Source organism: Rhodamnia argentea, chromosome 5 (genome assembly GCF_020921035.1).
Source record: "Rhodamnia argentea isolate NSW1041297 chromosome 5, ASM2092103v1, whole genome shotgun sequence".
Lineage (NCBI taxonomy): Eukaryota > Viridiplantae > Streptophyta > Magnoliopsida > Myrtales > Myrtaceae > Rhodamnia > Rhodamnia argentea.
The window spans coordinates 16,658,763-16,773,046 of NC_063154.1; the positions used below are offsets into that span (position 1 = coordinate 16,658,763).

General features: G+C 38.2%; 7 protein-coding genes, 3 long non-coding RNA genes, 2 other non-coding genes and 1 pseudogene across 12 annotated transcripts; 7 read left to right on the forward strand and 6 right to left on the reverse strand.

The window, feature by feature from the left end:
* Positions 1-16,451: 16,451 nt before the first annotated feature.
* On the reverse strand, positions 16,452-17,581 carry LOC125312547. The gene is made up of 3 exons (XR_007198405.1): positions 17,387-17,581; positions 16,917-16,962; positions 16,452-16,809 (listed from the first exon to the last, which is right to left on the reverse strand). It is a non-coding gene; the product is annotated as an uncharacterized LOC125312547 (long non-coding RNA).
* An 80-nt stretch (positions 17,582-17,661) lies between these two features.
* Positions 17,662-19,474, reverse strand: LOC115746630 (branched-chain amino acid aminotransferase 2, chloroplastic-like). The gene is made up of 4 exons (XM_048278886.1): positions 19,158-19,474; positions 18,734-18,910; positions 18,480-18,611; positions 17,662-17,928 (listed from the first exon to the last, which is right to left on the reverse strand). The coding sequence occupies exons 1-4, from the start codon at positions 19,263-19,265 to the stop codon at positions 17,788-17,790; spliced, it is 558 nt and encodes a 185-aa protein (XP_048134843.1). The 5' UTR covers positions 19,266-19,474; the 3' UTR covers positions 17,662-17,787.
* A 10,257-nt stretch (positions 19,475-29,731) lies between these two features.
* Positions 29,732-30,402, reverse strand: LOC115730479 (pathogenesis-related protein 1-like). Its single transcript, XM_030661098.2, has one exon. It carries the CDS (start codon positions 30,357-30,359, stop codon positions 29,847-29,849), a length of 513 nt encoding a protein of 170 aa, XP_030516958.2. The 5' UTR covers positions 30,360-30,402; the 3' UTR covers positions 29,732-29,846.
* A 6,737-nt stretch (positions 30,403-37,139) lies between these two features.
* Positions 37,140-37,855, forward strand: LOC115746600 (basic form of pathogenesis-related protein 1-like). The gene has a single exon (XM_030682434.2). It carries the CDS (start codon positions 37,198-37,200, stop codon positions 37,687-37,689), a length of 492 nt encoding a protein of 163 aa, XP_030538294.1. The 5' UTR covers positions 37,140-37,197; the 3' UTR covers positions 37,690-37,855.
* A 4,714-nt stretch (positions 37,856-42,569) lies between these two features.
* On the reverse strand, positions 42,570-43,286 carry LOC125315034. Its single transcript, XR_007198404.1, has 2 exons — positions 43,246-43,286; positions 42,570-42,720 (listed from the first exon to the last, which is right to left on the reverse strand). It is a non-coding gene; the product is annotated as an uncharacterized LOC125315034 (long non-coding RNA).
* Positions 43,287-43,792: 506 nt separating this feature from the next.
* On the forward strand, positions 43,793-72,178 carry LOC115730481. The gene is made up of 3 exons (XR_007198401.1): positions 43,793-44,373; positions 68,049-68,144; positions 72,051-72,178. It is a non-coding gene; the product is annotated as an uncharacterized LOC115730481 (long non-coding RNA).
* LOC125315346 lies at positions 52,955-53,061 on the reverse strand. Its single transcript, XR_007198566.1, has one exon. It is a non-coding gene; the product is annotated as a small nucleolar RNA R71 (small nucleolar RNA).
* LOC125315345 lies at positions 53,233-53,339 on the reverse strand. Its single transcript, XR_007198565.1, has one exon. It is a non-coding gene; the product is annotated as a small nucleolar RNA R71 (small nucleolar RNA).
* On the forward strand, positions 64,568-65,179 carry LOC125315027 (basic form of pathogenesis-related protein 1-like). Its single transcript, XM_048278888.1, has one exon. It carries the CDS (start codon positions 64,568-64,570, stop codon positions 64,961-64,963), a length of 396 nt encoding a protein of 131 aa, XP_048134845.1. The 3' UTR covers positions 64,964-65,179.
* Positions 72,179-77,160: 4,982 nt separating the features above from the next.
* Positions 77,161-82,657, forward strand: LOC115746606 (annotated as a pseudogene).
* LOC115746599 (pathogenesis-related protein 1-like) lies at positions 81,906-82,604 on the forward strand. The gene has a single exon (XM_030682432.2). It carries the CDS (start codon positions 81,971-81,973, stop codon positions 82,466-82,468), a length of 498 nt encoding a protein of 165 aa, XP_030538292.1. The 5' UTR covers positions 81,906-81,970; the 3' UTR covers positions 82,469-82,604.
* Positions 82,658-85,164: 2,507 nt separating the features above from the next.
* On the forward strand, positions 85,165-89,005 carry LOC125315219 (putative receptor-like protein kinase At3g47110). The gene is made up of 2 exons (XM_048279654.1): positions 85,165-87,864; positions 88,656-89,005. Exons 1-2 carry the CDS (start codon positions 85,182-85,184, stop codon positions 89,003-89,005), a joined length of 3,033 nt encoding a protein of 1,010 aa, XP_048135611.1. The 5' UTR covers positions 85,165-85,181.
* Positions 89,006-96,017: 7,012 nt separating this feature from the next.
* Positions 96,018-99,997, forward strand: LOC115746605 (putative receptor-like protein kinase At3g47110). The gene is made up of 2 exons (XM_030682438.2): positions 96,018-98,391; positions 99,630-99,997. The coding sequence occupies exons 1-2, from the start codon at positions 96,018-96,020 to the stop codon at positions 99,995-99,997; spliced, it is 2,742 nt and encodes a 913-aa protein (XP_030538298.2).
* Positions 99,998-114,284: the final 14,287 nt, after the last annotated feature.

The following is a 114,284-nucleotide window of genomic DNA, read 5'->3' on the forward strand; positions in this document are numbered from 1 at the left end:
AAAATTAAATTCTATTTGTGACAAGACAATTATTTTGAAATTGAAAAAAAAATAGCCATGTCAAAAACACTTACCCAAGTATTTGTTTGAATTATTTATAGTAGAACATGGTTAATCTGATGAGAATTGCAAATTTCATCGTTAATTGTATAAATTAATGAAGAAAAGATGTTGGTGGACTATATAGCAACAAAAAAAATCTGTAATTTAGCAACGAACTATTTTTTCGTCACTAAATTACAGAAGTTCATTTACCGATGAATCACTTTTTTGTCGCTAAATTAGCGATGAGTCACTTTTTCGTCGCTAATTTAGCGATGAAAAAGTTGTTCGTCGCTAATTTCATCGCAAATTAGAGACTAATTTTTTTTCGTTGCTATTTTTATCGCCAATTTAGCGACAAATATTTTTTCATCGCCAAATTGCAACGAAAAAGTTATTCGTCACTATTTTCATCGTTAATTAGAGACGAATTTTTTAGTCACTATTGTCATCACAAATAGCGACAAATTTGTTTTAGTCGCTATTTTCGTCATAAATTAGCCACGAATTTTTTTCGTCGCTAATTTTTCGTGGCTTAATCCTTGTGTTTTTTTGTAGTGACTAGGCTAACTAAGTTTGGGCTGACTTCTTGTGAATTGGGTTTAATTCCATTGATTGTTGGCTTTTAGTATTAGATTTAGCTTAGTTTCGTTTCATTAGAACTCATTTAGTTAGGAAAATTATATTTCTTGATTTCTAGGGTGACTCGTGCATTTACTTTGTTGATTGATGATTTGTGTGTTTGTTAACACTAGATTTTAGTTGATGACTCATTAAGGTCAACAACTTGAAATTTAGATTTCTGATCGCGACAGTTTTTATTTTTCAAAAAAAAAAAAAAAGGGGAGTCATCTAGCATTTGAATTAGCGTAAGTTTTACATTTACAAGTCACTTGCATTTAGGTTTCATAGAGTCAAAATTTTAATTTGGAGTTGACTTTCTGGTTAAACTTTGATTGAAAAGTCAAGCCTTGGTCAAAATGCGATTTTAGGATAACAACCATGAAATTACCCCTTTAGACTATAGTTGTATGATTCTACTCATATAGTCTAAACATAAGCAATATTGATATATATTTCTTTTCTCAAGTATCAGCTACATATGAAGACTTAGATGCATTTATCAAATTTAGAGATATAGATTATTGTTTTGTTGGCTTCAAAATCTATTAGGAATTTTTCTCAACATTATGGACTCAAACATAGAACATCCATTTGGCATTACCACTACCTTATCTTTAAATATTATGGTGGTTTAATGTTGAAACCTAATCATTTGGCTTCATTGAAAACCTGGATGTGCCTTCACTACAAAAAAACAAGCCTTTAGCCACGAAATTTGCCACGAAAATTTTGGCAAAATTCGTCGCTAATGGATTTTGCGACGAATTTTGCCACAAAAAAAAAATTGTGGCTAATACGGCGTCGCAAATATTAGCGACGGAAAATTTTAATTTTGTAGCCAATTTGTGACGAAATTTACGACGAACACAGTTTGTCGCCAATTTGTGACGAAACGTTATTGTCACTAATTTGCGACGACATTTGCGACGACCGTAGTTGATCGCAAATTTGCGACAATATTTGCGACTACAAGAGTTCGTCGCAATGGCGTTTGTCACAAAACTAAGGCCAATTATAAAGTTTTAGCACGGTATTCGCGACCAAAATTGCCATGAAAAATTTTGGAAAAATTTTTCGCTAAATTATTTTTGCCATGAATTTTACGATGAAAACGTATTTGTGGCTAATACAGCGTCGCAAAATATAGCGACGAAACAATGAAATTGCGTCGCTAATTTACCACGAATATAATCCGTAGCTAAATTTTGCAATGAAAAGCATATTTCATCGCAAAATTCCGACAAACATTCTTCGTCGCTAAAACATGTTTTAGTGGCTAAACTTAGTGACAAAAATTTATTTCGTCACTAAATTTAGCAACGAATATTCGTTGTCGTCCCTACATTTAGCAATGAAAAATTTTATTTCGTCGCTAAATATTAGCGACGAAAAAACTTTTGGTCGCTAATATTTAGCAACGGAATTGTTTGTCGCTAAGTGTAGCGACAACATTTAGTATTCGTCGCTAACCGGAGCGACGAAGAATTTTTTCCGTTGCTAAATTTAGTGAGGAACAGTTATGAGGAAAGTGAATTTCGTCGGTGAATATTTGATTTTAGCAACGAATAGTTTATTTCGCCCCTAAATTTAGTGACGAATTATTGAATCCGTCGCTAAATTTAGCGATTAGTAGTTCATTTTGTCGGGCAAAGAGCAGTTGATTTCGTACCCTTATTTGCGACGACTTGCCATGAAAATGTAGCGACGAATTTTTTTTTTTTTTGTTGCCACAAGCATTGTTTGGGAATAAATTTAGCAATGAATTTTGCAACGACCAGGCATGGAACGAATTTTGCAACGAAATTTTATAATTTATGATCATACAATAAAATAATTTCTTGATGACCCCTCCTATTAGCTCTCTAACCAATCAATTCCTCCCCCCCCCAAAAAAAAAAAGAAAATAAGATCCACTTTCAACCTACTTTCCTCTTCTTTTTTGCGCACCTCTGTGTGTGCCCTCCTACTAGTCCACGTAGAACAAAATTTTGCATCGGGTGCAAGGTATGATGCTTGGGGCCACTCTGCAGCAACAATTTGACAACCGTCGAAGTCCGTTTTCACCCGAGCCCCATATTGAGAGAACAAATTAGTCTGCAGAAAGACAGCAAAGGGAACATAAAAGGGGAAAGGAATATTGAAAGTCAAAGGGATAGGGAAAGGAATTTGTGTACTGTGTAGCAATCCAGCTAACATAAGACAATGGCCAAAAACCAAAAAAATAAAAACAAGCATTATAATGAAAATAATGTGCCAAAAATATTGAAGTCATACATAAATGTCCAGATGAGTGAAAATGTCAAAGTGACCTCTATACAAAAGTGCCTCTATGATCAAACACATTATCTAATCTAGAACCATCGAAAAGATTAAAACGAAAATACAAGCATGAGCTTGATCGACTCATACGAAAGTTCCTCTATGATCGATCATGAAGATAGTGACCTCTATTTGTTTTTTTTTTTCAACACCCTAGACAGTGGTTTTTTAAACACCATCGGCAAGAAAAATTGGAGCATTCACTCATAAATTTCCTTAAGTTTGAGCTAACAAGTCAAATCCAGAGAAAAACCAGATCTACAAAAACCGCAATGCTGTAAACAAACAAACAAGCAAGCACAAAGGACTAACCCAACCAAACGAGGGTCGGATCTAAATCCACAAACGAGAAGAACAACACCACAACACCAACACAGCGGCTTATAAAAATAACTTGCCTTAAACGTCGCCAAGAGCTTAGGCGACAAAAGGATATGCGACGCCGGGTTGGAGTTTGTTCCTTCTTCTTACGGGGTGTTGCGGTTCTAGGGCGAGCGGGGGCCTCGGATGACTTTGAGGCGAGGAAGCCGAGAAGTGAAATTGGAAGGGCGAGGTTGAAGGTCGGACGACTATCGCCGTCGCACGTCGGTCGCTCGCCGGGGGTGGAGGACGAACGAGGTTGCGATCGAGTTGGGGGAACTCACGATGAGGAATGGGTGTGTTCTGTTCACGCAGGGGGTGAATGAGAAGAGAAGAGAGAGAGGGAGGGTGTTACGTAGCCAAAAATCAAGAGTGGAGAGATCCCATTATTGGGCTACCCGCGGGACTTAAAAAAATTTGCACAAAAGGAGGTTAGCGACAAAGAATAATAATTCGTTGCTAAATCGTACCTATTTTCCAACGACATATACTTTCTGTCGCTAAATTTGAAGAATAGAATTTGCGACAAAACAAGTAGTTCGTTGCTAATTGCTCAATAATAGCTTAGCGACAAAACTAACAAATTATTCGCTGATTATTTTTTTCATTTTTATTATATCATATTAGCCAAGAAAAAATATATTCGTCGCTAAATTGAATAGTTTTTCATTTATATTTAAAACATGTAGCGACGACAAATATATATCGTCGCTAACTTAGCGACGCACATAGTTATTCATAGCTAAATTTAATAATTTTTTAATTATATTTCTCCCATATTAGCAACGAAAACCATAATTTGTCGCTACATCGTTACTATTTTCCGACGAAATCAACGTTCGTCGTTAATTAGGGACGACATAAATTGTTCGTCACTAAATTTGAAAAAAAAATTGCAACGAAAAAAGTAGTTCGTTGCTAATTGCTTATTAGTAGGTTAGCCACAAAAATAACAAATTAGTCGCTGATTATTTTTTTAATTTTTTTATATCATATTAGCCACGAACAGAGTCATTCGTCGCTAAATTAAATAATTTAGTTCTAATTTTCCGACAAAATTACCGCTCGTCGTTAATTGGCGACGAACGAAACCTTTCGTCGCTAAATTTTGAGAATCGAATTTGCCAAAAAAAGAGTCATTCGTGGCCAATGGATCAGTAGAAGATTAGTGACGATATGGATAAATTCATCACTAATTATTTTTCATTTTTATTTATGTAGTATTAGCGACGAATATTAAATTTTGTTGCTAAATTAGGGACAAATATATTATTCGTCACTAATTTAGGGACGAATAATATATTTTGTCGCTAAATTAGCGACAATTTTACCAACGAACTTTTTCCGTTGCTAATTAGCGACGAAAATTCTAATTAGAGACGAACTTTTTCCAAAAAATAAAATTGAAATATAAAAACATAGCTGGCCATATAATAATCTACAACAACAATAATAATGATAATGACAATTAAATTGTGTGGTTCGTCGCCATTTACCAACGAAACTTTTCGGACGCCCTATTACATTAATAATAACAACCATAATAATAACAATAATTATGAAAATAACAATAGTAATTATGTCAACAACAATAACATACGTCGCAATAATAATAATAATAATTACACATAATTAGTAAAAAGTTATAAAATCCTAATCTTCATCTTCCTCATCATCTTCGTCTTCACATTCGTTATCGCCTTGATCTTCATCTTCATCGTCATCTTCTTCATGAACATCATCTTCATCTTCTGTCTCAAAATCAGATTTTTCAACACCTTCTTCATTTGATTCACGAATTTCAGTTGGATCCACATCTATCACCGCTCCACGTGGATCTCGTAAAGTCGGAATGTTATATTCCTCGGTTTGAACCGTGTTACAAACTTCCTCTTGTTGATAAGCTGTATCCTTCCAGAGTTTCTCGATTTTTCTTCGAGCTTTTGTTTTACATACAGCCCACCAATCAGCTTTGTCACATTTCAAACTAGGATATGATGCATAATATACTTGAATTGTTTATTGTGCCAAGACAAATGGTTCATATTTCATATACATTTTCTTGTGATTTATTTCAACCAAATTAAACTTTGTATGCACCTTCATTCCTTTCACGGGGTCGAACCATATGCATTTAAATAACACAACCCGCATTAATGGTCCAGGGTACTCTATCTCTATGATTTCATCCAACAAACCATAAAAATCATCTTTTGCATTGCCTCCATTAGATGACCGAACACACACACTACTATTCATTGTAGCCTTTCCCATTCTGTACTCTCGAGTATGAAAATTATACCCGTTTATGAAATATGATGGCCAAGTTCGTACCCTTGATTGTGGATCCCATGACAGATGATATAGCAATCCTTGCTCTCCGCCTTGATCATGATTATTGTGAACCTAAAGTTGCACACGCAAAGTCAATAATATTTTTTTAATTAATGATTTATAAAATATTAATAACTTGTTTTTTGTCCATAGGCAACTTACATGTGTTTTGAACCATGCTGCAAATTCTTCATCGCACAAACGGTCAAACTTATTTGGTGGTAGTCCATACATTGAAGTTTGAAAAATCCTACAAATACATTTTATATATTAGAAAATGTTTGACACACAATAAATAAAAATATTTTCAAAAGTACACTTACTGGAAGTATGGCTCTACTTACGGACAATTTAGCGGAACATATGTATGGGCTGCCCGTCATTCTTCGTCTATTAAGTAACGAAACTTACATGCGCCGCTTGGTCGACCAACATAATTGAAAATAGAGAATGATTTGCAGTTTAGATCAATGGGGCCCTCATCATTTCTTCTTGCTCTCCGCCTCTTGCCTTGCACGTGTGGCTCAAAATAGTATGATGCAAATATTGTCACTTCTTCCACAATATATGCATTACAAATTGAAGCTTCTATACATGCCTTGTTTTTCACTTTTTTCTTCAAGTGATATAGGAACCTAGTTGCAATAGGAAGAAGTTTATCAGAACAATAACTAATAAAGTAATTCAAATTTATGTAAAAAATATTTTACCTCTCAAATGGATACATCTAGCGAAATTGGACGGGACTCGCAACTTTGGCCTCATAAGGCAAGTGAACTAAGAGATGCTCCATTGAATCAAAGAACGATGGAGAAAATATCCTTTCTAAGTTGCAAAGAATGATTGGAACATCTCTCTCCGGTTTCTCCATGTGTGATACTTTTAACACTGTCGAGCAAATATCATGAAGGAAATTGCTTAACTCTGTGATGGCGCCCCATACAAAGTTTGGTAGAAGTTCCTTCAAAGCTATTGGAATTAGTCTTTCCATAAATACGTGACAATTATGGCTCTTCAAACCTGTTAACTTGCATTCATTCAAATCAACACATCTCCCAAGGTTCGAAGAGTATCCAGCAGGAAATCGCACATATTTCAACCATTGACAAACAACTCATCTCTGCTCCCTGTCCAATGTTTAAACCGCTTTTGATTTTGGTTCTCTGCTACTTGCATCTACATCTAGTGATGGTCGATCACAAATAACTCTCATATCTTTTCTTGCATTCAAGTTGTCTTTTGTTTTTCCAGTGACATCCATCACAGTATTTATGACATTGTCGAAAACATTCTTTTCTATGTGCATGACGTCGAGATTATGATGAATAAGATGGGTCTTCCAATATGATAGATCCCAAAATATACTGCGTTTAGTCCACTTATGTGTGCTTCCGTACGCATTATTCGTGCCATGGGGGTTTTCAACAACAGTGGGAAAGTGATGCACTCGCTCCCAAATTTGATCACCGGTCAACCTCTATGGTAAGGGTGTTCTTTCAATCCTATTCTTGATGAACTCTTTTTTATTCCTTCTGAATGTATGATTTATCGGCAAAAATTGTCTATGGCAGTCAAAATAGCTGGCCTTTTTACCATGTTTTAATTTGAATGACTTTGATCTCTCCATACATATCGAACATCCTAATATCCCAGCTATACTCCATCCGGATAACATTCCATAAGCTGGAAAGTCGTTTATCGTCCAAAGAAGAGCAGCCTTCATTACAAATGTTTGATCGGTAGAAACATTATACGTAAGAACACATTCATCCCATAACTATCGTAACTCCGCAATCAATGGTTGCATATGTGACGCCCGGGAAATTTGGACTTTGTAAATTTGCCCGAATTCAATAAAAAGGAAGAAATTGAATTTTAGTCGGCGCAAATTTTTGGATCACAAGGACATAAGTGACGATTTTTGGACGAGTCCCGGAATGTCGTTCGATTTCGATTGGGTCTCACAATCATGGTCATCGCGACTTAGGAATTTTATTCGTCGCGCCTAGACCTTTCCCCGGATCGAACCTAGCCCGTAGAAATCCAAATTTTATTCCCAATCGATTGAGCCAAAAATCCGATCAGTCCCGAATTGTCAAATTACGGAACCGCCCTTGGATATTATACGTATAAGATGAAGAAAATAAATTTTGAAGTGATTGTGGACCCCACCTTCAGTCAATCCTCAGCCAACCCAGTCAAAACTCACATGACTTTTTCTCTCTCTCCTCCCTCTTCTCTCTCCCGCCGGTCTTCTTCTCCTCTGTTTCACGCGAGCTCCTTTCCCCCACGCTGAACCGAACACCATCCTTCTCCTTCGTCCAAGTTTTCTTTTGTGCGACAGCCACCCCCAACCTTCGTCCGCCATTGCTCCGCCACTCCACCACCTTTTCGACCACCGCGAGTCGCCGGACAGCCGGGGAACAGCCCGATCGCGCGCCTGCTCTGTTTTTGTGTACGTAGGCTGTTCGGGGCTCCGATCGCCCTTGCGGCCACTTCCGCCGCCTCCAACCACCAAGCCATCGTCGTTCACCCTCCCCACCGCCCTCTCAACCTTGTCCCGCCGTCCGTACCCCGTCGGACCCCCGCAATCAGCCCCGAAACAGAACCGACGCTCCTCTTCCCCTGTTTTCGCGTCGCCGGTTCGCGCCGCTGTTTCGGCCTCCTTCGCCGTGACCCACTGCCCGCCGACCACCCTAAACGGTCACCCTCGACCTCTCACAGCCCCACGAAGTCGCCGGAAGTCGATCGCCGCCCGTAGAGCTCGATTTGAGCCCCGGCCAACCTCCCCTGTTCTGCTCGTTTTCCCTTGTTTCTGCACCGGTTTCTGCACCGCTGCTGTTTGGCTGCTTCCGGCCGCCGTCCGCCGCCCCCCGGTGATCCCAAAGGTCGGCCTCGACCTGTAAGTGAGTCCCCCAGCCTTCCCAACCTCGCCTCGGTTCTCGAGATCAAAATTTCCCTCAATTTAGCCCCGATTTCCCTGTTTTTACCACCACCGGTTCTGTTTTTTTCGGCTTCCGTCGCTCGCCGGAACTCCAATCGCCGAGCTGCTGCCATTTGCAGCGATTTCACCGCTGAACTCGTCCTTGTTTTCGGCCGTGAACAGTGTTCTTGGAACAGTACCGCCGGTGAACAGTGTTTCCGGCGTCAACAGTGTTTTACGGCGTGAATAGTGATTTTCGGGCCTGAGCCTCGAAAATCGTGTCCGACCCGACCTCGACCACCGTTTTTGGTGAGTTGACCCTAATCCTTGGTTAGGGCGCTAATTGCGCCTAGAATTAGTTATCTAGTTGGTAAGGAATTTAGGTAGATTTGATTATGGTCGGATTAGTTAGAAACCCGATTTAGGGTAAATGGCCATAATCGATTAAATTAGAATTGTCTATGGCTAATTGATGTTAGGCGAAATTGATTGTATGTTGTGATTTGATCGCGAGCGAGCGATAGGTTAAGGACGAGCGATCGATTAACGACTATAAATCAAATTGACTAATTAATGACTCTGGCACGAAATTGAGCCTTTATGTGGCCTAATCGAATTGGTTAATTCGTGTTGAATTGATGACTTTGTTTGGGCGGATCGCCGCGTTGAAATGTTGATTTGAGTGTCCTGATTGCTCGTTGTGTGAATTGGTGTTTGTTTGGGAATTAATTGTCCCGTGTGTCTTTGCGGCGTCTATTTGGTAGTCTGCATATGCATATGACCGTGTGCAAAATCAAAGACATATTTTAGCATGAAAATGGCCTTGGGCTGAGTCTTTGAGCACGTTGTGTGAGCATCCGGCCTAAATCAAAGAGAATAAATTGATTGATGTGTCGGGTGTGCTGTATGGTCATATGAAGGAACGATGATGGGTTTTCCTGGCAAGTTCGTACTGTACACTTAGTACACACCATACCATTTTTGTGGAACCACACGACTTGCCAGAAGCATGATAATTCATGCCCCGTATGGTACGTACGGTTTTAAGGGATTATCAGATGCTGGTCGCAGCTTGTGATGGACCGAAGCCTCGTATAGGGATGCCTACTTGCCGTGCCGTGCGGGGTGCACTGGATACACTGCTTGTAGTAGCCGTTGCCAAGAGGGAAAAGGAACGTAGCCTGGTCCCGCCGGAAGAGTGCGGGATTGCATTAATTGTGAGAGTCGATCACGCCGATCGCGTGGATCCTCATCACTGTGGCGCCATGAGCACGATCATCGTTAATAAATGGACTTGTGTGGTGTCCAGTGCATACTTGTGAGTGTGATGTGTGTTCAGTTGGTTGTCTGATGTGGTTGTTGAGTGGAGTCAAGCATTGCATTATGTGTGGTCAAGGTTTGGTAAGTATGCATGTGGGTGATTATTGCCATGTGATATGATCGCTAGATATATGTCTATATCGTGATTTTTATAATCCTCGTGTTTAGGAGGTTACGGGTGAATCAATGTCCTAATCGAGCTTAGGCTTGATTCATTGAGATTTTTATCTCACCCCGTTGTGGGAACCACTTTCGGGTCCCAAGTGATGGAGCTTTGCGGATACCAAGGCCAGGTTATGAGAGTAGTCTTTTGGAGTAGATGAGAAGTTAACCTTATCTGACCCGGTAACCTTTTGAGGTCTTAGTGAGCTGCCCCGAAGTATGGGGTTGTATATATTTCTATAGCTCAGTAGGGTTAAGACTCATCCGCCGTCCCGTAACTACATATGCTACTTTTGATTATCCGCCTTGGTATGTATCTCCTGCTATGCTATCCATGTTTATTTATATGTTGTCAGGGAGTAAACCGTTTCCGCATGCGTATATAGTTGATAGGTCGATAACGCGCCTGGGACGTTATCCTTCGTGACCTCGTGGCGATTTGGTGGGGATGTCGCGGACTCGAGAGTCGGGGCGTGACAGCATATAAACATCTATCAACTTTTTTGGATTTTGCGGGCCGGGCATGATCAATGTCAAAAACATATAAGGTGTCTTCATGCACATACCAGGTGGAAGATTGTATGGAGTTAAGATAAGCGGCCAACATGAATAACTTTTTCCTGATTTCCCAAATGGGGCAAATCCATCAGCACAGAGACCTAACCCGATGTTTCGAGGCTCCATCGCAAACTCAAGGTATGTTCTATCAAAATGTTTCCATGCTTCTACATCCGAAGGATGACACATTAGGCCCTCTTCTGTTTCATGATTTGCATGCCAAGTCATGTGTTCTGCAATAGCTTGAGAAGCATAAAGCCTTTGCAATCTGGGTATTAAGGGCAGATAAAACAATTGCTTGCATGGTCTACGCTTCTGATTATGACCTTGCCTCTTGCTAATCTTGTATCTGGGTTGGCTGCAAAATTTACAAAATTCTGCATTTTCGTCATCCCTCCAATATAATATATAACCCCTACCACATACATCAATCCTTACAACTGGAAGACATAAGTTATCCACTAGCTTCTTCATGTCGTAAAAATCACTTGGCATAATGTTATCGCGAGGCATTGCTTCACGCATTATGTCAACAAATGAGTTGAAACAATTCTCGGACACATTATGCTCTGTCTTGATATTTAACGAGTCTTGCCGTCACGATAACTTAGTGTGGTTGTCACAACCTGCCCATAAAAGTTCATCTGCTGCTTTCAACACTTCCCACAACCGATTAGATGTAGAAGTTTCATTATCCACATTCTCATCAAAACCCGTTACTCCCGCCCCTTCCAATTTTGGTGCATAGCTAGTACCCACTTGTTCAAATGTAGGAGCAAAATCAATACTCGCATGGTTCAATTCTAAAATAAAATTCTGACCAGCTGCATCAATCACCATCTCTCGATATGGGTTCAATTGGTTATAATAGGTACATTCTTCCCTAACTGAAAATTGGTCACTTCTTCGATATTCTTCATCCGATATAAATGATTCACCATGATAAGTCCAATTATAATAGTTCGGAGTGAACCCAAATCTATAAAAATGTTCTCTAACTCTGTCACCCACATGAAATTTACTATTACTGCATTTTTTACACGGACACCTTAACTTATTTCCATCCATGAACTCAAATTTACTACTAGCAAAGTCCAAAAACAGTTCCAACCCAATCTGAAACTCATCGGTCAATCCTTGACATCTAGGTAAGTTCTTATTATACATCCAAGCCCTATCTCTTTGCATTGTGTCCGTATAAATATTAAAAAATCTCATAAAATATTAAAAATACCATATCTACTATTTAATATTGTTAATTAAAACCATGAAATCATAAAAATTAAAATTCTGTTTGTGGCGAAACAATTACTTTGAAATCAAAAAAATGAAAAAAAATAACCATGTCAACAAGACTTACTCAAGTATTGGACTGAAATCTTTATAGTAGAAAGCAGTCAACTTGATGATAATTGCAACGTTCACTTGGATTGCGAGACCTTCAAATGGACACGTACCTAAATAAAAAAAGAAAAAGAAAAATTACTTAAGAGTCATGAAGCTTATGGCAATTGATAGAAGAAAATGGTGAAATAAACAACAATTTATTCTATGACTACCATAAGACAAGAATTTAGCCACAAAATTTTTTGTAACGAATTTAGTGACAATACTATAAAATCACGGCTAATTTTGCAACAAACCTTTATTTCGTCGCTAAGTATACAATTAGCGACGGAAACCTCATTTTCGTCTCTAATTAGAGACGAAAATAAAGTTTTCGTCGCTCATTAGCGATGGAAAATAAATTCCATCGCTAATTGGCGACGGAAACCTCGTTTTCGTCGCTAATTAGAGACGAAAATGAGGTTTCCATCGCCAATTAGCAACCAAAAACATTTCTCGTCGCTAATTATTTTTTATTTTTATTATGATTTTTATTTTGTATCGTATTAGCGACGAAAAATCTATTTCGTCGTTAAATTGACCATTTTCTTTTTCTTAATTTTTTTCATATTAGCGACGAATAATAAATTTTGTCGCTAATATTAGTGACGAAATTAATGATTCGTCGGTAATGTTAAAATTTTCTTTGTTATTTTTATTCAAAGTGCTAATTTTGTGACGAAAAATAAAAGTTCGTTGCTAATTAGTGACAAACGTTGATTTTCGTCGCCAAGTTTAAGAGAAGAATTTGCGACAAAAAAGATATTCGTCGCTAATTAGCGACGAATCCTATTGTCATCGCAAAGGAGATTGCGGAGAAATATTTTTCGTGGCTATTTTAGTCGCAAATTAGTGACGAAGTATTTTTCGTGGCTATATGCGTCGCTATTTAGCGACGTATTATTTTTCGTGGCTGTATTCGTCGCTAATGGGCGACATATTTTTTTTGTGGCTATATTAGTCGCTAATTAGCGACTAATTATTTTGTCGCTATTTTAGTCGAAAATAGCGACGAATTTTAATTTTGTCGCTATTTTCGTCGGAAATTAGCAACGAATTTTTTCCGTCACAAAATTTTCGTGGCTAAATCCGTTGTTTTTTTGTAGTGCTTGTGTATGCAAGAAGGTTAGTGGGAGCGCAATTGTGTTTCTAGTTACGTACATCGATGACATATGTTTGATCGGGAATGATGTATTGACGATATTATTAATCAAACTGTTCTTTTCACAAAAATTCTCCATGAAATATTTAGGAGAGACAATTTGTATTTTAGATATCAAGATCTATAGAGATAGATTGAGATAACTGATTGGCCTCTCCCGGTTTATGTACATAAACAAAGTATTAACACGCTTTAACATGCAATGTCCCAAAAGAGGATTAGTGCCTTTTCAAGCATAAAATCTGTTTTTCCAAGGAGATGTGTCCCAACATTCTTGAAGAAAGAGAGCATATGGCAAAGACATCTAACTCATAGGACTTGATATTGCACATTATGTAAGCATTACTAGCAGCTATCAGTCTAATCTAGGGGAAGAGCACTGGATAGCAGTAAAAAATATTCTTAAGAACTTGCAAAGGACTAAGGATTTATATACGTAGAAGGAGAGTGTAACGTTGAAGCTTATACTGATTCTTATTTTTAGTCGAATCCTAATGATTATAAATCTACATCTATGTATATCTTTACACTCAATGGTGGTGCAATTAGTTGGAAGAGTTTCAAACCGAGCATAACTGTTGATTCCACTACTAAGGTAGAGTATGTAGCTACTTTTGAAACAACGAAGGAAGTCGCATAAATGAAGAATTTCATTTCTGAATTTGAAGTAGTTCCTTCCATTGAGCAACTAATTACATTGTTTTGCGATAACAATGGGGTAATATCTCAAGCTAAGGAATTAAGGTCTCACCGGAAGTCCAAGCACATTGAGAGACGCTTCTATCTCATCGGAGAAATTGTTGGGAGAGGTGATATCGCCTTGCAAAAAATTGCCTCATTGAAAAATGTAGTAGATCCCTTCACTAGGGCCTTGCCTCAGTCATCTTTTGAAAGACACTTTGACAAAATGGTTTGAGGTACCAAACAAGTTGACTTTAGTGCAAGAGGGAGATTGTTGGATTTAAGCCCTAAGGTAATCATATAATAGTTACATGTTAGGGGTTTCAGTTGTATTATCAATATTATTATTCAATGGAAAAGACATATTCATTTATTTTTCTGATTATTTAAAAATAAATGATTCCATAAAATCAGTTGTGACTTGACATATTCTTGAGATATTAAAAATATGTGTGACAAATTTACAATTAGACTAAATCTTTAAACTACTTCGGTGATAAGTTCATCAAATGGATATTAGTGATCATATTGAGACCGGTGTGTTCTTAAATTCACCATTAAGTAACGGATACGTGAGGAGATGAAGAGTCATGAGTCATTGGATATTATGATGCCCAAGTTAGATAATTTCAGTGAACGAGACACGCATAGGATGATTATCAACACGGAAGCTTTTAGCGTGGTCAAGTTTAATCGTTCATGCTCGGGTAAATAGTCCTTAAACTTGAGGTACGGTGTCGACTAGTATGTTGGATGGCTATGGTTACAAGTACGCATGTTGCCGGTTCATTAATCTGTCTCTGCACATTATGGTCATAGTTCGTTTACATACGAAGTTACACATGTGCGCAAAATAGAATCTATCTCCTTGTTACATGCAAGGTGCAATAATGATATCATATGCGATCCAATCAAGACACTGCATTGAAATTCTCAATCGGGGTTGTCACCGAGAATGGACTGTTATGTTTCGTATAAAATGCATGTCGATTAAGTTCGTGCAAATGATCAAAATGGTGACTTGACAAAAAATTCCATTTGATTGGGACATAGTAAGATAGAGGATTGAATTATATAGTAGCTAAAGTTGACAGGTACATTATATTTTTAAAGCGTTTACACTATTTAGGTAGCCATCGTATATTATTAGATGTCAATAAGTGCTTGTAAGATCTAGAGGTCGATGGGGACAATCAATTCTCTTGGGAGTATTAATATGTTAGTACAAGTTTTACTACCAACTCAGTGATAAATCGAGGGATTTCATACGCCACAAACAAATTCAAGATGACGTTGAACGGGAGAGACAATATTGCAAATATGTTTACAATCACGGTAATCGAATTGAGTTGGGCTAAAATTACATTAAATGAGATTTAATTTAATTTAATTTTTTCTGAGCGTGCGTGCATACGATGCATACACACGCCCAAAATAGACACATATTAATGGGCCCAAAATGCGTACATGTGGTTATGTACTCTTTTATTCTAATACATATATATTAAGTGCACATGCACATGGTCAGCAACCGTTGTTGACCATGTGCAGCACCACTGTTCGCAACGGTAGCTGATCATGTATGTGATGCCCGATCAGCAATTACTGATCTGCGACGGTTGCCAAAAATATATTTCTGAGTGTGTACAATATGTGTAAAAAGGGAGAGACAAAAGGGGTTTTCTCTCTTTTGTTGGTATCACGACCTAAGTACCATAAGCACAGAGAATTGTGTTCACGAGATTGCTAGCACAATTAAAGTGATGGGTACCCGCGAGTTCTTTCTTCCGTTCAACGTGCGATTGATGCTGTGTCTGAATTAGAGATCCGACATTTGTGGAGCTCAAATCAAGGTACATCTAAACCGATTCGCCTTAGGCACGCTACGAGAGGTAATTCGTTTGACCCCTTTTGTTTTTCTGATTTTTAATTGTAACGCGTGAACAGTGACTCTGGAGATACATATATGGTTGATTTCATTTTTTGCTTCTGCTGCGTCTACATTTTATTTAACCAACGCATATTTCGTGAAATCCAACAGAAAGAGATTTGTTTACTTTGTATTTTGAGTGAATAGTATTAATGTAAGTTGAACTCTCTCATATTACGGAAAAAGTACACTAGAAGTGTCATAACTTGTGTACGACATTTACTTGAGTGTCATAACTTTCAAAACGTTCACTTAAGTGCCATAACTTTCAAAAATCGTTCACTTGAGTGCTATGTTGAAGCAAAATTGTCCACTTGAGTGCTACAGTAACTTTTCCGGCGTGCTACAGTAACTTTTCCAACGTGCCACGTCAGCTTTCCGGCTACCACGTCAGCTTTTCCGGCGTCCACGTCAACATGGCATACAAGTGAACGATTTTGAAAATTATGGCACTCAAGTGAACGTTTTAAAAATTATGGCACTCAATTCAACGTCGTACAAAAATTATGGCATTTCTAGTGTATTTTTCCCCTCATCTTACAAAAGGTGATCTTGACATCTACATTAAAATTCACTGAAAAACCAAAACCGTAGTTTAAAAGCAAGGGGAGTACAGATGCTGAAAGATTTGGATAGGATGAGAGATTTGTTCCAAGTATAAATTGTTTTGCCACGCAGTCTTGGATGAAACAGCTATCGAAATCCTCTCGTACTGTGTCTCTGTGTAAAGACGAGAAAGATAAGAAAAAGGAACTATTCAACTTTCCCATGTCAATGCAAGCAAACAGCAGAGAAGATATCTCTGGTGCCTCTGAACTATTAGTTGCTTCTCTAGTACATATCAGCTAGCTGATTTCTACATTTTCATAGGCAGTAGAGAATATATGTTAAGCTTGGTTAAGTGTTGAAGTCCACCCAAACTCGTCTTCGGCTGTACCGGTATGAATTGCTGCAAGCTTTGTGCGAAGCCTTTCGGTCACGGTGTCGTCTCCGGTTTTGTACTCGCACCTGCAGTAATGCAACTGTCGATACTGGACGAACAACCTAGGATGAAGGAGAATGGCATATGCAGTTTTCTTTCGATAGGCGAACATCAATAAACCAATTCTTGTTACCTTTCGCTCTGATAGGTTACACTGCCAACGGGAGTGGCACCCACAGCTGTTCCAGTACAGAATACTTCATCAGCATCCATCACATCCTCCACCATCAGCAGACATTCTTCCACCTGGGCGAAAGCCTTTTTTTATGCACAGATTCTCGAGGTTGCAATATAGACGACTATGAAGAGAGTTCAAGCATGCCTTCTTCTGAGAGTTTCCTACTGCGCGAGTGTTTGGTAAGTCGAAAGAGAAATTCCTTTACCCTTTCCGAACGATCATTGATTCATTGTGTTCCTTATGGGCTTAATGTTCCATGTAGGAGTGTCAATTATATTTCTGCATCCTAAAACGAGAAAATTCTCTTAGCTGGACAAGAATCTCTAGTCCTAACTGGCTAAATCTAGTTGGATTAACGAATCTGTTTCCCTAAGTTGTCTTGTAGCCAAAGTAATCAGATTTCATTGTTTATTAGTCCCACACACCTGGTTTTTGAAGCTGAGAGCAATATCAATTATGCTCTTTCTTGTGATTCCCGGCAAGATGGTATCTTGTAATGCTGGTGTAGAGATGACATTACCCTGTGATAAATCGCAAATGCGGAGTTGTCATTTTTAGCCGGAAGCAAAATTTGGTTGCCACTTATACTATATAGGCAATAAATACCTTGACTGTAAATACATTGCAAGAAGAAGCCTCTTCGATGAATTTTCCTGTTGCAACATCCAGGAACAGGATGTCGGAGAACCCCTGCGGCCTTTGCTTCACTTATGGGCTTGAAAACCTGTTGAAGAAACTTGTAGTCACCCACATAGAAATGCCACTAAGAGTAGATCTCTATATGAAACTGATGCATTCGCATGAGCAGAGGCAGAGCACTAGTCATTCAAATTATGTGATGAGCAGAAATTTTTGCTGTTCGATGGCTTACAGGGGAGTAGTTTGTGATGGATTTGATTCCCCCGGTTCCTCCAGGAGTAGCTCTATGGGACTTATCCTGGATGACCAATTTCATGGACATCTGACCCTGGATACAAATATTTCAATGCGTTATCGAAATTTTTTCAACCCAGAAAACGAAAGAAAAAAAGATCCAAAGAATTCTGGCTTAAGTACACCCCAAGTGCCATAAGTTGTGTACGGCGCTCACTTTAGTGCTAAAACTTTCAAATCGATCACTTTAGTGCTAAGTTTTTGTAACTTCGATCACTTAAATGTCAACTTCTTTTAAAAACGATCACTTTAGTGCCAGAGCTAACATGGCTTGCCGAAAATTCGACACGTGGTATTTTTTATTAATATTTGAGATGACGTGGCTCGGTGAATTTGACACTAAAGTGATCGTTTTTAAAAGAAGTTGGCACTTAAGCGATCGAAGTTACAAAAACTTAGCACTAAAGTAATCGTTTTGAAAGTTTTGGCACTGAAGTGATCGAAGTTACAAAAACTTAGCACTAAAGTGATCGATTTGAAAGTTTTGGCACTAAAGTGAGCACCGTACACAACTTATGGCACTTGGGGTGTACTTAAGCCGAAGAATTCTTATTGTTCACAAGAAATGGATTGTCAGTGGCCTACCTTATGCAGATTACTAACCAGTGAAGCATATACCAGAAATGTATATTCTGGCACTGGCCCCATGCGCAAAACAGGTCCACTTCCGATGAGCAAAGGTCTAACATACAATGATCCTTTTCCTGGAGGAGGAAACTGCAGATTGCAGTATAAATCGAACATGTCGGTATCAAGTGTAATCGAGAAACACTTGAGGTCTAATGCTTTGGTTTTTCTGCTTGTTGAACTCATCATGTTCATGAAGAAAGTGCTGATACCCAATGCTGGTTGGCTAGGACAGTCTGCCTCAAGGCGTCAACGAATTGCTCTACGGATGGTGATGGCATGCAAAGCCTTTCGGCCCCCATCTTCATGCGCAAGCCGTTCTCTTCTGGCCGAAAGAGCAGGATCTGACCATTTTTTGCCCGTTGTGCCTTTAGGCCTTCCAGCAATCCCTACAAACAAGACATCATCATTCGATGGCCCGAACAGCAGCAATGTCACTTAACAACGTGCTCATTAGGTGACTCTTTTCCGTAAACTTTCCCACTGCAAATTTAACCCAATTAGAGTGACAAACACCAGTTTTGGCGCTATGGATGTTCATGTAACTCAACCAAAGCACAGGAATTGTGCCTTCACTCTTACCCATTGTTTTTCTATCTCAGAGAAGAGATTAACTGAATGTTGCTGATCACTGACCTGTCCGTAGTTGAGGATCGCAGCAGAAGGATCAAGCTCAAGCTTGGAATAGCGAGCAAGAGCTCCATGCAAAAAGCTCTCACCATCGGTGCACTGCATCATGTACATATAATCGGCCGGGATGAGAATGAGTCCCAACTCGTCCCAATTGACATCAGCTTATGCTGGTTCACAACTGCTGTCATAAAAAAGAGAAAAGGCGGTCACTTATTATCATATTAAGCAATAGGACTTTCTGAATCTACAAGAGGATTTTATAGGATCACCTCTTTACAACTGCCTCGGTATAGGACTGCAGGTTCTGAGATACGATCGGAACTTGGTTCGGCGAATAGATCGATAGGTACGCTGCAGAAGAAGAAACGACACACAAATGGACACAAGACGATGAATTCCACTTACTACTATTACTCTTCACAAAGATGAGCTCCCCATGGATGCAACATGATATAGGTAACGGTTTGAGCTGCCTCTGCGAATTGACGTTGCTTGTGTGGCATTATATAAGCGGAAGCCATCATCGGTAGCAGGTACAACACCTGCTCATGGCGGGTTTGATAGAGACGAAGTCCTTGACGTTAGGATTGAATTATGCCAGAGAAAATCAGGTTTTTGACCAGAACAGCCTGCACTCGAAGGACTACGTTATATTGGATTCGATTACTTGCCCTCTTTTACTTGGTCAAAGACTCGAAGAAGACTCAGCCTTGTTTTCCCAGAGACCGCATAGGATGTCAGCAATGAAACTAGAGATTGCAAATTGTTGAATACAGCTTATTGCTCATATATATAATCTGTTATTCTCACGGTAACCCAATACTGTTATACTACAAAATCTTTATTATAAATTATTGAATACGACATATTATTCATTTATAGTCTGCCACATGTTTAGTATATTAATATGAAGGACTTGGCTAAGCTAACCATCCCCCAAATTTGATTTGTGGGACGGTCAGCTTGTGATCACAAATTTGATTTGTGGAAATCGGTCACTTGCTGATCCAATGTCAGCATTTTGACTCCACATTTTCCTTCTTCTTTTTCTTTTTACTTTATGTGTTTTTATTGTAAGCTAAAATTGGAAAATAAAATTATATAAGGGCCCACACAATCAAAGTTCTAATGAAACATATCTAATTGTAATATTCAAACAATAAGTTGCAACTTTTAAAATAGTAGATATTATTCTCCAACCAAATAAAAAGATTACGTGGATATTGTTTCCTACATTACGAAAAAATACTTAAGGACTTTGCTAGGGTCATAGTACCATCACTCAATAGTGTAACTTGAGCCATACATGTTGTGAACTTCTGGCTCATAAGCATATCACGTGGATATGTAGTGCGTGCATGTTAAACGTGGACTTTTGGTTGACAAGCATATCACGCGGATATGTGGTGCGAAAATATCGGACGTGGATATTTGGGTGACAAGCATATCACGAGATTATGTGATACGCGTGGGTCCATCACTCTTATGGACTGTTATCTTAGCTTTTCTCAATTCTTAATAACTAAAAAAAAAATATAGAAACGTAATTATCTTGTATACTTTGTCTTCTAATTTTAGATTACAATAAAAACACATAAAAGTAAAAAAAGAAAAGAAAATGGAGAGTCAAAATACTGAAATTGGCCACATATCAAGTTTTTTCTTGTTAGAAAACTAGCATAAGAACCTACCATCATAGCTACCCGCTTAAATTGGATTGCCCAAGATAACAACTGAAATGACCACGTTAAAATTTTTAGCTGAAAGTATGAGAAACGCCCTCATCACTTATTTGGTTGGATTACTTAATAATCGGTTGAAGATCGTTATCAAACATTTGTTATCAAATATGCTCTTAAACCTTTTTGGGTGAACCAACTCGGATTCTAAGACTTGAAGTCTCGTGTTCGCTTCTTGCATAAAAATCTTAATCTAGAATTACTTATCTACATGTAAGGATGTATTTGTTTCGTCAATTACGTGAGGATTCACAAATCCATGGCTGAATATTCCGGACAAATGTGTAGTCAATTCATTCACTCTCAAAGTAGGCCAAGTCACCACGCTATCTTAGTAACTATTGAATAATATTTTAGTAGTTGATTTTGCATGAACAAAATGAGAAATGCTGATCATTTTTTTTTTTTTTTGGGTGGGCGGGGTTAAAGAACATCCTCTTTACTATTTGTAAATCTTTTATCCGACATGGGCATATATTTGTAAAAAATTAAGAACTAAATAGGGCTGGACACTGGCCAGGTGAGTCGGCCTCAATTCCTTTTTCGGGTTGGCCCGATAAGACTGGACTCGACTAGCAGGCAGGACCCATATTTAAATAAAATAATCTGGTCCGAACTAGACCAGGTTGGTTTAAGACTAGACCGATTTATCTATAAGTAGAAATATATGAGTTGTTATATTTTGGACCTCAAATTCACTTTGTTGTATACTTATTATGTAACTTATTTACAAGTTTAGCAAAGTGTCTAGGATACAATTTGTGCATTTGTGATGATTAATGTTTATACTCGGGCTGATCTGGACCAGTTCGAGCTTTAGAAATGGCTAGCTCGGACTGTCCAGAAAAAAGAATAATAAGAGGGAGCCTGAAATCCCAACTCGGGCCTATTTGGGCTTGAAAATTCGAGTCAGGCCTGGGCTGATTCGGTCTTTTTTCTTCATCACTAGAACTAAGTGCCACGTGAGACAAAGCGCTACATTTTGAGAGCCATCTCTTGAACCTCGTAAAGGAAAATTTTTACATGATTGGAATCCCCTCTTGAACCCGTGGGTGCCACCTCTATAATCCTTCAAGGGAGATCACTTGGGATATATCGGCAAAATTTACTATATGGTATGCATCATCAAAGATCATCCGTGTGATTTACAACTATTGGCATTTCTGATCCCTAGATATGGTGAATTACTTGCTCGATCGATGATAAGCTTACTTAACATTGAGGTTGACCACTAAGAGTGTTTGCAGGAGTATACTATCTTATAACCGTAACATCTAATGACAGCTCAAAGTCTATTCGAGACACTACGAGATTGTTTTAATAGGAATATATGTACGAGATTTGAGATAGATTAATTTCGTGGCTAGATATAATATTTAGCAGACATTTAAAACGTACCTCATATTTAAGTGAATAATGGTAATGCCCAAGAAATCAATCCCACCACATCAAAAAGTAAGTGCAATATAAAGTATCCCACCACATTAAGTAATAAAATAATATGAGAGAAAGTCACTAAAAACCTCAAATTATATCAATTGTGACACATTTATTCTATTTTTTTTTTTTTGTGATGCCAAAAATCTCAAACTTGTACTGGTGTGACACATCACCCTTCATCAAAGTTCTGTCAATGATAATCGTTAAAAATCTACCTACATGGATGCCAAAAAGCAAACGATGTTGACATGAACCTCATGAGACTTAAGTGAAATAAAATCGACATGATTTAAGGATTCTCATTGAGTAATCAAATAACATGGGCAAAAGCCACCAAAGACCTCAAATTATATCTATTATGACACATTTACCCTAAACTTTTTATGTAGTACCAAAAATATCAAACTTGTACCGATGTGACATATCACCCTCTGTCAAAGTTCCGTCAATAAGAATCATTAAAAATCTGCCTACATGAATGCCAAAAAGCAAATGATGTTGACTTGACCCCTGCATGACTTAAGTGAAATAAAATCGACGTGATTTTGGTTGAAAATTCATTTGATGGAACCTTGACGGAAAGTAAATGTGTTATACGGGTACAATTTTGAGGTTATTTATGTCACAAGAAAAATTATAGGGTAAATGTGTCACACTAGGCATAGTTTGGAATTTTTGATGTCACAAAAGAAGTTTATGATAAATATATTACATTGGGCATAATTTGAGATTTTTTGTGACCATTTCCTAAATATAATTTAGGGTTAATAGCACGAAAATCCCTAAATTAATTTTTTTGACCACAAAATATCCAAACCAGTAAAGCTATGAAAAATTTACCCCAAACTAATTTTTTGACCATAAAAAACGATACACCTATCACGCCCCCTACCCATCGGCATGCCAACATCCCTTCTTGGTCGTTAAGTTGTGACGTCCTAGGACGCGTCACCGACCCAATTAGAATTTTCTGTTTCAATTAAATGCACACGGAAGCACTTCACTTCCCCGGACAAAAATAACAATAGGGATAGACAGCAAGACGTCCCACCAATCTACATCAACAAAATTCTATTTTATTAATAGTTATTCATTAATCATGGGAAGTACGTTTATACACATAAGCCCCACTTTAAGGCTACTTCCTATAACCCTCAAAAGTACCAGATTAGGGTTAGGGGTTAACACTACTCCCAGCTACTCCAAAAGAGATCCACATCTTTCTCAAAAATCAGGATTGCTCTCCCAAGCTAAGGGCCTAAAAATTGGTTAACAACAAAGGGTGAGATATAAAATCTCAGCAAGTTAATGGCCTAAGCTTCGATTAAAAGGTTAACTCGGCTCGGATGCATTTAGAACCTATAATGCAATACAGTATATATATGCACGAGTGTGCTATCACATAATCAAAGGCAACCTTACTTGCCTTGGCACAAGCCTTGCACATTATAATCTATAATCCATCGTATACAACTCAATGTAATTAATTCACTAATGCAAACAGAACACATGTCAACTTTCTCGTGGATAGTGCGCTCAAGCGTACTCTCATCATAGAGCCACTCATGGCACGTCCGTTCTCACATGGGGGTCTTTCGATTCTGCTTGCATCTATTCGTTCGATCAATTACGGCCGATCAAGGGCATGCCCATTTTTCTACGAGGGTCTTCCGCGGGATTTTATCTAGTTGATCAATTACGGCCGATCAAAGGCATGTCCGTCTTTCTATGGGAGTCTCCTGGCTTACTCGGGAATATTTTCAGTCAATCAATTACGGCCGATCGAGGGCATGCCTGTCTTTCTATGGGGGTCTTCCAGCTTATCCGGGAATATTTTCGGTCGATTAATTACGATCGATCGAGGGCACACTCGTCTTCATACGGGGGTCTTCCAACTCATTTGGGTATTTATCCTTTCGATCAATTACGGCCAATCGAGGGCACGCGTCTTCATACGAGGGTCTTCTGACTCATTTGAGCATTTATCCTTTCGATCAATTACGGTCGATCGACGGCACGCCCGTCTCATACAGGGGTCTTCCGGCTTATCCGAAAATTCTCGAATTGATGCAACTCTCATGTCGTGTATGCAATAAAGAAATTGAACGTGATCACATACACACAATTCAATCACCAATTCAGCATACTTTCCTATGCTTACATCATTGAGAATTGTCAATCAATTAATTACATAAGCCAATTTATATGTCTATTCCCAATATCGACATCTACAATAGCATATTAATAAATAAAATGTCTAATTGCCAAAAATTAAATTACTTAATTAGAGAATAATATTAATCAAAATAATTCGATAGCTTATCCTAAAATATTTGATAGCTTATCATAAAATTACCGATAGCTTATCGTAAAATATCGATAGCTTATCATAAAAATACTTTATCATAAAAATTGTGATAGCTTATCATATAACATAGCAATAGCTTATCATAAAATAAAGATAGTTTATCATAAAATAACGATAGTTTATCATCCAAACCTAAATAACTTATCGTCAAAATCTCGATAACTTATCACAAAACCTCGATAGCTTATCATATAAAATAGCGATAGCTTCTCATAAAATAGGTGATAGATTATCATTAAAATAGTGATAGCTTATCATATTTTGGATAACTTATCAAGTCCACTTATCACTTATCATGATAGCTTATCGACCAAGGTTAACGAACCCAATCATGGTTAACAAAAGTAACTATGGTTAATTAAGCTAATCAAGGTTAACTAACTCAACCATGGTCAACTAACCCAACTATGATTAACTAACCCAACCATGATCAATTAGATTAGTACTAAGCATATTTAGACTAATCTAAACACACCCTAATCAAGTTTAACATACTAATCAAGGGATTAGGGTGATAACTCGCCCGATTTCAAATCCGAAAGCACCGGCGCGATGGCGGCGGCTAGGGCTACGCGTGGCTTGGTCCGACAACAACTCCGAATCACCTAGGATAGTTGACCAGCCACAAACAGAACCGAAGGGGCTATTTTTGGCTTGACGATGCTCGAATCGGCACGGAAACGACTCAAACGAAGCTTGTATGGTAACGGGAGGTCACAGTGGCTCTTAGAGGTGATTCTAATCAACAAAACAACAGCAAAAGAGGGTGATATGGTGCTGGTATGAGGGCTGGACGTGAGCAACAAGGAAGGAGGAGGTTTCGCCGAATGAAAAAAAAAAAAACAAAGAGAGAGAGAGAGAGAGAGAGAGAGTCCAAGGGGGATTTATCTTCTAAAGCTTCTTGTGCAAGCTTGATTAGGATAAGATCCCCGCATTAATGCTTGTCACAAAAGTCTTCAACCAATTAAAGCTTCTTCTTTTTTGTTAATAATGCAAGAAGGGCAATTTGATCTTTTTATAAGACAAGAGCATTTTAGTGATTTCACAAAAGTATAGTATGAAGTATTATATGCGTATTTGAGCTAGTATTTTGTATGAATTGGTATAAATTGAAATTGGGCTCAAATGTATAGAGTTTGGGCTTTATAAAGCTTAATGGGCTTTAGTAAGCCCACTTAACTTGTTCTTGGGCCTAGATGGCTGAAACTCGGTTGGGCTTGAGGCCCAATTTGTCCTCCTCTGACCCGTTCTTTCGCGGGCTCCAAATCTCGGCTCGTCAATCCTTAAACCGAGAGTCTTGAGAAATCGATAAATTAGTATCTCAATGAGGCAACATCTAAAAGTTTACTCATAAGATTCTCGAAGATTCGATTCCCATATTTGGATTATAATCCATGGTCAATTATCAATCGATCACAATTATAGTTCATCTCGAGCTAACGGGAGGCTTTGAGGAGTTACGCACACTCGACCCATAGTTGATTCGATATCAATTTACGTTTAAGCTTTCTCAAACCATGGACGACCTCGGTTGTCATGTAATTACGGGGGTCAATCACCGGTTCCAATTTATTCGATCATTAGGAATCGGTTTAGGATCGTTCGCAATCCATACAACGGTCAAACGGATTCACCCGCGATCCGATTGTATACTATCGTCGAAACATTCTATAGCCATTTCTTAATCGGTCCTCAATGGCTCAAAATTGTCCCTCGTCAATCCTTATGGTCGAACTGTCATGCCATGATTGATTCTCAAGTCAAGCCTATTTAATTCCTTAATAGCCTTTCCCTTTTGATTAGCTTCTCATGAGTGATCACTTTAGAGCGAGAATTACTAAAAGTGCATCGATTAAAATCGTCACTTCATTACATCCCGAATATGGTCGAATTTGAGTATGTCACAACACCAAGAACAAATTTACCTCAAATTAATTTTTTTACCATGAAAAACCTCAAACTAGTACAGTTGTGACAAAAATCTACCCTCTGTTAGTGTCCGTTAAATTGGGCTAATAGCACAAAAAACTTCGAACCGGTACAACTATAAACCTCAAATTGGTATACTCGCCAACCGCCACATATCATAAAACTCAGAAATTTGACGGTAAAATTTAACGAAAAATAACGAAGGGTAAATTTATCATAGGTGTACTAGTTTGAGATTTTTGGGATCAAAAAATTAATTTTTGTAAATTTATCATAGGTGTGCCGGTTTGGGATTTTTTGTAGCATTATCCCTAATATTTAGTTCTCTTGATTTAATAATATAGTTGAGCGTACTTAATCATCATGCTATTTTATTTCCTATTTCTCTATTTGTTTGAAAAAAATTAATTGTAATGATATCAATGAAAGTTAAATGTACAAAAGAAGATACAAGCTACATTATGCGTGCTATATGTCGTGTACAATTGCAAAACCCTGCTCACACGTCCCCACCTTAGTCCACCCTCCCCCCCAACCCTAGAAGGTGGGATTCGAGCCCCCCACCACCCTCTTCCCAAATAGAAAGAATGGCCACCGGAGCAAATCCCCAGTAGTTAAAAATGAAATTTAGTTAAAAAGGATGTATAGGTCCACACATTCATAAAACAGCTAATTTCTCTACATGCTAATTTATCTATATGCTAATTTTAAACTAAATTTCAATTTTTATGGTATTAAAAATTAGCATGTTCTCCTTACCCAAAAACAAATTAAAAGAAAAAAAAATCCTTACCAAAAAAAAAAATAGCATTTTCTTCAATTTTAAAAATCAAAATGTACAAAGAAATTTCTATTTTATTATTTATGCATAGGTCCAACTCATTCATAAAAATAAGACAAGACAAAATCCGCAGCACCGTAAGTGGTTATAGTTATACGCTAATATCATATATATTAACGTGTAAAAATACTAATGGGATAAGTACACCATGAGTGCCATAACTTGTGTACGGTGTACACTTGAGTGCCATAACTTTCAAAACGTTCACTTAGGTGCCACAATTTTCAAAAATCGTTCACTTGAGTGTCACGTCGAAGCAAAACCATTCACTCGAGTGCTACAAGAATTTTTCCGGCGTGCCATGTCGGCTTTCCGCGCGTGCCACGTCAGCTTTTCCAACGTCCACATCAACATGGCACTTAAGTGAACGCTTTTTGAAAATTATGGCACTTAAGTGAACATTTTAAAAATAATGGCACTCAAATGAACGCCATACAAAAGTTATGGCATTTCTAGTGTACTTTTTTTAATACTAATATATGCCAATAAAAAAGCATATCCAAGTATGCCTCCGCAAAGCGCGGGCTTGTAACTAGTTACAAATGAAATCAAAACTTCTAGGCTAAAGATAATGATTTCCATTTAGAAATAGAAATTGTTTTTTGGTCGAATAGAAATGGGAATTGAATTGTCAAATTTACTCCTACTTCGACTTAAAAGTTCAAATAAAAGAATAAATTTATCTGGTTTTTCATAAAATCTTAGAAATTATTTTGCACCTAACATCACATTCCCAACTTGAGATTTCTTTCGCCTAACACTGCATTGACCATATTTGCAACAATATTTAATTGGACTTCTGTTTGGCTTACAACTCTAACGGCTTTTAAGTGATGGATTCAACTGAATATCGTAATGAGCTCGGACTTGGACTTCTGTTTCTCCCAAGTGAAGGTTCGGGTTTCTGTAGCGCATCCCCAACAAAGTGCCGATAATTGATTAGTAGCCCACTGTCTGTAAGTGTTATAAGTGTCGATAGTAAATTGGTGGCCGATTTTCAATATTTATCGGTGTCTGGAGATTATCTCAAGAATGAATCTTGATGACGGATGTTGTCCCTTGGCTTCCTACTGAACTCGATTGGGTCAAGACGATTGAGGAAAAGCCTGAAGGCATATGATGTTACTCAGCTCCAACTTATGCAAAATTTGGTCGGGTGAAGGTGAAGATTCGAGTTGAGATAACGTTGGTGTGGAAGGAATACATGCTTAAGGCGGAGGCCTCACACCAATGGCTCGCATGTGCGAGGAAGATTTGATGAAGTGCACGTGTGAGGGTGCTAGGCACAAGAAATCCCGCATCAGGGATGTGCTGCAAGGTGAATCATATTAATATATATATATATCTAAAAAAGTTGAGATTTGATCACAAGTTTGAATTTGAGCTCTTTCTTAGTTTTGGTATCAAGTTTGTGATGCACAAACTCATAAATTGGAATTCGTTAACCGCAAATCGTGGCGTGGTCATGTGTCTTCATTTGTTTGAAGCACGTGGTTTGAGACAAGGTGAAAACATCATTTAGGTAGTTATCCAAGCATATAGATTCCGGTGGGAAAGAATAATCTAGCAATGAGCCCATGACCTTTCAAAGTACTATAATGGGCTGCTATGGATAAAAAGGATTGAAATCGAACACAAAGTTAGTCAATTTTGATAGCGCTTGTTGACACCTAATTTATCTTTTTTGCCGAAGTTTATCGACCCCTAGTTGACTAATCAGAGATAATATTCCTTACTCGATCAACTAAAGGAGTTCAATTCATCAATACATGATAAGTGTCGACGAATATGCCACCAATTCCAAGTTATTGAATAACATTGGTCCCACATTTTGATCTTTTTGCCGTTGATGGATCAATTGATTCTATCGGATATAACTTATCGGATGGAACATATCTTTTTGTGATCGAGATGGCCGTTCTTATGTACTCTAGTAGAGTAATTAAATATTAAATTACGCCTTCATCTAATAGTTTAAGCTTTTAGAACAATTGGCAGTGATTTCATAAAATCTCACATATTCAAATCAATTGAGAGAGCAAATGTAATGAACTCAAGAGTGAATTCAGTCATAAAGATCATTTTTAGCTTCCCTTTCACAGTGTGAAAAGACTTCAGAGGATGGTGATATGCTTGAGAGAATGGAGCTGAGGAGATTACATCAAGGATCGAAATTCCTTCACTTGAAAAATAGAATTTGCAAGAGAGAGAGAACTAATTATTGAAGGCGATTAACGATTTAATCGGCAAAGAGATTTAACTTCATCACTCATATGACTTTATTTAATTTTGGTGCATGTAAAGCTCTTGCCTCATCCTAATGGGGCATTATTTTGACATGATAGTTCAGCATCTGACATACAACCTTTTGTAACTCAATAAGGCTTTTGGCCGACAACGTTCCCAGGAGGATCATAGTTACAGGTTACCAAAGTACCGCCTGTCGCGCATCGAGCCTTCGCGCATCCAAGCCGAACCGAGTTGCGCCACACCACCTGAGTGTAATGCCCGCAAACCTTCCCTGGCGCGCACGAGTTGGAATTGTAGTTGTAGTAAGGCTTTTCCCCAACCCACATGTTCACCGCTCTTGTGCCGGTGAGATCAGGGGAAGCCCGAGCGAGGTTCTCCCCATATGGTCCGCCCGAGTGGACTAGACGTGTGCAATCTCTGGCAAGCTTTTTGGCGTAATCACTGGCATAACTAGCAACGCGCTCGTCCCAAACGATTTGGCCCACACCGACCTGAGAGCGGGCCGCATTGTGGGCTGCAACATAGTCCTGAGGCGAGTCCTGGGCGACAGACAGAGAAATCGACGCTAGGATTAGCACGACGAGGAAAGTGATATGGAGAGGAACACTCATACAGGAACTCATATTGTGGCAGATCATAAAAGTTGGCAAAGGAAAGATCTTAGTTGATTGATGAAGAGATGGGCAATAGCTAAGGGGGTATTTATATGGCGATCATGTGGAAAAATTTGTCCATGGAAATGTTGAATGTTCAAGATGGGCCGCGATGACCAGAAGAGTGCCCGTCAATATTGATCATCCTGCGATAATTTTCATAATCGGTACAACTTTAATTATCATACCAACTTTAATTTTCATCATATTATTATTTTTCTTTTTTATTTTAATTTTAGCTGTAGAAATATTGATGCCAAATAGCGACTCCATCGATTCGTTACGTGAACATTGGACATCTTAAAAGGTAACTTATGTTGAAACCCTTTTCTATCTCTCCACAAATATTGTCGGCTCTTCTGTCCTGGGTTAAAGTTTTCTCCCCTACTTTTGACTGTTTCCTTCGGCGTCTTCTGTGGAATTGGTTTCGCGTCTAAGTCAATTATAATCATGAGTCAAGCACCAAAAGCTGAAAGATCAAGCTCAAGTCGTCAAGCTTGATGCATTCTCTATTTTTATTTTTATTTATTTCAAACTTATGTTAGCACGAAAGATGAATTTGGAAAATGTTACACACGAGTGAGATTTTTATTTGGGTTTCTATAATTACTTCTGAAAGTATTATATGTTTCAAAATGCAACCGCCAGTTATTGAAATTATGATGCCCGGTTTGTGAAAAAGAAATGGCTTCGGAATTTTTTATATAAATAATATCACTTTTATTGATTGAGATAATTAGATAACGAAAAATGTTTTCAATATTAGCAACGATATGTCATACATTTTCGTGGATGATTAGAATATTTTTCGTTTCTTCATTTTTATAAGTGATACAATCAATCACTTTTAAATTAATATTTTTCTAAATCTTTCATTTTTCACTGAACAAACGGATCCTAAGAACATGTAGTGAATCCTCCCATCCAATATTTGACCAGGCAAATTGCACATAAATTCATCGATATGACATATATAGAGAGAAAAAATCTGAGTGTGATGCACTAAGGTACTCCTAATTAGCCTTGATCATTGTATAGGCTCGGTTGAAACTTACGGGAGCCTTGCTGAATGAAAATTATTGGCCCAACAACATGGGCTATGTCTACTTTAAAAAAAAAATAATTGAGCTAAATAATGTATAAAATGGAAGCATAAATAGGAAATAACTCCATATGGTTCTTCACTTCAGATGAGTCATAGAATATTTCTCTTCTAATGTTTGTGAATTTTGTATGAAGGTAGAGAAAAATAAATATCTTAGCAAACGATTTTTGACAAACCAATGGGCAAATTGGATCAAGCCTCGAAGCTTTTGCTCACTCACTAACGAGCCCTAGAATGTATTGTCCAAGCCTGTCAGCGAGCTCAAAATATTTAACTAGACTCGCCAATTTAATTGGTATGCTTACAAATCGCCAAACCGATAATCAGGTCTATACTTAATCTACCTAGCATCAATGGACACTTCTTTTGTAAGACAATCATTTAAAATGTCTAAACAAAAGTTATAGATGAGGTAGTTTGGTGATACTGCAAATTAAAAAGAACTAAAAGGAAAGTGTGCCAGCCCAATCCCCTTGCCAAGGTCAAAACTATTATAGAGGCAAAGGCATGCCGCAATGCCACTTTACCAAGCCCCAAAGTGGAGTTCTTCTCCTTGGGATCAACGGGTTAATCCCGATTTCCTTCTTTGAACTTTGAGGTAACGATCAACAATCGCTTCTTTGGTGACCATGAAGTTACCGGATGAATTGCCGATTATTATTCATTACAGCTCATTTTTTGTACGACTTTCTTGTCCGATCGCATCCGTGGTGGTATCGTATAGTTGATCACGGCTGCATTCTCCTAGTAATGCTTGCTTTGTAAAATGTATTCCCCTAGATTGTAGGACATTAAAAGTTTTAGGAAAGAAATAAAGGAAGAAAACGTAATATTTTTAGTAACTTGTTCACACCATCTACAAATGACTAGTGTATATGACAATTGTTCATTTTGAACAATCAAATACGAATATAAATAATATTTGATGATTTTTTCATCTTCAGAATATTGTATGGGGTTTTGTCAAAAAATACGCGACATGATTTTGTCGCATGGGCCATATTTGAGTAATAAGCGTTTCAATTAGTGATTGATCATCTTCTAATTCCTATCGTTTAGATTTTATCTCTTATTAAGTTTAAACTTTAGGAAAGGGATAAATTAAAGAAAGTATGATATAGAAGAAAGTTCATCAGTTTTAGTTTAAGTAATACAACGACTAATCTAATTAAATAGATAAAGATATAACATCTACAAAAAAAAAAAATACAATAATAGTTTATGTAAATCCATTTAGATTCATTAATTTTAATTTTGAGGAGATCAAATATAATAAGAAATTCTCTATACTTTAATAATACGAAAAAAGGCGATATTTATTTTGAATTTGCACCATTTTCAAACTAAAAGAAAATATTAAATTGCAACTTATCTAAAACATAGAACATCTGGATTCTGTTTGATTTTATCTTATAATTTCATAATAGACTTATTTTAACATAGTTTTCATTATTGTAAGTACAATATAGAAGCATGAAGATTCATCTACCAGACATAGCTAATATTTTAACAAGACCTAGCCCTGCACCTTGGTGTGGCTATAAAAATTATAAATAAAAAAGAAGTATGTGAATTATGATATGTTTAAGTATAACATAGCTCAAAATTCTAAAAATTTATGCATCAGTATTTTTTTTTTTTTTGAATAATCATATCACACGTACAAACTCACGAATCTGATATCATAAGTCATTATATACTTTGTGTTCTCTATAATGTCCTAGTCTTAGGTAATTTCATTGATATATACAGTGCTTGACTTGAGAATTCATTTTAATAGTGGGTTCGGCAAATGATCAATTTGGACAAACCGAACTATTTTGGTCTCCTCTTTCCTCTTACGAGCGTAGTGTTTGACCTTTAGTATGAACTTCGGCCTTCTCTTCCTCTATCCTTGGGGAGAGGAACAATAAAACAGGTGAATATCTCAATACTCACTGCTAAATGAAAACAAATATATATTACATGCAGGTTATTGTTTAAATGAAATTTTGTATTTCAGGAAAAAATTAATTAAGCACAAAATACAAAACCGGTAGCGGTGGACGAATCAATTAGAGAAGCATTGAAACTACTGGAAAGTGAATTTTTTTTTTCTTGAAGAAGAAATTATTGGATGAATCGGATGCATGCACTGTGAATTCATCTAGACCGTTGTGAATCTCATTACATCGGATGATCTAGAAACATTTGGTTCCCACACTCAATGCATGTTTTAACCTTCTTTCTCTAGAAATGATGATCAATAGCGCTTAACGTAAACCACTCAATCGATGGGACAACTTATACACACATCCAACTATCCCACATTTTATTCGGCCAACTATTGCATCGTCACCGTGTCTCCCCAAACTTTAGGGGATAGAAGCATGTGTTTGTCATATGAATTCTCATTTTGATTGAATTACAAACCAACAAAGTTCCAAGGCAATAACAAAGTGAAAGTTTAGGGGTAACGAGTTCATAACAAAATTCACATTGCTTCCAAAATTTAGAGTGTTTATATAGTCTTCCCTAAATTGAAAGTAAGGATAAACGATGTACAGGTGTAGCAGATGGACTCGACAAATCTGATGAATTAAAATTAAGTTTAAAGAATATTTTTTCGGTGGGAAATACAGTCATTGTTGCTATCCCATCGACCATTTTCCGCAATCAAAGGAGGACAAAGCAAAGTAGTAAAAGAATAAAAGAGGAAGAGGACAACAAATCAAACGGCGGAAATCCGTCCGGTGATGCCGCTCCTCCCATCGTGGCTTTCCTCCGTTTCTCCAACCTCGCAGAACATGCTTGACTTTCCTTAATTCCAACGAAACCCTAGTTTCTTGTTCAGAACGTTTGTTGTCTTTAACAATCTTTTATTTTTCTGGACCCTTTTGAACTCCGGAATCTGATTGGCTCGAGCCAAGAATTTGCCCTATTATTTTTTTTCAAACTTAATCAGGCAGTTATGTCGTTGGGATTTTATAACTGATTTGAACTGTTGAGTTGATTCTCATCTCCGGCAATCTTGCAAATAGACAAATTGAGATGCCATGCATGGAATCTACGTATCCTAAGCCTCCAATGTTTCATCTTTTAGGTTCTATTACGTATGCTTTTTCTTTCCCTTTTTTTTTTCCCTACAAATAGCGTGGAAACCGCAAATTCTGACTCGATGAAATATCCGACTAATCTCAACAATTAAGCATGACACAGATCAACATACGAGATGGATAACCCGAACATGAGATTAGTTGCACTCGTAACATGCGGAGAAGAACTAACATCGTGCTTTTAACCCACCCACTCATGTCTATTTTTTTTTTTTTTTTTGGGGGCGCGGGCAGACATGTCTATTGTTTAGCCACTAAGCCAAGGCGAGGAATTGCATGTGATCTTTTTATGCAATGAATTGTAATATCATTTCAGAAATGACGGGTCTTCGTCTGTTGGGCCCATAAAGCAAGTGGAACACATGGTGAGCGGGTCCATACTTTAGGACAATAAAGCGACCTCACGATAAGCTCGGGAAAATGGTTTAAAATGTCGGGAACTTATTATACAACCTCCAATTCAATCTTAAATTTTTCAATTTAACCAGTTCAATCCTAAACTTTTTTTCATTGATTTTTCAGCTAAGGGTCAAAATGTAGGGTGCTTGCATGTATAATAAAAACTGTGAGTAGCGCATTTAGCCATGGTTATTATCTAGGGCTAATACTACGAAAAATCCCAAACTAATACACCCATGATAAATTTATCCAAAATTATTTTCTGACCACCAAAAACTCCAAACCGATACACTTATGATAAATTTATCCCAAACCGGCACGCTTGTGATAAATTTACCCTCCGTTAGTTTTCGTTAAATGTAATCGTCATATTGCTAAGTTGGACAGCATGTGGCAGTTCGCGAGTGTACCGGTTTGGAATTTTTACCCTCTATTTATCACATACATGTCTATTGTTTAGCTAGTAATCCAAGGCGAGGAATTGCATGTAATCTTTTTATGCTATGAATTCTAATATCATTTCAGAAATGGCGGGTCTTCGTCTGTTGGGCCCATAAAGCAAGTGGAGCACATGGTGAGCGGGTCCATACTTTAGGACAATAAAGCGACTTCACGATAAGCTCGGGAAAATGGTTTAAAATGTCAGGAACTTATTATACAACCTCCAATTCAATCTTAAATTTTTCAATTTGACCAGTTCAATCCTAAACTTTTTTTCATTGATTTTTCAGCTAAGGGTCAAAATGTAGGGTGCTTGCATGTACAATAAAAACTGTGAGTAGTGCATTTAGCCATGGTTATTATCTAGGGCTAATACTACGAAAAACCCCAAATTAATACACCCGTGATAAATTTACCCCAAATTATTTTCTAACCACCAAAAACTTCAAACCGATACACTTGTGACAAATTTACCCTCCGTTAATTTTCGTTAAATCTAACTGTCATATTGTTAAGTTGGACAACATGTGGCAGTTCACGAGTGTACCGATTTGGAATTTTTACCCTCTATTTGTCACAAATTTATCAATTTAAGATTTTTCGTGGGATTAATCCAATTTAAAGAAGGGTAAATTTATCACAAAAGTACTAGTTTCAGGTTTTTCTTGGCCAAAAAAATTAATTTAGGGTATATTTGTCACAAAAATACCACTTTATGGTTTTTCATGGCCTTAACCCTATTATCTATATGGTGACTCTTACCAAGGCCGCTTAAATTATTATTATTATTATTATTTTGTAGTGGTTAGTCCTTCATTATTTAATGATTTTCTTTCTTTTTTTCCCCGTAGGACTGCCTCGTGGCTTCGTTCATGCATGGCCTCGTATTCCATGATAACGAAACCCCACACATGTTAATTCACTGTGAGAAGCGCTAGTGATTACCCGCCCAGGGATTACTATGCTTTCGACTCGGGAGCCGATGCTTATGAGTTTCGATTTCTATCTCGATGAGAACTTGTATTTAAGTGGGGCCACATAACGATGGATTGAGCTTTCCCTTAGCCGGCTAACTACGATTGCACCTCTGAATGACGCTTCCAACGGGCGGGGCAGGGCGGGGCTACCACTTTACCTCTTTCCTTGTGCGCAAAGGACATGCATCCTCAGTCAAGGCCTAATTCACGGGGAGAGATGATTAAGGAGATTCCAGGTTTTCAACCTTCATAAAGTAAACTACCAGTCTAGAAGCTAGTTAGGATCCATGTGAGTTGTGTTGCCCATTTGTCAACTCTTCTTTCAGATTTATAGTAATGAAACACGGCGTTGATAGAGAGCGCAATTGTTTTCTGTTGAAGTTTTCTTTATGGTGATGGAACTAGCAAGCTCTTTTCCTTTTAAATCTTTTATTTGTTCAGCCATTGCAAAATGTAGTTTTCCATTAATAATCAGCCAGGAGCTTCAAAAAATTGTGCTCAATGAGCTTAATTTGTATGCATTTGCTAACACAAAGTGGCTTTATTTATTTCTTATGTAAACTTTAAGACATAGCAGGTGCATGCATACAATACAAAACTCTCTCCTGTAGAACTTGTGAACTTTGACTTTTTTGTGCAATAACTGAAACCCTATCACCATCCTTTTTCAATCATTTGGTTTATATTATTTCCTTTCTATACAAGCAAAAGTTGTTAAGTGTAACCCTCTTTTGCCTATAAATACTTCACCCTATCGGTACTCATCATCATCACAAACACCCTCAAGCTCTTCAAATTGGTTGATCATGGCTTCTTTTGTCAAACCCTCCCTAGCAATCACATGCCTCACCTTCCTCTTAGCCATTGCCGAAACCTCGCTAGCCCAAAGCACCCACCAGGACTTTGTCGACGCCCACAACGCAGCCCGCAGCCAGGTCGGGGTGGCCCCGCTCGCGTGGAATTACACCGTCGCGGCCTACGCCCAGAGATACGCCAACAAGCGCGCTGCCAGTGGCTGCAAAATGGAGCACTCGATGGGCCCGTACGGCGAGAACCTGGCCGAGGGCTATGGCGAGCTTAGCGGCCAAGATGCCGTGAAGATGTGGGTGGCCGAGAGGGCGAACTACAACCATGGCTCCAATGCTTGCGTCGGCGGCGAGTGCCTGCATTACACGCAGGTTGTGTGGAGGAGCTCGATTCATCTCGGGTGTGCTAGGGTTAAGTGTAGCAATGGGTGGTGGTTCGTGACTTGTAACTATGACCCTCCGGGGAATTACGAAGGCGAACGTCCCTATTAATTTACAAGTGATGACGGTAAGCTAATGTGTACTAGAGACACTCACTGGCTATATGTTAAGCTAGGAGTTCTCCAGGTTGAAATCGAATATTAATGGATTACTATATGTAGTTGCCTTTCCTTACATATGGAGGATTCATGCTGATTAATTATTGCCTTCTTTCTAATGATGTAATGAAATATATAGAAGGCCTTTCCGCTCGTGCCCCTACTCAATAATAATAATAATAATAATAATATATCGAATGAAAAAGATTTTGTTAACAAGTGGCTCTGTTCTAATGACAAGAACGTGTTATTTTAAAAATGTCTATTGTTCATTTATTATGTATACTTAGTGTTTTGAAAATGAAATCATTTCCTATGTATGGTTAGCTACTGTCTTAGGCACTTGTTGATAAGACTCTCATAAAAAAAAAAAAAAAAAACACGCGGCCTCCATTTGTTTTGAGGAAAATTAACGATTTAGAAAATATTTTCCTAAAAAATAATCGATCATATTCATTTAAAAAAAATTATAATTATCAACAACAATTTATATCTAAATATTTTTAGGGGCAATAATTTTTTTTTTCCGTTTATTAACTTTTGTAAGTGATATGAGCGATCCTTTTCAGGAAAATATTTTCTAAATCATTCATTTTTTGTTAAACAAACAAAGCCGTATATCTATGTGCTTGAATCACAAGGTCCATATAGTCGAACGAGATTACATGTCTCTCAAACCCTAAAACTCCAATTACTACACTCCGAGAGAGAGAGAGGCAAAAAAATGTCGAATCACGGTGAAGGTGGTGGCGATGATGCAGAGTCGAGGCACATCGTCGCCGAGAACGGGTGGTGACGGTCTGACAGTAGTGTGTTGGGGCTTCTTGAGGAAGAAGGTGGAAGGAGGGGAAAAAAATAGAGAAAAAAAAGATGAGAGCACTATTGATCATGACCTCCAGTACAATCCAGACCGAGGTCCCGCAACATCGCAATGGGAAAAGGAAGAGATTAGGAAACTCATCTTCTACCTGGTCCCAACCTAAAGCACGGGAGATGATTCAAACACGTGATAATGGGGCTTGTGCTTGCCATTCCACCATCTCATTAGTCGGTCGGGGAAGTGTATCGGAATTTTCAAACTAGTCAAATCGATTGAAATGTTCAGGGTTCGATTGTAATTTTTTTTATATAAAGGTGCAAGTTCATATCGAATTAATTGAAAGATTTAAAACTCGATTTGATTCTCTTCACAAAGAATGAGCCTCATCATTTACTCATCTACCAACTCCACCGATAAAATCGAAAGTGGCACGGAGAGATTGAGAGCGGAAACCGTGAAGTACGAAACTCCAACAATACATCACCATCGTGGATCGAGAAGTAATCAAACCAACGCTATCCATTTTGAGCATATGCCTCTTGAGTTCTAATGCTATATCACATGCCATCATTGTGTTACAGGCTACAAGACTGGGGTGATGTAGATTTGCAATTGAATTTCAGCCCAAAAAAAAAAAAAATTTTGCTTGCCGCGTCAGCCTATAACACGATACAATGCATCACTAAATGCTTTTCCGTTACCAAAACCCTCAAACTTTGGCATAGGGGCCTTAGGCCTTTGGGAATACCCTCCTCAACAGCCCCTATTATGTTCACAATGTGATCGCCCATTTCGGGCTTGGACCGGTCACTTTCGGTTCATTGGTTTTTTGGAATGTGCTCAAAACATCGCTCTTTTTTTTTTTTTTTAAATGTGGTCTTTTTCTGACCAAAAAAAGAATAGTGGTCTCTTTTATCAGACCAAAAAAAAAAAAAAAACTAGTGGTCTCTTTTGACAAAAAAAAAAAAAGTAGTGGCTTCTTATGAAAAAAAAGCTAGTGGTCCATTTTTCTGGCATTTTTTTTTACTTGAGAGACCACTATTTTTTTTTTCATAAGAAACCACTAGTTTTTTTCTTTTTGGGTCAAAAGAGACCACTAGTTTTTGTTTGTTCGGATAAAAGAGACCACTAATTTTTTTTTTAATAAAAAAACTAGTTGGAAAATTTGCAAATATTGTTAAAAATTGCCACGTCGGCACTAGCGGCTCCACGCCATCACTGGACAGCCAAACTAACTGAATTGGCATAATTGCAAAAGGTTTAGGACTCAATTGGTAAAAAAATAAATTTTAAGACTGAATTGACATAATTACAATAGATGTAGATTTTTTTTCAATTATTCTCCCTCCTGACTTGAATTCCTAAGGAGAAAGTATTTGCGCCCGTTAGTGAGATAGGTGTGAATGGAACACCTTTACATTGTCTTTCTAAAGAAAGATACAAAGGATTATGTTAACCATCTCTTGCATGTATCCACAGCTGGGGTAATGCAACTTGGTTATGTAGAAAAAGAAGCCATGAATTGCTTCGGACAAAAGGAAAGCAGAAATTGATCTAGAGGTATAAAATGTCTTGCAGAAGTCGTAATGTTATTAGGATGCGTTTGGTCCAGCTTTTCCAAGAGGATTTAGACCACTAAAGCATCTTGGGGAAATACTGGGGTGTTTGGTAAGCCTTTTTAAGGGGCATTGGGCCAAGTGCCAACCTTGCAAAGGCTGAGGGCCCTATTAATGAGAAATTCGTCATATACTTAGTTTACCCTTAAAATATTACTAAAAATTCATTTTTACCCTTCTTTTAAAAGAAACCCTAGATTGTTGTTATTCATTCTTCTTCAAGGTGGGGCCGGTGAAGGGCTAGTGAAGGGCCGGCGAAGGCTGCTTGGGTCGCGCGACCCTCGACAGCGATTGCCCGACTTGTGCGACCACCCACAACGAAGCCCGAGGTTGCGCGACCCAAACAATGTTGTCCGGCTGGCATGACCCTAGGTGGCCATCGCCGGGGTCGAACGACCTAGAGGACCTTTGCCGAAGGTCGCACGACCCTAGGTGTTCTTCGGCGGCCTAAGGTGCCCTGGCCAACAGCCGCTGGTGGCCGAAGCCCTACATTGGCCGTCGAAGAGTTTTGATTTTTTTTAAATAAAAAATAAATACAAAAGAAAAAAAGAAATATGCAGCCAAAAGCCCCTTGCAAATTTTTGCCAATCACTAGTTAATCCAAAGTTGCATTTCCAAGTATTTGTTGCCAAACTCCATTTACCTTTCTCCAAAGCTAACTTAGGCTAAAGACATTTGTATTTGCTCAAAACCCATTTTCAAAGTCAAGCCAAACGATTCATGAAGATATCCCCGCCAATATTTCAAGTATTAAAATGATTGTCAGAATTGGTAAGGGAATGCATGGTATTTTCATAGTCGATTATCCATCATATTTGCTTTACAACCGGAGATATCAACATTATGCTAATTTGTTGTAGTTTTTTCTTATGTTACCCATAAGACGTTCTTACATGAATGTGCTAAGATCATGTAATTCCAATGGCGAACTTTCTTACTGAAGATAAAAGTTTGATGGTCTTGGTTGGTGATGTTTTTGATGTACCTATTAGAAAAGATAGGATTCATTGTGCTGTGAGGTGGCAGCTTGCAAAACAATGTTGATACCTGATGTTTAGCCGATAAAGTCGTATAAAAGGAAAAAATCAAGAATGGGCTCATTGATCGTGGCGGGGCTCGAGAGTCGTTTTAGTGTTATCTTTTAATAGAAAAAATCAAGTTTCTTGGGGGTCTATCGAAACTAAGACTATCGAAACTAAGACATTAATTTCATCCATAATCCAAGAATGTCGTTAAAGTTGACTATTTGCTCAACCAAGTGAAGTCCACCGAACAATTTTAAAAAAACTCGCAAAATTTGAAAAATCATCAAATCTAATCATCAATTTTACAAAAGCCACCGAACCGAGAATTTTGACTTTTGATCGGCGGAATCAACAATTCGTTTCTTCAAACCGAGAGCGCAACCGATCAAGTCAAATCAACTCAATTTCAATATCAATTTCGGAAAAACCACGGCGATTCGGCGTGGGTTAACCGAAGCGACGAAGTAGGGCCGAGTCGACCCGATCAAATCGACTTGGTTCGACCCGATAGAGATGAGGCCCAATAAAATCTCACTTGGCCCAATTGAACTCACAAATCTCGAGTTCAGAAAACTGAGCGTGGGCCATGAAATTCGAGCAAAGCCCAAGAAAATCCGAAATGGGAGGATTGACCATAACAGAATCGCGCCTTCTCTCCCTGGTCGCGCGCTCTTTCTCTCTCTCTCTCTCCTATAACCGACTACTACTGATTCGCTCAACGGAGAGAATTTCGCTTCGTCAGCAATATCTCCAGCTTAAAAACCAAGAGCATAAATTTTGAGTTGCAGAGAGTATGCCCACTGATTTCTCTCTTTAGCAGAACCTTCATCATCGTTGCCAAGCTCTCTTGAGCGGAAGTTGCAGATCAACTCCTTCCCACGTTTCAGCCTTCGAGATCGTCTCCACGGCTGACCCATTTGTTCAGGGTCAGGCAGCCATTACTGCGGGTAACGGTCCTCTTCCTGATCGAAGTTTTAGGCGATTGCGGGGATGAAAACCGAGTTGAGAAATTCAGTCATGGTTTATGTAGGAATCGCTCGCAATTGAGGAGGTATTGATGATTTGTTGAGGATGAGTATGTTTAGAAGTGAATCCTGATCTGTTGTTGCATCTAGATCTCTGTGGCTAAGACGCTCGTTACCTATTCGATGAAATGTCTAAATCGCATTTGTATGAATACGTCTGTTTGTCGATTCGTTATTCATTTTTGAGTTGATTTCCGAGAACCAAAGCTACGCTATACTCTTGCCTGAGTGATTTAGTTACGAACTTGTTCAGTTTATTCATACTCAAACACTCTAGTTTGAAGGCCTGCTACGTGTTCGATCAATTGCTTGAATCGCGTCAAACAATGTTGGAGTCTAAATTTGAGTGGGATTTGTCTTTGTGACTTGACTGGTGATTGTGTGATTCCCACGGTGCTCAGAGATACTAGGTGATGATGCCTGGATGTGTTGCTGTCTTTGTAAAATGTTCAGTATCTATGGCTCTTTAATGAAGACAATGACATATGCGTTCAGTATCTATGGCTCTTTAATGAAGACAATGGCATATGCTTCGGAATGGGTGTGCTTATTTGTTTAAGACAATAGCATGAATGTTTTGGCCCAGAATAAGGATGGCAAGGAGAATTAAATGATTAAACTCGAGAGCTTTACTTGACGGGAATTAGAGCTGGGATGTTTTCAAAAGAAAAGAAGAAAAAAATTAAAGAAAAAGTTATGAAATACATGCTTCAGGATTTCAAGCGCTGAGAAAGAGACAAGTGTTCGTGGATTCTGAGTGAAAGAACCTAGAGTTGTTTTTCGCTGTGATCTTTTTTGTTTCAATGCATATAAATACGTAATGTTTTTTTTTTTTTCTACTTGAGGATGTGTTGATGCAGATTACATATAGTCAATCGGTCTGCTAGTATTTAGATTTGATTCTGGTTACATTTCAATGTGGTGAAAACCAAATCTGACTCCATTCTTCGATTCCTTTGTTCCGTGCTAGATTCTGGTGATTTTCCATGGTGGTTGGCGATGAGCATGTGGTCTGGACTCAACCTTCGTTTCTGATGATATCGGTGATTGAGGCTTCAATTGGGAAAGTGTCTGTGTTTGTGGGTTGAATGTGCTTGAATGTGATTTTGAAGGTATTCATAGATTTCTGCAAATTCAGAGTTCCTTCGACCTTCGCCTGTTCTTTGATTTTTAAGAGAGTTTTCCCAATGATATAACTTTTGGAAAAATGGGAGTTCATTTGATCAGCAAAAGTTTATCTTCAAAGTAGTAAAAGGTTTTTATGCTTGATTAGAGATAGTTGATTCTACGCATTACGATTTTGTTTTGCAATTTTATAATAGTTGAAGTTCTTTTTGCAAAAACTCAAACAAATGTAAATCTGGAAAGTTTAAGGTCATTCAGCAACGTTTAAGGTTTCTTACGTGCAATAAATCAGACAAGTTTGACTAGCCTACAAAACTGTTTGCATTTGAGTCTTAACGAAAAATCTGCAATTTTGTCCAATATGGAGGGCTTATTTGAAAATTGTTAAAACATGGAAGTTGTAGAGAACAAGCTAAGCTAGCTGTGTGTTTCTTACTTCATTTCATATTTTGCTTATCGTGTCTTTTTACTTCGTTCGCTATTTTCCCTCAATTCTTAAAATCGAGTCAGAACCGGGTTAATTTCTGGAGCAGTCGGGTTAAATTGGAAATTTTGGGTTTTTGGGGTCTGAATTGGAGAAAATGGTCCGAATGAATATTAAACCGCACTTCTGAATCTTTCAATGGATACCTGAATCATTCAATTTCAATACTGTTTGCTTGGTTAATCACATTAAAACATAGTCAGCCAGAATCAGGATAAAAACTGAGAAGCATGCATAGCTTCATCTACTGAGTAACACTTTGATTTTTGTTTACTGCTTTGAGAAGCATCTGAAATAAATGAGAAACCATTGGTATACTACCATCTTCCCATTGAATGGGTTATTTTATTTGCCCATAGTTTTAGAATGCTGCATGTGTTTATTGCTCTGAGAAGCTTATGCGGAGATCGTTAATTGTGTTGATGGTTGATCTATAGGGCACTCATTTGACGAAAATAATTAGTGAGGTCAGTGGGACAGGCAAAAACCATGGCGACAGAAGGTCGCTTCGAGCAAGGCATGGTTCTAAGCGTGGTCCCGAGGTTTGGTTATGTTTTGCCTAATGGTTATAAAGGTCTGTTTTTCTGACATGCTGTGTGTAAAATCTGACGAGGAAATTTGTGGATGACAGTTTAGAGGTGGTGCTACGATGCATGGCCCAAAGCCACGAAGCCATGTATTAAGCTGAAAAAAAAGGTTAGGCACGTGGGGCTGAAGGGAGGAAAGGTAAATCTGTCTCACAGCTCTTGAATGTTCTACATGTTGATTCTTTGATATGGTAAACCGCATCTAAGCAATGATTATAATTCTGTAGTCAAGTCTGTCCTTGACATGTTATGTCCTAGAGTCTGTTACTTGCTATCTTTGTTATCCTTGTGCACATGTCCTCCTTTTTGTGAGGAGCAATAGCTTGAGATTGATGGTCTGTTTCAATTGGATACGAACCTTTTTCTTTCCCTCCGAAATATTGAAACCACAAAATTGTTATTAATAGTTGCAGCTTGGAAACAATTGAGGGTTTTGGGCTTTCAGTTATTCGACATTAAAAATACAAAGAAAAAGAAAATGCAAAAGACTTTCAAAACAAATTTAGTCGTTCTGTTATTATTATTATTATTATTTTTTTCACTAGGAAGATTTGAATGTATATTATGAGTAATTTACCAATTTGGAAGATACGAATATGTACAGCTATGTTCTCTGTTTGCTTGTGAATCAACCAGATATTCCCAGTGTATGAGTTCATATTAATATGTTGAATTGCAAATCCTGTTTGCGGTGCGTATGTTCTCTATTTGTTTGTTCCTGATGGGAATACTCTAAATAATTTCTCATTGTCTCCCCATTTGCTTCACGGACAAGGTGAGATCCAATTACTCTGAATAATTTATCAACTAATGGTAAGCCTGAAAGCGTCTCGATCATATAATAGTTGAACAGAGACTCTTGCATCCTATCAAAGTAGGTGCCATGTGGAAGGAAGATGCCGAGCAAAGGTGAGATCCAATTATTCTGAATAATTTCTCAACTAATGGTAAGCCTGAAAGCATCTCGATCGCATATAATAATTGAACAGAGACTCTTGAATCCTATCAAAGTAGGTGCCACGTGGAAGGAAGATGCCAAGACCTTGACTATGAGCGTCTTCTCAAGCCAAATCACTGTACCAGCGAAGAGATACACCAAGACCTTGGTCACCAACTGAAGGGCCTAACCATTGGTCTCTCTCTCAACCTTTTTAACAAACAGGAAGTGCCGTGCCACCATCACCAGCCCCAACCAGAGACAATTCTGCACCGCTTTCCTCAACACGTAAACAAAATTAAGAACCCTCTTCCTCAGAACAAAGTTCCTCTTAATAGAGAACACCATGATCCTCTTGCCCCAACTAGAGACCAACCTCCCACATATCAACACCAACCTCCCAACTAGAGTCCAACCTCCCACCCCAACACCAACACCATTACCTCCCACTTCCACAGCATGAGCTCCACGGAGTCCTCTTCAAACAATATTGTTTATGGTTTGAGGAAAGCAGTGAAAAATTGTCTGTGGTTGGGGGTAGTCCTAGTGGCATGGCACTTCCTGCTTGATAAAAAGGACGAGAGAGACCAATGCTAAGGCCCTTCAGTTAGTGACGAAGGTCGTGGTGTATCTTTTGTTTGGCATGGTGATTTGGCTTGTGAAAACTCTTATAGTCAAGGTCTTGGCACCTTCCTTCCACATGAGCACCTACTTTGATAGGATTCAAAAGTCTCTGTTCAATTATTATGTGATCGAGACGCTTTCAGGCTTACCATTAGTTGAGAAATTATTCAGAGTAATTGGATCTCACCTTTGCTTGGCATCTTCCTTCCACATGGCACCTACTTTGATAGGATTCAAGAGTCTCTATTCAATTATTATGTGATCGAGACGCTTTTAGGCTTACCATTAGTTGATAAATTATTAAGAGTAATTGGATCTCACCTGGTAATTGGATCGAGACTGTTTCAGGCCCACTGTTAGTTGCAATGAGGAAAGCGTTGGAAGAGGAGAAAAAGATTGTAGTTGAAGTTAAGAAGCTGCAGTTGTTTTCACATTAGGAGTATCTTCAGGCAGTCCCGTGAAAGAAATTCTCCCCCAAGTGGACTTCTTGCGTCGCACTATGGATCCGCTGGGCTGGATGATACCTCCTGACCTTAATGTGGTGGGAGAGTAAATAGGTAGTGGGAGAGTACAAGAGAGTAATAGAGGAAAGGGCAAGGAGGAAGAGGGGATTAGGATCGATCATTTGCAAAAACTAAGCCAAAAGAATTTATTTTCGTGGAATATGAAAAGGCTGATGAATTTGGTGCGATATAAGAATCTCACGACACTAGAAATTGCGTTGAATGTGTCTCAGCAGGGGATCCAAGAATGCCTCATTGTTGTTCAATTTTCATCAGAAAGCAGCTCCTATCAATGTTGTTCTACTCTCATTGTCCTTGCGCACAGACCTTACAGTGTCATTGCTTGTCCATATTAAGCCTTTATACTACACGGAAGCAAAAAAACTCGAGAATAAGCCCAAACTATGTCCAATTTATCAATTTTGCCCTCATCTCGCAAAATTATTTTAGTAGCTTAATAGTTTGTTTTGCTACAATTCTGAACTCTCCATTTTGCATTACCCTATGCCGTGTTTTTCCACCTACGTTCTCTTTGTATCTCTATCAGCACTATGACCTTTCTATCCAGTGGTCCTGTTTTAGTTCGGTCTTTTGACTTGCTGTTTCTATGTCAGACACATATATCTAGAAGACTTGATGCGGTTTACGCCAGAAGATAAGGCTATAGGGTGTTCCGTACAAATTCTAGTATCATTTCGAAGTGCAATAGGAAGATCAGAAGAAGAAACCTCACTAGAAGGAGCAACAGAATCCGAATCCAGAGATGATAATTGAATAAGCAATATATCAGTGGTCTTATTGGTAGTGGGATCCCTATGACGATATGTCTTCAATGTCTTGGTACTATCAATAGGTTGTCTAACAAGTGTGAGAGTAGTCTCCTTCTGAAGTGGTTGTTTTGTTATCTCCCCCTGTGGTACTGCACTATCCTCTTCTTGCGTTACATTGTTCTCCTCTTGAGAAAGAGAAGAAACATTAGAGACTATCAAAGGAGGGTAAGTAATATATGTCAGAACATTCAGAGTGGGGAGTACCTCTACACTAGGATACTTTCCCCGAAGAGGTGGAACCGAATAATAGAAATTAGACTCATGAAAACAACATTCATAAATACAATGGTGCATCTAAAAGGAGGATGACAACACTAATAACCCTTTTTGAGTAGCTGAGTACCCAAAAAAAGTGTAGCGATGACCATGGGGTTCCAACTTACTCTTAGAGATGGTGTTACGAGCATAACAAACACAACCACAAATTTTTGGGATAAGAATAAAAGTCGACGAACCTTGTAAAACATCAATAGGTGTGTGAAAATCAAGAATTCTAGTCGGCGTCTGATTTATTAAATAGGCAACAGTTAATATAGCATTACTCCAAAATCGAGTCGGGACATGATGGGCAAATATAAGAAATGTAGCGACCTCTAACAAATGTCGATTCTTTCTTTCGATAACACCATTTTGTATCAACACAACTGGTATGATGAATAATAACATGATTGGAGAGATACAGTTGAAATTGACCCTCACTGTACTCAGTACCATTGTCATTACGAAGAATTTTCAAAGTGGCATTAAATTGAGTTTGAACCATTTAGTGAAAATTTTGAAAACTGTGAAAAACGCCACTCTTATGTTTTAAGAAATCAATTCAAGTTGTACTAGAATGACAATCGATAAAAGTAATAAACTATCGATGATCGGAAATAGAAGTATGCCGGGAAGGCCCTCACACATTAGTAAACTCGCCAATTACGGTCGTGCCTCCGAATTATTATTTTTTTAAAAAAATTCGCATGCATCTATGTCTTTTTTTTTACCCAACATATACTTGGAGTGAGTGATTCAATGTTCCACCTCTAAAACCTACCCGTCAGAATCGGTTGCCATTTGTTGGAACCTAAAACTTGAAACTTATCATGTACTCGGGAACCTAGAATTCACTTACCATGTCACAAGTTTCAAAGTCTATAAGGTTCCACATATATTCTTAATTGAATGATTAAAGTGAATTATCAACTCTAATGATCACCATTCATTACTACAATTTATTGACCACACCTCATTAGGTACACAAAAAATATGAAATATTAACAAAATAAACGTTTCATTCATGAATATCCCAGAAATAAAAGCTCGGACTAATGATTATATATTACATACTCATTATCGAGCGCCAAGGAATGTTGCAAAACCGCACGAAGATAAGAACAAGAAAAACACAAAGACTTGTTCCAAGATCTTGCTCGTCAAAACCGGTTCCCTAATTTTTGGAACCCGAAACCTTTTTTGTAACTTGGAACCTACCCTATTTCCACCGGTCTAATTCTTCGGTTCCCGATTTTACCCTAAAACTATGCTCACCCATAACACATAAACACTCTTTCACTCTCTTTTAAGTTTTCGAAATTACCATTCCTTTCTTTATTTCACATCCACTCATTTGATAAATAACCATCTAGTTTCTTATCTCTTCACAGTTTTAGGGCCTTCAATTACCCTTTGTTTTCTCTATCCTATGCTCAGCTATTTCTTGGATAATTGCCCATGTTCTTTTTTTTGCATAATTACCTCATGATGTGCAGGCGCTCCAGAACATAAGGACGATGATACTGTGGATGAATTGCGGTGTCCATACTCAGTCAAGGCCCAATTCACGGGAGAGATGATTAAGGAGATCTAGGTTTTCAGCCATCATAAAGTAAACTACAAGCCTAGAAAATAATATAAGTGCCAAAAATTATGTATGGCGCTCACTTTGCTGCCAAAAGTTTCATCCAGATCACTTAAGTGCCAATTTTTTTTTAAAAAAAAAGATCATTTGAGTGCCAACTCCGAAATACATTGCCGGAAATCCAACGTGGCATTTTTATTAATATTTGAAGTTGACATGGCTTGTTAGAGGTCCAATCATCAATAAAAAAAAAAGGATAATTATTTGAAAATAATAATAATAATAATAATAAATACAAACTTAATTATTTTAAAAATTCAAAGAAGGCTAAAAATTTTAAAAAAATATATTAAAAATGAAAATAAATTTTTTATTTAAAATATATTTAAAATAACCTTAAAAATGTAACAAAAAAGCTAAAAATTAAAAAAAATTACAACATGGGATGGATAACCAGGAGGCGAGGGCTATGCAAGCCCTATCGCCCGGTGCTCTTTTTCTTTTTGATATTTTATCTTTATCTTTCTTGTTAAATTTTAGCTATATTTAATTTAATTTTAAATAAAATTTGTATTTTAATTTTTTTTGTTTTGCTTTTTTGAAATATAATTTTATTTTTTTATATTTTTTATGTTTATTCAGGTTGTTTTTTTAATTATTTTTAATTTTTAGCTGATTTTTCAATTTATTTTAGATAAAATTTGTGTTTGAAAAAAATTGTTAATTTTTCTTTTTTTAATCTAATATTATTTTTTTATTTTTTTTAAGTTTATAAGTCGACTTGGACTTAATTTTTTTTAAAAAATAATATCGCTTGATATTAAAAATTTAATTCAAAATGTCACGTATTAATTTTGGCCAGAATTCCTCGCCGGAGGAACTAAAATGATCGTTTTGTCTCCAATTTGACACTTAAGTGATCCGGCTAAAACTTTTGGCACTAAAGGGAGCACCGTACAAAACTTTTGGCACTTATAGTGTTCTTCTCCTTGAATTCTCTTTTTAGGTTTATATACAATGAAATCTTCACATAAATGAAAATAGAAACTTTTCAAGGGGTTCTAATCGTTCCATGGAATTTTAACGAATTCTAATACATTTTCCAACATAGTATTTTTAGTCATTTTCTTTAACTCGAGTCGGTTGATATTCGTAATTTATTGTTCATTAATCTGTGATAATATATTCATCAATCCATTAAAATATTATTGAGTAATTATTGTTGGTTAAGATTTTACAGATATTCGATCAACCTAATTGTAACACGTGGTTGATGAGTTTAATTGTTTCTTGTTGAAATTTTCGTTATTGTTATGGAACTAGCAAGTTCTTTTCCTTTAAATTCTTTCATTTGATCAGCCCATTACAAAATGTAAATCTTGAGCATGCCTAATATATCTAGTTTTCCATTAATAATCGGCAAGGAGCTTAAAAAATTGTGCTCAATGAGTATAATTTGTATGCATTTGCTAACAAGAAGTGGCTTTTATTTATATGTTATGAAGGGTAAACTTTTAAGACATAGCAGGTTGTTATGGATCCTTTAAATTCTTTCATTTGATCAGCCCATTACAAAATGTAAATCTTGAGCATGCCTAATATATCTAGTTTTCCATTAATAATCGGCAAGGAGCTTAAAAAATTGTGCTCAGTGAGTATAATTTGTATGCATTTGCTAACAAGAAGTGGCTTTTATTTATATGTTATGAAGGGTAAACTTTTAAGACATAGCAGGTTGGTAACTCTATGTTATATAGAGTTTATTTATTATTTCAGACATAATATTTGCTTAGTTTTAATCGAATTTGATGTCCACCTTATTTATTTTTAACTAATTTTGTAGGTAATTGAAGTTAAAAGAAGCTTAGGGACTAATTCTGTAATTTGTCGGCTTAGCGGGACAAAAGTGTGGAAAAGCGCGTATAAGCTTCCTAAATCATACAAGCTTCCCAAATTGGAGATCACGACCATGCAAATTTGAAATCAAGGAGAATAAAGCCTATCTTGAGGAGAAATTCAAAATTCAAGCTAAATTAAGAGTTTTATTGTTGGGAGAAGTCAGATTTTGGAAGAATCTTGGATTGCAATCCTATTCCGGTGTGATTAAGTTTCTTTTTTTTTTTTTTAAAACAGGAGGAGGTCCATATGGACGAGAAAAACGTGATTTTCAAGAGAGAGAGAGAGAGAGAGAGAGGTCTTTTTCATATGACATTTATGGTTTTCTATTCTTCCTTTCAATGTCATATGCCAAGTGAAGAAGAAGAAGGCGAATTCAAAGTTAATCCTTGATTATTCTTGGTAAACTTGTTTTTAGTTTAATTTTCATTATGTTCTAGACTACTTCTTGTTAAAGCTATGATGTACATTAACTATGATTGATTAATTTTCTAGACTCGTTAATGCAATTCTAGAATTCATATGTGTGAGTTACATATCATGCTCTTAATGCTTTTAAGTGCTTGATCACTTCTTGAATGATTTTTGTTGCATGTTTGAGACCGAAAGGAGATTATACGCAAGTGCCTTATGATATATAGCCATGAATTCAATGTAGATAGAGATATCTTAGGTTATTTATGTGGTTTCGATAGTCGGTAAATTGAAGGTGGTTTATTAAATATGGGAACATTCATAGTTCTTAATACATTTGGATTTACTTAAATTCACATGGACCAAGTGTGAGTTGCTAAATCCAAATAGGATTGCTATACGGGACCAATGATAGTGATTTGAATTAGGAAGTTTTACCATCACATTATGGATTCAATTTGATTGCATGACAAGATTGGTTAATTAATCTTGATTGGTTAAGTGACATCGGATGCTCTAAAGTTTTTCATTCTTGATAAAAATCCTTTATTCTTTGCTTCTCTATAATCGAAATTTCTAGGTTTAGTTTGTGAATTTCTATTTTTGATTTTGGTTTGCTGCATTGATTTATTTATTTTTCTTTAGAATTTCGATTGTTTTATTGAATCTTTAATTGGTTAAATAAATTTGAGAATTGTTCACCTTTAGTAAGTAATTTGATTGATTTGTCTACAATCTCCGCGGGAACGATACTTTTATTCATTACTTTATTACTTATTCGATCCCGCACTCACGTTGCTAATCAAGAGAACAAGTTTTTGGTGCCGTTGTCGGGGATTGATTTGATAATTAATAATTAGTATTAATACCAAGCAATTCTTGATTTAGTCTAGATTTATTTTCTTGTATTCCATTTTATATTTTTTTTGTTTGATTTTGCGGAAAAAAATAAGTAGAAAAGAAATAGAGAGGACAAGGGTTCAGCTTCAACTACAAAGCCTTCCCACTCGAAGCCAACATTGAGAACTTGAGAAGCTTGATCTTGAGATTGTGCGCACTTTCCTAAGGCGAAGACGAGAGCAAAATAACAAGACCATGGCTAATGAAACCAAAGATCAAAGGAGGACTTTAAAGGATAATGCCGCACCCATGGCCTTAGAATCAACGTCGAGCATTAGGAGGCCAACCATACAAGCTAACAATTTTGAAATTAAGCCTTTCCTAATTCGGATGCTTCAAAACGCAGTCCAATTTGTTGGATTGCCAAATGATGGTCTCAATATCCATTTAGATGCATTTTCTTGATATTTGTGACACCATACTATATAATGGCGTTACCGATGATGCTATTAAGTTGAGAATATTCCCTTTTTCCTTGTGTGACAAAGGCAAGTCGTGTTTAACTTCCCTTCCTACAGAATCTATCACGACGTGGGATGACCTAGCTAAAAAGTTCCTTAGTAAGTACTTTCCTCCTGCTAAATCTGCCAAGATGCGTAACGATATTTCTACTTTCATGCAGATGGATGGTGAATCTCTATATGAAGTGTGGGAGAGGTTTAAAGAATTACTAAGGTGTTGTCCGCATCGGGTGTACCAAATTGGATGCAAGTGCATACATTCTATAATTAAGTTGAGAATATTCCCTTTTTCCTTGCGTGACAAAGGCAAGTCGTGTTTAACTTCCCTTCCTACGTAATCTATCACGACGTGGGTGACCTGGCTAAAAAGTTCCTTAGTAAGTACTTTCCTCTCGCTAAATCTGCCAAGATGCGTAACGATATTTCTACTTTCATGCAGATGGATGGTGAATCTCTATATGAAGTGTGGGAGAGGTTTAAAGAATTACTAAGGTGTTGTCCGCATCAGGTGTACCAAATTGGATGCAAGTGCATACATTCTATAATGAAGTGATGCCGAATTTTAGGTCCACCATTGATGCTGTAGTTAGAGGGACGTTGAACAACAAATGACCTAAGGAAGCCTTTAATCTTTTAGAAGAGATGGCGTTTAATAGCTACCAATGGCCGATTGAGAGGCTATCTATTAGAAAGCCAAGTGGAATTTATGAAATCGGTGGCAATAATGCCATTGCCACACGATTTGCTATTTTAAACAAAAAGATCGACTCAGTTTTGAAGATTCTAGGCCTGTTTTGTGAATTTTGCAATGGAAGCCATGCTATCACCGAATGTCGGGTAGGTAATCCTTTTGTACATCCTTCTGTAAATACTAACTTTGTTGCAAATTTCAGCAGGCCTCCCCGAACAATCCTTTTTCAAACACATAAAATCCTAGATGGCAAAACCACCCAAATTTCTCTTGGAGCAAGGGCTGAGACTTTCCCTACCATCACTTAGGCCTCCCGACGAGAAGCAAGACAACCATCTTGAGGAGATGGTTCATAAACTAGCTCAAACAACTCAAAACTTCATTAAAGTGCTGATGTGAGGTTCTAAAATCGGGAGGCATCCATTCGGAATCTGGAGAAGTAGGTTGGCCGGTTAGCGAATTATTTGTTTGAAAGATCGTATGGTGCTCTTCCAAGCAACACCGAGAAGAATCTAGTTGAGAATGCAAAAGCAATCACCTTGACGAGCGGAAATTTTTTTTGCAAAAATTTGTCTAATGAACCAGCACGAAAAAAAGAAAGAAAATGAACCACCCGAAGTTGAAGTGTGACATCTCGAAATTTTGAGGTCAGTAAGAAAATAAATTCGATGGATTTTAGTCTCGAATTTCGGTCCGGTGAATAAGATGGGATTTTTGAGATTTAAGGGATAATGATTAGACGCAATTGTAATTGATCCGAAAAGAGATTTGGATAATCCAAAGAGCATCGGTCGAGAAAATCAAGTCCGGATAGTCGAACTGTCGAACTAAAGTGTCGAGACATTTGCGGCCGAGCCTAACCTTGGCCGAACCTTAGAAGTGAATTTACCATTTTTCCCTTAAACGTAAATTTACTATGTTGTCCTTTTGCCTTGAAATAACCATTCTACTCCTTTGCAAAATTACCATTTTACTCTTAATGCTAAATTACCAAAGTATCCTCAATCATTTGTGCCAAATGACTAACATATCCTTACCTTGTGAAATGACCAAAATGCCCTCTTTGCATTATTGAGAAAACACAAGAAACCATTATGGATGAAGAATTTAGAGGCATGGCATTTATTGATGGGATTTTATCTTGGATATGGCTTGTTCAAGAAGTTTAAGGGATATTATCTCTCTCTCTCTCTCTCTCTCTCTCTCTCTCTCTCTCTCTCTCTCTCTCTCTCTTCAATTTTCGTGGAAGCCTCCCCCATCCCAAGCTCCCTCTTTTTCTCAATTTTCTATGTGCATCCGAGGAGAAATCTCTTGTTTGAGCTCGTCCGGAGGGCGAATCGAGCTCAATTTTCTCCTACGCGACCATAAGATCAAGGGCTATTTGAATATGAGGGCTGATTGTCCATAAAGTTGATGGAATTTCATGGATCTGAGCTAGACAAAGGCTGGTTGGTGGAGACCTGATTTGTTCGGCGTCGATTCAAGTTCCGCCGTTCGTCATTCGTTGCCGTGCCGCCGCGAGTTGTCATTGCTAAGCCACGTACCACCCACGAGCTCAAGATGCCAACTATCATGCGGAGCCGAGAGCCGCCGAGGATCGCCGTTATCGAGCTCGAATCGTCGTCGCCGATCATTCATCATCGCCGTTTGTTGAGTTTGTGAGTTAACCCCTAAACTCCGATTAGGACGTTAATTGGATTTAGAGATAGATTTGTTAGTGTTGATTATGGATTAGTGAGCTTAATGACAGATTAATTGGGTTAACCGTGGTTGGGTTAGTTAATTGACCCTAGTTAGGTTAACTAACTGTAGCTACTTTAATTTAACTATAGTTACTTTATGTTAACCATAGTTACTTTTTGTTAATCATGGTTGGGTTAGTTAACCTTGGTTACTTTTATTAACTAAGGTTAGGTTAGTTAATCGTGATCGATAAGCTATCAATAATTCTATGATAAGCTATTGATATTTTTATGATAAGCTATCGATATTTTATGATAGGTTATCACTATTTTATGATAATCTATCGAGGATTTGATGATAAGTTATCGAGAATTTTATGATAAGTTATCGAGGTTTGGACAATAAGCTATCGAGGTTTGAACGATAAGTTATCGGGGTTTGAACGATAAGCTATAAAGGTTTTGACGATAAGCTATCGATTTATTATTTTACTAATATTATTGTGTAGTTTTAAAACTTGTCTCTAATTGTTCTATGCTTGAATTGTGATGTCGACATTGGGAATAGCCAAATAAATTGGCCTATGTAATTAATTTTGTTGATTGGCAATCCTCAATGATGTTTGGATATGAAAATATGCTGAGTTTGGTAATTGAATTGTGTGTATGTAATCACGTGCGATTTATTTATTACATATTTGGCATGAGAGTTGCATTAATTCGAGAAGTACTCGAATAAATCGGAAGATCCCCGTATGAAGATGGGCGTGCCCTTGATCAGCTGTAATTGATCGAATGAATAAATACCTGAATAAGTCGGAAGACCTCCGTATGAAGACGGGCGCGCCCTCGATCGGTCGTACTTGATCAAATGGATAAATACTCGAATAAGTCGGAAGACCTCCGTATGAAGATGGGCGTGCCTTCGATCGGCTGTGATTGATTGAATGGATAAATACTCGAATGAGTCGAAAGACCGCTATATGGAAACGGGTGTGCCCTCGATCGGCCATGATTGATAGAATGGATAAATTCCTGGTACAATGGGAAGACCCCCGTATGAAGATCGGCGAGCCCTCGATTGTTCGTGATTGATCAAATGAATAAATACCCGGTAGTGCCCGAAGACATCCCGTGTGAGAACGGGCGTGTCATGAGTGGCCGTAATGATGAGAGTACACTTAAGGATATTGTGCACGAGAAAGTGACACATGTTCTAATAATGCATTTATTTATTGCAATATGTTGCTTACATTGGGTTGTAACGTGTAACGCGCGTGCCAAGGCAAGTAACGTTGCCTATGATTATGTGATAGCATATTTGTGTATATTGTATTGCATTGCGCATGAAAGTTGTGATAAGGGTTCTAGCTAGGTGCCTTGGTTGTATACAATTGATTGCATGTTATATATGTATTGTTCATTGTGTAGACCAAGGCGGGGTACAATTGCATGTGATTGAGGTTTAATCGTTGGGTTGTGTCTGATCCTATAATAGTTAGAGCGTAGCGCTATTTGCACGCTATTGATATGTTGTTGATAGTTGCCTTGTATATTTAGGCCGCCCTAAGCGAATCGGCGCTACTTGGACTTAGGCGTTGACTCATGGAGATTTTATATCTCACCCGTTGTTGTTAACCATTTTTCAAGACCCTAGCGGTAAAGAGCTTATTTTGAGGTAGATATGAATGTCAATTCCCTTTTGAGTAGTATGGAGTAGTGTTAACCCCAACCCCGATCTAGTATCTTTTGATGGTTGTAGGAAGTGGCCCTAAGGTCGGGCTTGTGTATGTATATAAACTTTCCAGAGTTAACGAGATAAATAAATAAAAGTGATCTTTTGCTAATGTTGATGTGATGTTCTGCTATTTTATCCCTGTTATATATTTATTGTCGGGGGAAGTAGCACGATTTGCATGCCCTTAATTAAAAGATAAAATGAATGGGCCGGTGATGCGTCCCGAGACATCACAACTTAACGACCGAGAAAGGATGTTGGCGTGTTGGATGGGTGCGGGGCCCGACATGAAGCACCTGAAAATCAAGCCCTCCAAGGCTGATTCACCTCGAAGTAAGTTATTTCCAAATAATCTAAAGCCATATGTGCCGCCAATACCATACCCAAAAAACTTCAGCAACACAAAATAGATAAGCAGTTTTCTAAATTCCTTAATGTTTTTAAGAAATTGCACATTAATCCTTTTGCAAATGCCTTAGCCTAGATGCTTAGTTATGCGAAACTTTTGAAGGAGATTTTGGCAAACAAATGGAAATTGGAAGATTATGAGACTGTGAAGCTTAATGAGGAGTGTTCATCTATTTTGCAGAATACGTTATCACCAAAGTTGAAAGATCCATGGAGTTTTATTATTTCTTGTACTATTGGTAATTCTTATTTTGATAAGGTATTGTGTGATTTAGGTGTAAGTGTTAATCTAATGACTTATTCTGTTTTCAAGAAATTAAGTTTGGGGGAAGCAAAAGCTACCATTGTATCTCTTCGGTTAGTCGATCGATTGATTAAATACCCGAGTGGAACAGTGGAGGATGTTCTAGTTAAGGTTGACAAGTTTATTTTCCCTGTAGATTTCATTGTCTTAGAGATGGAGGAGGATTTCAAGGTTTCGATCATCCTAGGCCGACTTTTTCTAGCAACATGGAGAGCTATAATTGATGTGCAACAAGGGGGAAAAGTACACTAGAAGTGCCATAACTTGTGTACGGCGTTCACTTGAGTGCCATAACTTTCAAAACGTTTACTTAAGTGTCATAACTTTCAAAAATCGTTCAGTTGAGTGCTATGTCGGAGCAAAATCGTTCACTTGAGTGCTACGGTTACTTTTCCGGCATGCCACGTCATCTTTCCGACGTGTTATAGTAACTTTTTCGGCGTGCTACGGTAGCTTTTCCGGCGTCTACGGTAGCTTTTCCGGCCGCCACGTCGGCTTTTCCGGCTGCCACGTCAACATGGCACTCAAGTGCACGATTTTTAAAAGTTATGGCATTTAAGTGAACGTTTTGAAAGTTATGGTACTCAAGTGAATGCCGTACAAAAGTTATAACACTTCTAGTGTACTTTTGCCTGCAACAAGGAAAATTAATTTTCAAAGTTCAAGATGATCGAGTCACCTTCGATGTATCCAAAGCCATGAAATATGCTACTGAGCCGAATGAATGTTTAAGAGTTGATGCGATCGATAAGCTTGTGAAATCGATTTTTAGTAAAGCCACGATAGAAAACCCGTTGGAGGCATGCTTAGTTCGGCCAAGCAAGGGAGAAGCCGACCCTGAATAAGTCAAGCGATACACGAAATTTTTTAAAACAAATCCACCTCTTTTGAGATTTAGATCACCAAAATTCGAAGAATTAGGGTCGAATTTGGAGAAAAAGAAAACCCTCTATTGAAGAACAACCAATTCTAGAACTTAAACCTTTACCATCTCATCTTAAATATGCTTTTCTTAATGGAGTTTCTTCTCTTCCAATAATTATTTCTTCTTCTTTGACGAGTGTGATCGAAGAGAAGCTACTCCGAGTTCCGAGAGAACATAAAAGAGCAATAGGATGGACCATTGCAAATATTAAAGGAATAAGCCCCTCACTATGCATGCGTAAAATATTAATGGAGGAACAATTCAAATTGGTCATCCAACCCCAAAGTAGGCTCCATCTGAAAATGTAGGAGGTGGGGAAGGTTGAGGTAATTAAGCTACTTGATATAGGAATCATTTATCCTATCTTTGACAGTGCTTGGTTAAGTCCTGTGCAAGTTGTTCAAAAAAGAAAGAAAGAAAGAATGTTCAACCTAATGATGGTAATGACGATTCCTACTATAATAGTTATTGGATGGTATGTTTGCATGGATTATAGAAAATTGAATAATGCCACCCATAAAGATAACTTTCCTTTGTCTTTTATTGATCAAATGTTGGAGAGACTCATAGGGCATGAGTTTTACTATTTTTTAGATGGATATTCTGGTTATAATTAAATTTCTATTGCACCCGAAGATCAAGAAAAAATCACTTTTACTTGTCCCTATGGCACTTTTGCCTATAGGAGGATGCCTTTTGGTCTTTGTAATGCACCCGCTACTTTTCAAAGATGCATGATGGTTATTTTTTTGACATTATGGGAAAATATATTGATATATTTATGGATGATTTTTCTGTTTTTGGCTCATTTTTTTATTCATGTTTGAATAAATTAGCTTTAGTGTTACAAAAGTGTGAGAAGACCGACCTTGTTTTGAATTGGGAGAAGTGTCACTTTATAGTGCGGGGACGGATTGTGTTAGGCCATAAGAGCTGTGTGAGAGGAATTGAGGTGGATCGATCGAAGATTGAAGTTATTTCAAAACTGCCACCTCTTACCTCTGTGAAGCTTGTTTGAGGATTTTTGGGACATGCAGGATTTAATAGGTATTTCATAAAGATTTTTCTGGGATTGCTAGACCCCTTTGTAAATTGTTGGAAAAAAATGGTAAATGTGACTTCTGTGATGATTGTTTGCGGGCATTCAACACATTGAAGGAGAAGTTAGTTTCGGCTCCTATCATGACTACGCTTAATTGGGATTTGCCTTTTTGAGTTGATATAGAAAGGATGGAATTTTTCGAAACATATACTATGCAAGCCGCACCTTGTTTGGAGCTTAATTGAATTATACCACAACTAAAAATGAGCTTTTAGCAACGATGTTTGCTTTTGATAAATTCCACTCTTATTTTCTATTGGTTCCAAAGTCATTGTTTACACCGACCACTTTGCTTTTAAGTATTTGCTTGAAAATAAAGATTCAAACCCTGGGTTGATTAGGTGGATCCTATTGCTGGAAGAGTTCAACTTGGAAAGCAAAGATAAATTTAGTGGTTGTTGCCGAATGCCTCTGTGGAAGAAAGACCAATCCTGGATGAATTTTCTAATGAGACACTCTTCTCTATCAAAACTAAAATCCCTCGGTATGCTGATTATGTTAAATTTTTGGTAAGTAAGGTTATCCTCCTAAATTGACTTATCAACAAAGGAAGAAGTTCTTTTTTGATGTTAAATACTATCTTTGGGAGGATCTCTTCTTGTTTAAGGTATATGCTGATCGAGTTATTAGGCGATGTGTTCCTAATGAAGAAGTATGTAACATTCTTTTTCATTGCCATGATAAACAGGCAGGAAGTCACGTTGGTGCCACAAAGACTACATTTAAGGTTTTACAGTATGGTTTTTATTGGCATACACTATTTAGAGATGCATATTCTTACGTTGCTACATGTGATAGGTGTCAAAGAACTAGTAATACATTTAGGATACATGAAATGCCTTTAAAAAAAATCTTAATTTGTGAATTGTTCGATGTTTGGGGTATGGACTTCATAGGACCTTTTCCACCTTCATATGGTAATACTTATATCTTGGTTACTGTGAAATATGTTTCTAAATGGGTTGAGGCCGTAGTTTTGCCTTCCAATGATGCTAGAGTGGTGATTAAATTTTTGGAAAATAATATATATTCACAAGGTTTGGTACGCCTGGGGCGATTATAATTGATCAAGGCACACACTTTTTGAATAAGCAAGTTGAATCACTTTTGCATAAATATGGTGTGACACATAAAGTAGCTGATGCTTATGAACCTCAAACTAGTGGTCAAGCTGAAATTTCTAATAGGGGGATAAAGAGAACAAGTTTTTGGCGCCGTTGCTAAGGAAAAGATGGTGAATCATAATAGGAAGGATTGGGCAATTAATCTTGATGATGCATTGTGGGCTTATATAACTGTTTATAAAACTTTTATTGGTATGTCACCTTTTTGACTTGTTTATGGAAAAGCATGTCATTTACCTGTTGAGTTAGAGCATAAAGCCTATTGGCATTGTGTTTTCTCAACTTTGATATGCAAGTAGCTGGTGAGAAGAGATTGTTGCAATTGAATGAGTTGGATGAGTTCCGCAATGAAGCATATGAGAATGCCAAAATCTACAAGGAGAGGACAAAGAGATGGCATGATAGAGACATCTTAAGAAGGGAGTTTCATATAGGTTAAAGAGTTTTATTATATAATTCACGTCTTCCTCTGTTTCCAGGTAAGTTGAAGTCAAGATGGTTTGAACCTTTCAAAGTCACTAAGGTTTTCCCTTATGGAATAGTTGAAGTTATAATGACAAGAAGGGGAACCTTTAAAGTGAACAGGCAACATCTCAAGTCCTACTTTGGAGGTGGTTTCAACTCACAAGCAGCTACCATTGCCTTGCTTTCACTTGTCTAGAAGAGTTGGAAGAATTTTGCTGCAAACTATAAAGCAAGCACATCTTGGGAGGCAACCCAAGCATTTTAATTATTCACATTTTAGCTTTATCATGTTCTATTCACAAAAAAAAAAAAAAAAAAAAAATCTAATCCTCCCGATAATAGTTTACACTAATTACTTGGTTTATTTTTGTAGGGAATTATCTCCAAGTTTTCTCCAAGCTTTATACTCCAATTACCCCTATGGCATGCATTCATCATATTCCAAGGGAGTTTCTCTGTCCTTATTATTAATTTTCTTTTCTTTTCGCATTGAGGACATTGCTACATTTTAGTTTGGGGTGAGAGATTAAATTTTTGCTGAAATTTTTTTCGTAAAATCTTTGCTTAATTTGGATGCAATTTTCAAAAAAACAAAATCAAAATCAGGAGTGATGTGTGAGTTAGTCTTGATCTTGAACATTTAGTCCATATTTTGAGCACTAGTCCTTGTTTTTTAGTCATGTGTACCTAGATAAGATTTATGTGAAGTATGTGATTCTCGTAGAACTTGCCCGGATCTTAGAATTTGTCTGATTTTCTCTCGAAGCGAAATTCTAAGCTAAACTCAATTAAGAAAATGATTTAGGCATTCGTTGGATTGTTTGAGCCTTTCAAGCCAACCTTGTTTATTTATCCTTAGTCACTCCAGTAAGCCTTATATTGCCTAAATTTCTTTGGATAACCTTATAATGTAGCCTGAGCTTATTGACATCGGTTTTCCATATACTCTATGGACACGTTTAATTCCTCGAGAAGTGATAAACTCTGGATTCTTGACATATCTAAAAAAAATTTAAAAAGAAAAAGAAAGAGAAAAGTGTGAAAAAAAAGAAATATGTGTATATTGCTTCTTCAAGATCGCTTATATGGATCCCCATATCTAACTTTCAACTTGAGTGAGACTTTTGGATACTCAATGGATTGGAATTACACTATATAAGGAGGGACTCGGGGATAAACTTCGCCATAAAGCATGGAACGAGAAGCAATGGAAAAGAAAGAAGTTGAAGGTAAAAAAAAAAAGGTAGAAAATAGAAGATGTCGACTATTGTTGAATCCAAAGAATTAATTGAGATATGGAATTGATGTGTCTATAGGGTAAGTTGAGCTTAAACATATCTTTGTCAAACCCTTAACCAAGCCACATTGTAAGCTTATTAAGACCTATAAATTCTTGGCTAAGTTTATGGTCTACATTAGTGGAGAGAGGAATGAACGGCAAATTTATGAGATTTGGTTAAGTGGATTTTAAGTTTGGCAGTTTGCATATCAACATGGATTCATCTAGTTTGCATAGGAGTTGAGAAGTTGAGGATTTCACACACACACACACGGATTGTATGTTTAGGATTAGCCTTAACTTGTGCATTGATTCTGATGTTTTTTATTGAGAATTCGAGCAACTATGGTTGATAAAAAAAAATTGTGTTTTTAGTTGTGATTTTGCTCGAGGACTAGCAAAATGTTAAGTTTGGGGTATTTGATAACTCTATTTTATATAGAGTTTATTTATTATTTTAGACTTAATATTTGCTTAGTTTGAATTGAATTTGATGTCTACTTTATTTATTTTTAATTGATTTTGTAGGTAATTGAAGTTAAAGGAAGCTTAGGGACTAATTTTGTAATTTGCCGGCTTAGCAAGACAAAATGTGTGGAAAAGCGCATATAAGCTTCCAAAATTGGAGATCACAGCCAATGCAAATTTGAAATCATGGAGAATCAAGCCTATCTTGGGGAGAAATTCAAAATCCAAGCTAAATTAGGAGTTTTATTATTGGGAGAAGTCATATTTGGGAAGAACTTTGATTGCAATCCTATTCTTGTGTGATTAAGATTTCTTTAAAAAAAAAAAAACAAGAAGAGGTCCATATGCAGGCAGAAAAACGTAATTTTCAAGAGAGAGAAAGAGGATGCGGGCAGAAAAACGTAATTTTCAAGAGAGAGAAAGAGGAGCCATCTTTTTCATACGACATTTAGGGTTTTGATTCTATCATTCCTTTCAATGCCGTATGCCCAGTGAAGAGGAAGAAGGCGAATTCAAAGTCAATCCTTAACTATTCTTGGTGAAATTGTTCCAGTTCTTCTTCACGTTTAGTTTAGTCATTTTTTTTAGTTTAATTTTCATTATGTTCTAGATTACTTCTTGTTAGAGCTATGATGTAGCTTAACTATGATCGATTAATTTTCCAGACTCATTTATGCATTTCTAGAATTCATATGTATGAGTTATATATCATGTTCTTAATGATTTTACGTGCTTGATCACTACTTGAAAGATTTTTGTTGCATGTTTGAGACCAAAAGAAGATTCCATGCAAGTGCTTTATGATATAGCTATGAGTTCAACGTAGATAGAGATAACTTAGGTTGTTTGTGTGGTTTCGGTAGTAGGTAAATCAAGGGCGGTTTATTGAATCCGGGAACGTTCATAGTTCTTAAGGTGTTTGAATTTACTTAAATTCACTTAGACTAAGTGTGGGTTGCTAAATCCAAATAGGGTTGCAATACTGGATCAAGGATAATGATTTAAATTAGGAAGTTCTACCATCTCACTATGGATTCAATTTGATTGCATGACAAGATTGGTTAATTAATCTTGATTGGTTAAGTGAAATCGGATGTTCTAATGTTTTTCATTCTTGACAAAAAAATTCCTTTGTTCTATGCTTCTTTATATTCAAAATTTCTAGGTTTAATTTGTGAATTTTTATTTCTAATTGCTTTATTGAATCTTTAATTGGTTAGATAAATTTGAGTAAGCAATTTCATTGATTTGTGTACAATCTCTGTGAGAACGATACTTTTACTCATCACTTTATTACTTGTTCGATACATGTAATTGGGTTGCTAATCAAGAGAACACGGTATCTCTCTCCTGTAGAACTTGTGAGCTTTGACTTTTTTATGCAATAACTGAAACCCTATCACCATTCCTTTTTCAAACATTTTGTTATATTATTTCCTTTCTATACGAGCAAAAGTTGTTAAGTGTGAAACCCTCTTTTGCCTATCAGTACTCATCATCATCATCATCATCATCATTATCACAAGCATCATCAAGCTCTTCAAATCGGCTGATTATGGCTTCTTTTGTCAAACACTCGCCAGCAATTTCATGCCTCACCTTCCTCTTAGCCATTACTGGAACTTCGCCAGCGCAAAGCATCCACCAGGACTTCGTCCATGCGCACAAAGCAGCCCGCAGCCACGTCGGGGTCGTCCCGCACGTGTGGTACGACACCGTCATGGCCTACGCCCAAATATACGCCAGCAAGCACGCCGACAGCGGCTATGAGCTGGAGCACTCGATGGGCCCGTACGGCGAGCTGAGTGGCGAAGATGCTGTGAAGATGTGGGTGGGCGAGAGTGCGAACTACGACCATCGCTCCAACGCTTGCATCGGCGGCATGTGCTTGCATTACATGCAAGTCATGTGGAGGAGCTCGATTCATCTTGGGTATGCTAGGGTTAATTAGAGTAATGGGTGGTGGTTCGTGACTTGTAACTATGATCCTCTGAGGAATTACGTAGGTAGGTGAACGTCCTTATTAATTTACAAATAATGAGCCCATTTTTCATTTGCAATGGTGTCATGAAGCTAACGTGTACTAGAGACACTTACTAGCTGTAGCAAGCTAGGAGTTCTCCAAGTTGAATTCGAATATAAAAACGATGTTATTACCATTCTAGTGCCAAAAAAAAAAAAAATGTTGTGGAGAACCTGCCGGCCCGGCCCATAATTCTTTATTTCGCGGGCTTTTCTTGGTGAATAGTCGTCCATATGAGCAAACCCGTTTCTTAGGGGTTTTGGCAGTTTGGAACCCGGCTATTTGGCGTAAGTTAGCCTAAGCGACGAAGTAGCGTAAGTTAGCCAAAGCGAGGAAGTTGGGCCCGACGGAATCGCGCCTTCCCTCCCTGGTCTCGCGCGCGCTCTCTCTCTCTCTCTCTCTCCTATAACCGACTACTACTGATTCGCTCAACGGAGAGAATTTCGCTTCGTCAGCAATGTCTCAGCTAAAAGAACCTTCATCATCGTTGCCAAGCTCTGCCGCCTCCATACTGAAGAGCTTGAGCGGAAGTTGCATATCAACTCCTTCCCACGTTTCAGCCTTCGAGATCGTCTCCACGACTGACCCATTTGTTCAACGTCAGGCAGCCATTACTGCAGGTAACGGTCCTTTTCCTGATCGAAGTTTTAGGCGATTGCGGGGATGAAAACCGAGTTGAGAAATTCGGTCATGGTTTATTTAGGAATCGCTCGCAAGTGAGGAGGTATTGGTGCTTTATTGAGGATGAGTTTGAGTAGAAGTGAATCGTGATCTATTGTTGCATCTAGATCGCTGAGGGTAAGACGGTCATTACCTGTTCGATGAAATGTTTAAATTACATTTGTATGGATAAAGCTTCAGATGTGATTGACATTAGCTCGTCTGTTTGGTCGATTCGTTATTCATTTCAGAATTGATTTCCAAGAACCAAATATAGGCTATACTGTTGTCTGGATGATTTAGTTATGAACTTGTTCAGTTTATTCAAAACACCCTAGTTTGAAGGCCTACTACATGTTCCATCAATAGCCTGAATCGCCTCAATAACTGTTGGAGTATAAATTTGATTGGGATTTTTCTTTGTGACTTGACTGATGATTGTGTGATTCCCATGGTGCTTAGAGGTAATTGCTGATGATGCCTGGACGTGTTGCTTTCTCTGTAAGATGTTCAGTATATATGACTCTTTGATGAAGACAATGACATAGGCTTAGGAAGGGGTGTGCTTCTCTATTTAAGACAATAGCGTGAATGTTTGGGCCCAGAATAAGAATGGCGAGGATAATTAAATGATTAACTTGAGAGCTTTACTTGATGGGAATTAGAGTTGGGATGTTTTGAAAAGAAAAGAAGAAAAAAAATGAAAGAAAGAAAAAGTTATGAAAATACATGCTTCAGGATTTCAATCGCCGAGAAAGAGATAAGTTTTCATGGATTTTGAATGAAGGAACCAAGAGTTGTTAAAAGCTTATAGCTTTGATCTTTTGTGTTTTAATGCATATAAATTTTTTAATGACATGCCTCTTAGTCATCGATAGGAAATATGTCATTTTTTTTTTCATACAATCTGAGGTTGTGTTGATGCAGATTACATACAATCAATCGGTTCGCTAGTATTCAGATTTGATTTTGGTTACATTTCAATGTGGTGAAAACCAAATCTGACTCCATTCTGTGATTCCTTTGTTCTGTGCTATATTCCTTTGATTTTCCATGGTGGTTGGCAATGAGCATGTGGTCTGGACTCAACCTTCATTCAATGATATCTGTGATTGAGGCTTCAATTGGGTTAGTTTTCTACAGTTATAAACGGTTAATGTTGGTGGCTGGAAGTGGTCATCAGGAAAGCTTGTGTTTGTGGCTTGAATGTGCTTGAATGTGATTTTGAAGGTATTCATAGATTTCTGCAAATTCGATGCTCGTCCAACCTTTGCCTTTTCTTTGATTTTAAAGATTTTTTTGTGTTCAAAATCTGAGAAATTGTTGTGAAATATTACTTCTCCTTGAGATCAAGAGCTTTCTCAATGAAATAACTTTAGGAAAAATGGGAGTTCATTTGATCAGAGAAAGTTTATCTTCAAAGCAGTAAAAGGTTTTTACAATAGTTGAATCTACTTATATGATTTTGTTTTGCAATTTTAAAATAGTTAGAGTCCTTTTTGCAAAAACACAAAAGTGGAAAGTTGTTCAATAGGGTCTCAGATGTGAATCTGGAAAGTTTGAGGTCATTTCAGCAAAGTTTAGGGTTTCTTACATGCAATAAATCAGACAAGTTTGACTGGCCTATAAAACTATTTGCATTTGAGCCCTTAGGGAAAATCTGCAATTTTGTCTAAGTGGGGGGCTTTTTTGAAAATTTTTAAAACATGAAAGTTGTAGAGAACATGCTAAGTTAGCTGCGTGTCAAATTTAGTGTGTTTTTTACTTCATTTGCTATTTTCCTTAGCTCGTTTTTTACTTCATTTGCTATTCTCCCTTAATTTTTAAAATCGAGCCAGAACTGGGTCAATTCAGGAGCAGTCGGGTTATTCAGTAGATAAAGCAGTAACTAAAAATCAAAGTGTTATTCAGTAGATAAAGCAATGCATGCTTCTCAGTTTTTATCCTGATCCTGGCTGAGAAGCATGCATTGCTTTATCTACTGAATAACACTTTGATTTTTATTTACTGCTTTGAGGAGCATCTGAAATAAATGAGAGACCATTGGTATACTGCTATCTTGTCATTGAACTGGTTATTGTATTTGCCCATAATTTTAGAATGCTGAACATGTTTATTGCTCTGAGAAGCTTATGTGGAGATATTTAATTATGTTGATGGGTTGATCTATAGGGCACACATTCGACGAAAATAATTAGTGAGGTCAGTGGAACAGGCAAAAACCATGGCGACAGAAGGTCACTATTCTAGCAAGGCATGGTTATGTTTGGTAATGTTTTGCTTAATTGTTATAAAGGTCTGTTTTTCTGAGATGGTGCATGTAAAATCTGACAAGCGAATTTGTGGATGACAGTTTAGAGGTGGTGCTACAATGCATGGCCCAAAGCCATGAAGCCATGCTATTAAGCTCAAGAAAAAGGTTAGGCGCTTGGGTCTGAAGGAAGGGAAGGTAAATCTGTTTCAATGCTCTTGAATGTTCTACTTGTTTATTGTTTGATATGGTAAACTGCATCTAAGCAATGATTATGATCCTGTAGTCAAGTTTGTCGTGACATGTTATGTCGTAGGGTTTCGTGCTATTTTTAGTTATTTACGAAATAGTCCCCCACTGCCTATCACTCAATTATATACCACTTATCTCGGCATTACATTTTCATTAATTCCTTCTTTTCTTATACATGACCTCATTTGACTTCTACTAACCTTTCTTACCTCGGCATTACATTTTCATTAATTCCTTCTTTTCTTATACATGACCTCATTTGACTTCTACTAACCTTTCAATCAAGCGATAAAAGAGTCGACAACAACAACGGGTACTTTCTACCATGTCTTACCACCCACTTTTTTAACAATAAGTTGTTAATTTTCTGGCTCTTAGATGCTCGTTCAAATAGACTCAATTGTCTTGATAGCCTCATTTTTTGGCATGACATAGTAACAGCAAGTCAAACGACCGACAAAAAACAAGACCAATGAATGAATAAAGGTCATACAGATGATAGAAATACAAAAAGAACATTGGTGGAAAAATACAGCACGCGGTAATGTAGAATGGAGAGTTCAAAATTGTAGGCAAGCATACTATTAAGCTCCTATAATAATTTTGCAAGATGAGGCCAAAAATTGATAGATTGGACAAAGTTGGGCTTTTTCTCAAGTTGTTTGGCCTATCTATAGTATAAAGGCTTAATATGGCCAAGCAATGGCACTGTCATGTCTATGTGCAAGATCTTTAGGACATTGAAAGAGTAGAACAACGTTTATAAGAGCTGCTTTCTCATGAAAATTGAACAACAATGAGGCATACTTGGATCCCTGCTGAGACACATTCTGCACAATTTCCAATGACGTGAGATTTCCATATCGCACCAAACTCATTAGCCTTTTCATATTCTAGGCAGATACATTCTTTGGTTTCGGTTTATGCAACTGATCGATGGTAATCCCCTCTTTCTGCTTGCCCTTTCCTCTAGGACTCTTCTGTATCCTCCCACTACTTATCACTTTTCCACCACCTTTCGCTGGCAATACAGCCGCATTAAGGTCGGGAGGTATCACAGCCCCGCCTTCCACAGCTTCTTAACTTCAACTGCAATCTTATCCGCCGTTAGTTGAGGTGAGAAAAACATTGGAAGAGGATTGCAATTAAGCTACTTTAAGGTCAGGAGGTATCAAAGCCCCCACCTTCCATGGCTTCTTTACTGCAATCCCCTTCCAATGCTTTCCTTATCTCGACTAACGGCGGAGAAGATTGCCGTTGAAGTTAAGAAGTTGCGGAAGGCGGAGGCTGCGACACCTTCTGGCCTTAATGCGGCTGTATTGCCAGCGAGAACACAGAAGAGTCATAGAGGAAAGAGCAAGGAGGAAGAGGGGATTACCATCGATCAATTGCATAAACCGAGCCCAAAGAATGTATCTGCCTAGAATATGAAAAGGCTGATGAATTTGGTGCGATATGGGAATCTCATGACATTGGAAATTGTGTAGAATGTTGTCTCAGCAGGGATCGAAGTATGCCTCGTTGTTGTTCAATTTCATAAGAAAGCAGCTCCTATAAATGTTGTTCTATTCTTTCAATGTCCTAAAGATATTGTGCACAGACATAACAGTGTCATTGCTTGGCCATATTAAGCCTTTATACTACAGATAGGCCAAACAACTTGAGAAAAAGCCCAAACTTTGTCCAATCTATCAATTTTTGGCCTCATCTTGCAAAATTATTATAGGAGCTTAATAGTATGCTTTCCTACAATTTTGAACTCTCCATACTGTATGCTGTGTTATTCCACCTCTGTTCTCTTTGTATCTCCGTCATCTCTATGGCTTTTTTTTTTTCATTGGTCTTGTCTTTTATTGGTCTTTTGACTTGCTATTTCTATGTTAGGCACATATATCTAGAGGACTTGATGCGATTTATGCCAGAAGATGAGATTGTCAAGACAATGAGTCTATTTGAAGGGGCATCTGAGAATTAGTAAATCATTGCTAAAAAAGTGGTGGTAAAAGATGGTAGAAAGTACCGCTGTTGTCCCGACTCTTTTAGCGCTTGATTGATAGGTTAGTCTTAGTCAAATGAGGTTGTGTATAAGAAAAGAAGGAATTAATGAAAATGTAATGCCGAGGTAAGTGGCGTATAATTGAGTGACAACTAATTATAACCTCATCCAGAATCTTGATAACTGAACAACAAAGTACACAATGCATGACATTCAGAACCTCTCAGCCCTTGGGTGTAGGATCGCATTTAGATGGTAGGTTGTCGATGAAAATTCAGCAATATGTTCAATGTCTTTCACCATAAGTATAGAGCAAAACAGCTTTCTATCGGATAGCATATGACCCTAGAAGATATTAAGATTTTACATATATTGGTCTACCTTGCCGAACCAAAGTTCAACATATTAATCTCTAGAAATCTAGTTTGTTTAGTGGATACGGATGTTAAGTTAATAAATCTTGTTCTTGATGTAAATGGAGGGAGGGGGTTTTGAAATTACATCTTGCTCATTGTGAGTGCTCATGAATAGAACCTCTTTACTCAATTTATGTTTCCATGTTAGATTTGGGTCAAAGTACTCCTTTGTTTCAATTTAGTTGCAAATTGAGACCGTTCTCTATAGCTCAAATAGCAAAAAATTGGTTGGTGCTTAGAAATTTTGGACATTATGAAACTAACTGTTTGCATCAGGATTGTGTATGCAATCTTAGCAAATTGGAGTTACCCTAATAAATCAGTTACACCGTCTTTCTACGCGTGTCGAACTTTATAGTTGTAGTATCCACTAATTGAGCTGTAAGGTTGCATTTGGATGTAATGCAAGTTAATGCTTTTAGAGATGTTACTAAAACAGCCATAAACAAACTCCATCGGATGGTGAACATTCTAGCTGGCATCCTCATAGCCATTATATGGCTCCTTATTCTAGGAAGTGCCACAAAAAAATTCTGCTTCTCTCAAGCTTCCAGTTGCTGCTTGTGGTATTCATATTGGGAAACATCCGCAAGGCTACATTTGAAGTGATAAATTTCTTATTTGCGATGCATCCATTTGACTTCCGCGATCGTTGTGAAGTCGATGGGGTTCATTGTATTTCAATAGATGTTCAATATATATGTTACTAAGCCACGATGCGTTGTCTTTCAAATGGTTGTGGAAGAGATGAACATCTTAACGACTATTTTCCTAAGATAATAATTCCGAACAGTGTTCTTGCTACTAAGGCCATCAGTAACTACCATAGAAGTCTTGATATGGGAGATGCAGTTGAATTATGCGTGCACATAGCTACGTTATTAGCTAATCCACTTGGCCCCCTTGTCTACTTCCACGGGAAAGTAGCCATTTAAGAAAAATGAGGATGTTTGTCTTGGTTTTGGACCTTCCGGCCTTGCAGAAGTGATGCATCAGCATTTAGAATGAAGAGTTTCACTCACGGATTATGTGCAATTCGACCTAAAACAAGACTTATCACCTATAAGATCCCAATTCTTCTCTGCCAATATACTGATTCTCACCACTGGTCACCTCAGAAAATAAATAAAAAAATAAATGTTGTAAAGGTGGATCTTATATTCGTCCAACTGAAGTAAAACATCTTATTACTGCTGAATAGAACAAGTGGCACAGTTCAGTTATTCTACTAATACGTAACGACTTCTTGGCAAGTATTCTTTGGTTGCTGAATTATTTAGTTATTCTACTAATACGTAATGACTTCTTGGCAAGTCTTTCTTTGGTTGCTGACTTATTCTGATTTGGTTTTTTTTACTATCTTAAATGCAGTTGCATTGAGAGCAAGAAGGACCATTGGTACCCACCCTGCACCTATGTTCATATTCAAGGATGTGGAAGAATTGAACAGGTTTAAGAATAGCAGTTTGGTTGACGCATAGGATGAACCACCAGGACATGGGCGAGAATTGGGCAAGAAGAGCCATCCTGGTGGAGGAGATGGTCAAGATTCTCGGGGAACTTGACATACAATACCAGTTACTACCCCTTGACATGATCAACATCAGTGCTATGCCTCCATTGACCTGACCTCGAGCGGCACCTTCCGGTTAAATACATGGAGGTGCAAGGGCTTTGTCTTAGTAAAACGGAAGATTCAATTAAAAAATAAGAGTGGCCTGATATTTTAAAATGTCCAAATGCCAGAGCAATATGCATTAGAATTAGCTTTGAATGGGATCGATTCTTTTCCAATATCTTGGCTGGTCAAACTCCATCTAGTTCGAGGTACATATAAGCAGGAGTAAGAGCCTCTGAGTATTTGCAGCACTGGAGTCTTCTATATCGATTTCTTTTTATACACATTACATCTTATTGAATACTAGCATTAACATAATTATTAACATGGTTGAAGCAGGTTTGAATCTAACATTATACTGCGGTGTAATGCTACATGCATTAAAAAAATCTTATTAAAACGTTTTCACTATGAAGTGGTAATTTCCTAATCGGTACTTAAAGAAATATGATGGTTCAATGGATTAGTCTCGCTTATGTTAATAATACCCAGTTGGAAATAGTATCTAGTAATCTTTTTTAATCAGATCTAGCATTTTTATTTATATGTTTCCGATTAAATTCCAATTAAAATTCAAGTATATGAATGATCAATATCCATTATATGTCGAACAAAATCATTTCGATTTGGGTGCTGTGAATGTTCCCGCAAAGTCTTTGATCAAGTCAAACAAATTTTCTTCAGTCAATAGATTTGCAAAAAAAGAAAATTCTATTCCGCTAAATTAGATAATTGACCTAATAATATTTTATTTTCTAGTCTCTTTTTTCTTTTCCTAGCACTTAATAACCTTGGATCTAGGGCAACACATTTTACAAAGCAAGCATTGTTGAGAGAAGAATTCGACTTGAGGTGTGGCGAAGGGGCATTACGCCCGCTGTCCCATCTAAGATTATTTTCGACCACCGCAAGGGGGATTAGGCTGGCAACCTCGCGTTCTTATTCTTATTATTTGCAGTAAAATCAAAACACATCATCTCAAACTTTTGTTTGAAAATTTTAAAGTTTGACTTACTAAAACTGTGATGATTAATGTTAATGTATGCACGACAGGCACACCGATAAAAAGGGAGGGTTCGGGCAAAAATTTTATGCTCATTGTCAGGCTCAAACAATACATTCTAGGGCCCCGTCAATGTCGGCCAGGCTTGAGCAAGGGCTTTGAGGCTCGGCGATCTGCCCATTGATTAGTGAAAATTATATTGATAAAATGTTTATTTCAATTTATCCAATTGAGATACAGAATTTGTGAAAATTAACAAAAAGGAAGAGGTTTAAAGTAGAAAAGAAAAGTATTTTATGAACACATTCAATATAAAATAGAAAAGACATAACCTATGTGATTGGGCCAATAATTTTTACCGAGGCGAGCTTTGACACTTGCAAAGACCTGCCAATTTGAGTCTTAGCATGGCCCTGAGAAGTTCGAACCTACCCTACCATTTGTCAGGTCCAATTAAGTGTTATCGACTCGCGTCACACTCAGCCTTTGCTATTTATATTCGATATTTGATCTCATGTAGAGTTGATGGCAATATTACCATTGCTAGCTCTAAGGCTCCGTTTGTTTCGATAAATACATTAAAAAAAACATTTTCTCATTTTTGGGGCGTTTGGATCGCTTAGGAAAATGAGTCAACGAAGAATGTTTTCCTAATCAATGGAAAAAAGTTTTCCTATTAAAACTAAAAATAAAGAAAATTGATTTTCTATTTAAAATGGAAACATATTTTCCAAAATATGGCTATGCACGACACTAGGACAAAAAAATTCTAAGTTTGGATGTGAGAACCCTAACGTTGGTTATTGGGCTCTTCGCAGCGGGATTGGATCCTTGGCACTCAAGCACGGGAGCTCGGCGCCTCGGCCACCTTGGCATTGTGGCACTTGTCTATCTAGGCCATGCTCGAGTCCCCAGCCCACCACGCTGGATTTCATCAAGGTCGGTACCCAAACCCAAGCGCCCGGGACCAAGTCCTTAGTGCTCGGACTCTCATCCTTCGAGCACATGTCCGAGACCCCGACGAATGTTCTCGGGTTCATCGAGGCTAACCTAGGTCCCTAGTGCCCGTGCTTAGGTCCATTGAGGCCGGGCCTAGGACCCCGACGCGAGTGCCCGTGGCTGAAATACCGATCCCCAAATCCAACAATGCTAAGCTCGGGACTTCGGCAACACTTGAGCCCAAGTCCACATAGGCCAAGCTTGGGATCCAAGTGTCCGTGCTTGGATTTGGTTGTCGAGGATGTGGGGCCGGGCTAGGGCCCGGTGGACGGAGACTTGGACCCAACCTCAATAGACCCGGACACAAGTGCCGAGCTAGGCCTTGATGGACGTGAATCTAGCATCCTTGTCCTAGGCATTGGCCGGGCTCGATGGACACGATCCCCGAGCGTGGGTGACCCCGGTTTATCTGGATGTGTTGGGGTCTCGGGACCAACCTCAAAAGACCCGAGCTCGAGCACCGGGGATTGGTCTCGATGCACTTTGGCATGGGCTCCAATATCTCGAGCCCGACCTCAATTGACTTGGGTCCTTGCGTAGGGGGCTGGGTTGCGCATGTTCGGGGCCTAGCCTCGATGGACCCAAGTGCGGGCACCCAACCTCCATTGATCTAGGACCAAGTGCCGGGCTCCCAATCCCGAGCGCTAGGGCCCGGGGCTAGGCCTTGATGGGCCTAGTCTCAAGCGACGAGGACTTTGGCCCGACCTCTATAGATTCGGGCTGGCGCACTAGGGAGGCGGGCATGTGCACTGAGTTCTCGAGCTTGATTTTGGTGGACCCAAAATCAATGCCCTTGCTTGTAACCTGGGAGTTGGGGATCTAGGTTTGAGACCCTGGTATTCTTGTTGGATTACTTGTCTTACCCATACGCAAGTCATTAGCGCCCAAATAATGTTGTCTATTTAGGAAAATCAATCCATTACCACCAAACAAAGGAATATATTTTTTTACTTCATTTTTATGTCATAGCTAAACACCGGAAAATATCGTCATTTTACTGGAAAATAAATTTTCGAAAAATATTTTTTTAAAAATGTCATATTGTTCGCAAAATAAGAGAAGCTTAAGAATTGATTGGGACTAGCTGCCCCTTTATTCCTCTCCCATCTCGGCGCAAGGGATGAGTTTAACTCCATGAATCATTTAATAAGGAAGATTTAATGCATATTCTTAGTACGTACAGGGTCAGTTTATAAGATGAAAAGCGATTTTCGGAAATTAACAAGTCGAGTGACGGAACAAATGTTTTCATGGATTCAAGCCAACATACTCAAGTCGGAGCAAATAATTTTCCGTGATTGCTTACTTCGCATCAAAGTGAAAAGAATGTGTTCCTTATGGATTAAAGCCATAGGCCATGGCCAAACCGAGCCTCACATGGGCAAGCGTGAGCATCGACGAGGCCTCCCTTGCAATATCTGGTGAGGCCGACTCTCACACATTCTAGGGGGGCCTCGTCGAGCCTCGTCTTGGCCTGGATGTTGGCCTGCGTCGTGTCGCCAAACTTCTTCATGGCCAGGGTGAGGCTTCCCCGGCCTTGCCCTAGCGTAGGTGATGCTCGACGAGGCTGCCTTGGCCTGAACGAGGGTCGGCCATGTCAGATTTGGCTAGGGGGCCTCGCCGGCAATGGCCGGTGGTAGGCGACCGGACACTTGCAAACAGAATAGGGGAAGAAAAAGAGGAAAGAAAAAAAAAGGGACAATAAAAAAATATAAAAAAGTTCACGTCGGTGCTGGCTGGCATTCAATTTCAACATTTTTCGGTCAAATTGACCGAATGGACTGAATTGGTACCAATGTGAAAAAGTTTAATACTAATTGATCCAATTGAAAAGTTTATGAATGAATTGGTATCAATGCAATCCCAATAAGCTGAGGACTTTTGTGGTACTTTTCTCCCATAATATATACTTTATCAACTCATTTTTAGTACAATCAAACACCAGAAAATGGTTCATTTTCTCTCAAATTGAATTTTCGAAAATATTTTTAGTGATAAAAGGTTTAAGTGAAACAAACAGACCTTACTCATGTGTATAATATTTCAATCACCGTCTATTGCGTAGTCAAAGAATATAATATTTTCGAAGGTAATCACTTTGAGATTTCTAATTATACCCCAAAATAAAGATTTTAATCATGTACTTATTATTGTCCAAAATCGCTTCCATGCAAAGATAAGTAAGAAAAAGGGCAATGCATCAACATGTCTACTCAAGCTTGATCTTTTAGCTTCTGGTGCTTGACTCGTAATTCTAGTTGACTTGGAAACAATCAAAAGTAGTGGAGAAAACATTCACCCAAGAGACAACATATGTAAATTATTTTTGTGGAAATGGCTTTTAATGTGTCTAATGTTCATTCAAAGAATTGATGTAGTTTAAATTATGAAAGCTTCATTCTATAGCCAAAATTAAGAAGATGAGGTCATTACCGATGGTCCAACCGTTTAATGGTTCTTGCGACTGTCTTATTCCAAAAATTAATTCATGGGGAAAGACATTTGCTTACACTTATAAACCAGCTGCCAATCTCTTCCATAATAGATGAGGGATAGCCCAATAATTTTTCGTGTGACTGCTGGGTCCAGATTTGTTGATAACTAAGCTTTGTAATATCGGTTGGTTTTGGACCTCTTTCACTTCAAAAACTAAGCAAAACCTTCCCTCACACTAGCCCTTTTCATAGCCTATATGAGATAACCCAACATAAACTTAATTAACCTTGTACATATCGGGAAAACAATCACATGATATTTTGATCCCACTAGTCATTAGTGGCCTATTTTGTAAAGTTGGACCTTTCCATGCATACATTATTCCACATTATCACCATACAAATAGCCACAAAGCTTTTCCCCATCTCTCCATCAATGCACTGAGATCTTTCCTTTGCCCCTTCTTGCAGTCTCTCGCAATATGAGTTCCCCGTATGAATACTCCTCTATTTCCCCTTTTCCTTGCTGTCCTAACCCCAGCGCAAATCGCTGTGTCTGTCGCTCAAGACTTACCCGAAGACTACGTAGCCGCCCCAAATGCTGCCCGCTCTCAGGTCGTTGTGGGCCCAATCGCTTGGGACAAGCGGGCTACGCCACGAATTATGCCGAAAAGCACGCAAGGGACTGCACAGTGCACACGACTCGTCCATTCGGGTGGTCCCTACGGGGAGAACCTCGCGTGGTTTGACCGGCACAGGAGCGGTAAACATGTGGATTGAGGAAAAGCCTGAATACAACTACGATTTCAACTCATGTGCGCCGGGGAAGGTCTTTGGGCATTACACTCAGGTGGTGCGGCGCAACTCCGTTCGACTCGGATGCGCGAAGGCCCAATGCGTGACGGGTGGTACTTTTATCACTTGTAACTATGATCCTCCCGAGAACTATGTAGGTCAGAAACCTTACTGAATTAGAAAATGTTGTATGTCGGATGATGAACAATCACGTGAAAACAATACCCCATTATGATGAGAAAAGGAGCTTTATATGCATCAAGTTTAAATAATGTCATTTCCTTTATGTCACAAACCTCACAAAGTAAATTCCGATGGAGCCAACAGATTACTATAGGAGCAAATAAACCTCTCACGAGGTAAGACTTATGCTTTGCACAGACTTTACCAAACTCTATTGATCGCAACTTGGTTCCCATTCATTCAAGATTATTCTAGAATCGTCACTAACCTATTTACTAGTCCAGCTGGGAGCTCGATCAAACGAGGTAGATCTCTTTACCTTAGCGAACTAGAGAATCGGGTTTGGGGATTTTGTTACACTAACGCCCATGGGTTGCTACCTTTTTTTCTCTTTTAAGGGAACCTTTTGATATAATCTTGAATGATTTTTATTTCCATAACATGCATCTACTTGTTCACGCATTTATGATAATAAATCAAACATTTAAAATATTACCAAATACAAACAGTGAATATAAAGCACTGAATAAAGTAAATAGTATTTTTTTTTACAGAATAAAGTAAATAGTAGAAAAGGTTGAATATAATGGCCCAAGCTGTCTTGAGCAACAGTTAAATAGGGCTTTGTTATAACACCCTAGGACAGGAACTAATGAGCAGTAACGAAAGGTGCGTGCCAATTTTCTAAAACAGACTAACGTATACGAAGAAAATAAATATGCAGACGTAACATGGTGTACGAAAACGCACCCCCACTAATTACTTCCCTAAAATTTGCTTTTAAACATACAAATAAAATTTTCTGACAAATATATATATATATATATAATCTAACTAATATCCTACACGTAATGTAATCCTAAGTCTATTATGCAAAAGTGGGGATTTTGTACTTTTATGATTCTCAAAATGTACATAAGAGGAAACTAAATCTACTCTGAATGATGTAAATTTGTAGTTTTACCTAATATGCATATGCACTTATTTGATTTTCTATGAAGACGAATACTAAAACAAATAATATGCAAGAGATGATTTTTTATTTTCTTAGAGGTGAGCATGGTTCGTGGTTATAAGATATTCGGGGTAGGTTTCGGATTCCAAAAATCGAGAGTAGACTTCGACGGGTAAGTTACGGGTTCTAGTCGGGAACCTAGAACGTGAAACCTATAACATTTCTTTTTGTTTTTCTTGTTCTATGTCTTGGTGTGATCCTGTGGTATTTTATGGCGTTCGATAATGAGTATGTAATCTAGAATCACTAGTCCGAGCTTCCATTTCCGGCGATATCTATGACTAAAGCTTTTACTTTTTTAATGTTTTATATTCTTCACGTGTCTAAATATGTGTTGTGATTAGTTGACTGTAGTAGCAAATGATGGTTATTAGATGTGATAATTTATTGTAATTGTTCGAGTAAGAATACAGGTATAATCTAGGTAAACCCCGGAACCGACCCCGAGATCTTTGATAGGGTAGGTTTTAGGTTTTATGGTTTGCAAGGCAGTTTTCGGGTTGCAAAAATTGGAGAACCAGTTTAGATGTGTAGATTTTAGATTCAAGATAGTATCTGGACCGACCATGGAACCGCTCACCCTTATATTTTCTATTAACGAGGTGCTAGGATTCGACGAACAATCACAATTAAGTAAAGTGTAAAAGAGAGAAAGAAAAATCGAGATACGAAATTTTATCCTAGTTCATCCTTACATTAGGACTACGTCTAGAAGAGGATTTCACTATAATTAACAGTTTGCACCGCTCCTTACATCTTTCAATTACAAGAGAAAAGGAGAATATATAGCAAAGGTTATTCATTAACCTAATCTCAAACTACCAATGAAAAAATATGGGCTTAAACCGTAGAAGCCCTCCGATGAGTGAGACCGATGTGCTTTCCTGTTAATGGGGAGTATAAACTACAACCGAACATGAGGCTTGGAAATGCCCGAAGGAGGGAAAAAGAGAAAAAAAAAAGGAAAATAAAAATAAAATAAAATAAAATAAAATAAAATAATTTTAAAAATTATCACGTCGGTGTCGACCTTCCTACGTGTCGGCGCTAGCATGCCATGTAAGACGATCAACGTTGACTAGACCATCCCGTTAACGACTTTTGGTCAAAATTGGCTGGAAATGATTAAATTGACAAATTGTTAAAAGGTTTAAGACTAAATTGAAAAATCATCAAAAAGTTTCGCACTAAATTAATATAATTGAAAGGTTTAGGACTAAATTGGTAAGTTATTAAAAATTTTAGGACTACATTGACATAATTGGAAGGTTTAGAACTAAATTAATTGTCGTACAATAGGTTTATGACATTTTGAATAATTTTCCCTCAATTTAAACCATCATAACTGATTGATTTTCTTTTCCCTCTTATGAACGTATTCTCTCTATCCTTGTGACTATGAACAATAAGATAGGTTAACAAGTCATAGACATTGCTAAATGCCAAAAAAAAAAAAAAAAAAGTCTGTTCATGCAGTGTAAATATAAGAAAGTAGGACGACAAAAGAGTATTTTCCGCAACTGGAAGGACGAAACAAAGTAGAAAAACAATACAAAAACTTAACAAATCAAACCGCAAAATCCGTCCGGTGATGCCGCTCTTCTCATTGCTGATTTCCTCCAATTTTTTCTTTCCGAACTCGTGCAAAACGTTGCCTTTTCTTGATTTCCACGAGGCCGAAGTTTCTTGTGGAGATTGTTTCGTTGGGATCTTACAACAGAGTTGAAATAATAAGTCGTTTCTTATCTCCGGTGATCTTGCAAATAGACAAGAGGGTGCCATGTGAAGGAAACGGATTCCTATACTATAATAAGATGAAATTGCGGAAAACATACAATAAACATGTCCAAAATGGAACAAATTTGTATCACCGATCGGAGTGCGATCACATGAGAGAACGTATCCACTATCTATAGATTAAGAGCGTCCAACGTAAGGTCTTGTGAGAAACTGTCGCCCAAACGAGTGCGAGGAGAGTTACTATCGTTCCTTTTTGAAAGCGTTCTTTTGGAGAGTGAGAAACTGATGTAGGGAAAAAACTTACGTCTTCCAAAAGATGTTATATCATTATTTAAAAATAAACTGATAACCTTAGCAGTTATCTCCCGTGGTTATGGGTTGTGGTTACCTATATGGACGGACCACCGTAGCTATCATGCAACCCAACACCATGCATAGAATCAACGGGTGTAAAAAATACCCAAAGCGAACTAAAAATTTCGGCTTTTTACGGTTTGGATAACATGTTCAAAGATTGACTCGTTGAAGCATATAATATCTTCGGAATTTATCATGAAATTCCTAATTATAACAAAAAGTAAACATCATACTCATGTATTCAATATTTTCCAAATACGCTTTCATGCAAACATAAGTTAGAAAAATCGAGAATGCATCAGCTTGACTACTTGAGCTTGATGTTTCGGCTTTTTTATTGCTTGACTCATGATAGACTTGGACTCCAAACCAATTTCCTGGAAACGGCCAAAAGAAATTGTTGGTGTGTGGGACTTACGGTGGGCACCCATGCGGGCAATCACCAGCCCACTAGCAGTTATCTGCCATTTCAAAGATGATAAGTCACGTTCCTTCACAGACATAAAAAGGAACGACTTTTCTCCTCCTTAGTTTTTTGTTTTTTGGTCCAAGTTCTCCTCCTTAGTCTGTCACTTTTCAAGAAAACATAGGACGACGTACGCTCTCTCCCAACTCATAGTTTTTTGTTTTTTGGTCCAAGTTCTCCTCCTTAGTTAGTCTGTCACTTTTCAAGAAAACATAGGATGACGTACGCTCTCTCCCAACTCATTGTTGATTGGCACTTAACACGAAGGAACTTCCAAGATCGTAAGGGGGCACTTAATCTATGACAATCAAGGTATGTCCTCATGATATATCCACTACGATCAGTGATTCAAGTGACTTATTGGGCATATTTCCGCAATTAAATCTTAGATCGAAATAGGGTTTTGGATCAACAGAAACAATCAAGAGTGGGGAAGAAAACTTTACCCTAAAGACGACATGTGTAAAGGATTCTTGTGGAAAAAGAGAGTAGAATTTCACGATAACTTTCCTTCTAATGTGTCTAATGAATATCTATAGCTAAAAATTTAAAAAAATTAAAAAAATAATAATAAGACGAGTTCATCATCGATGATGCAACCTTAATTAACATTGTACATAGTATGAACATAATCACATGAAGGTGACTTTTCCAAATGATCACCCTATAAATACCCTTCCAACTTTTGCTTATCTCTTCATCAATCACCTAAGATCCTTCCTTTGCCAAATTTCTTTGTCTCTCACAATATGAGTTCTCATACGACTGTTCCTCTGCATCTCGTTTTCTTCATCGCGCTAACCCTAGCTCTGATCCCTTTGTCTATCGCCCAGGACTCGCCCCAAGACTATGTTGCCGCCCACAATGCGGCCCGCTCTCAGGTCGGCGTGGGCCCCATAGCATGGGACGAGGGTGTGGCTGGCTATGCCAGGGATTACGCCAACAAGCATGCCAGTGACTGCACGCGACTCGTTCATTCGGGCGGACCCTATGGGGAGAACCTCGCGTGGGCTTACCCCGATCTTACTGGCACAGGAGCAGTAAACATGTGGGTAGGAGAAAAGCCCGACTACGACTATAATTCCAACTCATGTGCACCGGGGAAGGTCTGTGGGCATTACACACAGGTGGTCTGGCGCAACTCGGTTCGGCTTGGATGCGCAAAGGCCCAATGCGCGACGGGCGGTACTTTGGTCACTTGTAACTACGATCCTCCGGGGAACTTTGTAGGCCAGAAGCATTATTGAATTACGAAAAGTTGTATGTCAAAATAATGCCCCATTATGATGAGGCAAGAGCTTTAGATGCATCAAAATTAAATAACATCTATGAATGATGAAGGTAAATCTCTTTACTGAGGAAAAAGTTCACCTCTTTCAGTAATTATTATTACTATTATTTTTTGTTCTTTCACGATATCTATTCTTCAAGTGAAGAAATTGCGATCGTTGGTTTAACCTCCTCAGCTCCATGTTCTCGAGCACATTACCATCCCTTTGAAGCGTCATCACAGTGTGGAAGAGAAGTTAAGCACGATTTCTATTACGCATTTTGCTCTCGAGTTCATTGTATGTAGTACATAGCAATGGCCGTCTCGACCATATAACAATAAGTTCCGGTCAACAAGCTGCTAATTTATGGCAAAGACAATAAGATATGGACCAATATTATTTGATAATATGGACTTGGTGGTATATTCGTCGACGGATTTCGGGTATTAATGAATTGAACTCCTTTAGTTGACCAAGTATGTAAGTAATCTCTAATTAATCAACTTTGTGTCGATAAGCACCAGTCAAAATTGCCTAACTTTATGTTCTATTTCAATCCATATAGCAGGCTCTTACTCTAGAAAGGTCAGAGACTCGTCATAGCTGGAAAAGTTTTCCCTGAGGATTTATGTGCTTGGATAACCGCCTAAGATGAATTCAATTTCGTCTCAAATTACGTTGTTTTAAAAATTAAGACACAAGAACAGACCAAAATTTGCAGTCAATGAATTCTGATTTACGAGTTTTACACTTGTGGAATTGGTCGTAGGAATCGAAGTCAATCATAGGAATCGATACGACATTATTGTACATGACTAGGTGGAAGAAATGATTAATGTATAGTTTGGGAAAGTGTTGAGAAATCTCTAGAAATCTTGACTATTAGGATGGCATAATACAATTCCGGTACTTCCATATGAGGAAAAAAACTGGTTCAAGTCCTAGCCCGTTAATAAATCCCGGTGAATGTTGATAATTTTTATTCATTTCTCTGGCAAGTCTTGATTCTAACATTCATTGGTAGAATCGCGCATGTATTTTAAAAAACCAATAATCATTCACTTCGTCCTTCGTTTTTTAACATTATATTCAATCTGTTAAATTGTCTAATGAAAAATAAATGTTAACATTTTCTAGGTAGATAAGAAAATCTTGACAAATTTATTTTCCCATTTTCTTATTTATTGAGGGCCAAAGTTGACAAGTCATGACCTAACTCAAGTCACCGGCAGAGCCACGTTCATCCACATACAAGCCAATTGTGATTATTCAACGATGTTGCTAGTAGAGGTAGAAGTAAATTCCAAACATTTACTTCCTATTTGTAAGAGAAAATTGCTTTATTTATACTAGAAGTTTTCGTTTTTTTTTTTTTTTTAACAAGTTACAAAATCCGCGCTTTGCCTAGGCCTACCTGCATATAAATGTTTTATCTTGGTCCGCCACTTTCTACGAATCAAAGAAACCATATAAAATTGTTATTCTTTATCCAATTTTGTAGTTCACATTTATTTCTTGAGCATTTACATAATTTACGTGAATATGAGGTACTTTCCAAATGTTCATTAAACGTTATATCTACTTGGTGCAACCACGAAATCAATCCGTCATATCCCAAATCGGGCAAAAATTCTTTATTATCACAACCTTGTAATGTCCCGTATGGACATTGACATGTCGCTAGGTGTCAACATTTGAGACGGCAGACACTATTAGCGAGTTAACCTCAATGTTGAGTAAGCAAATTATCGACTGGACAAGTAATTGACAAACTCTTCCTAGGATTATGAATGCTAATAATAGTAAATCACATAAAAGATATTCGATGGTGCAAGTCATATAACCAATCCCCCCGACATATCTGGGTGGTCACACTTGAAGGACAATAAAGGTGGCTCCCATCGATTCGAGAGGTGGTTCTCACTAACTGTGTAGTACTTGGCCCCTTTAAAGTTCAGGAGAAGCTTCCAATACGTAGCACTTTATCCCACGTGGCACTTAATTTCCGAGGTGAACTAAAAAGATCGAAAGCCCGAATTGGCCCAGATCAGACGGCCCAAATTTTCTGGTCCATATAGGCCTAGACTAGGGCACAACCAGCCCCAGCTATCCAAGTACTTTGATAAAATCATAAATAAGTTAAGGCATAAACATATTAAAAAACAGTAATATTTGAGGTGAAAAATCAAATAACGGATCTATTTTTAATACGAAAAAAAGAAAAAATTGGGCTAGGGCCCCACCAGCCTGGACGTCTATTTCGGCTACTACCGAGCCCGAGAGTTTCTTGTACTTGTCAATTGACGGCATGCTGAACATAATTGACGGCGTGCTGAACGTAATTGACGGGGCGCTAATTGACTTGTCTCTTCTGTCTTTCGATTTTGGAATGTTCTATCTCATGCATAGGGAACATGTGGCACCAATTTTTGTCCTTCATATGGACCTTTGGGTTTTGTAATATATTTATCTCAACATACAAAATCATATTGCAGAAAATTATTGGACGGTAAGCCGTAAGCAATAATTGATAATACTATGCCACATTAAGATAAAAGACGAAAAATGGAGGACCACAGAAAGTTTGGATAAGTTTACAGCACTTCCCATATTGGAGTTATATATTTGAATTGTGCATCGGGCGGAAGTGTTAAATGCGGCTGATACTGAAAGTGGGTCACTGGAGGAGATGGGCAAACTAACGTTTCTTATGCTCAACTTTGCCCTCTTATGGTGGTGGAGCTCAATACCTAGCCCCGGCGCTTGCTCGGGAAATCAAACGGACCGGCTCGCGTTAGGCTCCTTCAGGAACGCGATGCGGGAAGACCCACTTGGAGTCTTGAGCTCTTGGAATGATTCTACCCATCATTGTGAGTGGCAAGGTGTTTCGTGCAGCAAGAGACATCCTGGGAGGGTCACTTCCCTGGTCCTGAGATCACAAGGCTTGGGAGGCTTCCTATCTCCTCACATAGGTAATCTCTCTTTCATGAGGGTCTTGGTCTTGTCGAACAACAGCTTCCACGGCGAAATCCCGCCACAGATTGGCAACTTGCTTCGGCTCCGTGAACTCAACCTTATTAACAACTCTTTTGACGGGCCGATACCCTCCAACCTTTCCCATTGCTCGAGCCTCGAGATCCTGATTCTGATAAATAACCAACTTGTGGGGAGAATTCATTCCAATCTCGGTTCTTTGCCGAGGCTTACAGGCTTGGGCTTGGCTAACAACAACCTTGTAGGTCCCATTCCTCCTTCAATCGGAAACCTCTCGTTGCTACAAAAGCTTTCTCTGTCACACAATGCGTTGCACGGAGAAATACCTGAGGAATTGTCTAGACTCGAGAGGTTGGTATTTTTCCAACTATCATTCAACAAACTAATCGGGGAGATTCCACCAGGGATTTTTAACATCTCCAGCATGTTGGCATTCTATGTTGGTTATAACCAGTTGCGGGCAAGCTTTCCCTCTGATATGGGCACAACTCTTCCTTTTCTCTCTGAACTTGGAGCCCCCAGCAACTTGTTCACCGGGACGATTCCGCCATCGTTAACAAATGTCACCGGCCTTCGAGGAGTTTTCCTTTTCAACAACAGTTTCCGTGGGCCAATACCAAAAAATCTGGGAAGGCTAACGGGTCTCCACGTACTTTCGTTGAGTTATAACCAGTTGCAGGATGACTTAAGTTTTATTTCTTCTTTAGCTAATTGTTCCAATTTAGAATATCTCATCATGGAGTCGAACTTGATTCATGGATCGTTGCCGAGATCCATCTCCAATCTCTCCGCCAGCGTTGAGGTCATTTCTATGCGAAGTAATCCAATCCACGGATCTATTCCTTCAGCTCTTGGAAATCTATTCAACTTGTCTGTCTTGATTCTAGCGAATACTTTTCTGACCGATCGCATTCCTGATTCCATCGGAGGCCTTTACAGCTTGCAGGAACTTCAATTGAGTGCAAACATGTTTACTGGAGAGATACCGCCTTCGATTGGTAACATGACATTGTTAAATGCCCTTGACCTTCACTCCAACAATTTCCAAGGCTACCTACCACGAAGTCTCGGCAACTGCAAGCAACTAACATGTTTGGATCTTTCGAATAACAATCTCATTGGGACTGTTCCAGTCGAAATCTTGAGTCTCTTTTCCCTGTCGATCTTCTTTAGTTTGGCTCATAATAATTTAAGTGGATCTCTTCCATTGCAAGTTGGGTCTTTGAAGAATCTCGCTATGATAGATCTATCTTACAACAGATTGACTGGCTTAATTCCGGCCTCCATCAGCGAGTGCTTGAGCTTGAGATGGCTTTACTTAGAAGCTAATTCTTTTCATGGTCAAATCCCCCAATCTTTACGTCCATTACGGGCTCTAGAAGAGCTGGACCTTTCCAATAATACTTTTTCTGGTCCAATCCCAAGCTTTCTCACAGAGCTTGCACTGCTCGAGTACTTGAATTTGTCGTTCAATGAACTAGAAGGACAAGTTCCGAAAGCCGGAGTTTTTCTCAATGCAAGTGCTGTATCAGTTTCTGGAAATAGAGAACTCTGTGGAGGTGTTCCGAGTCTGAAGCTTCCTCTTTGCAAATTACCAAGATCGAAGAAGTCTTGTTCAACCAAGGCCATAGTGATATCTGTGGTTGCTGGTAGTTTGTTGTGTTTAGCTCTGTTGGTCCTATGTTTGTCTATCTTCTTTTACGGCAAAAGGAAGCAGATGACAACTGATGCCTCGACTAAATTATCCTTGGAGCACCCATTCTTGAGGATTTCTTATGATGAACTCCTGAGGGCTACAGAGCGGTTCTCCGAGTCCAATTTGATTGGTAAAGGGAGATACAGCATGGTTTATAAAGGAATTCTTGATAGTGGTGAAACGGTGGCGGTGAAGGTGCTCAATTTAATGCAAAGAGGTGCTTTGAGGAGCTTTGTTTCAGAATGTCGAACTCTAGGAACCATTAGACACCGAAACCTCGTGAAGATACTAAGCGTTTGTTCGAGTGCGGACTTTCGTGGAAATGACTTCAAAGCTCTTATATATGAGTTCATGGCTAATGAGAGCCTAGAGGAGTGGTTGCACCCTGGGACCACAAGACGAGATGACGAGAGTGGCCAATCAAGAAATCTAAGACTAGTGCAGAGGTTAAACATTGCCATTGACATAGCTATTGCGATCGAATATCTGCACAAGGGTTGCTGTCCACCAATTGTCCACGGAGATCTGAAGCCGAGTAATGTGCTTCTAGACAACGACATGGTGACTCGAGTTGGAGATTTTGGGCTTGCAAAGATCATTTCGACGGTGTCCGGGGAAGCCATTGGAATTCAAGATTCAACTTCAACAGCAGTCAAAGGATCCATCGGCTATGTGCCTCCAGGTAATGCTTGATCATTGGCTTCACATTTCAAGGTCTATCTCGAGAATACATTGCTTATGGAAAAACATGAGCAAATGCAACTAGACCTCATCTTTTCGAGGACATAGATTCTTATATGAATGAAATTCTCATTGGGCAACAGATTTTTTCTGTTACTTGAATCTGTCATATCTTCTTGATTAGCGTTCGGTTGATGGTGATAGTCGAACATCGGACCTGGGTGGTAAATAATAAGAGGGGAAGTGTTAAAGGTATCGAATGAACCATTATTCTGTATGTCACTATTATAAGTCTCAGGTGAGTCTCATCATATCTAACGGTTAAATTTGAATTTTAATATAAGTACCAAGCTACTAATAATTTCCCCACTTAAGGACAAACTCACTTTGGACGTCTAGGCAATTTGTTTAGGAAACATGTCGCGATGTTTTGGTGCACTATGTGGTTTTGGAGATGGTAAAGTCCATATGCTATTAATGATCTTTGGTGCACTTTGTAATTTGATCACATTTAATGTCCCAAGATCTCATTTCTCTACGGTTGATGCATTCCGACTAATTTCTATCTTATTGTCCCCCGAAATTTGACTTTTCCACTTTTGTGCCAAATTTGCCACTTTTGCAAATGGCATGTACTGAACATGAGCCCTAGCTAATAAACTGAGCGGCACACAAACAATGTGATTTGCACAATCCTTCAAATTCCATGTGATATAGGACATTTCTATATAACTATTTACAAGAAAAAGTATAGTGTGTATCCCTATTTAATGCCTTAATGAAAATTTTCAGAGTATGGCATGGGACACAAAGTTTCCACACTTGGAGATGCTTACAGTTATGGCATTTTATTGTTGGAGATATTCACCGGAAAGAGACCCACTGAGGAGGCCTTTGGGGCCCATTTGAACCTTCATAGCTTTGTCCAAACGGCTCTTTCTGATCGAGCGCTGGATGTTGTAGACTTAAGGCTTTTGAGTGAAGCTGATGATCAGCAACAGGAGATCATGATCGGAGATTGCGCTGCCTTAGTATTAGAAGTTGGAGTTGCATGCTCAATGGACTCACCCCGAGACCGTATGGACGTAACCCGGGCAATCAAGGAATTATATTCGATCAAGGCGAGCTATGAAACCAAATAAAGGAGTGCACGGACGTAGCAAAGTCAACTTGCCATTTTATTTTTGAACTCTTTCACTTGTAGAAAGGCCAGTGTTATCTCTAAGTAATCTACTTACCCATAACTATTATCCATATCAAAATATATATGTATGTGTGTATATACTTATCATACAAAGTGGCTGTACGCAGTTAGAGTCTTCCTATTTCCACCATGTAACCATGTAAAAATTGATGAATTTGCTTATGTGCACGGTTCTCTTTAATTTTGGTGCCACTGTACACCATAAGATCAATTAAGTGGCAATGTTATTGGCTTAGCCTAGTCTATGGCCATCCTTTAGCGCCATATGTCAGCCGAGATGCGTTCACCAATCGGTCGAAGCTTCTATAGTTCCCGAGAGATTTATGTTCGTTTGTCATTATTTTTACGTAAAACGAGGTGAGGATATGAAAGATGAAAATATTTTCAATCGACGACTGCGATCATCTCTTTTTGTGATTCGAGGACTAGGAGCAATCCTAAAATCTGTAGAATGACTCCTCCTGCTTGTCAATCTAAAAGATGGGCAACGGTCATTTGCGGGTCTCTCGATCTTGGACTCTTTTGTGAAAAAAACAAGAGATGCCAATGTAAGGGGACCACCTATGCAATTATGATATGAACGATAATCACGCCATGCATGAGAATTCAACCTAATTTGCACCTTGTAGATGGGTGATCATTTTCTGCCCTTTCGAAAAGAAAATTGCCCATGTTTGAGTAGTAGCATATTATTCCGTGGACTTCGTTGCCACCCCCCCCAAAAAGAAGAAGAAGAAGAAGAAGAAGAAGAAGAAGAAGAAGAAGAAGTAGGCAATATGTTTGAAATTGCGAAACATCTATGGCAAGACATACATACAAATGGTCGATCATAATCGTCACTTTGTCAGGACCTCAGTCTCTAATGTGGGTTGTTGATTCGTTTACAAGAAGCTATAGAAACAATGACCCATGAGATTTGCTTTGCTTATAGATGCTAGCCAGGTTCGATCACACATCATATGCTCAAAAATGGCTCAACCCCTTTGGGATTTGCTTTGCTTATAGATGCTAATCATTGTTGTTTTACTATTTCTGCTAGCAAAATGAAAGTTGGTTCCTTTCAACTAAAATAAAAATAAAAAATTCGAAGACAATGTAAATTAGGTTGGACGGGGATGTCACATAATCCCCCCCTTAGCGGTACAGCGTCCCCACAGTGCCCTCAGCGGCACCAGCGTGACATCCACGTCCCACATCGCCTAGGAGGAGAGCATTGGGTTGCTTTATAAGCCTTGGGTGCCCTTAGACTTGCAATACGCGTTTTCCGGGCGTTGTATGGGCGACGCTCGAAGAAACAAAACCGTGAGGACTGTGTGTCCAAAACGGACAATATCTTGCAAAGTGGCGCAGCGGAAGCGCGTAGGGCCCAAGGCCTTTACGGTTGGTATCAGAGCCGACCTCCGACCGCATGTGGGGCCGCAACGGGCGCTCGTCGGTGCCGCCGAGGGCACAACGGGGACGCTGTGCCGCTAAGGGAGGGATTATGTGACATCCTCGTCCCACATCGCCTAGGAGGAGAGCCTTGGGTTGCTTTATGAGCCTTGGGTGCCCTTAGACTTGCAAGACGCGTTTTCCGGGCGTTGTATGGGCAACGCTCGGAGGAACAAAACCGTGAGGACTGTGTGTCCAAAGCGGACAATATCTTGCAAAGTGGCGCAGTGGAAGCGCGTGGGGCCCGGGCCATTACATTGGCTCAAGTTAGACAACCTACATTTCCAAGTTCGAATAGGCCCGGGTTGAGATTTAGGGCTCCCCCTTATTCTTGTTTGGGCTGGTCTTCGGACTAAGCACATTCGAAATCTTAAGTTTGAAATTGCTCGAAATGGTCAAGCTATATATTGAAGCTAAAAAAAATTGATACATAAAGATTAGTAATTAACAATAAAAATTGAGTTATTATACTCTGAACACTTTAGGGAAGTCGTAAGTAATATGATTTTTGAAGCACAAAATATAATAACCCATATGTTTTTAATTCATAGAAATGAAAAGAAAAATATTGAAAAAAAAATTGGGTAAATATATTAAACTAGATTTTTTTTTCCAAAATAATAAAAGTGCCAATAGGTCAAAATACTTTTCACAGCATGATCCAGAGCAGTAGCGAATCAATTAGACTCTTCTAATGCGAAAATTTTCGAATCCAAGTGCATGGGACCAATTTTCATTGAGGGGCCTAAGGAAATTCCCAACTACTCTTTGAATGACTTGAGCAAGAAAAGCATTGGACTAATTGCATGGTGTGCCACATTCGAGAATTTTTTAAATGATCTTTGCTACAATGATGATAGAAGTTACGATTAAGGAACTTAAAAATAGAATACATTTTCTGTAATAAAAGTGAGTTTTGCTTTCACATTTCCAAATCGAAAAGATGCCAAAACCCATTTCATCCTACAAGGGAAAAAAAATTGTTGGATGACGTTTCCATTCAAATAGAGATTTTGTGGAAAATTTTACCCTTTTTGAAAAGGTGAAAAAGAACATTATCATACAAAAAAGTTAGTTGATATGTGATAATGATTTTGATCTTTGTGTTCATAGTGGGAGAGTAAATATCATTAATTTATCGCTAAAGGAGGGTTTTATTCATTTTTCCTTTATATGTATGAGGCACCAATTTGCCCTTTATATGTTATTCTGTACTATCCTCACTTTCTTCTTTGTTATTACCTAAAATATTGCTTTTTATGCTTGACCCATAATTGACTTGGACTTTGAACCAATTTCGTATGAAAAGCCAAAAGAAACAATCAAAAGTACGGGAGAAAACTTCAATCCAAGGCACGGCATATATAAAAGGAACTTTGTGGAAAGAAAGAAAAGAGTTTCTAGATCACTTTACATTTTAGTTTTTCTCATGTTCACGTAAAGAATGTGAAAGCTTCATTCTACAGCTAAAAAAAAAGAATAAAATATATGAAGAGGAGTGTTGGGAGTGCACAACACGGTGAATATAAGGCATCAATTTGCTCAGTATGCTCTCAACTTTTTAAAGGTGCATCCTATTGGACAACAATATCTTATAGATTAGTATTAAAATACCACAACACAATGCAAATTATAAGTGAGTAATAGTCATATTGAAGGTAAAATTTGAAATTAGGGCCAAAAGTCATATCATTTTCTCGAATAAGGGCCAAAGTGGACTGTACTTCAAATAAGGGCTTGAAGTATCCTCATTGTTTAAAAAAAGAGCTTAACCGAAGGGCATTTTCGTTCTTTACTTTTTCATAATTTTTTAACTTTTTTTCTTTTTCTTTTTATGCATTTGTTTTCTTTTTCCTTTTTCTTCCTCTTCCCTCCCCAGCCATCCCCGGGCTCAGGTGATGATCGTTCTCGCTAGCGTCGGGCGAGGGCCGCCCTCGTAGGCATTGAACGTGGGAAGGCCCAATAAAAAATCTGATCGTTGGTTGATCAATTGAAACTTTTCCCGTACTACTACATGCAGGGCTTGAGTAATTCGCATATTGACACTGCGGGGGAGCACAAACAATGGTTAAAGCTATAGATGAAATAAGAGAATCTGAGAGTGATTGCAAGGAGTGAGACACTAACATACGGAAGAACATTCGGATTTTCAGTTGAACAGATGGAAGCACTACACGGTAGTAAAATCCTGGAAAAAGAGGAGAAATCATGGAAAAAGAAGAAATTGGGTGAGGGTCACCCTCATCCGACGCAAGCCCGAGTAAGGGATGCCGGCCCCGGCGATCGTGACCCTTGCCCGACACCAGCGAGGGCGACCGTCGCTTGAGGCATCCGATGTTCGAGTGAGGGGAGGGGAGCGGAAAAAGAAAAAGAAAAAAGAAGAGAAGAAAAAAGAAACAAAAAAAGAAAAAAGCAAAATATTGCAAAAAAGCAAAGGTTGAAAATGCCTTTCAACCAGGTCTTTTTTTAAAACAATGATGGTACCTCATGCCCTTATTTGAAATAAGGTCAATTTTGAGTCTTTATTTGAGAAAATGAAGGCTTTTCGGGCTTTTATTTGGAATTTTTTTCCATATTCAATGATTATTAGCAATATGCCATGCCACATGTTATACAAGATTTATGACAAATTCTTAGTATTTTTCACATTTCTCTTTCTTGTTTTTGCATACAAGTGAAAACTAGAGATGTTGATATATGGATGACGCTACCTACATGTACTAAGACTTTCCGCGAATTTACTAAAAGAACGGTGTGCAGTGTGGCATGTGTCCATGTCATCAAATAATCGTGAAATAAGCATTAGAATGACATTTGTCAAAAAGGGAAAAGCGATAAATTGAGTAAGATCAATTAAAGGAAGTTAATTTTTCTTTTCGACCATTATTTCTTCTCAAAATTACACAAAGTGCTCTCAAGCATTATTAGGAGCTGCCATTCAAGTTTGTCTGACAATCATTGAAGCAATTCGATGACGCACACCATATAGACAATCGGACTGATTGAATGGAATTGCCCCATGGATGATTTTTTCTTTTTTCTTTTTTCTTTTTGGTCAGAAGGTAGCCCCATGGATTCACGTGGTGGTTTTTACCATAAAGCACTTTGTCTTTACAAGGTTTCAAGAAATAGCTTCCAAGGTGACACTGAAGAGCGGGTTAGCCTAAATCAAACGCCTTGCATTTCCAAGCTCGAAGAGTCCCGAAATGAGATTTAGTGCTCCCTCTCATTCTTTTTTGGGTTGGTCCGCACCTTCAGCCTGAGCATATTTGGGATCTCAGGTTGAAATAGCTCGCATTGGTCAAACTATATATTAAAACTAAAACTATAATATAAAGGTTAATAATTGATAATAATGAACGTTCCATTTATACTTTGAACACTTTAATAAAGGCATAAGTTAAATATAAATATATACAATAATTTTTTAGGCCCAAAATGTAATAAATAATCTATTTTGATTCATAAAAATGAAAAACAATGCGGAAAAAAATTTAGGTAAAATATTAAACTAGACTCTCTTTTATGTTTTCAAAAAAAAAAAAAATGGGCTCCCCAGTCTCTGTCCCCTTATTGATACCATGGATACTTTGACGTATTAAACAGTGCCAAGAGGTCAGAATACTCATCCAAAGCATTAGTAAATCAATTAGATTATTCTAATGCGACAATCACTTTTAGTTTTCCTGAATCCAAGGGCACGGCATGTAATCACTTTTCATTATGGAAGCACAAAACTTGCCCGGTGATTCACGTACATTTCTTTTGAGGGACCAAAGGAAATTTCCAAGAGCCTTTTTAATGACTTGAGCAAGAAAAGCATTTGTTGGATGACTCTTCCATTAAAAAAGAGATTTTGTGGAAATCTTTGCCTTTGGGGAAAGCAGAAAAGAACATTATGACTTGATCTTTGGATTCATATTGACCGAGTATAATATCGTTAAAAGAGGTGATGCTGGTCATCAAAATATCCGTATTACCCTCAACATCGGCTATATAAAGCTAGGTGAGGTGATGTTTGAATAATAGGCAGAGTCCAGAGAAGAGTAAATTTTGCAAACTTCCACTACGTTCTCCCCAATCTTCTTATAAATCTTTCTCCTCTAGGCAATCCCATTTGACGGCCAAAAGAGAGAAGGGGTACGTGCGTCAGGATAACATACGTATCTCGTATTTCATTAGTCTTCCTCCTTTTTTTTTTTTTTTGTATCGTTACATATGTCATTACTTTAGCTTATTGCCTCTCTTCTTTTGTTTTATGTTGGGTAATCATGGTCGACTTGCATGACGCATTTGATGGAATGTTCATTCTTCATTTCCATGGACTTTCCAATCGTCATGTAGGCAGCAGTTTGTTCCATCTTCGGTCTTCAGTCTTTAGGAGAGAGAAAAGCAAAATTAAAGGCAATTTATATGTAAGTAGACAACAAGCCATATTCACTTAATTAATAACATTTTGCCACGTTACTTATTATACCAAATTTACAAAATCATCTTAGTGTCATCGGCATTGCTCTTTCTAGCTTTTGTCGTAAAATTGAAAATAAACAAGACTTTGAAATATAAATAACACTACACGTACTAAGACTTTACTAGAATCTCTTGCTAAATGAAATGGCTCTATATGACATGCATCATGTCTTCAAAAAAGTGTGGAATCGACATTAGAATAAAGTTTGTATAATGTTTTTTTTTTCCATGCCAAATTACACAACAGTCATGTTGAATTATTTAAAACTGCATTGAAGATTGTCTGACAATCGTTGAATTTATTTATACGGTATTTAACTTATTATACCGTGATTATACTTTTCTGGCATTGATTTTAATGATTTCACCCATAGTTATAAGCTTTTCATCAATTTTCATGTCGCTGGAGTTAACATCCGTACTGAACTAAAACCCATGAAGATGGAGATTTGTCATGTTCAATTTATGGCCCCTCCCCTTTTACTTCGTGTACTTGAATTCAAATGATGGGAAGAGCTTCTAGCATATTTTAGTGGCCAAAAACAAAAACGAAAAAAAATAAAAAAACCACCTTGGTGGCAAAGAAAACACACAATGCACCCTGTAATTTCTATTGTTTCTACCTCAGAATTCACACGCGTAATTGTATGGTACTTCCCATAGTGAAATTATCTCATAATTGAATTGTTCCCAGGGCAAAGGTGTTTAATGCAGCAAGACTGAAAACTGGATTTCGGGAGGAAATGAGGAAACAACTATTTCTCATGCTCGACTCTGCCCTCTTGTGGTGGTGGATCTCAATAACAATTCCCGGCGCTTGCTCACAAAACCAAACGGACCGGCTTGCGTTAGTGTCCTTAAAAAACGCAATACATGAAGACCCATTCGGAGTCTTGAGCTCTTGGAATGATTCTACCCATCATTGTGAGTGGCAAGGCGTTTTGTGCAGCAAAAGACATCCTGGAAGGGTCACGTCCCTGTTCTTGATATCGCAAGGCTTGGGAGGCTTCCTATCTCCTCACGTAGGTAACCTCTCTTTGCTGAGGATCATGGTTTTACAGAATAACAGCTTTCGTGGAGAAATCCCACCGCAGATTGGAAACTTGCTTCGACTCCGTCATCTCATTCTTAGCAACAACTCATTTGGCGGGTCGATACCGTCCAATCTTTCCCATTGCTCGAACCTTAGGATCTTGGATCTCATAGACAACCAACTTGTTGGGGGTATTCATTCCAATCTTGGTTCCTTACGAAGGCTTGAATACTTGGGCTTTTCTGCCAACAGTCTTGTAGGTCCTATTCCTCCTTCATTCGGAAACCTCTCGCTGCTGGAACAGCTCTCCCTACAGCAAAATGCATTACACGGAGAAATACCCGAAGAGCTATCCAGACTCGAGAGGTTGGTATTTTTCCAACTATCATTCAACAAACTAATCGGGGAGATTCCACCAGGGATTTTTAACATCTCCAGCATGTTGGCATTCTATGTTGGTTCTAACCAGTTGCGGGGAAGCTTTCCCTCTGATATGGGCACAACTCTTCCTTTTCTCTCTCTACTTGGAGCCTTCAACAACTTGTTCACCGGGATGATTCCGCCATCGTTAACAAATGTCACCAGCCTTCGAGGAGTTTTCCTTTGCAACAACAGTTTCCGTGGGCCAATACCGAAAAATCTGGGAAGGCTAACGAGTCTCCAGATGCTTGTGTTGGATGCTAACCAGTTGCACGATGACTTAAGTTTTATTTCTTCTTTAGCTAATTGTTCCAATTTAAAAGATCTCCTCGTGGACGTGAACTTGATTCATGGATCATTGCCGAGATCCATCTCCAATCTCTCCGCCAGCGTTGAGGTCATTTCTATGGCAAGTAATCCAATCCACGGATCTATTCCCTCAGCCCTTGGAAATCTATTCAACTTGTCTGCCTTGAATCTGGAGAATACTTTTCTGACCGATCGCATTCCTGATTCCATCGGAGGCCTTTACAGCTTGCAGGAACTTCATTTGAGCGGAAACATGTTTACTGGAGAGATACCGTCTTCGATTGGTAACATGACATTGTTAAATATCCTTGACCTTCACTCCAACAGTTTCCAAGGCTACATACCGCAAAGTCTCGGCAACTGCAAGCAACTAATATGGCTGGATCTTTCGAACAACAATCTCATTGGCACTGTTCCAGTCGAAATCTTGAGTCTCTTTTCCTTATCGATCTTCTTTAGTTTAGCTCATAATAATTTAAGTGGATCTCTTCCGTTGCAAGTTGGGTCTTTGAAGAATCTCGCCAAGTTAGATCTATCTTACAACAGATTGACCGGCTTAATTCCGGCCTCCATCAGCGAGTGCTTGAGCTTGAGATGGCTTTACTTAGAAGCTAATTCTTTTGATGGTCAAATCCCCCAATCTTTACGTCCATTACGGGCTCTAGAAGAACTGGACCTTTCCAATAATATTTTTTCTGGTCCAATCCCGAGCTTTCTCGCAGAGCTCACACTGCTCGAGTACTTGAATTTGTCGTTCAATGAACTAGAAGGACAAGTTCCAAAAGCCGGAGTTTTTCTCAATGCAAGTGCTGTATCAGTTTCTGGAAATAGAGAACTCTGTGGAGGTGTTCCGAGTCTGAAGCTTCCTCTTTGCAAATTACCAAGATCTAAGAACTGTTGTTCAACCAAGGCCATAGTGATATCTGTGGTTGCTGGTAGTTTGTTGTGTTTAGCTCTGTTGGTCCTATGTTTGTCTATCTTCTTTTACCGCAAAAAGAAGCAGATGACAACTGATCCCTCGACTAAATTATCCTTGGAGCACCCATTCTTGAGGATTTCTTATGATGAACTCCTGAGGGCTACAGGGAGGTTCTCCGAGTCCAATTTGATTGGTAAAGGGAGATACGGCATGGTTTATAAAGGAATTCTTGATAGTGGTGACATGGTGGCAGTGAAGGTGCTCAATTTAATGCAAAGAGGTGCTTCGAGGAGTTTTGTTTCGGAATGTCGAACTCTAGGAACCATTAGACACCGAAACCTCGTGAAGATACTAAGCGTTTGCTCGAGTGTGGACTTTTGTGGAAATGACTTCAAAGCTCTTATATACGAGTTCATGGCTAATGAGAGCCTGGAGGAGTGGCTGCACCCTAGGACTATAGGACGAGATGATGAGCATGATGAATCGAGAAATCTGAGGCTGGTACAGAGGTTAAACATCGCCATCGACATAGCTACTGCGATCGAATATCTCCACAAGAGTTGTTATCCGCCAATCGTCCACGGAGATTTGAAGCCGAGTAATGTGCTTCTTGACAACAACATGGTACCTCGAGTTGGAGATTTCGGGCTTGCAAAGATCACGACGGTGTCTGCCGAAGCCACAGGAATTCAAGATTCGACTTCAACAGCAGTCAGAGGATCCATCGGCTATGTACCTCCGGGTAAGCGGAAAAATTTCTCTCATGCTTCATCATTGGCTTCGCATTTCAAGGACATAGATTCGTATATGAATGAAATTCTGATCTCGCAACTGATTTTTTCTGTTACTTGAATCTATCATATGTTCTTGATTAGCGTTCGGTTGATGGTGATACTCGAACATCAGACCCGGACCCGGCCGGTAAATAATAAGAGAGAGAGTGTTAAATGTGTCGAATGAACCGTTATTCTGTATGTCATGTTATGCATAGTACGCTCTCACACGTCTTTCTAACAACACAATTTCCTCTTTCCCTTTTCGCAGAAAGATAAAGCACCCAGCTTTGTCTACCAAAAAAAGAAATCATCGTGGCATGTCTTAATTGTGTTTGAAATTAGCATGAAAAAGTAATCGTACTTTAGATTTATCGATGAAATTATTTTTAAGGAAAACTTGCGAATCCTGCTCAATGTACGGATTAAGTGTGTTTTGTCACATCATTTTCACATTTTCGTTCTTTCATATTATATTCATGCCTTGGAAATGGACTATATCTAATTTGGTTATAGAATCCATTATGATACGAGAACTTGTGATTCTTTAGTAGTATCCTTGGTCTTGACAAAAGGTTATTGACCTAAAACTCTATAATTTGGAAAGTATGTTACAAGTAGCGTGGACCATGTAAAAATTTGAATTTGAACCGTGAAAATGAAGAGACTATTATAAGTCTCACGCAAGTCTTATCATATCTAACGATTGAAATTTAACTTTTAATATAAGTACCAAGCTACTAATAATTTCCCCACTTAAGGACAAACTCACTTTTGACGTCTAGGCAATTTGTATAGAAAACATGTCGTGATTTTTTGGTGCACTAAGTGGTTTTGGAGATGGGAAAGTCCATATGCTGTTAATGATCTTTGGTGCACTTTGTAATTTGATCACACTTAATGCCAAGATCCGACCAAAAAAAAAAAATTATCCCAAGATCTCATTTCTCTACGGTTGATGCATTCCTACTAATTTCTATCTTATTGTCCCCCGAAATTTGAATTGTTCACTTTTGTGCCAAATTTTACCACTTTTGCATATGATATGTACTGAACATGAGCCCTAGCTAATAAACTAAGCGGATTTCAAACAAAGTGATTTGAACAATCCTTCAAATCCTATGTGGTTTAGGACATTTCCATATAATTATACATAAGGAGAAGTACGGTGTGCATCCCTATTTAATGCTTTAATGGAAATTTTCAGAGTATGGCATGGGACACAAGGTTTCCACACCTGGGGATGCTTACAGTTACGGCATTTTATTATTGGAGATGTTCACTGGAAAGGGACCCACTGAAGAGGCCTTTGGGGCCCATTTTAACCTTCATAGCTTTGTTCAAGCGGCTCTTCCCGACCAAGCGATGGATGTGGTAGACTTAAGGATTTTGAATGAAGCTAGCGATCAGCAACAGGAGATCATGATCAGGGATTGCGCTGCTTCCGTATTAGAAGTTGGAGTTGCATGCTCAATGGACTCACCGCGAGACCGTATGGACATGTCTGAGGCGATCAAGGAATTATATTCGATCAAGGCGAGTTATGAAACCAAACAGAGGAGCACAAGGAAGTAGCAAAGTCAATTTGTCGTTTCATTTTGGAGCTCTTTCGCTAGTAGAATGGCATGTATTATATCAACATATATGTACATGTGTATATACATATCATACAAAGTGGATGTACGCAGTTAAGAGTCCTCCTATTTCCACCATGTAGCCAAGTAAAAACTGTTGAATTTGCTTCATCGCACCGTTCTCTTTATTTTTGGTGCCACCGTGCGACATATGATCAATTGCATGGCAATCTTATTGGCTAATTCTAACCTATGGCCATCTCTTATCGGCATGCAGCAGCCGCGACGTGTTCACCATCTGTGGACCCTTCTATAGTTCCCGAGAGATTTGCGTTTCTTCGTAGTTCATCAAAACCACGTATATTTTGTTGTTATGTGTATATAAAACTGGGTGAGGATATGAAATCTGTAAGTATTTTCAATCGTTTCTTTTTGTGATTCGAGGACTTAGGAGCACTCCGAAAATCTGTAGAACTGGCTCCTCCTGCTCGTCAATCCAAAAGATGGGCAACGGTCGTTCGCGGGTCTCCCGATCTTGGCCTTTTTTGTGGAAAAAATGTGAGATGACAACTAATGGGACCGACCACCTATGCAATTGTGATGGCCCGTGTACGATAAGGACGCCATGCAAGAGAATTCAACCTGATTTGTGCCTTGTAGTTGGGTGAACATTTTGTGCCCTTTTGAAAATTAGATCGCTGCCAAACCTTTTTTGGGGCGATACTTGACACGATTCTAAGTAGAATGAATGTGCTTCCACAGGGGATCATTTATGCAATAGGTACAAGCTTCCGGTAATTCATCAAGTAGAAATGAGCTTGAGAAGGTAAAATTGCCGAAGTACCTATTAGATCGCTGCGGAAACCTTTTGGGGCGATGCTTGGCTTAATTGAAATTGCAAAACATCTCCGGCAAGACATACTTACTAATGGTCAATCATAATCGCAACTTCGTCACGACCTCAATCCCTCATGTGGATTGTTGATTCGTATACAGGAAGCTACAGAAACAATGACCCACGAGATTTGCTTTGCTTATCGATGCTAGCCAGTTTTGATCACACACCATTTGCTCAAAAATGGCTCAACCGCTTTGGGATGTGCTTTGCTTATAGATGATAATCATTGCTGTTTCACCATTTCTGCTAGTTAAATGGAAGTTGGTTCGTTTCAACTAAAAAAAAAAAAAAAATTCGAGGACAATGCAAAGCTGGCCTTGCTGATGCACAGTCTGCATGTTGCCCGAATTATGTGATCAATTCGTTATCAACAATTTGATGGTATATCAGTTCGCTTAGAAAATTTAAACGATGGATTAATACTTCTGACATATTGTCAAGTTGATCAAAACTCACTATTAAGATTATATTACTCAGGAAGTGTGTTTCTAGCTGCAGACCATGCATTGCTATTTGCTTTCTGACGTTTGCTTTGTTCTATAATTATTTGGAATTTGCTAGACTTGAAAGATATAACTCTCAAGTAATATTGTAATATATGAATTACATCTTTCCTTCTATAAATAATAAAAAATATTTATAAAAATAAACAAATAAACCATAGTGTGTAGACGAGATTTCAGGAGGGTTAGGCGTGTTGGGGAGGCTATCCACGTCCGTCTATTTGTATTCAGTGAGATTGACTGGTGCGTTGGTTTTGTTGTGTTTCTGCTACGTCCCTAATGTTTCTTCCCATCTCTGTCCACATTCAATTTCTTCATGGACCATTTCAGCTCAGCAAGTCTACCACAGATTGAAATTAGAAAAAATCCTATAGTGGAATGACAGAATATAGATATTCGTTTAATCAAAGCATTCTACTGAAAGTATGGGTTGGATAGATTCCAATTCCGATTCCGATTCCGATTCCAGTGTGTTTCGATGATTTAGTTTCTCGGCCGATATGAATTGGAAATTGGACTAAGAACTCAGTTTCGGATGCAGGGTGGGATTGCACCTATTCAGGACTAATTAGATTAAGAACGGGTCTCTTAATTTGATGTCCTTCGGTAATTGATCATCTATTTAATTGAATTTTCTAAAGAGGTTCTCTTTTTTTTTTTTGTTGAAAGAAAGATGTCAAATCATACCACAACAATAGTTCAAGAGTTACATATTCAAAGTCTAGCGAATTGCAAGCTACTTTTGAGCAAAACAAAAGTCAGAACGCAAATAACAAAGCACAATCTGCAGCTTGGAGCATACTCTCATCCCTCTATCACTATAAAAGTTGGTCGGCCGATCACTAGATTCAATGACAAGCACACGCCGGGATCTCCCACTCCATTTGCAATGGCTTGCGATGGGCGTCTAGCAAATTGCAAACAACTTCCTGATGTTCGCTAAACATTATATCTATGTGGTGGAACCATAAAATCAATTCATCTTGTCATATATATATATATATATATATATATATATATATATTCTTGTTATCACAATTTGTAACGTGTGTGTCTCAAATTTCAAGATATCACAATTCTAGCATTTTTGAATAATTCTATTTTCAATTTAAAAGCCAAAAAAATTGGGCTATACTTGAATCTTTCGGACTGGAAATCAAGGACGAGCCAAAAAAGCATTGAGACTCGCCCGCTCGACGGGGTCCTTGCCCCTCCTTACTTCTCATTTACATAATTTTAACTTCATGTTAATGTAGCGTTCAGCGAAAATAACAAGCAAATCTTTGTTTGAGAGAGAAATCTCGTGAAATTTGATAATAAAATAATGATCATCCTAAAAAACGTCATAAACACACCTTTTTTAGGGTGTTAACCCTAATCCTAACTCTAGTAGGATTCTAAATATAAAATCCAAAATTACAAAACTGCCATTAATAAATCCCGAAAATACTAAAAAAAATAGGAAAACCCATCTAGACATTCCCGAATCGTCAAAATCCATCGTTAGTCATAGTTAAAGGCGGTGAATATTGATCGGGACGCCGTTTTGCTTCAGCCGACCCAATTTGGGCTCGATCCAATGTCGTCGACTCGATCCGCCGATTCTTGGTATATCACCGTTTAGCCTTCCGATTGGATTTTTGTCTGTCCAATCAATTCAGAAACGCACTACTAATACATTCCGCATCACATGCTCACTGCACATTGTATCAGCCATTCATATATGTGGTGTTCAATATTGATATATCTAATTCAATTTACATATAGCACACAACATATGATTTAGAAATAATAAAGAGGGTGCCAGACGACTTACATTATCATCCAAACACTCGATCAACCAACATTTCACTTTCGAGACTTCAAAATCTTTTTCCTTAAATCAAGACGGATGTCTCTCAATCCTCTTCTCTCTAATTCAAGAAGCAAAAGCTAAACACTCCTCTGCTCCTATACACCGAGCTCTCTCTTTCAACCAAATGAGATTATATAGAATCTGACATATCCCTTTGGGGATGGACTGACGCATAGGTTAGTCACGAACCACATGTAAATCGAGAGCATCCAATGAGAAAGTAATTCGGTAACGTACCAGTGAAGCAAATTGAACTCAAGAAACATTATATTTTAGGTCACATTCTAATAGGCACGACTTTTCAAAATATGATATATCGTATTTGTCGCGAGGAAGTAATTTTTCGCGAATTCTGTGAAGATGACTGTGAGAGACTTATCAAATATGAACTGCTATTTAATAGTGTTAACTGGGCAAGAAATTTGGGCGCAGCCTTCTTTTTCTCCCCTAGGGTTTCTCTCCCACCTGCCACCTCCTCCCTTCTCTTTTCTGCAGAATCCTTCCCGAGGGAGAGAGAAGATCCTTTCTCCCCTCTCTCCCTCCCTCCCCATCTCTCTTTTCTCTATATTGCTTTAGTTTTCCCGTACTTGTTATTTTCAATAAATTTCTTTGTTAATTTTGTGGAGTTACGATCGACATCTAAACTCTCCGAAGATTGAAACGAAAGTGCATTGGAAGAATCTGCTCGCTCCGACTCCGAGTGTTTGCTTTAGATTGTCAAGTACTTTGCAAATCGTCGAAACTTTTCTCTGTCAATCGACTTATCCGAAAGCGATTTGTGATCAACAAGTATCTTTTCAAGTTACTCCCTCCTAATCTAGAGTTAAATTTAGATTTGAGTGTCATTCTATTAAGATCTAGAAATATACTTGGGATTTGCAAGTCTTTTTTTTATACTATTTCAACCTGTTGAGGTTATTGTTATCTCCGCGCAGTGATAGTGTTGGGTATACCGAACTTAGGCGTGCACCGCCTTATAGAGGGACTTCTCGGTGTGTGTTCATCATTGATAATGATGCGGGATCCGGTGATCGCCGCCGATTATGCTTGGATGCAATGTCAAATCCATCCTTGAAGAATTAGCGAATTTCTACAAGCTCAACCGAGTTGATTTATATTTCAGATTTACTTATTTTGTGGGATTTTTATTTTTATTTTACAGTGATGTATATCTCTTTGATATAAATTGAAAATTTTTCTTTCGATAAAAAAAAAAAAACAAATGGACAGAATTTGAGAATGGACACATGGATTACGCATTTGATGTGATATTAAGTCTTCTGTCCATCGACTAGACAATCCTCACGTCCTTGCCCCTCCTTACTTCTCATTTACATAATTTTAACTTCATGTTAATGTAGCGTTCAGTAAAAATAACAAGCAAATCTTTGTTTGAGAGAGAAATCTCGTGAAATTTGATAATAAAATAATGATCATCCTCAAAAACGTCATAAACACACCTTTTTTAGGGTGTTAACCCTAATCCTAACTCTAGTAGGATTCTAAATATAAAATCCAAAATTACAAAACTGCCATTAATAAATCCCGAAAATACTAAAAAAAATAGGAAAACCCATCTAGACATTCCCGAATCGTCAAAATCCATCGTTAGTCACAGTTAAAGGCGGTGAATATTGATCAGGACGCCGTTTTGCTTCAGCCGACCCAATTTGGGCTCGATCCAATGTCGTCGACTCGATCCGCCGATTCTTGGTATATCACCGTTTAGCCTTCCGATTGGATTTTTGTCTGTCCAATCAATTCAGAAACGCACTACTAATACATTCCGCATCACATGCTCACTGCACATTGTATCAGCCATTCATATATGTGGTGTTCAATATTGATATATCTAATTCAATTTACATATAGCACACAACATATGATTTAGAAATAATAAAGAGGGTGCCAGACGACTTACATTATCATCCAAAAACTCGATCAACCAACATTTCACTTTCGAGACTTCAAAATCTTTTTCCTTAAATCAAGACGGATGTCTCTCAATCCTCTTCTCTCTAATTCAAGAAGCAAAAGCTAAACACTCCTCTGCTCCTATACACCGAGCTCTCTCTTTCAACCAAATGAGATTATATAGAATCTGACATATCCCTTTGGGGATGGACTGACGCATAGGTTAGTCACGAACCACATGTAAATCGAGAGCATCCAATGAGAAAGTAATTCGGTAACGTACCAGTGAAGCAAATTGAACTCAAGAAACATTATATTTTAGGTCACATTCTAATAGGCACGACTTTTCAAAATATGATATATCGTATTTGTCGCGAGGAAGTAATTTTTCGCGAATTCTGTGAAGATGACTGTGAGAGACTTATCAAATATGAACTGCTATTTAATAGTGTTAACTGGGCAAGAAATTTGGCCGCAGCCTTCTTTTTCTCCCCTAGGGTTTCTCTCCCACCTGCCACCTCCTCCCTTCTCTTTTATGCAGAATCCTTCCCGAGGGAGAGAGAGGATCCTTTCTCCCCTCTCTCCCTCCCTCCCCATCTCTCTTTTCTCTATATTGCTTTAGTTTTCCCGTACTTGTTATTTTCAATAAATTTCTTTGTTAATTTTGTGGAGTTACGATCGACATCTAAACTCTCCGAAGATTGAAACGAAAGTGCATTGGAAGAATCTGCTCGCTCCGACTCCGAGTGTTTGCTTTAGATTGTCAAGTACTTTGCAAATCGTCGAAACTTTTCTCTGTCAATCGACTTATCCGAAAGCGATTTGTGATCAACAAGTATCTTTTCAAGTTACTCCCTCCTAATCTAGAGTTAAATTTAGATTTGAGTGTCATTCTATTAAGATCTAGAAATATACTTGGGATTTGCAAGTCTTTTTTTTATACTATTTCAACCTATTGAGGTTATTGTTATCTCCGCGCAGTGATAGTGTTGGGTATACCGAACTTAGGCGTGCACCGCCTTATAGGGGGACTTCTCGGTATGTGTTCATCATTGATAATGATGCGGGATCTGGTGATCGCCGCCGATTATGCTTGGATGCAATGTCAAATCCATCCTTGAAGAATTAGCGAATTTCTACAAGCTCAACCGAGTTGATTTATATTTCAGATTTACTTATTTTGTTGGATTTTTATTTTTATTTTACAGTGATGTATATCTCTTTGATATAAATTGAAAATTTTTCTTTCGATAAAAAAAAAAAACAAATGGATAGAATTTGAGAGTGGACACATGGATTACGCATTTGATGTGATATTAAGTCTTCTGTCCATCGACTAGACAATCCTCACGTAATTGACGGACAGTCATTACACTAAACAAGTCGATCCGTGTCCCATCAAGGGATAGGATATGGTTGAGGAAACAAGCCTATAATCAATAAAGCTCATTGCAGACTATAAAGTGGACAATAAACCCTATCTAATGACTTGTTTTGGGAGCTGAACTGAAAATCTAGTGTTTCAGATACCCAATTACCAAATCTGAAAATAGCCACACACAAAAAAAAAAAAATCACTCCACACCGTTATAATTTATTATAGAATTATAATTACTAGGAGATTAGAAAAACAACCAATATTTCGCAACATTTGTTATTACGGTTTCTAAATTAAAAATAGAGATAAATGAACGTCGTTCATATACTAAATTGAGCCATGCTATCGAAAATTGTGGGTCCCGTATCCGTAGGACTCACTGGGGACTCAGCAAATATGACGATTCAGGTTCAATGTAGTTCATGCATTATATATACTTATTATTTCCAAAAGCAAGAAGGACCTAACATTGCAGGAAAGGAAAAAGAGAGCAATCTTGGAAAATGTTAAGTTGCTTATGATGCCCGGCAATCTTGGATCCAATATTTCATCTTTTGGATTCTATTGCATATGCCTTTTCTTTCCCTTTTTTCCCTCTCAAATATAGCGGGGAAATTGCCAAGTCCTATATTACTTTGCTTTAACATCAAAACACATCATCTACAGCTTCGGTTACAAAAATTTAATAATTGACTTAAGAAAAAATTTAATAATATTGATGTTAATATATAGAATTGCATATCGAAAAAGCAGGCACATCTGATTGAAAATTTTGCACTCTCTGGTAGGCTCGAGCAACAAATTCTAGAGCCTTGTTAGCGAGGGGTCTCGGCCTGGTCAGGGACTTTGAGCCACTAATTCACTAAAAATTATACTGATAAAATGTTTATTTTGGTTTATCTACCTCGAAATACACTTCGCAATTATAAAAAGACGAATTGGACATGGTGGCTGCTAGAAATTCAAACCGAACCTGTCTAGTAATCAGGTCTAATTAAGTGTACATTATCATGTCATATTCGAATATGTTCTCCTCTATATATGATGTTTCAAAAGAAACGGCGCAATAATACACTAGGAGATAAATTTGAATGGGAAATAAAAGTGCGAGGACTCCAAACAAGCTTGTAGATTTCATCCAATTGACCAATGGCAACTTCACGAATCATTTAACAGAGAGGATTTAATGCACACTTTTGATGGATTTAGCGTTTCCCTAACGCCAATAAAGAAGGCACCATATAATATTTCCGCAAGCTCTTACTCATGTACTTTATATCGGGAACTGGCTTTCATACAAACATAAGTTAAACTATCATTAGAATGAAATTTACCAAAAGGGGAAAGAGATAAATTCAGCAAAATCAATTCAAGGAAATTTAGTTTTGTACTCAACCATCATTTCTTCCCAATATTACACAAAGTGCTCTCAAACATTATTAGGAGCTGCCATTCAAGTTTGGCTGACAATCATTGAAGCAATTTGACGATGCACATCACTTGAACAATCCAACAAATGTAGAGGCAGCCCCATGGATTCACGATGCGGTTTTCACCATAGAACACTTTATAAGATTCGAGAAATAACTCCCGAGGTGTAAGACTTTGTCCCACGAGACACTTAGTTCCGTGGGTGAAAAACAAAAGATTGAAAGAATGGGTTGGCTCAGGTCAGACAACCTACATTTTCAAGTTCGAATAGGCCCGGGTTGAGATTAAGGGCTCCCCCTTATTCTCTTTTAGGCTGGTTTTCAGACTAAGCATCTTCGAAATCTCAAGTTTGAAATTGCTTAGACTGTTCAAACTATATATTAAAGCTTAAAAAATTTGATAAATAAAGATAACTAATTAACAATAAAAATGAATTATTATACTCTGAACACTTTAGGAAAGTCATAAGTAATACGATTTTTGAAGCACAAAATATAATAACTCACCTGTTTTTAATTCATAGAAATGACAAGAAAAATATGGAAAAAGAATTGGGTAAACATATTAAACTTGATTGTTTTTTTTTTTCCAAAATAATAAAAGTGCCAAGCGGTCAAAATACTTTTCACAGCATGATACAGAGCATAGCGAATCAATTAGACTCTTCTTACGCGAAAATTCTTGAATCCAATTGCGTGGGGTGCCACATTCGAGAATTTTCAAAATGATCTTTGCTTCAATGATGATAGAAGTTACTATTAAGGAAATTAAAAATAGAATACATTTTCTGTAATAAAAGTGAGTTTTGCTTTCACATTTCCAAATCGAAAAGATGCCAAAACCCATTTCATCCGACAAGGGAAAAAAAAAGGTTGTTGGATGACGTTTCCATTCAAATAGAGATTTTGTGGAAAATTTTACCCTTTTGGAAAAGGTGAAAAAGAACATTATTATACAAAAAATTTAGTTGATATGTGATAATGATTTTGATCTTCGTGTTCACAGTCAAAGAGTAAATATCATTAAACTATCATTAAAGGAGGGTTTTATTCATTTTTCTAAAGGTCATCCGGAGAAGAAGGGTTATTGTTCGTATCAGGCACCAATTTGTCCTTTATATGTTATTTTGTACTATTCTCACTTTCTTTTTTGTTATTACCTAAAATATTGCTTTTGGTGCTTGACCCATAATTGACTTGGACTTTGAACCAATTTCGTGTGAAAAGCCGAAAGAAACAATCAAAAGTACGGGAGAAAACTTTTACCCAAGACACGGCAGATATAAAAGGAACTTTGTGGAAAGAGAGAAAAGAGTTTCTAGATCACTTTACATTTTAGTTTTTCTCATGTTCATGTAAAGAATGTGAAAGCTTCCTTCTACAGCTAAAAAAAGGAATAAAATATATGAAGACGAGTGTTGGGAGTGCACAACACGGTGAATATAAGGCATCAATTTGCTCAGTCTCCTCTCAACTTTTTAAAGGTGTATCCTATTGGACAACGCTATCTTATAGATTAATATTAATATACCAAAGCACAATGCAAATTATAAGTGAATAATAATTATATTCAAGGTAAAATTTCAAATAAGGGCCAAAAGTCTCATCATTTTCTCTAATAAAGGCCCAAGTGGACCTTACTTCAAATAAGGATCTGAAGTGCCCTTATTATCTCAAAGAAGAGCTTGATCGAAAAGCATTTTCGTTCTTTACTTTTTTTGTAATTTTTTACTTTTTTTCTTTTTATTTTTCTTTTTCTTCTTTCCTTTTCTTTTTCCTTTTTCTTCCTCTTCCCTCCCTAGCCATTCTCGGACTCAGGTGAAGACCACTCTCGCCGGCGTCGGGCGAGGGCCACCCTCGCAGGCATCGAGCGAGGGAAGCCCCAATAAAAAATCTGATCTTTGGTTGATCAATTGAAACTTTTCCCGTACTACTACATGCAGGGCTCGAGTAATTCGTATATTGATACTGCGGGGGAGCACAAACAATGGTTGAAGCTACAAATGACATCAGAGAATCTGAGAGTGATTGCAAGGAGTAAGACATTAACATGCGGAAGAACATTCGGATTTTCAGTTGGGAAGCACTTCACGGCAGTAAAATCCTGGAAAAAAGGAGAAATCGTGGAAAAAGAAGAAATCGGGCGGGGGTCGCACTCAACTGACGCAAGCTCGAGTAAGGGATGCCGGCACAGGCAACGGTGACCCTTGCCCGACGCCAGCAAGGGCGACGATCGCTTGAGGCATCCGATGTCCAAGGGAGAGGAGGGGAGGGGAAAAATAAAAAGAAAAAAGAAGAGACAAAAAAAGAAATGAAAAAGAAAATAGGTGTGACATCCTGAATTCCGACCCACTTTCGAAGCTTTGAATAAATGAAAGGTCTCATTGATGTATTTCAGTCTAATCTCACTCGGAGTTGATCCCTCTCGAAGAGACTAACCAAATGGGAATGGCTAGCTAGGAAAATCAAGTACGTGGACCTAAGAACTTGATCCTGGATTGACTCTTTGGCCATGAAAATTGTCGAGGGAATATTCTTGACCAATATAGGCCGATCCTAGAATGATTAAGGAATGATTTGGATAATACCCTACGCTTGGATCACGGGTGATTCCGTTTGACCTCGTATGGGTTCCGAACGTCCCTAAATTATTTTCTAACGATCGTGTCCATCGGGACTAGTGATTGACCCTCGCAATTGAATGACAACCAAGGTCGCCATGGCTCGAGTAATTCTTAAACGTGATTTTAATCACGGGTCGATACGCGTAACTCCTAAAAGCCGCCCGTTAGTTTGAGATACGCTGAAAATTCTATTGATCGAGATTGGTCACGAACCGAGCTTCAGAATTTGACGTCGAACCTTCGGGAGTTTCAATAAATAAAAATTTTGGACGTTTCCTCATCCTATGTGAAATTCCTTCGCGGTTCGCCCCAAAGAGGTTCGGGAAAAGTAGATTTGGACTGGGTATGGGAAAGGACCCATTTGCCCTCGAAAAATACCCTATTTTTCACTTGGAACGAAGGGTATTTTGGCCATTTCCCCTTTTGGCCGAAATTGACTAGTCAATGAGGGGAGATAATTATTTTATTTTTTCTCTTGATTTTGTGGGCATAATTAATTATTATTAACCTATATTAATTATTATATTGGCCTCTTCTTCTTTATTATCCAAGAACTCTCTCTCTCTCTCTAGCTCACTTTCTCTCTACCTCACTCTCCCTCTCCCTCTCCCTCACTTGGCCGAACACCCTCTCTCTCACCCTCCATTGCCGAAAATTCTTCAAGCATTCTTTGGTGTTGCTTTGGAGCGCTTGGAGTCGCTAGATCGTCGCCAAGTCGCTGGCCGTGCAAGGATCGCCGGAATCGCCGATTGGTTCGGGCTTTTCCTCAACCGTTCAACGGACGTTTTTGCTAGTTTTTGAGGTAGGATTGTTTCTAAACCTAAATTAGGTGGTTAGGTTGCTAAAAGACCATGAAATTGTGAATTTTTGATGAAGAAAAGTGTTGGATTTGAGCTTGTGGAGGGGCTGGACGAAAATTGCAGATTTGAGGAGAAAGAAGGCTTGTTCTTGCAATGAATAGTAAATGCAAGGGGATATTTGTTTGGTCAAAGTTTGACCATGGTTACTCTACCAACCCTAGTTACTTTTTGTTCAACTATGGTTGCTTTATGCTATTTATTAATCATGGTTAGGTTAGTATTTGACTCTAGTTAATTTTGAACCATGGTTAGTTAATATATTAACTAGAGTTACTTTTATGTGACATAAAGTCGTTATGCCACGGTGCTAATTAAATGTGACATTATTATAGTATAGTACTATGGTCATGAATTAATTTTATGTTAGAAAATTATTATTGTTCGGCCGTGATAAATTTCCACGTTAGTATAATTTTAGTGGCGCGTGATTTATTTATTGCTACATTAGCGTAATATGGTCGCATGACGTGGATTGGATACTATGGTAGTATTAATTGATCGGGTAGTCTGAATTAATATTTGAATTAGTGTGAATTAATCGGGTGATCCCGAACTATTAATTCTGTAACGTGAGTGAATCACGTGGTCCCGAACTATTCTAAGAAAATGAGAAGGTCGTATTCAATCAAGTCGTCTTCGGCCAAAGTGAGCCGTATTCGTCTGATTGTCCGAGACCGAGGAAATGAGACGGTCGTATTCAATCAAGTCGTCTGAGGCCAAAGTGAGCCGTATTCGTCTGATTGTCCGAGATCGAGAAAGTATGATGGTCGTATTCAATCAAGTCATCTGAGGCCAAAGTGAGCCGTATTCGTCCGATTGTGCGAGACCGAGAAAGTAAGAAAGTCGTGTTCAATTAAGTCATCCGAGACCAAAGTGAGTCGTGTTCGACTAATTGTCCGAGACTTGATCCGGTCGTGTTCCTATGTGTCCGAGACCGAGATCCGTGGGTCGTATTCCTATGTGTCCGAGACCCGGGTATATGTATAGAGCCGTGTTCCATAAAGGTCCGAGGCTCAATGTTATGAACTTATTTGATGGCGGTGGAGTAACGTGGAATATTCTGGAGGAACGTGGAATATTTTTGGAGTAACGTGGAATATTCTTGAGGAACGTGGAATATTCTGGAGGAATGTGGAATATTTTTGGAGTAACGTGGAATATTCTGGAGGAACGTGGAATATTCTGGAGGAATGTGGAATATTTGTGGAATATTTTTGGAGTACCGTGGAATATTCTGGAGTGACGTGGAATATTTCTGGAGTAACGTGGAATATTCTGGAGTGACGTGGAATATTTCTGGAGTAACGTGGAATATTCTGGAGTGACGTGGAATATTTTTGGAGTAACGCAGAAATTTTTGAAGTAATGTGGATATTTATATTATGGCCTGATGTGTTAAAAATGGGTCTTGGAGCACGTAGAATATTTTATTGTCAGACTAAGGCGTGAAACACCGAGAGGGGAGTAACGTAGAATATTTGAGAAGGTGTGAGAATTTTTGGAGAAAGAGTGGAATTTTCTGGAATTTAATTGGGGAATTTTTGGGTAGCGCAAGAAAGAGTCGTTGGAAATTGTTGCTCGCCTAGTTTGTGTCTGGAGGCACTAGCGACCTGATCTAGGGTTAGAGATTTTCCTACTGAGATTTTATTTCACCCCGTCGTGGGTTCGTTGTTTTTCAGACATTTTGCCTCAAGTATGAATGACCCGCCTCAAAGGTTCGGTATTCCCCGAGGTCATGGTACCGGAAGAAGATGGGGAGGTTGTAGAGCCATCGGATGCGGAACAGCCACCTGAACTTGACGAGGATGAGTTGGAACCGAGAGATGATATAGTACCGGATAGCGAGGACGAGGCCTAGGGTAGTTGGCCTCTTGACTTTTGCTGGCTGTTTTATTTTGGATATATAGTAGGCTTCGATCACGTAATCTTTTTTGTTCTAGTGATCATAGGATTGTACAGTGGCCTCCGAAGCCATAGGTTTGGAAAATTGTACAGAACGTGTGGATATGTATATAAGTTTGTTTTTACCGTCCCAAGTCATCGTGATGTTAATTGTTTCTGTACGGGGATTTGTTTTTTTGCTTCCGCATGAATTTGTTGGCCTTTGGATCCTGGAGAACCGTACATAAGCGTGGCCAGGTGGGATGTCGACGAGCTCGCAGGATTCGGGTTGTGACAATAGGAAAAAGGAAAATATTGTAAAAAAGTAAAGGACTAAAATACTTTTCGATCAAGTCCTTCTTTGAAATAATTATGGCACTTCAGACCCTTATTTGAAACAAACTCCATTTTGGGTCATTATTTGAGAAAATGAAGGTATTTTAGACCCTTATTTGGAATTTTTCCCATATTCAATGATTATTATCAATATGCCACACCACGCCACTTGTTATAACATATTTATGACACGTTATTTGTATTTTTCACTTTTCTCTTTCTTGTTTTTGTTATAAAAGTGAAAACTAGCGAGATGTTGATATATGGATGACACTACCTACATGTACTAAGACTTTGCTCAAATTTACTAAAAAAACGGTGTGCAGTGTGGTATGTGTCCATGTCATCAAATAATCCTGGAATTAGCATTAGAATGACTTTTGTCAAAAAGGGGAAAGCAATAAATTGAGTAAGATCAATTAAAGGAAGTTAATTTTTCTTTTCGACCATTATTTCTTCTCAAAATTACACAAACTGCTCTCAAGCATTGTTAGGAGCTGCCATTCAAGTTTGTCTGACAATCATTGAAGCAATTCGATGATGCATACCGTATAGACAATCCGACTGATCGAGTGGTAGGTCCATCAATTCACGTGGTGGTTCTCACTA

Bases quoted from the DNA above. Each gene is read 5' to 3' on its own strand.
- LOC115746630 (XM_048278886.1), bottom strand. From the start codon at position 19,265: ATGTACATGATGCAGTGCACCGATGGTGAGAGCTTTTTGCATGGAGCT. The intron at 18,911-19,157 runs GTCAGTGATCAG...TCTTGTTTGTAG, and splicing joins CGATCCTCAACTACGGACAG to GGATTGCTGGAAGGCCTAAA. The intron at 18,612-18,733 runs GTATCAGCACTT...TGCAATCTGCAG, and splicing joins TCCTAGCCAACCAGCATTGG to TTTCCTCCTCCAGGAAAAGG.
- LOC115730479 (XM_030661098.2), bottom strand. From the start codon at position 30,359: ATGATCTGCCACAATATGAGTTCCTGTATGAGTGTTCCTCTCCATATC.
- LOC115746600 (XM_030682434.2), top strand. From the start codon at position 37,198: ATGGCTTCTTTTGTCAAACCCTCCCTAGCAATCACATGCCTCACCTTC.
- LOC125315027 (XM_048278888.1), top strand. From the start codon at position 64,568: ATGGCTTCTTTTGTCAAACACTCGCCAGCAATTTCATGCCTCACCTTC.
- LOC115746599 (XM_030682432.2), top strand. From the start codon at position 81,971: ATGAGTTCTCATACGACTGTTCCTCTGCATCTCGTTTTCTTCATCGCG.
- LOC125315219 (XM_048279654.1), top strand. From the start codon at position 85,182: ATGGGCAAACTAACGTTTCTTATGCTCAACTTTGCCCTCTTATGGTGG. The intron at 87,865-88,655 runs GTAATGCTTGAT...GAAAATTTTCAG, and splicing joins CATCGGCTATGTGCCTCCAG to AGTATGGCATGGGACACAAA.
- LOC115746605 (XM_030682438.2), top strand. From the start codon at position 96,018: ATGGTTTTACAGAATAACAGCTTTCGTGGAGAAATCCCACCGCAGATT. The intron at 98,392-99,629 runs GTAAGCGGAAAA...GGAAATTTTCAG, and splicing joins CATCGGCTATGTACCTCCGG to AGTATGGCATGGGACACAAG.